The following is a 121896-nucleotide window of genomic DNA, read 5'->3' on the forward strand; positions in this document are numbered from 1 at the left end:
GAATGAGGACAGAAATATAGACATTGGAGGCCCAACTCACAAGCTTTCAGGGAGAATAAGGACGTTAGTGGGTTAAGAGCATGTATGTTAAATTCTGGGATAAATCTGTTGTATCAGATGTTAACACATCTGGCTGCATTCTACCCATGTCTCGAGAACCCGAGTGAAGCTACATTCAAAAGCAATATACTAAGTAACTCAGTGGAAGAAACTGTAAGCTACATTCAGACTGTGGCATAGTTAGCACTCACTGCTCTTACTCAGATTTATAATGAAACAGAGCAGAAAAGCATGAAAAAAAGGTACTGTGGCAAAGAAAACAGTTTGAGAGAGACAGAGACCAGTAGGAAGGCAGCAGCTGTAATGTTTAGAAAGCTCATCTCTGTTAGGGATGGTTCTTGTTCTCTGTTCTGGGCCAGTGAGCAAAGTCCTCTGAAGAAAAAGCCCTGCCCATGGAAGGCTCCTGCTTTTAACAAGGCAAGTTTGTTTGGAAGAAAAGAGCTTGAGATTGCTGCACCTGAAGTCAGGCCATACGTGCCGATGCTGCTGTATGAAGCTGTGAAGGTGAATCTAACTTTCAGTAAAGACTCCAAGATTTTGGATATGCCAGACAATGGGGCATTTACCAAGGACAGCTGAAGACTTAAAAGAGAACCAGATCAAGACAGAAGTTTATGTACGTTTCATGCAGCAGAGCTAGAGATTGGGGGTATCCAATACCTTCAGAGACCAGGTGATTCCATCGTGAGTCCTAGATGGCAGACGTGAATCTGTAGAATTTGGTGTGTGCCCTACTTGATTTTGGTCTTACCTTGGTTCAATATTGCCTTGCTATGCTTCCAATATTCCCTTTTGGAGTAAGAATGTTTATTCTTTGCCTTATACTTTGAAAGTATGTAACTTGCCTTTTGATTTTACAGGGGCTGACAGTTAAGAGATTGCCTGGAGAATCAGACATGGTGGCGTACTACCACATGGGGGATTAAGTTTCAACATACAAACTTGGAGAGCACACACGTTCAACTGTAGCAACAGCTTAGGAATATATTGTACATTTAGCACCTGGAATACATCTGGCAGCTGTTTAGTGTTATGATGTTTCCCTACCTTAAGCATCCCTCATCCTCGGCTCCATCTGGGAAATATAAGGAATCCCACGTGGTATTCTACAAAAGCTATGAGAGTGATTATGGTGCACACTCATGAACCTAGCGCTCGAGTGGTTAAGAAAGAAGGATTTTAAGTTTGAGCATAACCGGGGAGTATTAGTTTGGGTTCTCTACAGGAACACAACTGCTAGAACAAATATATAAGCATATATGCCCATATGTATATATATATATATAAACATATATGGGACTATATATATGTATTGGTGTGTGTGTATATATATATATGTATATATACACATATATGTGTATACATATATACATATATGTATATATACATATGTGTGTATACATATATACATATATGTGTATATCTATATATGTATACATACATATATACACACACACATGGGATTTACTAAAATGGTTCACAGGATGTGGTCCAGTCTGGATTCTCAGCCAGGCTTCAGTATACACTGGAATCTGGAAGAAGTAGGCTCCTATGCCAGTGAAGAGGGAGAGCAAGCAGACAGAGAGAGAAGCGTCCTTTTTCCATGCCTGTTACATGAACTGCCAGCAGGAGGTATGGCTCAGATTGAAGGTGCATCTTCCCTCAAAAGATCCATATTAAAAGTGGATCTTCCAGCCAGTCACAGTGGCACACACCTGTAATCCCAGCACTTGGGGGGACAGAGGCAGGCAGGTCTCTGTGAGTTCGAGGCCAGCCTGGTCTACACAGCAAGTCCAGGACAGTCAAGGCATGTGCATGGAGAACAAACAATAACAAAAAAGTGTGTTTTCCCATTTTTTCCCCATTTCAAAGGATTTAATTAAGAAAAAAAAATCCCTCACAGGTGTACCCAGTCACTATACTTGGGTTTTAGTTAATTCCAGATGTAGTCAGGTTGACAACCAAGAATAGCCATCACACTGAGCTACATAGGGAGCCGTGTCTCACAAAAAAAAAAGAATAACTAATCAGAAATATTCCAGGAGTCCAGAGGTCTAGGGCAGCCATCCCACCCCCATGATGTCACCGATGGCCATGATCCTTTCTGTCTAGTTTTCCAGCTCTGGATGGCTTCCAGCCTCCTGGCTTCAAAATCATTCCTTTGTAGAGCAGAAAGCAATAGCTTCCCAGACTTAGAGTTACGGGCTGCCGTTTGCTCCTCACTGAGCCAAGGAGCAATGCCAAGAGCAAGGGAGAGTAATTTTATATTGAGGCCACTACTACCCTAGACAGAACCTGGGTTCTGTTCACAAGCAAGGAGAGGAAAATTGTGCTGAATGAGAAACTGAGTCTGTCATCTGGGACTTGGAAGCTGTCAGCCGGAATGTAGCTCCAGGGTTCTGTTATGGAGAAATATTCCAAAAAGATTTTATTCATAAACGTTTTTATTGCTGAATTAGTTATAAGTAAAATCTTGAAAGCAACTTTAGATTCCAAAAATAGAGAAGGGAGCTTAATCAAGTTATAAGGCACATGGTACATTCATTCACTTCATGAAATATTATGCAACCATTAAAATTATTTTTAAGAAGGCAGGAAGTCAACATGGAAAAGTGATTATGCTCTTGTTGTAAGTGGAACAGCAGAATGTGTAGTTATTTCTGCTTATGAATAAACCACATGAACACTGCAAGTGCATAAAAAAAATACTGAAAGAAGCTAACAAAAATGTTAGCTCTGGGGTCTGGAGAGATGGGTCAGTGGGTGTGCTGTGTGAACATAGAGACCTGAGTTCAGATCCTCTGCACTTGTAAGAATTCAGGTTTGGCTGCATATGCCTGTAATCCCAGCAATGAAGGGGGGCGGAGACAGGGAATTGCTGGGGCTTGCTGGCCAGCTGTCCTAGAAGAAAGGCAGCAAGCTCCAGCTTCAGCGAGGGATCCTTTCTCTAGACCACAAGGCACAGACCAATTGAGCAGGACATCTGATACCCTCTACATAGGCACTCACACCCACCTCCATACAGAAACATACTCTCTCACATACATGCACACCCACACCCACACCCACAAACACACACACACACACTCACACACACTCAAACACACTCACACTGACACAAACACACATAGCTCTGAAGTGGAGTGGTGGGGTGTTAGTGAACAATCTTTTGTTTCGATTTTCTCTGAAATTCTCTTCCTATAGAAAAGCTATACATAAAAAAAAGTTAAATCATCATCACAGCCCCAGCAAAAAAATTAGAAGCAAACATTTGTCAGAGTCCTGAAGGAGTGATCACTTTCTCAGCTTTGAAGCCAAAGAGAACATTTTAGAAGAAAAGACATATACAGTTTGGATGAAACTAAATATAAACTCGCAGCCAGATGCAGTCCTTAACAGCTCTACTTTACTTAGCAACAGAAACTGTTTGAACAGCAGATAAACTCCTGGCAATGTCATATTGTAGCCCAGGGCCAGTTAGCAAGGGAAGAAAGAATTGGTGAGACTTTTGGGGAAGACAGCTTGGCTGTGACTATAATCCCAGGCTTGAGGCTGATATGGCCACCCTGGAGACGTAGGCTGAGCACAGACTGCAATGGAAGACAAAGCTGTGTTCATTGAGGTTTTTTGTTTGTTTGTTTGTTTGTTTTGTTTTGTTTTTTGTTTTGTTTTGTTTTGTTTCAGCAAGTCATTCTTGTAAGGTCCATCATGCGCTAAGAGGTACATGTGGCATTCGTGGAGTGCCTTAGGGATGGCTCGCTCTGGAGACAATGCTGGAAACGGAAATGTGTTTTGACAAAGTAATGAATGCTTAAGGCATGTGATCAAGAGCTGACTGAGGAAGCTGGTTGGTCACTGTGGTATAATCTCTGAACCAGCACTTGGACACTAAGGCAGGAGGGTCATGAATCTATCTGGACTACAGGGTAGTACTCAGTTAACCAAGCAGCCAGCCAGCAGTGCAAAAGCAAGGACTGAGAACTTCAACTCTGTCAAAATTTTACCTTGAGTTTATTATCAAATCTGTTTTCATGGTGTGAGGTGGGGACCTCCTTCTTTTATCCCATTATAAATCATCAGTTGTTCCGGCCCCATCCATTGGTCCATCCAGCCTTCATTTCCCATAAGGTGCTGGTCAGCTTGTCATACCTGAGGTCTACACAGTGTCTTACTGTGTCCCTCGGTATCTTTTCTGCTTCTTTGTGTTGCATGTCTACCCTTGATCATATACTGATTCACCTTCATCACCTGCTGGTGATCTCATATTCTTGACACCAGCCAGGGAACTTTACCCCATCATTGCTGCTTTCTCAGGGCGATCTTTACTGCATTGGGGAGTTAGTGCTGATGTTATAAGAAGCCATTGAATTCTTCCTAGAGATAAAAAAATAAAAGATCCAGGAGTTTGGTGGGGGTGGCACGGTTCCATCAATGTGGAAGGAGCTGCTGTCTGTGATCTGCTTCCTCTTGCGTATGGACATGCATTTGGCATGTGCTTGGTATTTCAAGTGCCTTTCGGTGTGCTCTCATTGCTCCGTGGTCAATCCTGAGCTCTTGGATTTACTCCACTTCCAAGCACCTTAACCTTGGTCATTGCTGTCAGTGGCTTCTTTCTATCCATCACTGGTGAATAGAGACAACTGGGGGCATTTGCACAGTCAGCCACATATTAGGTGACTTACACAATTGGCATTATTCTGTCATGCTTCTGGAGATCAGAAGTCCAAGGCTGAGCTACCTCTAAGGCTGGTTTCTGCATTGCAAGGGGCTGCCTCTTGCTGTGTCCTCCCATGGCCTTTCTGCTGTTGACTACATGGAAAGACACAGGGAGCCCTAGTGTCTTTCTTCTGCTTAAATGGCCTCCATGGTGATGGGGCAAGGCTCTGACTCTATAGCCTCATTTCACTGTCATAACCTCCTCCAAACTCTAGTTTTTGAACATTTGGAAGTTGGGAGCTCAGCATAAGAACTTGAAAAAAAGCACAATTTAATCCAAATATCAGGCTAAATCACCGAACCGCCTTGTGAATTCTAACAAAGAAGTCCACAACTCCTTTCTCTTTTCCGCATTCCAGAGATATCATAAATGCAGAATGCAGTGCCTGCCTTTCTCTCTTGCTTCCTAGCTTTCTACATTGATTAGGGCCTCCAGGCACATGGTAACTACAAGCCACAGTAGGAAGCACTCTCCCTGCCTCCTTTTCTCCCTCCCTCTATCCCTCCCTTTCCCCTCCATCCCTCTTCAATTATCTTCCCCTTGATACAGTACCTGTGATCTGTGATGATTCAAGATGAGCTGAGTGACAGAGAGTTGAGAGGAAGCACAAGCTGCTGTCTGATCATAGCAGCTTGACAAGAGGAACACCCGCCTGGAGGGATGCTGGCTCGCAGGCCACCTACCTAGAGGGATCCTGAATCACAAGTTGTCATGTGCCTGGAGGGATCCTGGCTCACAGACCATCTGATTGGGAGTACCCTAGGTCATGGGTAGTATACCTGAAGTGATCTTGAATCACTGTAATTATGCTTTGGGGCCATGATTAAGTGCCACAGGATGACTTGACTGAAAGCATGGCAACACTACAGCAGTGGGTCCGATACCCTTCACCACAGCTGCTGAAAACTGAGGGGAGTGGTGTAAGCCAAGTGTGGATTTGCTAGAGGAGAGGTTGTGGGGTAGCACATGACCAGGTGAGGTTCCATCACCTTCTTCAGGCCTGGCGACTCATCTCTGCAACACCAGCAATCGAGAGACTCAGGTGGCAGGACTGTGAGATAAAGGCCCACCAAGGCTACACAGCAAGTCAGAGGCCAACCTAAGCTGTAGGGTGAGATCGGAGCTACAGGAATGCAATTGAAAATGTATGGACCGTTTTCTTTCTAGAATTTTCTGTCTGATATTTTGGGCCACACCTGATATTTCAGGCAGCTGAAACTGGGCAAAGCAGAGTTGTCCTGAGGGTGAAGCAGGCTACTGCATTGAGATGGCATTGTGGTTTGTCTTCCATAAGATGCCAATAACATGAGTTCTCTCCTACATATTTTTATCCTTTGTATATGCTTCTCAATCCAAGCCACTAACATCTAAGACTTTGCATTGCAGTTCTTTTTTTTTTTTTTTTTTTCAATGCAGTTTATTCAGGAACATTGAACAATCCTCGGACCACGGGAAAGCCAGCCCACAGCTTAAATAGCCTCTGGGTAGCCAACCCAGGCGTGCCACGGGGGCAATGCAGATAGGTCCACATACATGGAAGCAAGCCAGATCCTCGGCCTTAGCCAAATGTGGAGTTGTTCCTGACAGAGAGCACTCACCATCGGGAAGGTGGAAGGTGGAAACCAGCTCCATCTTTAAGGCATAGCATTCTGCAGCTCTCTACAGTTCCCCCTTTTTGTTTTAGACGCATCAGGCAAGAGTAGAGGTCTGATCTCTGATATTAGAAATAAATTGGGACTTTGTACAGATGTTCATTTAGGTGTCATCCACCCAAAGAGCATCGGACCCGTCCGATACCTTTTTCTCAGAGGCGGGACCTGGGGCATCAACCCGCATGCAATCAGACATGCTCTTCTCTGGGTCCAAAGCGGCCCTATGGCAAATCGCTCAACCTGGCTGTCAATGAAAGTATGCTGGACTTTGTGTCACTAGCATACAACATGAGAATTTTTCCTGCGCTGCAAATCTGTCTAAACAACTGTCGAGCTATATTTTAGGTAATTGGACTGGAGAATTCGATACTACGATGGAGCAGCTGAGAGTGGCCATTGTCACAGTAAATTCTACCGGAGTGGACGCAGGACTAGCCACAGGATTATCAATATGGATTGCTGCAGCCATGAATCATCTGAAGGAATGGGCGGGCATGGGAGTGTTAGCAGGCCTTCTGGTGTTGGTCTCCTTGGTTTGCCTGTGGTATATATGCAAGATTAGAGTCTCACAACAGTGTGATGCAGCCATGATCATTCAGGCCTTTACAGCCATTGAAGCAAGACATTCTCCCCAAGCATGGTTGGATACCATAAAAAGCTAAAATGATACGCTCAGGATGCGAGGCTAAGCACTGCACTCAGGGTCAGCATTGCAGTTCTTAAGTGGTACTGAGCCATGATTTTCTTTGGTATTTCGATTTCACTTTGTGTTATTTTGGGTGCATGGGTGTCTTGTCTGCATTTATGCCTTTACACCACCTATGTGCTTGGTATCTGAGGAGGCCAAAATAGGGCATTGGATCCTCTGGACATGGAGTTACAGACAGTTGTGAGCTGCCATGGGGGTGCTGGGAATTGAACTTGGATCCCCTGTAAGAACAGCCAGTGCTCTTAACTGCTGAGCAATCTCACTAGGCCCGAGTTTCCAATATTTAATAGGTTAAAACAGTAGGCTTGTATTATCTCACAATTCCAGCATTTACCTTAGATAGAAGTCTTAGCCATTTGTGCAAAGTCCCAATTTATTTCTAATATCAGAGATCAGACCTCTACTCTTGCCTGATGCGTCTAAAACAAAAAGGGGGAACTGTAGAGAGCTGCGGAATGCTATGCCTTAAAGATGGAGCTGGTTTCCGCCTTCCACCTTCCCGATGGTGAGTGCTCTCTGTCACGAACAACTCCACATTTGGCTAAGGCCGAGGATCTGGCTTGCTTCCATGTATGTGGACCTATCTGCATTGCCCCCGTGGCACGCCTGGGTTGGCTACCCAGAGGCTATTTAAGCTGTGGGCTGGCTTTCCCGTGGTCCGAGGATTGTTCAATGTTCCTGAATAAACTGCATTGAAAAAAAAAAAAAAAAAAAAAGAAGTCTTAGCCATTTGTAAAAGTTAATTTGTGAGATGACATTTCACTCTTCCTGCTATATCCCACTTGTTAGAAGTGAGTCATTTAATCCAGTCTCCAGGCAAGGGTTTGCCCAGGGCATAAAGCCCAAAGGCTAGATAATGGGGGCAGGGGCAGGGCTGCATAAGTGAACACTATTAAATAAAGGGTCTCAGTGTAAAAAGCAGAACTAAGCAGAACTCATGAGCGCGTGTGCATGCATGTGAGGGTGTGTGTGTGTGTGTGTGTGTAAGGGGTTAAGGTCCATAGGGAACCAGATTTCATGGAAGCAGCAGAGACAATGACCCTGCTAAGTCAGGACAGGACAGGCCGCTGCCCTGGGCTTGAGAGCAGTGGGGAAACCTAGTTCTCAGGACTCTAGAAAGCTTGGGGTTCCCAGGCAGCATGGAGGGGAGAGGAGACCCCGTCTCTGAGGTTCTTTAGGGCCGGGAAGCACAGCCGATATGGCAGTTTGGGAGTGTCACAATGCCTCCATGTATGAAGAAGTCACTTTCCCCATGTTTCACACCTACACCTTATTCCGTGTTCTGTGTCTCAGGCTGTCCCAAGAGCGTGCCATGGAGAAGGGTCCCAGACCACAGACCTCCTTGGAAGTTCCTTCCATGGAAAGACAAAAGGGTCTCAGGTCTCAAGGGAGCCAAGTCCTCTCAGCCCCATGGCCCCATTCTGATACCATCTCCACTTTTTCTACAGCCCTTCCTCCAGGACAGAGGCAAGCTGTCTTGACAGCGAAACAGCAGGCACAGACACCCAAAGGTAGAGACCCCCAGCAAAGCACCAATTACCCCAGCTGCGCTCTGGGGAGCATTACCCCTCAGTAGGAAGCCCTGCCTGAGATTCGGAGAGGGCTGATGCAATCAAGGCGGTCGGTCTGATCTGTCTGGAACATTCTTGGATCATCTCTGCTCCATGAGTCCACAATTATAGCAGCCAGCTTGTCTGAAGCCATTCCAGGAGATGGCCCGCCTTGGAAATTGCACCATTTTTATCTCAAGATGCAGATCTGAGCTTGAGCTCCCAGCCTTATGAAGTTACAACCAACACGATGCTTTTTCCATTCGCCTAATATAAATCTGAAACATACACACTCATATAGTTTGCCTCCAGCTGGTGAGTGAGCATGTGTGTAACTCTGAGCATCTCCTGATGCACTGGCATCAACTCCCAGTTCTTCTACCCAGTTGTGCCCGTGCAGCAGTCGGGAGTGGAGGGGAGGCTGTTTCTTGGCACTTGTCATTTCCCGGGACGGTCTTTGAGTCGATGTTTGGCTCCCACATTCTGGAAACAGGTTGATGGTAAGCATCACTAAAGACAGTCACTTTACCATGCCATGCCAAAACTAGGAGGTCCTGGGACAGATCTGCAGTTGTCCCTCCTCCACCCCTGAATTGTGTGATTTTTTTCCCTTCCTGCTTTGAAACTCTGCAGGATCCATAGGTCTATGACTGTGGAGCCTCCATATGGAGACCTAGCACTGCCCTATCCAGCCCCCAAGGCTCGGACTCACAGGCTACTCACCGTGAGCTTCAAACCAAACCAAAAGAATAAAGTCATTTAACGTTCTGATCTTTTTTCCTGGGAAGCTTCCCAAACTCTTTCGTATGTTCAAGAGCCCTTTGAGTTTCTGGGACAGAGATCAAGTAATATCTTCCAAACTGAAGATTCTGAGGATTCCTTCTGTGGTGGGTACCTGCTGTCTTTTGCCTACCCAGCACACCTGCCCTCTGCTTCCACGGAAAGTGATGATCTACCCCTTTTCCCATCGCCTCCATCAAGAAATTGGTTGAGTTGCTTAATCCCTGCCCAGAAGAGTCCCCTTGGCAATCTTCTGCCTGCTCTATTTGTGAGAAAGTCCATTCCCTGCTGTAGTTCTCAAGTTGGCACAGGCATTGAACACAAGAGGGTCTGGGATCCAGCCATACCTAAAGCCATCTTTCCCCAAACTCAATATTTAGGTTTTAGTACTAGGAACAGAAAACACCCGGTCAAACACTAAAAAAAAAAAAAAAAAACAAAAAAACACAAAAACAATTCCTGGTGTCAGTGGTCCATGGAACTCATTTTAAGTAAGGTGTATGGTCTGTCAAGAAACCCCCATTCAAAACAGCCCCAAATGGCAGAGAGCATGGGTTTCCATCTGAACAGGAGCCCCTGCCAGAGCTCAGTGGAGCACGAAGGATCTGACTCCTGCTGGTTCCCACCTGGCGTGTCAGTAGGTTCCTGAATGTTCCCCTTGGCTGCCTCTGTCCCAGTCACCCATGAAAATATAGTAGCAGGAAAGCAGGGAATGGGAGGAAGGAAAGGAGAGGGAAGAAAAAGAAGAGAAGGAGGAGGGCAGGAAGAAGAAACAGCTAGTTTCTTCCATGTCTTGTTTCCTAGAGAGCCTTCTTAGGTTTCCACTGAGAGTCTATCCATACAGTGACAAGGAGGAAATCTGGGTTGCCATAATCTACATCTGTGGCTGAGATCCCTGCAGACTCCGAGCAGACCCCAGAACAGAGACACACTGAGGTCAGCTGCCAGGAGGGTCTGCTCTGACACTGAGTCCTCTCAGTTGGACAAGGGCACTGCCATTCATTCATGCACCTAGCAAGCAGGTTTGGGTGCCAAGCTCAGGCCCACATAAGATGCTACAGCCATGAGCAAGATATGGGTCTTCCCATCAAGAATGAGAGAGACAGATACCAATGCCTGGGTGAAAGTCTATGACTGAGAGGCTCCTGGCTTCCAGGAACCCACCTGGTCACCCAAGAACACAGGCAGAAGGCTTCCGAGAAAGTAAAGGAGGTTAAGCTCCCACTTGAGGTGATGAGGACTCCAGGGAGGAGACAAGGATATTTGCAGGCTATAGAAAAGACACATGGGGATCTGGCAGAGTCAGGGGGGCTCTCCAGGTAGGCATAGGTCTCAACCCAAGACCCTCAGAGGTGGAATATAGAATGCCTGGTTCTGTCTAGCCCAGGCAGATGGAGCCTTCTGGGCCTGGCAGGGATCTGCCTCAGGCCTGACAAAGTTAGCCCATTGCACAGAGCAGAAAACCGAGGCTCAAGAGGGGGACCTCTGAGGACACTTGAATTTTCCAGCCCTTAATCTGGAACTAGACTTGATTACCCTTTTTCCAGTCCTTCTTCATCCAACCCAAGAGCAAAGCCTGGAAGTTGTCTGTGTCCCCAACTTCTTCCTCCTGGACAACACTAAGGCAAGCCATCACTCTCCCACATGACACCATTTTCTTGTCCCCACTGTCCTGTCATTCGTCCACGATTCCTCTACTCTGAGTGTGCAGTTCCATGGTGTTCTGTATTTCCACCGCAGCTGTCACACTCCATCTCCTCTCCCCGACACCAGCCTCGGGCAGGCAGACACTCACATGTTTTCTGCCTATGCTAACTTGCCTGTCCTTGACATTTCTTGTGTGTGTGTGTGTGTGTACTACATGTATGCAGGTTCTGCAGGGAGGCCAGAAAAGGAAATGAGAGCTGGGTTACAGGAGGTTGTGACCAGATGACATGGGTGCTGGGATCTGAATTCAGGCCTTACGGTAGTTTGAATAAGGAATGTTACCCATAGCTGTGGGCATTTGAACATTTGGTCCCTAGTTCGTGTTGCTGCCGATGGGGGTGTTGGCAGCCTTGCTGGAGGAAGTACGTCACTGGGGGTGGACTTTAGGCTTATCTAGCCTTGCCTGCTTGCACTTTACCCTCTCTGCTTTTTGGGTGCAGTTGAAGATGTGAGCTCTTGGTTTCTTGCTCCTGTCGCTGCGCCTGTCTCTTGCTGCCATGCCTTCCCACCCTGATGGCCTCTCAGCCTTCTGGAACTATAAACTAAAATAAACCTTTCCTTCTGCAAGTTGCTTTTGGTCACAGTGTTTTGTTACAGCAGCAGAACAGTAACTAAGCCAGGCCCTCTGTTAGAGCAACAAGTGCTTTTAGCCATTGAGCCATATCTCTAGACCTTGGGCATTTCTTACAAATGAATCACACTCATGGTGCTAGCTCCATGGGGGAGCTAGCACCAGTCAGTCATCCCTTTTTATTGCCCGGTAATGTTTAACTACATAAACAATGTTTAATTAATTGGATTTTTCATCCAGTCATCAGCTCATCATCCTTGGATTGTGTCCACTTTTTGGCTACTGGGAATAATGCTGTTGACAATATTCACTTTCAGATTTTTGAGTGGCCATACATTTTTCTTCTCTTGGACATCTATGTAGGAGTGGGGTTGCCAGGGCACATGGTAATACAATGTTTAACCTCTTAGAGAGTTGTCACACTGTTTTCTAAGTGGTAGTCTCATCTGGAGATACAACAGGTGATGAGTGTTCTGTCTACTAGGTATGGTGGGGTTTTGATTTGCTTAGAGAATTAGTGTTGAATGCTCCCCTTGTTTTGTGTGTGTGTGTGTGTGTGTGTGTGTGTGTGTGCATGGAAACTGGAGGATAACCACCTCAGGCCCTGCCCCTGTGTTGAGGCAGCATCTCTCACTGGACAGGAACTCGGCCAAGCAAGCTAGACTGTCTAGTCAATGAGCCCCAGCGATCTGCCTGTCTTCCACTCCCTGGGGCTGGAGTTGCAAGCTCTGGCCTCCACTCCCTGCTTTTCTCTCTGACTTCTGGAAACCGTATTGAACTCATGTCTTTATGCTTGCAAGACAAACACTTTGCCAAGTGAGCTATTTTTCCAGACCAATGCCCTGTGCCCTGTCTTTTATTATTGAGTTTATTCAATACTTCAGACCACCTCTAGCTCGCTAATGATGTGCTGGGCATAGAGGTGCACACCTTTAATCTCCCTTTATCTCAGTATTACAGGAGGCAGAGGCAGAAGGATCTCTGTGAGTTTGAGGCCAGCCTGAACTACAAATGAATTACAAGACAGTATGGGTTACATAGTGAGATCCTGTTTCAAACAACAATGACAGCAAAAACTCTCCACTGAATGAACAGCCATTACACTGTATTCTCTAGGTTAATGACAAGGAACAAAGTCTGTCCATGTTCAATACAGACTTAAAATTCTGAATTCTTCTTGCCTGCAGATGATTTAGTCTGCTCAAAATAAGATTAAGAGTCAGCTTTTGGAAGGAGTTGGGGCTTCCTCTGAGGCAGGCACAGCCCTAAACTGCCCTGGCTTGCTTCACTGTGCCTCCCCCAATATCCCTTTGACACTGAGGAGACAGGATTTTCCCCGAGAGAGCCTTCAGCCGTAAGTCAGTGCGCATCTCTGGGTCTCCCAGAATTCTAGACACTTCCCCAAAGTGAACGGAACAAGCCACCTATCTGGGCTCCAGGCTTCCAATCTGTTTCCTTTAAAGCCAGCCACGTTTGCACTCTCTGGGAGCCTCTTAAAGACGGTGGGGTTTATCCCATTGAAATTGAGTCTGTAAATGCAAAACATTAAGAAAACACAACGAATCGGTATTTGATATTCCTATATTTCAATATTCCTTTGATATTCCAATATGAAATTTAAACTGCTGGGGTTTTATGCATTCTTTGTCTTTCCTTTGATTCAGCTCAACTCACTGCTTTGAGTAGGTCTGCTTTAATCACCCGACCATGTACGTGCATCTTGCTGGAGGAGGGGTTGGGTAGAGCCATATGGGCCCAGAAAAAGACTGCCTTCTGCATCTTTCTGCTGGTACCCGTCAGAGGCACCGGCAGGCTCTCAGGGAGGAGCAGACACCCCCCCTCCCCCCGGCTTGACTCCAAAGCAGCCACTTGAGCCTCTACCTTAAATTTAAAGATATAACAGAAGAAAGCGTGCAGGTGCCAGGGGATGGGAACAAGTTTCCAGGACATCTGATGAGCAGTTGATCTGGAATGCGTAATGTGCCAGCCGCCAGACTCAAAGCTGGACAGAAAGACACCTGAGGGGAACCTGTCACTAGCTAGGCCACCATAAAAATCCAATCTCCATGACCACGGTGACAATGATGTCACAAGTGTGACGATGACAGCTGCAAAGATCCACATTAATGAGCCACTTACTATATGTCTACGCTCTTTAGAGGGGCTGTCTTGTTTTACACTCACAACTGTCACTCTTGCAGTTCTCCAACGTAGGCTATTGAGCTTTGGACTTGGCACTTTCAGCTGGCCTGGCTCAAAAGGCAGAGAGGCAGAGAGGCACTGAGGAGAATCACAGGCAGAGCTGGAAGGGGATGCCAAGGGGCAGCTGGCATTTGCTGTTCTTGGGAAGGACTCTCAGGGATTTTGACTGAGAAGCATGCAGGCTCCTCCCAGGGCAGCTCACATCCAGCGTCTGAATAAGACAGAGGTGTCAAGGGACAGCCATCCTGACCCATGTGACATCTCTCAAAAACAAGACTAGCTCTAGAGTTCCCCAGGATGCCCGATGAGTGTGATGCCTGAGATTGCTGGTGCAGTTCTCGCTTTGCCAGAGGGCATTCCAGACACAAAGCTCTGTTTCAGTTCACAACAGCAGTAAGGAAAGGGGGAGGGGAGGGTGAAAGGGAGGGATGGAGAGACAGAGGGAAAGAGGGAAGGAGGAAAGGAAGGATCAGAGCAGCCTGTAAAGACTGCTACTCTGCTCGCTTCCACCGTCCCCACAGGCCCCAGCCACATGAGGAGAGGGGGCAGTACCTCCCCAGAAATCCCCATTACGGACAAATCCATGATGAGTGCAGGCAGAGCTGCCGTGACCCAGGGACATATTGCCGGGGTTGGACTCCATCCGCTACGACTGCAAGTGACCGTGACGTCGGTGGTAGACACCTATGTGTGCACATGCATGTCACTGTAAGCGCATGTGGAAACCAAAGGTTGGCATCAGATATCCTCCTCAGTCACTCCCCACCTCAATTTTCGAGGCAGAATCTGAGCTCACCGGGTTGGGCAGCTCACTGGTCAGCAAGCCTTGAGGAGCCTCTCAGCTCTACCTTTACAGAATTACAGGTGCTGCTGCCAATCCTGGCTTTTTGTGTGGGTGCTGGGGTCCCCACTCAGGTCTCCACCTGTGCACAGCAAGCGTCTTACTGTCTGAGCCACCTCCCAGGCCCAAGACGGACAAGTTTATAAGCACAAAGGAGCTTCATTGGCCTTCTAGTCCCAAGTTCTGCCAAGGGTCAGGAGAGTGGGGAGTTCAGACCCCAGATAGCAAAGGCACCAGGCTTGTCGCAGAAAAGCACCATGGCTGTCCAGAAGTCTCCTCTTAGACCAGTGGTGTCCAGCCTTCCTAATGCTGTGCCCCCAACCCCTTTCCTCATGTTGTGGTGATCTGAAGTATACACTTATTTTTGCTGCTATTTCATAACTGTAATTTTGCTAGTTGTGAATTGTAATGTAAGTATTTGTGGTTTCCAATAGTCTGGGCGACCCATGTGAAAGGGTCGTGACCCCCAGGTTCAGAACCACTGCCTTAAATCAATAGACAAGGCGGCTACTTGTCTTTACCCTTACCCAGCAAGCGCTTAACCATTGAACCACCTCCTTACCCCTCGTGTTGATGTTTTGGTTCTCTGTGACTCATACATGCTTCTGTCTTGACAGAAATGAGTTTGGAACCCAGGGCCTTGCACAGACGAGGCACACTCTCTGCCACTGACCTACACAACCACAGCTCACAAACCTTAATGGTCTCTGTCATGATAAATCCTTTCCAGAACACTTTTGGTTGACTTTAAGAAACAACTATGCACCTCAACGGTGCCCTTAGTAATTGTATTTCTTAAAGGCGTGAGTGTCAACATCACTCCTCAGTCTGAGCACTAGCATGGCAAGTGTGCCCTCAGATATGTAAGCACATCTTGCTTTTTCGCTGCCACATGGTGTCATCGCTCCCTCGGGTATCAGGTGTGTCACCAGCGATGCTCTGCAAGCCACGTTTCCTCTAAGGAATTGGTCTCAACAGCAAACTTAAAATATTTAGTAAGCCATGTTGTAAACAGATGTGCTGTTGTCTGGGCTTTGCTATTCTTAGCACAAGCAGAAGGTATTTCGTAGAATTCTTCAGTGGCCTGGGATTGGGGGCCTGGGATTTTAGAATGGCATATGAGCGTTTGGCTCCAACCGTGAGCATGTGAGAGGATTGCACGGCCAGGTGTGAGTGAGGCTAGTTACGCATCTGAGTGTGGAGAAGAAGGGTGCCTGCACTCACATCCACCGAGGAAGTCCTTCGCTTCGAGGTCAAGCACCCAACTGTGACTGTCCTAGCTGGCGCCTCCTTCCACTAGAAGCCTGTTTGATCTACAATGAAAATCCCACCGCTTGGCGAGCCACTTAGCACACCCTCTGGATACCTTCTGGGAAGCTTTCATAGCAGCATCCCTGAGTCAGCTGTGCTTGCATGTTCAGAGAAAGCATCTCTACACGACCCTCATGGACCAACCGCTATGGGTTTTTAACGTTCTTCTGGAGTTGCCTCCTCTGAGCCTTCAGAGAAGCGAAGGGAGTTGGACCTGGATCTGGCCTGGGTGTTGGCTAAGAAAATGCAGGTCACTGAAACACTATCTTCACAAACACCCAGAGTGCTTTGCTTTCCAACATGTGTGTGCTCACCTGAGTAGCCATCCTAACTCCAGAGAGAACTCTTCCTTTGCCCTCACAGTTTATCTGTTTGGAGCAAGAGGTTTAGGGTTTACAGACAAGGGAGGCAAGAAGCTTCCTCAATCTGGGGCTGCCACAAAACTCTCTGTGACAAGCCTAGTATCTTAAAGCCCGGCAAAGGGAGGCACGCTCCTAGGTAGATGTATGAGGGATTCTTTAGGAGCTTTGGCCATGGCACTGTGGAGACCAGGAACTCCCACTCTGTGAGGCCTGGGAACTGAGAAGAGCTATGATGCCATTAGGTCCCAGGCCAATGACCTGGGAGCTGGGGGCCAGGTAGGGAATGTGTGAAGGAGAAGACCTGAGAATCTGGGACTCCACTGCTTAGGGTCACAAGAAAGCAAAAACTCTCAACTCAAGGAATGAAAGGGGATAAAGGAAGGGGGAAAGACAGAGGGGAGAGCAGGAGAGGGGGAGAGAGCAGAAAAGATAGACTTTCTTTTCCCCTCAGCCTTCTGTCTGGTCCCTCGGAGGACTGTATGGCCCTTGCCCACACTGATGAGGGCAGATTGTCCTTATTCTACCAATCTACGTGACATGCTTCCAAAGACATCCTCCAAAAGGATGACTCACCCGAAAGAAACGTTGTGCCAGATACCTGGCTGGGTACCACTTAGCCCAGCCATGTGAATACGTGATGTTAGGTGCCCACACTCTTCTGAGTAAGGAGAAGAATGTGTTTGAGCATGATTGGAGGAGAGTGTGTGTGCGTGTTCTTGGGAGTGCAGATGAGAACACAGTAACACGTGGCAATGAATGTAGGCTTGGGTGCTTATCTGCTAGTGGGTGTGTGGCATGGTCAGGTGTGGGGCTAGTGTGTGCATATGGCATGTGGAGGACATGAAAGGAATCTGCGACTAAGCAGGACTGTGGGAACATGACTGTTACAGACTGGCCTCCAGCCAGCCTAAAAGCCTTCAAAAGTTTGCAGGCCCCATTGCCATGGAGAGACACCATGACCAAAGCAGCTCTTACTAAAAAATAAAAAAGCATCTAACTGGGGCCTTGTTTACAATTTTAGAGAGCTAGTCCATCCATGGTTGTCATGGCAGGAATCAGATGTAGTTCTGGAGCACTAGCTGAGAGTGTTACATCCTGATCTGAAGGCAGTTCATCCTGGGCCTGGCATGGGCTTTTGAAACCACAAAGGCCGTCCCCAGTAACATACCTCCTCCATCAAAGCCACACCTACTCCAACAAGGCCACACCTCCTAATGTTTCCTAAACAGTCCACCAACCAATGAAATATAGGAGCCTATGGGGGTCGCTCGCATTCAAACCATCACAGGGTAGGGGGCAGCCAAGCAGAGCCAGTGTGGGGACCAACATGCCATCCAGATTTCCCTTCATTAAATGGGCAAGACCGCTCATACTGTAGCCAGTGAGGATGTCCCCAAAGCCAAGGGCTCAAGGATGAAGCCGTGGCCTGTTCAGAGAAACACTTTCTCCCCCATGCCTGCCTCTCCAGAGACAGCAGCTCTGGAGGGAAAATGGATCATCTCTGTTCTGAAGGAGGAATCCTGGGAGCAGAGCCAGGCTTTTCGGGCTGCAGGCCGACAGCTTCCCCTCTCAACAGCCAATCCTGAGATGCATTAAGAAGCCAGCCTGGCTGAAACCAGCTCTGGTGCTGGAGGCTCATCCTTTACTTCTCTCTCGTCCGTGAGGACCTGTGTGTCCTCGGGCTTCTCAAATGTTTACAAGGCAGAGGAAAAAATAAATCAAACAAACCTTCCTGAAAGAGAATTTGGCTCAAGCGGTCCAGAGCCCTTGCCCACAGGGTGGTTTCAAAACAAAGAAAATGCACTGGTGGACATGTCTCATGGGAGGGCATGAGTAAGGACGATGGAAGAGACAGAACTGAGGGGCAGGAGATTCAGGGGGCAGTTGCATTCTATTTTTACTTTGACCTGCTTCCAATAGCCCTAGGCCCGCTCCTTCCATAGGACCGTGACACAGAGGAGGACTGTTAGTCAACTGTTAGAGCATCAGTTTACCCTGCCTGGCTCAAAATCAGAAAGGACTGTGGAGCATATAAAGACACCTATGGGTCTGGGGACATCATGCAGTTGGTAGGATGCCTGACTAGCACGCAGTAGCCTGGGTTTGCTCTCCAGCACCACATAATCTGGGTGTGATGATGCCCACATGTAATTCTGGCATGTGGGCCATGGGGGGCAAGATGACCCAGAGTTTAAGGTCAGGGATGGAGCAATGGCTCAGCGTTCAAACAGAGGACCCAAGTTTAGTCCTCCGTACTCACTCACATTGGGTAGCTTACAACTGCCTGTAACTCTAGATCCAAGGGGATCCAACTCTGGCCTCTGAAGCATCTACACCCACATGTACACACACACACACACACACACACACACACACACAATATGCATGATTGAAACCATAAAAACAAAATCCTGCTTTTTTAAATTCAAAGCCATCTTCAGCTACATAACAAGCCAGGATTACCTGAGACCCTGACTCAAAAAATGACAGAGTGCAATGGAAAGAGGTGTAAATGGGACAGGCTGGCAGGGCAGTGGCTATGATAAGCAGGACAACTCTGTTCTTGGGGACAAAAAGAGCAGGCCAGGATGACCTATTCCATTCCACCACGAGCCATACAATGGAAAACAGATGGAAATGGGCTGCTCTGGGTGGAGGAGGGGCCACCCAGGGGCGCCCTCTGACAGCCTGTGTTAGTTAGGGTTTCCATTGCTGTGATAAAACACCATTACCAAAAGCATCTTGGGGGAGAAAGGATTTGCTCTATCTCACAGAGTATGGCTCATTATTCAGGGAAGTCAAGACAGTAACTCAAGCAGGAACCCGAGGGCAGGAGCTGATGCAGACAAAAGCCATTAAATAACACTGCTTGTTCTCCGTGGCTTGATCAGCCTGCTTTCTTATAGTACCCAGGATTGCCAGCCCAGGAGTGGCACTATCCATGGTGAGCTGAGCCAGCCTACATCAATCATCAATTTTTAAAAAAAACGTCCCACGGGCTTACCCATAGGCCAGTCTGGTGGGGACTTTTCCTCAGTTTCCCCTTCCCAAATGACTCCAGCTTATGTTAGTTTGACAAAATACCAGCCAACACACCCCCACACCCTCTCAACACTCTTAACCTCTGCAGCTGCTTTGAGGTTCCATCTTCTGCATTCCAGAACCCTCTGAAACTCCCTCGAGGCCTCAAGGACTGTGGCCTAGAATCCTCCAGGCTGCGCAGTTCAGACTTCTGGAGGCCGGTAGCAAACACAGCCAGAACTGAAGGAGTCATAGGTGTGCTTGGATGGTGACAGGTGTTCTTGTAGGACACACTGCAATGCAACAGATGATGTCCCATGACATCCCTCTCCCATCTGCTTGAAGGGTTAGTTTCCTGACCTACAGAATCCCCGTTAACACAAGAGGCTCAGAACTGGCGCCATCTCATCTAATTTCCTCCACCTATAGCATGGACCCTGGGACTCACAGGTCATAGAGTACACAGAGTGACAGGTCCCACAAGACACTGCCACCTTACTACACAGCCTAGAAGGACTGTCCTTGGGAGAAGTGGGGACTTGCTCAGTGTGTCCCCAACCAGAGACCTGAGACTAGGAAGGACCCCCTGGAGAGCAGCTTGTCTATGCTTTAGAATGTCTGCAATGTGGTGAGGTCATGGTCACTTCAGATTTATAGCACAGTTGACTCAAGCAGCACTCAAACAAAAAGACCAGAGCAGGAGGCTCCATCCACCCAGAACCTCAGCTCTTAGGACCCCAAAGGCCTGCCTCTCTAGCAAGTCTCCCTCCTCTGCACTGTGTACCACCAGCCTGCCTCTAGACCACACACAGCCAGTACCACTCAGGGACACCCAGCAGTGTTGAGGGACAGAGTGGGAGGGAGTGGACTTCTATGTGCACGCAGAGTGACAATCAGGAAGCTTTTGTGTGTCAGGACGTTCTTCATCACAGTGTCCCAATCTAATGCACGGGGATGCCTCTGAGCTTAGTAACATCACTCCCAAGGCCTTGCTGAGGAAGTCATGTGCCAACAAATAATAAAAAGCCCCCAGCTCGTTCAGAGGCCTTGGGCAGCCAAAAGAGGCTGCAGGGGACCCAAAAATCTTCTGATGGGTTCTGCGTGGCTCCATCAGCCTCATACACCACAGCCAAGAGCTTTGCCTATAGAAAACCAGCAGAGTCAGATCAACACAAAATGGCATCTGACAGATTTAATGGCAGTTTCCAGAGCAGGGAGAGGGACAAGCCATGATGCCAAGTACACACAAATGGAGGTTTTGTCTTGACTTCTGTAGAAAAAGGTAAGAAGAAAGGAGGAAGAAATGGCTATCTGGAAGGAAGAAAGTATGAGGTCTCTGCCATGCAGGCCTGCAGAGCTGTTGGTTCTATGCCCCTTCCCTGGTGACATGCTTTTTAAAGCTGAAAAGATGGACATGTAGGATGACTGCAAGCTCTAAAGGTGAAGGTATGCACAGTCATGTCCACAGAAGCCTTCTCAGCACGAGCCACGCACCTCGCTGCTGTGTGCAGGCACTCACCCCCAGCACCACCTCCTATGCCCTTGCAGAGCATGCCCACAACCACCTGGCCCTCCCCACCTGCTCCTGGGGGAGGGGACTCCTAGGGAAGTTCAAAGAAAGGGAAGATATTAACACACCCACAAGAAGCACCTACCCCCATGATGAGAAAGCTCCACGAGACCCCGCCTCTTCCCTTGTTAGGAGAGAAGATGATTGAAAATGATTACAACACACTGCTGTCCCCATGCCAGCCTCTGTGACAGAGCTACTATGGGATGTCCTGCAGGTCCTTGCCAGAGTTATGCCAAACTGTGACCATAGCCAGGCCCATTCCGCTGACAAAGACAGCCACAAAGGCCAGGTGACCCTAAGTGTCAGAGACAGTCTGAATGAAGTCACTCTCCCCAACACCTGTTCCTGCTGTCTGTGCCAGCTATAACCCATCCTCCTAGAAACGGTCCAGCCTAGAAACAGCCTACACCCTCTGCTCATGTCTGCTCTACCTCCCAACTGTCCACTCTGCCCACATCACTTCATTTCTCCTGTAAAGATCTTAAACCAGACCATCATGGCCGTGGTCACAGGAGGTTACCGTGACTTCTAGACAGTTTGGTCATTGTAAAGCACAAACCAGAAAATGCCCTCCCCTGCTTAAAATTCTCCAATGGGTTTCCACTGACTTTAAAATAAAAATGTTCCCCCAGCACAGCCACAAATGACTGGGCCCTCAACGCCTACCCTGGCTGCTCTTACTTTAGATCATGATTCAAGAACTCAATGTTCCCGCCTTCTGTCCATCCCACAATCCTTTCCTTCTGTCCATCCCACACCTCATTCCAGCCACAGAACACTCACGACCATGTTTATGCTGCCTTTGTTTGGGTTTCTATTGCTGTGAAGAGACACCAACTGTGACCACAGTAACTCTTATAACGGAAAAGATTTGACTGGAGCTGGCGACAGTTCAGAGTTTTAGTCCATTATCATCATTGTGGGAAGCATGGCAAGATGGAGGCAGACATGGTGCTGAAGAAGTAGCACAGAGTTCTACATCCAGATCAGCAGACAACAAGAAAAGAGTGCCATAGTAGGCCTAGCTTGAGCATCTGAGACCTCAAAACCTGACCCCAGTGGCACACTTCCTCCAAAAAGGCCACACCTCCTAATACTGCCACTCCCTATGAGCCTACAGGGGCCATTTTCCACAACAGCTGGTCTTCTCTTCCACTAGACATCTCCCATCTTGTTCATTTCCCCGGCAAGATCGCCACATCCCTCCCACCCAATGGTACATCTGTTCCCAGAGCAACTCCAAATCTTCATTCTTTTTTTTTTCTGTGCTATTTCTTCTTTAAATTTTTATTAATTACACTTCATTCATTTTGCATCCCCCCATAAACCCCTCCCTCCTCCTCTCCCAATCACCACCTTCCCTTCCTCTTGTCCACGAGTGCCCCTCCCCAAATCAGCTGATAGGGGAGGTCTTCCTCTCCTTCCTTCTGATCCTAGTCTATCAGATCTCATCAGGAGTGGCTGCGTTGTCTTCTTCTGTGGCCTGGTAAGGCTTCTCCCCCCTCCTCAGGGGGAGGTGATCAAAGAGCAGGCTAATCAGTTCATGTCAGAGGCAGTCCCTCTTCCCATTACTATGGAACCCACTTGGACACTGAACTGCCATGGGCTACATCTGTGCAGGGGTTCTAGGTTATCTCCATGCATGCTACTTGGTTGGAGTATGAGTCTGTACACCTAAAGAAACTAATCAAGAGGGAGGGCACTGGCTAAAATGCTCAATCCCCATCTGGAAAGGCAAAGAGGATGGACATCAGAAGAAGATGAAAACAGGAAACAAGTTAGGAGCCTCCCACAGAGGGCCTCTGAAAGGCTCTGCCCTGCAGACTATCAAAGCAGATGCTGAGACTTATGGCCAACTGTTGGGCAGAGTACATGGAATCTTATGAAAGAAGTGGGAAATAGTAAGATCTGGAGAGGACCGGAGCCCCACAAGGAGAGCAACAGAACCGAAAAATCTGAGCACAAATCTTCATTCTTAAACCCTTCACCTGAAGTTAGAATTGTGTATTTTTCTCTGTTGAATATATGAATCCTCCCCTCAGCCATTAGCTCCCAGATGCTTGAAACTGGCTGGGGTCCTATTTTTTTCACTGTCAAGTTTTTGGGGCTGCCTAGGGTCTGTGTCGCACAATGTAAATGTGTGGGTTGATGAGTAAGAACATCCCCAAGTCTTCAGCCTGGGATTTCCCTTGCTAACAGGATGAGCCTGGATGTCCTTTCTTATCACTATTTCTTAGCTGCTCCCCATGGAACTGGGTGGGCCATTTTGATGAAAAATTTGCATCAAATAAGCTATTAAATCCATACCATGAACTAGCACTACTCATAAATAAAAAAGGAACCAACTGTTGATTCATGTAAAAGCTTAGATGATCACAGAGGAATTTTGCAAAGTGCAAAATGCCTGTGCCCAGGTCTAAACTTTTGAGTGAGTCCATTGATTTAACATTCTCAGACCAGTCAAATTACAGGGGATGGAGAAAAGACCAGCGGTTGCAGGGATTAGACATGGCGGGCGGGCGTGGCTGCGGAGAGGAAGCGCGAGGGAGCCCCTTCATCATGGCGGGAGGGTCTGCGTCCTGGCAGCGGTTATGGGAATCTATACATGGGATAAAATGTCACAGAAGTGTACACAAAGCTCCACCCAAAACGAAACCACATGGAGGCATGTGAGAACGTGTGAAATCCAAGACAGGATGCGCTCCGGTTAATTACGGAGTATTGTGACAGACAATGCCTTGGTTTGAGTGCTGCGCCACAGTCACAGGGAAGGCTGAGCAAAGGGTCCACCGCACCACTTTGTACTATCTTTGCAACTTCTTACGAGTCTATAATCATTTCAAAAGAAGAAGTGTGGGGAGGGGAGACAGAATTCACACAGGACCCAGGCTCAGCCTCTGTCCCTACCTCCTCAACCTTGGAGAACTAGATGACTTCTACCCCTCCATCTCTCACGTCACCTCGAGTCCCCGATTCTCATTCAGGACACCTTCAGGTGTCCCAGGACCATGGGCCGGTGTCACACACTTCCATAGGCAGAAGGGTCTGGTCACACAGCTACACCTCTCTGCACAGTTGGGACAGGCGTTAGGCACCACACACACACACACCCACTTCTTCGTTTTGCAGTGAATTTCAGTCGAGGATCTGGTCTGTTTCCAATGTAATCTGAGGGAAATTTTGAGAAAACCCCTCTGGCTGGTTATTATTTATAGCCAGTTCTGGAGCCCCAACTCTGGGTCTCAGAGTCAGTGGAGGAAAAGACCAGATGGAAGTCCTGCCTGACTATCGAGCCACCCCAACATCCAGGGTGGGGAGATGGCATTTAATTGAGCTGGCTTGTCCTCCGAGGCTGGGACATCCATCAGCCGCTATGCCCCTGATAGAAAAAGGCCCTGGTTTTAGTTATGGGCAGAAGCATTGCCAGCAATCACCGTCTTCCCAGCGGAGGATGGTGCTCAGGGAAGCCTGCTCGGCTTTGTGGCTCAGGGATGATAGCACGAGATGGCAAGTCTGGTTTGGGCTGGGTCCAGATTCTGATGGAGGAATCAAAAGAAGAAAATAACTACCAGCTTGCAGCCACGCAGCAGGCTGTGACTGTGTGTACACTCAAGCACAGCCATGTGGGCATACAAGTGTCTTAACCCTTAGTAGGACCCTAAGCCTCACTTCACTGTGCAAACAAACGCTGACATGGGCGACCTGGGTTGAGTTAGTAACCTTTGCATCATTGGGACTGAATATCTGGGATAAACAACTCAGGAGGGGAAGGATTGGTTTCAGCTCCCGGTTTTGGAGGCTTCCAAGCTTGCTTGGCACCCAGCACTTGGCTGGAACGTTACGGCTGGAGGAGCAGTGCAGAAGAGGGTCTCACCCCAAGGCGGGTAAGAAACAGAAAAGGGCAGGAGGTGATGCAGAAAATACACCCCCAAGGACCCACCCACAGCCACCTATCTGTTAAGCTAGGCCTCGTGTCCTAAATCTCCCATAAGTCTCAAAATAGCGCCACAAGCTGGGGACCGAGCTTTCAACACATGGGCCTTTTGAAGGAGACACTTCACAGCAAACTGATAGCAGTGATTCCAGTAGCTTGGTCTGAAAGAGAACACACACTGGATGAGTAGTCGGTGGGACCCTCCCTGCTCTGCCACGGCTCACTGCAAGCCCTGAGGCCTTTTCTTCCTTACCCCTCAGGCCTCAGATTCCTCAGCTTTGAGTGCCCTGATTTCTGAGGGCCTCAGCTGGCCTCAAGGTTTGCCTTCCCCAGGGTCTCTCAGCCACAGCGCTGCATGCTATACTCAAGGAATGCTCCGTCCTGAGGGGGCTGTCCTCTGCAACCCAGGACATCAAGCATCAGACATGGCTTTGTCATTATCAGATGCCTTGAGCGCTGTTCCTCTGGCCGTAGTATGCTAAGCAAAAATATCCCTAGACACGTTTTCCAGATCCAGGACTCAGCTGTACACTGACCAAGGAGAAACAAGAAGCTAGCCCCAGGCCTAAGGTAGGGGGCCCCCAAACATCCACCTTCAGGAAGCCTTTTGTGTAGGCACCCACAGTAGAGTCCTTCACCCAAGGGCAGCTGTCCATCCAGAGGACAGCCTGCTTCACCATTCAGAATGATCAGAGAGCCCCCTTCCCTTCTCCAATTGCACTGAGGATGGGAAGGCAGAAGGACGGCAACCCAGCTCCAAGAAGGCACAGCCTCCCACACCTGCCCAAAGGCCCAGCTTGACCATGGCCAAGAACAGAGTCCTGGAGGGAGAGATGAGGCTCTGCAGCCTCCCTACTGAGTGTGCCTGGCTCTGAGCTCAGTACCCTTGTGTTGTCTGAACCTTCCCTTGGTAAAGGGCCCCTGATGGCAGCTGAAATACTTTACATGTGGAGTTCATGATTCCACCAGAGCGCCTCTACCCTGAGTCCTAAAATCCCCTGACCTACCTGGGATGACAGCTTAGAACACCCCTATCCCCCAAATACTATGGAAAGGGCTTCCTCTGAGTTGAACACAGAGGCCCAGCCTCCCCCTTTCCATCATCCTCAGTGGTACCCATTGTCCCAGATGATGCCCCCAATTTACTTGTCTGTCTCCCTTAGTCTCCTGTGAAGGCTTTGCCCTGGTGAACCCACCGTTTTACCAGGATGCTCCCACCCAAGGGCAGAGTGCACGCTTGTGGAACGGATGCAGTCATGGCAGGAGGCCTCAATGTAGAAGTGGCTGAAGGGACACTGGAGTTACAAGAGTCACTTTCGAAGGCTTGAAGTTCCCTATGAGCTGGTGTCATGATGACTGGGGCAGAAGGCAACAGAGATTTCAGACCCTGGCACAGAGAACTTTGGTGAATGCTGGTTGGCAACAAACTTGGAGGTTTGTATCAGTGGCTCTCACTCAGGCCACAGTCTTCAACCTTCAGTATGCTTTCTGCCTTCATCCCTTCCTCCTCCCTCCTCTCTTTTATCCTCCTTTCTTTCATGGCTTTGAGAGAGAGAGATAGGAGTATATAAATATGTGTGAGTTCAAACACAGGGAGGTCAGAGGTCAGCCTCAACTGTGGGGCCTCACCTTTCCACCTTGTTTGAGGCAGGGTCTCTTCATTACTGTGTCAGCCAGGCTCGCTGGCCCTCATGCTCCTGTCTCCATCTCCCATTTCCCATGACACTGACATCACAGGCGAGCTACTGCATCTGAACTCAGATCACCAGCTTTAGGTGGCAAATGCTTTACTCACTGAGCCGTCTCCCCAGCCATGATCTTTTGTGTGTTTATCAATCTTATGGCGACGTGACTGAATATATTAACCAACGCACGATGTCTATTGAATATATTCCAACACATGTGTGTGTCATCAACTAGATGGTTTCATTAACAAGTTTTATCTCAGCAAACCCTCCTCAAAGTTGCGCAGTTGCTGGGAAATCCTCTGTCACAGTGGTTTCAAACTAAGTGAAACGCCTGTTTGGTCCACAGTGTGATATCAGGGTCTCCAGACTCTTCCGGCAGTATGTTCCTTGGAGTCATCAGGACCCTGGTACCTGGCCCTGGGCTGCATGAGCTTGTTCTGACCACATCATATCTCTGACCTCCTCCCATTGCTGCTCTCCACTCCTACCTCCAAGACCCCTGCCTGTACCTGCCTCCCGGCCTCTGCCTCTCCTATCCCCTGTGCCTAGAACCCCCTTTCCATGTTGACCTGACTGTTTGCCTAACTGCTTTAACTTTTCATTCAAATACTCACTTGTCCACTGAGCACTCTGTGGCCACCAAGACATTAATACCCATTCCTCTCCTCTAATTGCTGGTCCTTGGTAAGGCACTGAGTTAGTTATCCAGAAACAAAAGTCAAGAGGACCCTGAAGGGGCTCCCTAAAATGGCCTATGCTACCACAGGAGGGCTCAAACTATGTAGCCTGCCACAGGAAAATACAATACAAAGTTTAAATGGTGGGGAGGGGGGTGCCTCTCAGATATTTCTCAGAAGAGCCTGCTAGATGAGATTTCTTCCTCCATCATAGAAGATAAATCCAAGGTTTGGAAAGACCATATTTAAATCCCAAAGTGGTTTAGATGCACAATCAGGGTCAACACAGTTTGAGCATGAATCAGAGACCCAAACATTTGGGGCGTCGTGATGCTTCTCCTGAGCCCTCTCAGGAATCCCTGAAGACAGTGTGTTGGTGGAACTGGAAGAAGCTGGCAGCAGGGCCTGGCACTCGGGGGCTACAGGCAAGGGCTTCCCCTGCCAACAGAAGCTCAGGGCCCTGCCCTACCCCAGTTCCCAACCTTCCAAGCTGTCTGCTCCCATCAGGACAGGGCCTCTGACATACAAAACCCAGGCCCTGCCTAGGGCTGGTTTCAGGTTTCTCCAGCACAGTAAATCGGCGTGTTTTTATTTCTCCATCTGTAAACATCTCTCCATCTAATACGCTAACTGCTGTTCATACAGGGCTATAAAAACAGAGGTCAGAATACAATACGATTATAGTCTTACTTCAATACATCCAACCCGTAATAAAATAAAATCTTACAAACGATCCCGAGGACCCGTTTAAGGGTTCTTTAAGAATTAATGTCTGTCATATGTAAGGGTTCTATTTGGGCATAATATTTTCCACAGCTGTCAAGAGCTATTTAAAAGGCAATATCCTTCTGCTGGCACTCGAGTTAGACTCTGTTTATGCCGTGGGGAGGGTTGTTAATTCTGAGATGCCTGACTCAGAGGTGTTTGATTACAAAAGGCCACCACCAACCATGGTGACATATGACATGGCTGGTGTGAGGTTGGGAGCAGACCCCTGTGGTACATTGAGGTGTGCCTGCGGGGATCGAAATGGACACTGAGAGGGAGGTGTTCTGGTTCCTGAGCCTGCGGGGTGGTAGCGAGAAGAACTGTGGCCTCACATGAATGGGATATGACCCAGCCCATACATGGGGTGATGACTATGAGCATTCACTTTCCAACTGAAGGTCTGTTTCCTAATTAGGATGTATAGATGGGCATTATCGCATTCTCCCTGCTATTTATATTTTGAGGTCTTAACTCCCAAACTCTCATACTGCAATTGCACTTAAAGAGGTTGTCAAGGTAAAGTTATTAGGGTAGCCATAATACAATAAGATTGGTATCCTTTCCAAGAAGAGACTAGCGAGCCTGGAGGTACTCACCAATAATCCCAGAGCTGAGGAAACTGAGGAGAGAGGATCATGAGTTCAAGACTGAATAGTTAAGCCCTGCCTCAAAGACATAAATAAAAAGGAGGCTGGGGAGATGGTTCACTCAGTGAGATGCATGCTGCTTAAGCAGGAGGACTTGAGTTCAGATCCCCACCACCCACAAACAAAAGGTGAGCGTGGTGGGGGCATGCCTGTGATCCCAACACTAGGACTGCAAGACAGGCAGATTGATAGGGCTCTCTGGCCAGTTAGCCTAGCTCTAGATCCAATGACAGACCCTGTCTCAAAGATTAAGGTGGGGTACAATCCAGGAAGACACTCGGTGCTGACCTCCGGTACTCATACAATCATACAAACAGGTACATATACTGCACCACCAGCACCACACACATAAAAGCAAACAGGAGAGGAGCCTAGCGCGTGGAGGCGCAGGAGAAGACCACGTGACGACATAGCAAGAAGGTGGCCAATGAGAGAAGAAACTAATTAACCTTGATGATACCTTGATCCTGGATGGGCATGGCACGGCCTCTACAAGCCACTGGAGTGGAATACTACATACTCCAAAAGAAACCAGCCACCCTGCATCACCCTAGCTGGAGCTCACAGCCACCACAGAGAGCGGAAGACACCAGGCAGGGTCTCCTCTGGATTACTGTGAAGTGCAGGAACAGACAAAATCCCTGAGGTGAGAGAATGAAACAGTGGTTGCCCTTGAGTAGGATGGGGCTGGCAGGATATTGGCCAGGTCTCAACCCCAGCTGAACTGCCCAACCCTATACCATCCTCTTCTTATGCTGTCCATGCTCTCCTTGCGGTGTTGTCCCTATGACTCCTTTACCTACATCCTTCCCCTTCTGGGACCTGGTTAATGGCTGCCTTGTCTGTGAGATGCGCCTCTTCCAGGAAAGTATCTCTGTGCCATAGAAGAAGCCAGTCCTCCCCATCCTCACCCCACATCTGGGTTTTTTAGTCTCAGCACTGGTCACACTGGTAACCACAGGTCTGGGCCTGGGTCTATGAGGCATGTTCTCAGCCCTCTGTCATATGCCGGATGTCATGTTTCCTGTGTCTGGCACACCCTCTACTGTGCCCTTACGTGAACAAGAAAGAGAAGGTGTGGTCCTGGCTGGCATTTGTGCTCCCTCCCTGTTACTGCTCGAGGGATGACCTCACATACTCCATCCCAGTGGCTACTGGAGTATCCTCAGCATGTTGAGTATTTCCTCATGTAACTACCCCATGTCTGGAGCTGGGGAGCCCTCTACCTGGGAGGACCCGAGGACACATCTTCCTGCAAATAGATGTCTGGGCATCTCGGGGACTTGATGCTGACCAGGGCAGCCTCCCATGTGTCATTGCAGTGAGAGGGAGGGCAGATATCTGCAAATATATGCAGGGTTCCCAGGTGACCTGGATGAAGGGATCTACGCCACACAGCTAACCCCCCATTCTCCTCCAGTCCAGGCCAAACCCCCTTCTGCCTGCACACCTCCTCCTGCCCACCACCCTGCTTCTCGAATCTCACATAGGTAAGATGTGGCTGCATCCTGACAGGCCTTTCTAGTCACACAGTGGGGCCAAATGGCTGAGTCAGGAGCAAATCTACAGTTTCCCAAATCTTCCATCGTCACCAGTCTGTCTTTCTGTAAGGAGATGTATGGTGCCAGCTGCTGACCAACCAGAGCCTCCTCTTTCTTCCTAGCACCAATGCATCAGTATCACGAACCACCGTGAAAGAGACAACGCTGACACAGTCTGTTTATTTTATTGTGATTGTTTATTAAAACATTCACAAACGTCACAGGGCATGTCGCTTCCAGGGACAGCTGGTGAATGCTTACCTCTCTAGACACCCAGGTTACTACCTCCCAGATCAGAGTGTAGCATGTTTCCAGACCCCCTGGTGACAATCTGGGGGTCCCTGTTAAGAGAGTGGGGGCCTGGGAGAGTTAAACAGGAACCCATTTTGGCAAAAGTTAGAATTCCTACCCAGTCACTCTGGCCACCGGGTACACAATGCCTTAGAAGAGGTAGGTCCAGAGGGGACCAGGAGCAGGGACAGTCATGCAAGATAGACAAATGAGGCCCTGAGAGAGAAGAGGACATGGCAGAGATGGGCTTTCCTCTTCCTGAGAGGTACAGTGACTAGGCCTTGATGACCAGCAGTGGGAGGAACAGTAGGCTGATGTTGAGATCTTACACGGAGCATCCTGAGTGAGACAGAAGGAGAGAAGAGGGTGAGTTTGGGCATCCCCCGTTCAGAGCACCGAACACCTTCCTATCAGCATACAACACAACTGCCAAACCTGAGCAGGCTCCAGCTCCTAGGTAAACTCTAGCTGAGTAGGAGATGGTAGAGAAGCAAGCCTGGGCACCTGGCTGCCTGCCTGCCTTCCAGTCCTGCCAAGGATCCTGCAGGGATGGGCAGCTGGTCAAATGCATAGTCTCAGTGTGCAAGGCTGGGTGGGGTGCTACCCCATCCATGATTCATCTGAGAGAAGAGACGAGATCTTCTCCCAGCCCTAATTCAAAGACTCAACACCTCAGATAGCAACCTCAGTGATGGGGCTTACTTTCCATGCTCCACCCCAAACTATGTCTGGACACACATCTAAGGGACACTAGGTGTCAGTCCTTTCCCTGTCCGACTATTCCAGGGTTCTATGACTTGAGTACTTGGAAGCCTGAGATCTGCAAGGCCACCCTGCATCTGTGGAAATGAGCTGGAATCTCCAGGGACTGTGTCCAAGTGGCAGGCCCAGGCAGCAGCAGGGCATACGGAGCTGGACTGGCAAATCCCTGGGTGAGATTGTGAAATGAATGGATATAGCAGAGGTATGGAAGTGGATGGGAACACTCCTGAGGACGCCACATCAAAGGGACCTACAGTGAGTGGCTTCAAGCAGCAGAACTAGACTCTCAACACTGCAGCCCTAAAAATTCTAAAATCAAGATGTGCTCAGAAGCACACCAAGGGGCACTCATAGAACCCGCATTTGCCTCTTCTCGTTTTCAGTGACTCCACATAAACAGTGGAGTTTGTTGCCTAGTGTCAGGCTGAGCTCAAGCCTTGTTTCTGTGAGGGATGTGACCTTCTCCTCACTATGCTTTTTCAGGACACTGGCCACTGGGTTTAGTGGTCACCTTGACCCCATGTCCTCATCATAGCTTCGTTGTATCTACAATAGTAGAGTTTAAAAACAGATAAGTGCCCAGGGTTCAGATGCCAGGATCTCTTTTCAGGGTACACAGTCTAATTCAAGGATTGCCCAGTGGGGTCCTTAAGTCAGAACCCCATCCCTGGTATCCACACTCAGTATGTGTTCCTTCAGGGAAGAGGTCTGCCCTCCCTGTGGCCTCCCGAGAGCATCTCAAAGTGGTTCCCTGACTGTAAATCGTGGCCCGTTGGCTGTAAACTGTTTGTAAGGTCTTAACGAAACACAAGCAACCTTCTGAAGCTGACGAATCATCACTTACCAAGAAAACCCCACAGCCCCAGATCCAAAAGAAACAAACCAGCAGGCAGAGCCACCGAGCACAGCACAGCATAGCACAGAGGACACCCCCAAAAACAGCAGTGAGGGTCTGTGTGGTAACTACCTAGCCAAGACCATGTGACCCTGTCAGAACTGGACCTTGCCTTCAAGACCCAGTGAGGTGGTCCTCCTACCACAAGTGGGTGGCCTGGGGGCCTGTCAAGGGACCAAGTACTTCTAAAGGCCAGTGGAAAGGGAAAAACACAGTACACAGCTAAGACCCCCTCTTAGCAACCTTCACAAGAGACCACCTGGATTACAGCCACTCGGTGCTTTTCTAATAGTGTGCTTCTAGAAGTTTCTGCCAAAGGTGGTATAAACAATGGTTGAATCAGCTCATTTACCATGTAACCTGGGGTAAGTCCTTTATGTTCACTGTGTCTGTTTCTTCGATCGTACAGCAAGGTGTTACTGTGGTCCCTTCTTCTGCTAGCATCTAAAAGGATGTAAAGTCAGAGGGACACGGGGAAGACATCGAAATGGCCATTTGCCTGGTGGTCCAGGCCTCCTTGAGAGCTGGAACCCAGCCTGTACCCCTGGCTGTGAGGCCTCCAGGAGTCATTCAGCGTCTAAGCCCATCTGTAAACAGCAGCTACTGCAGGGGGATGAGAGGATCAGAGAAGGCCATGCATAACAAACCATCCACATGCCGCTGTTTCTATTGTTGTCATGGCTGTTTTTCCTGTTACTGCTGGCAGTAGACGGCTCTATCCTCCTTTAAATCTCCCAGGAGCAGACTCAGACCTCAGTGTGGGCAGGCAGGCTCTGAATTAGCAGCAGGGGTCTGCGGAGGTGAGACAGGGAGGCCCCCAGAGCCCCGGTCACAGTGCTTGCCACTGTAGAAAGAACACGCTTACTCCTGCCAGGACAGCCTGCAGCTACCACCACCCCTGAACAAGGGAGCTGAGCTATTGATGCCCTCCTAGAGGGTGGACTTCCCTGGCCCTCCTGGTCGGCACATAGGGAGCAGAGCTGTTGTCTGTAGCTGAACGAAGGCCGGGGGCATAAAACCACAACTGCGGCTGCTGAATCCTGACAGTTGACACAGTCAGAGTAAGGGGACCTCATGCAACATCAAAGGAATCTGTTGTGTTGTGCAGGCAATTCAACTGGCCTGCCCTGAGGGGCCTTTAGGGGCCTGACAATGTCAGTACCTGCATCCTATGACATCACGTGGGCTAAGTGCTTCAGATATAGCCAGTCTCCCACTCCCACCTTCTCTCTCTCTCTCTCTGCCCTCATGGCTCACTCAGGCTCTAACTCTCTACTGCTTCCCTTTCCCAGAATAAACTCTTTCATAAAAGATTGGTTGTATGCATGGCATCATTTTTAAATAAATACCGTCAGAGTCTGCTGTGTCAGGCTTATCTTTTCCACTAGTATAAATAGACATTTGGGGAGTGAGGATATGTGGTTAAAGTGCTTGCTGTGCAAGTCAAAGGACTGGAGTTCAGCCCTCTAGAACCCTTGTAAAGAGGCCACTGAGTTCATGTCAGAGGCAGTCCCTGTTCCCATTACTAGGGAACCCACTTGGAGACTGAGCTGCATGGGCTACATCTGTGCAGGGGTTCTAGATTATCTCTATGCATGGTCCTTGGTTGGAGTATCAGTTTCAGAAAAGACCCCTGGGCCCAGATATTTTGGTTCTGTTTCTCTCCTTGTGGCGTTCCTGTCCCCTCCAGCTCCTTCTATCTCCCCCTTCTTTCATAAGATTCCCTGCACTCTGCCCAAAGTTTGGCTCTGAGTCTCAGCATCTTCTTCAAGGGGCATGGAAGGAGATGAGGGAGGGAACTACAGCTGGGATACAAAGTGAATAAATTGTAAAAAATAAAAAAAAATTTAAAAGAAAGGAAGCATAAACGAAATATCACTTGGACCCTCTAAAGCACTGTCACTGTCATTGAAGCTTGTCTACCTACCCTTCTGCACCTGAGTCACTGCCTCTAAGTCACTGTCTTGCCAGTCTGTCTGAATTTGTCTAAATTCCCCTTAAGTGAGAGCCATCAGTACACAGCTTGGATCTCTGTAACATAGGCTTCATAGACGAGAAGTCACAGAACTTTCCAGAAGAAAAAGAGCAGTCGGCGAAGAGGGTTCCATAACTTGAGCGATGATGTGGGCAGGCACCTGGAGAGGCAAGGAGGGGATATGAGTACATGTAGTTCTTCAGGCGGGAAACAGGTTCCAGCAAGATTAACTGTGTGATAAAGAGTTTAACAAACAAACAAAAAAGAATAAGGTAGAAGAGTGACCAAGAAAGAGTCCTGACATCAGCTTCGGGCTGATGTGCATGTCCACCTCACATAGCCACTCGCTGCAAATATACGCACACACTCATACATGTACAGCATGTCCACATGCACACATACACACACACGCTCACACACGCACACGCACATACATACACACTCATGCACAAACATACTCACACATACATAACACACACACACACACACACACACACACACACACACCTGATGTTAGGATAAAGCAAGGAGGGTTGGGTACCTTTGGCAGCCTGTCTCAAGGTATGTCGCTAAGAAACTACACCATGAAACAGATCTAGTGCAATGGGGTTATCGAAGGAAGGAGGAGAGCAAATGGCTCTCTTGGAGTGGGGACGTGAGGAAGAAATAGAGGTGGACAGGAAGACAGAGAGAGGGATGGAGGAGAGAGGAGAAAGAGGAGAGAGAGCTCTGGGGTGGCCAGGGCCCTTTTATGTGCCACCCCTGCCTCACCTGTCATACCTGGTGGCCGCAGGTGATGACGGTCAAGCTGCTGCTAGATGCCTGAGGGCAGGCCGGTGGAAATGCCTGACCGCTAACACCTGAGATGGCTGGGACGCCACTTGTGAACATGGTACATGCTGCTCTATATGATCACCCATGCATTAGCCAATGCACTGTCGACATTGCATGGGTGGGGAAACTGAGGCCCAGTGCATTGTGTCACTCACTCTGGAAAATAAGGAGGTAACATACAGCGGATGGGGGAGCTGCCACGGCAAAGATCACAGAGCCCACCAAGAGTTTTGTTTGAGGAGACAGATGGGAGTATCAGAGGTATCCTGGGAGGGAGGGCGGGTGGCCAAGACCTGTGCGTTAGAGAAGCCATCGTGTTGGCCGTGTAGTGTAGGGGTCACAAAAGGCTAAAATGGAGCAGCAGAGTTGAGGTGCATCTCCTTCAGGTCCCCAGGGGTGAGGTGGTGGGCTGGGAGGAAGGCCAAGCCTCTAGTTCAGATGATGGAAGGATTGGCAAGAGCCTGGAGCTTCCTGAAGAGGGATAGGTAAGATGAGGGAATTAGCATATGGCTTTGAGGCCTCTGTCTGGGTACTTTTGAGGGATGTGGTGGCTTTTACAGTGCAGGGCTGTGAAGGTGACTAGTTTCCAAGGGTCCTCTAAGGGGGGATGCCTAAAGCTGGACAGCTTCACAGGTCTGGTCCTGAGAAGGCTTCCTCTGTCCTGGGAACTTGATGAGCTCTGCTCACTGAAGCATCAGTAATAGAGAGGACCACCTGGACAAGAAAAGGAACAGGGCAGAAAGAGTAGAACCAGGGCCAGGCAGGGAGGGAGCCAGTGTGGGAGATGGAGCTGTGGTCCCCAAGGCCAAGAGAGAACTCTCCAGAGGGGACAAGGGAGAGAGTGTAGAAGCCTTGTTCCCAGGACCTGACTCTCATTGGCTATTTTAATATCTTGTTTCTTAGGGGCTGGGGCAACGGCTCAGTCAGTAGAGCACTTGCCTCACGCACAGAAGGACCTGAGTGCAACCCCCAGATTGTGGATTAAAAGCCAGGAACAGGGGCTGGAGAGATGGCTCAGCAGTTAAGAGCACTGTCTGCTCTTCCAGAGATCCTGAGTTCAATTCCCAGCAACCACATGGTGCCTCAGAACCATCTATAACGTGATCCAATGCCCTCTTCTGGCATGCAGGTGTACATGTAGATAGAGCACTCGTATATTTTAAGTAACTAAAGAAATTAATAAATAAATAAATCTTTAAAAAAAAAAAAAAAAGAAGCTGGAAACAGTGGTGTGCATTTGTAATCCCAGAGGTATTGACTTGAGCAACAGAGACTCAAGTTGCTTATGAGTTCCTTGACCAGCCCATTTAACCTGCTTGCCAAAGTTCCAGGCCAAAGAGAGACCCTGCCTCAAACAAAAAGTAGAAGGCACATAAGAAGTGGCACTCAGGATTATCTTCTGACCTCCACAAGTATGAGCACACAGGTATACACACAAACATGAATGCATACAACACAAACACACACACACAGAGACACACACAGAAACACAAAGAGAGGCAGACACACAGAGAGAGTGTGTGTGTGTGTGAGAGAGAGAGAGAGAGAGAGAGAGTGCATTCTTGGTCACAGCCAAGTTGCATGTTGTTGGTGATTTGAAGTTTGCAGTTTTTCCATAAGGAGTAACCAGGAGATGTACACATAGATGAAGGGTGCTGGACCCCTAGTTTCTGAAGCTGTGGCAGCTGGGTAGATAACTGAATTCTTAGATACTGCTTGAGGCAAGGATGATAGCCATAATTTGAGTCCTTTCCTGGTTCCCCACAGCTCTGCCTGGCTCTGGAGGCCAAACAGGGTACTAATTGGTACCCTGGGGTTAAGCACTTTCCCAGAGCCCTGCTCTGCACCCCTCCCATGGCCTCTCACACCCCTAAACACCAGGCTAGCAGGTTGAGCCAAGAGCATATTTGTGCACAAAAAAACCTGATTGGTTTCTAACAAATCCTGCTTGGCCTCTTTTTAGCACCTACTCATCCCCAAGGGCTGGAAACCTGATACACAGTGATTAGCTCCAGACCCACTGGGGGGCAGGGTAGGGGCTCCGAGAGGGAATTCCTCCTGGGGGAAGGCCTGTAGATGTGATTAGCAGGTGAGGATTCAGGGGTCGGGAAGTCAGGTGCTGTCAGCGCTAGAAAGGTTGAGCTGGTGACCCACTTCCAGCAAGGAGATCAGGCAGGTCCACCAGCAGGAGGCAGGATGGGCCGGAGAGGCCTCTTGTGACTGGAAAAGCCCTTATCTCTCTATCTGTGTGTTCCTGCACAGTCATTTCCCTCATCTTCCCTGCATCTTTCTCATCCCATTTGGACTCTAGAAGAGGAAGGACATTTTACAGCCTTGTCTAATAAATTTTTTTTAAAAAAATGAAATTCAGCGACTAGGAAGGACCTTGTCTAAGAACACAGTGAGTCAGTACCACATTATCATCACCACAGTTTTCATCTCCAGACCGCCATTATCATTACCATCATCACCATCATCTTTACCACTACCACCAATCACTACTACTAATATAATCACCATCATCATCATCACCATTATACTTATGTTATTTTAATCACCATCACTACTACCTTCATTATCACCATTACTCCTACTGCCACCAAACGAACCACTATTACCATCATCACCACTACCATAAATGCTATCATAATCACTTCCTTTACCATCACCATCACATTATCATCTTTATCACTATCATCATATTCACCATCACCCCTATCAGTAGCACCATCACTATCACCACTATTGTCATCACTACCATCACCATCATCTTCATCATCATTATTATCATCATCACCAGTCACCATCATCTGTTTACTGCTATCCAACATTATTCCAAAAAAAGATTTAAACCGTTTCTGCCTCGGGCACCGCACCCCAGATATCAGTATCCAAGGATGGAGTATTCCTTCCTTGTCCTACTCTCCTCTGCCTGTCTCCCAGTCTCATGCTGCCTCTTTTTCCCTGCCCCCCTTCTCTCAGGCCCTTTACTCCTTACACATATACAAAGCTTTCCAACACCCCACCCCCCATGCCTACTTCTCATTTCTTGCAGAAAGCATGATTTCAATCAAAAGATCTTGATTTAGAAATTTCAAAACACGAAAGACAAGGGCAGGAGCTGCTTGTGTATGAAGTGACTGCAGGACAAGATGCTCTCCATCCGTCTCCGAGGCAGAGGACAGCCACTTTTCCTCCTGGCACCTTGGTCTTCTCAGTTGGAAACTCCCTTGGGGGGAGGGGAAGGAAAGGGGGAAGGGAGAAGGTGGATGAGAGGGAGGGGAAGACCCTCATGTCCTCATCAGGGAGGTCAGCCTGGCTCCTATGTGGGGGACGAAAGGGCCCAATATCCTCAGGAACAAACATACCACAGCGGCACTTATGCAAGCTTATGCCTTCCTTTTACCTAGAACCCTCCCCCCCCCACTGTGTACCCCCACCCCACCACACTGGCTGACCTTGTGCACCTGGACACTTGGAATTACAGGATCCAGTTTCAGGGATGGAGTCAGGAATAGACGGGGAAACTCCCTCTGTGTAAATCCTTGGGAGAAGTTTACAAGCCTGCCCCCCTCCTCTGCAAGTTTCCTCCCTGGGTAAAGAGGGGAGGGACAGAGATGACTTCAAGCCACCCAAGGGCCCCAGGGAGTCTAGTGTGAGTGTCTCAAGCCAAAGGCTAAATTATGCCGGGCAGAGCGAATCTGACAGCCTGGCCGGGCTGCCTTCCCCACAGCTGCCTAATGAGGCCCTCTGAGTGGCCAAGGTGATGATGACATCCAGGGGACCAATTTGGTCACTGAATGACTGACCCAGCCATTATGCCTCATGGAGCAATCATTTCCCAGCCTGCCTGGCGGCTCAGGGCAGCTTTGGGCTCACAGTTCCCCAGGGCAGGCCCTTTAGAAAGAATTCTCTAAAATAAAAGGAGGCACCCCACCTTGGGGCAGGGGCTGCGGGCCACGATGCACAGTTGTCTATAAGACAGGCAGTGTGGTGGTCTGTAACAGACCTGTTCCTTTCACATTTGCTGTGGAGAAGACCCTGGGCCAAGCTTACTACTGTGTCTCCAGCTCTGGCTGGGGTCACCTCTGTAGCGAGGAGTGTGAAGCTCAGAAGCGCTTCCAAAGTCACTTGTGACCTGAATGATCAAATTCATATGTGATCCCACAACCAGCCCGTTCATTTCCAAACACTCGTGTGCACTCTACCCCATGTCTTCCCCCCACTCCTCAGTTGCCACAGGGGTTAGAGCTCAAAGCCAGTGGGTGGAGACCAGCCCTGAGTCAGGAAGACAGGTAGAGGAAGAAGGGAGGTAAGGAGACAAGATGCAGCTCTGGACAGCCGTGACGGGCCAGCTGAGGTCCCGAGTGAGAAGCGGGCAGAGTAGGAGAGGAGATGGAGCCACAGAGGACAGAGCCAATGGTGCAAAAAACTCTGGCAGATACCCAGGCTAGGGATGGCTGAAAGTGGATGTGCTCCAGTTTTCGTCTGAAGGCGTCTGGCAACATGCAGAGCCAGCAAGTCAGGCTGACCAGACCACGAATTGTCCAGTGGATCCACCATTCCAAAGTGGCAAGCCTTGGCAGCATTCCTGGCCCTCCAGCTGGCATCAGTGCCCAGTAAACTTCCTGAGTCTGGGCTCCATGCAGGACAGCCTGCCCCGGCCACAGCCCAAGAGACTGCCTAGCCTCAAGGTCAACCTTCCCTTTAGAGTGACTCCAACTCTGCCTCTCTGCTTCCCCTTCTACCTTCTGTTAGAACCCATCACTTCCTTCCTCTCACTTCCTTTAAGAATTGTGGTGTCTTCCTAGAGGTGCAAACTGTGTTCCGGTTGGTTCTTGTGGACAGCTAAGTCCTTCTTTACCCCTTGGTGGCAGTGATGAGAGGGTAGGCTGCGGAATCAGACTGCCTGGAAGAAAACCAAAGAAAGGACACTTCCTGGAAGAGGTGACCGGACTGGGTCTTGAAGGGTGAATAGGAGTTTGTAAGAGGCAGGAGACGGGAAGGAAGAAATTAAGAAAGAGAAAGTGAAAAAGTTAGAGGCATGAAAGGATTCGTGAGTATGGGTAACGGTGAGAAGCAGTGAGGTAGATGTGGCGGCGGGGGGGAGGAAGCGAAGGTGACGGAGTTATGCACAGGGATTCCCCTGGTGCTAGGTGAAGGAGGAAGGAGGGTGCAGTTCCCCCATTGCTCTAACCAAGAGCAAACAGCAGGTTCCCAGTGGATGTCAGCAGCCCACAACCTGGAGGACGCCATGCTTTCAGCCTGCTTGGTCCTCCAAAAACAACAGCCTCGGCTAGAGTTCTCTAATAGAGCCTGGGAGGGAGGTGCTCCCTGGCTGGCCCAGCTCAGGCCTCTTCTGTCCCAGGGCTCAAGCATGCGGTCCTATCGGCCATCATCTTTTTCTCATTCATCCACTCACTGATCGTTATCCTCCAACCCTTCCAATGCTTCAGACAGGCCGTCCGTTTAATTTTGTAAAACCAAACAGCACGCCGGTTCTCTCAGGATGCACGGTGAGCGTGATACGGTCTGTGGAATGTTTCTCAGAGCAGTGAAAAATTTAATTTTTCCCCCCAGCATCAAGATGTGTCAAACATAATTTATGCCTGGACATAATTCATCCCCAAAGATAAATATTGAAACCCAAGAGAGGAGAGGCAGCTGCAGAATTTGCTAGGGCAAGGGGGCTGCAGAGCTGCTCTCTCTCCCATCCTGCCTCTGACAGGGTGAAAAGCAGAGAGGAAACCAAAATAGCTAGCCCTGGGTCTGGCCTCAGTCTCCTAAAAATACTGAGGGCTTTCCTTTCTCTTTCTGATCTTTCTTTCTTTCTTTCTTTCTTTCTTTCTTTCTTTCTTTCTTTCTTTCTTTCTTTCTTTCTTTCTTTCTTCTCCTCTCCCTTTCTTTTACAAGCCTCTTTTGAGTCTATCAGACTGTTGCTCTGTCTTGCATAAAATCTCTAGCAATAGAAGTCTTCAATTAAAGTCACCTGCTGGTCTTTGTCAGCTGAACTCGATGCTGTCAAATCACACAGAGTTCCTTAAGCCAATACAAGTCATTACAGAGGGAGTGAATAAGAGCCATGGCAGGCAGGAGCCCTCTGTGATCAATTGATATCTTCCTTTGCTTGGGAGGGGGTGGGGGTCTCAGAGTCCTGCTCCCCGCCGCCTCATCCCCTCCACAGGGGCCTGCACCCCTGGATCCAATTAGAACACAGCTCGGCGGGTCTGAGGGTGCGCTGAGAGGCCATCGGTAGGCGAGCCCATTAATAACTCGCCAGTGCCCTGCGTATTGTAATTGTCAGTCTGCAATTTACAGTAATCCTCCCATGCAAAAACCCAAGTCGCTGCAGCTGATTGGAAATTCATACGGCTGTTTGAAAGAGAAAAACACAAGCTGCGTGGGTTAAAAGGCCACAGCGCGCAAGTGTGTGCGTTGAGTGACAGACATTTTAGTACTAGCCTGGGACCATATTTTAAAAGGTCACTGAAAACTCTTGGCTTGGGCCCTCTGACAAACAATGAACGTCCTGGGTATTTATTTGCCATCTCTTTGTTTTTACAGCATGCAGAATAAATGAGTTAAATGACGTGGTGTGGGCCTGCATATTGTCATCACAGGTTACAAGTCATTATTAAACTCCGTCAAATCAAACCAAACCCGGTCAAGGCAATGAGACTAAGAGTTATTTGCATTCCTTCTGTCATAAAAAATCATATCCCCTTACTCAAGACTTTCAATTCGTTATTAAATGCAGCCACAAGAGTATTTCAGGTCTGGCAATATAAGCCCAGGGAAACCTTCTTGGTATAACTCAGTGTAACAGCTCAGACCCGATCCCACTAAAGAGTCCCAGTTGAGCGTATCTGGGCATTCAATCAAGACATACATATTACTTTTAAATAAGATTAGCCTCTATATTTTGCTGCTTAAGTTAAAACTTTTCATGTCTTTTTCTGCTTTTATATAAACTCCAGCATAATTCTGTTTTAGCAAAATACTTCAAACAAATTAAAAACCTCAAGTTGAATGTGTCCTTAACAAAAATGTTCTTAATGGCATTGCAACGTGTTTGCTGACGTTAAAAACACTTTCCCATAAGATGGATTTTTCTGCCTGCTCCCCCCCCCCCCGCCCACTTCCTTGCCTTTGTAATCCACAGCGGTACAGCGTCCTCCTTGGCTGCTGCAGCACAAGGTTTGACCAGCCACTTTCCACTCACCCACAGTATCCATTAAACAAGAAAGAAAGAAAGTCCTGTCTTGTTTGCCTGTGAGTGGGCAAACAGAAGGTAATCAACAGGGTATTTGGGAGAATATAAGGGGAGTAGATGGGGGGGCACTGAGCCCCACAAAGGGCACTAGTATGGTACATGTGTCTTGGTTCAGTTTCTGTTGATGGAATAAAATACCATGACAAATGCAACTTAGGGGAGAAAAGGTTTATTTGAGCTTACAGTTCCAGGCTGCTGTCCATCACTGAGGGTAACAGCAATAGGAACTTGCAGAAACCAGTCAACTGCATGTGTAGGCAAGAAGCAGAGAGCAATGAATTAATTAATGCATGCAGGCGGGCACTCAGCTGACTTTTTCCAGTCTTATCGGTCAGAAGTCCACACCTAGGGAATGGTGCCACCCAGAATGGGTGAGTCTTCCCATACTGGTTAATGTAATTAAGATAATCCCTCAAAAACATCCTCGGAAGTCTTTCTCCTGGGTGATCATAGATTGAGTCAAGTTGACACAACTAATTATCACAGATAGAGACCATGGGCTATCATGGCTTTTTGATCTTGGAAGAGTAAGGAATGTGAGAGCTATGTCCATTCCTAATCCAAACATGATAGTTATGGCTACTAGTAGGCATAAAGATCAGGAAAGACAACTTGCCCATAAGATGGATTTTTCTGCCGTCCCCCGCCCCCACCTTCCTTGCCTGAAAACTGAGCACTGGCCGTGGCACTAGGCAGGTTTACATTCACTGTGTTCAGTTTACCTTGAGGCAAAACAGGAAGGGGCCTTGGTGACAATTTTCACATTGCACTCTCTTATCCTGGTATCTCTTACCTGCCCAGGGTGCTTATTCTAACCCTAAGATTTTACTGGGGCTGGTGTTGACCCTCTTCTGAACAGTTAGCACCTAGGATCCCTTCGGAAGTGACGCTCACAGAGGTCAGCTTCACTCCACGGTGCAGCAGGCCAATGGCCAACCCTTACCTGGTACCCTGCCTGTGAGTGTGGGTGGGGCCCAGGATGTCGATGGCTGCCATGTTGCAGCAGGGCCTCTCTATGGCGAACATGAAAGGCTTGTGTCATCAGTAATGAGGGTTTCCCCTCGATGAACTGAGTTCATAGAGCTAGTTCTAGGTAGGCTGATGGAGCTGACCTTTTAGAAGCCAATGCAGACCTTCCTGAGAAGAGAGTCAGAGAGTTCTGGGGCAGTGTTTTTGTGGGCAGCCAGCAGCTGGGCACCTACCCCTACAGGATGATGAGAGCTGCCAGTAGCTGTGGGGCACCAACGAAGCCAGAGCCTGGGTGAGCCTTTCACTACAGGAGAAATTTGGCTACAGCTTTGGAGACTCTAGAAAGGCCCTACCTAGACTGTGCTAGGACTTCAGAACAGAGAGAATGTGAGCTAACATATGTGTATCCTAAGCCACTAAGCACAGGGTCCTGTTATGGACACATGTGGAGTAATGGACTCCCAGCTTCCTGACCAACAAGCACACTAAAGCAATTTCTCAGCCCCATGTATGGACCCCCTCCTCATATGGCAATCTAAACATCACATTGCTTTAAGGCTTCCTGTTCTTAAAGACATTTATATAAATAATCTACTTCTTGATTTGGCTGTCACTGTGTTCTCTAAAACAAATATCTTTTCCTTTTTAAAGGCTCCAAACAGGCAGCACGCCTGACATCAGTATAAAATTCTCTTGTTAAGCCCACAAAAATTAACACCTTATGAGAAAAGCTGTACCTTAAAAAAAAAAAAAAAAAAAAAAAAAAAACACCTGACCAAATATTTCATAAAAGCAACACAGCGAATTCCTAAGGTGGATTCTCTGGATTTACAACCATCAAACTATATTAAACTTAACAATATGAAGATTTATCCCCTATTAAGTAGAGTCTCGTTTTGGTAATAGCTCACATTTGGTCCCAGAGGGTCTCAAATGCCTATTGCCCTTCACCGGGTTCCCTGTCATAATTCATAGTGAGGTGTTCAAACCCCTCATTAGGAGGCCCTGCTGCTACATTGGGGTGTGACAAAGCTACCTGGGAAAGGGAATTGTGTGGACCAGCATACAGCATCTGGAAACACAAGACAGGAATGATACCTGCGCCATGGAGAAGACACAGAGCACCAAGGGGTAATCCTCACAGGCTCTGTCCCAGTTGGGTCTGTTTGAGCTCTGTTTCTAAACAGTCCCGTCCAGAGACTCAATATGAAGAACAGATTGAATTGAGACATCTGTGGGGACAGGACAGCAACTCACCTCCACTCAGGTCAGTATCTTCTCAGAGCTGCCCTCAGTCGGCTACACTGTGAGGTCCTCAGGGGAACGCCTCCTAAAGGCAGATGATGCTGAGGCTCCACAAGAGAGAAATACATAGAGATTTTCCTAAGAAAACACAGCTTTCTAGAAAGACAAGGCCATCTTCAGAACTGTGGGGATGTGCAACAGTCCACATAGAAATTGCAACGATGGGTTGAAATGAGGAAATTAACTTTGAAGATTTTTAGTGATCAAGGACCTTTAAATTATTCTTCAAAAATATTTAGGGTTGAGGGCTAGTGTTGCAACTCAGTGGCAGAGCCCTTGCCTAGCATACATAAGGCCCTAGATTTAACCCCCAATCCTGCATGGAAAAAAAAAAGTTAGGTTGTTATTCTATCAGAGCTGGCATCTTCAGCATGCACTCAGCCTTTCATCTGAAATCATCGTCTTTAATATCTGTTCTTTTTGCTATGATAAAATACTTTGAGAAAAGTAGCTCACAGGCAAAGGGTTCATTCTGCCTCACAGTCCAAGTGTAACAGTCCATCATGGCAGGGAGAGGCTTGAAGATGACAATAAGCATAGTCACAGTCGTTCACTGTGTCATTAACTACTGTGTGAAATCGCTGTGTGAAGAACTTATTTTTCTCAAAGGGTAGCATGCCTCACTTCTTGTGTAGTGGTTTGAATAGGAATGGCCCCTATAGGCTCAGGGATTAAGAAGTGTGGCCTTGCTGGAGTGGGTGTGGCCTTATTGGAGGAAGTGTGTCATTGGGGCTACATAGGCTTTGGGATTTCAAATGTTCAAGCCAGGCCCACTGTTTCTCTCTTTCTGCTGCTTTTGGATCCAGATGTAGAACTCTCAGCCTCTCTCTAGCACCATGTCTGCCTGCATGCTGCCATGCTTCCTGCCATGATGACAATAGACTAAACCTCTGAAACTGTAAGCCAAACCCAATTAAATGCCTTCCTTTATAAGAGTTGCTGTGGTCATGGAGCCTTTTCACATCATTAGAACACTGACTAACACACCTTGTGCCCTTTATGCTCTAGGTATTTCTGGTATTGTATCGTGGTCAGTCCTTATCAACTGTAAATGTGCCTACTGGACCAGCTCTACCAGACACACAGGAGACAGAACCCTCAGAGATCCAGGACTGACGAGGATCAGAGCATGGCTCCCCCAGGCATGACCTCTATGTTCCACACTGACTAGCCCTCCCTGGATCCCTAGAGGGTTAAAGTTAGGGTGTCCTAGGACATGTGTGGGCCTCAGATATTCTGGATACCCAGAGATTCTGGCTGACTGTTAGCGTAGCCTTTGTCAACAAGTGGTCCCAGTTCTGGAAAGTCTCCATCTTCTATTTATAACTGAGACCACTAACTGGCATTCTGGCTCATTGGAGAGACTGACTCAGCCCTTCATACCAGAATAGGTGAATATAATTTTAAAAACTAACCACCAAGGGCTGTGGAGAAGGCTGTCAGCAAAGTGCTGCCAGGCAACTTCAGGACCTGAGCTGAAGCCCCAAGCACCCATGCAAAAATGCTTACGATTCCAGTGCTGTGGAGGTGGAGGCAGGGTTTTGCCCACCAGACTACACACTTAGGAGATCAGACTGCACTAGTGTAGCCGGCAAGACTATACTACTTAGCCAGGCCTGTGAGAGACCTTATCTCATAGTGCCTGAAGAATGACTCCTAAGCCTTCCCTCTGGCCTCCACACACATGATCATGCACACAGAAGCACACTCCCACACAAATCCAACCACCAAGCAGAATCCAAACTGACCTTACAGCTCTCAAACAAAGCACAACAAAAACCAGGAAGACACTGGAACAACCAACAACAAAAACCAGAAAGTTCAAACTCTTTCCTGTGAAGCCAGTTGCCTCTACGGCTTGAGGCAGAACAGAAAGCTGAGAGCCCAGTCGCTTTGAAGCATGGAGTGCCAGGCCTGCTATCACCACAAACTGCGCAGAGCAGGCACGGGCTTGGAATGTACCCACATCACACACGCCCCCACAGGAACAGACCAGCAAAAGCGAGCATGAAGTTCGAAGCAGAGCCTGAGGGATGCAGTCTGCCTCAGCACTGCTCCACTCACCCAGGGCAGCCAGCTCCTGACAGCCCAGTAGCTGCTTCAGTACAGCTGAGGTCAACAGAAGCCTCTGTGCTTGTCTGCTGCCCAGACCCACTCCCCAAAGACTCCACAGCAACAGCACAACAGACCAGGTGCTGCTCCAGGGCAGGGTGGAGGCAGGAATGGGGACAACAGGAAAATGAGATGTGATTACCCATAAAACTGCCTTGTTCCCATATGGCCATATCTATTGATTTGGCTGGCAATAGCTTGTTTTTCCCATGGGATATAACTGCCTATGACCAGGTCAGGAGCATCATGTTACTGACTGCTGTGTCTCCAGAGCTTTGAAGAGGTGAACTGAGCTGCTTAGCAGCCAAAGAAGAGAAATATCAGCTACCAGACAAAGTATCCGTCTAGGTCCAAGCCATAAGAGGATCGAGAGTTTTGAGACAATTCTCCACCAGCTCAATTCTGTGTCTGGTGTCCAACCAGTCACAAGGCCCTACTCTTCCCCTAAGCCTGTGACACACTGATATTCAGAAGGGCCCAGTTCTCACTTCTCTTGGCAAAAATATTGTTAGAAAACAAAACGCTAGAAGTGGGGAATTGTCCTGCCCTTCTCTCCAATGGTTGTCCTGGTTCCCCTATGATGCATCTTCCCAGGAACCCTTCACGCAGAGGTAATGGAGACCATCTAGCAACCAGGATAGCACTGCATTTCAGCTGCACACAGCTCAAAGCCTGGACCATGGAGTGGATAGTATGTTCTCTGCACTCCAGAGGGCAGATAAATGATGAGACGGTGCTAGTGGGACATTGATGCTGGCCCAGTACAGCAGCCCTAGCTGACCCAGAGCTGCGGGTGTCTATGAAGCTGAGCTGGGATGTCTCAGTTACACCGGCAATACATAGACGGGGCTCCCAGAGCTGCGGGTGTCTATGAAGCTGAGCTGGGATGTCTCAGTTACACCGGCAATACATAGACGGGGCTCCTGAAGGCTGCAGAGTGGGACCTGATGGGAAGACACCATTCCTCATTCTGAGCTGGGTCAGGAGTAGTTCCTCCAAGGGAGACAACCTTCACGGGTTATGATTACATTCTTCTCTGTGACTATTCGGGGCCAATGTGTAGATGCAGGGAGACTGGTTTTTCTATGAGACCTTCTGCTTCATGATGACCTTCTGCATCATGATGGCTCACTGCATCAGAATTGGCCTTCTATTTCAATTCTGCAATCGCAGGGCAGCTAGACACTTTCTGGCGTGACAGTATCAGGCTGGGGTCCGAAACTCCTTCAGAGCTGTGGTTGCCTGGACATGTCCTGAAGATATTGCTCAGGATGTCATCAAGAGCACAACTGTGAAGGTGTCTGCTGTCAAAGCGATTCAGGACACGCAGCCCACTCTGAGACTCAGTGCACTCAGAAGTCCTGCAAAGAACACTAATTCATTTCACCCATGACTGCCCAAATGTCGTTAACATAGTGGCACATTTTAAATATGTTGCCATGTTGCATCTGTCCATATCTCTAGGATCCACTCATCTCCATTCCACGGGGCAGATATACTCAGTTGACCAAGGAGGATGTAGGCAAGCCAGTCTTCAGAACCCAGCCAGACAGGGCATGTCGAGTGTGGGCAGCTCACTGAAATGACTTTCTCAGAAATGCCAGAGAACATTTGGAGATGTGAATAGCCCCCACTTCACCAGCTAGTGATTTCCTAGCTAGATTCTGTTTGTGTGCCAAACACCACCACCCCACTTCTGTCAAGAGAACCTGAGTTACCCCGACCAGAATACGTGCAGTTCACACTCTAGGGCAAGAATAGCATCATGGGCCATGCCTACTTCTGCTATCAGGTGCACATGCACAGCTGTGTTAACATGCATGTAGCCTGCACTTCGCACCCGGAGCATATGTTGCTCACTCTCTAAGTGGAAAGAACCACTACCCCTCCCCTCCTCACTCCTCTCCCACCTGCCAACCAACCTGTGTCCATTCTGTGTGTGTTAGCTCTGTTAGAATCCTTGACAGAGTTACTTTGCTCAGTTTCAGGAAATTCAGTTGGACCCAGCCGACACTTACCTCAACCTCACTGCTTTATCAGCCCACAGTGTGTGTGCATACTGTACTAATAACCGGCATCTGAAAAGGGCTTAGGGACAAATCAAGCCTGGTGTCTCACAGGACCCCTTCTTTACCCTAAGTCCAGGGAAGCTAGCTGGCCACACAGTGCAGAAGCCAGGCCATCTGAATTAACCCAACCTGCTCACACCCCACTCTCCTGGAGCTGCTTTTCTCACAATTCTGGCAGGGGACACAGTGTAAATGTGGACTTTAGCACAGGCCTGACGCTTAGTTCTCTTCTACATCCTACTCATCACTGGCCCACGAGCCCTTGAGGCCAATGGAGGCTCCACCGCAGGACTGCTGGAAGCCTGAACAGCTCAGGGCCTTGCCCATGGATCAAATAGCAACCGTTACAGGGGCCCCTGCAGGCGAAGCAGCCGAGGGAAGCACATGCCAGTGAGGCAGAGGCTGCTCAGCTTTTCAGACTTGGCACCAGCTGTAGGCGTTGACTCTACCCCAAGAGGTAGGAGGAGGCCAGATGAACACATATGTGATTACTGGTTGAGTAGACTTTAGGAATTACAGGGAAACAAAAATAAGCAGGCAACCCTGGCAGAATATTCTCAAATCTGCTGGTTTTATTAAAAAGCAACGTGTGTGTCCTCAGAATGTTGCCATGTGAAAGAGGTAAAGACATGCTGATCTTAGCTGGTAAAATGTTTTAAGAAACCGGAAAAGAAAATACATTTTACCCACTTACCATCTCCTCACAGCCTGTGAGCCCTCTTCATGTTACTGACATTTGGAAATGTTAAAAGTTTAACATTTAACAACAATGCTGGAAATGTGTCCTAAGAATCTGGAAGTGAACATTCTGTCCACTTTGCTTCAAAATAACCTAATTCAATAAGGAACATCAGAAACACACAGACACTCCAGGAGTTGGAACACATCAAGCTGTACACTGGGACTTCAGCAAAGCACACACCACTCTTACACAGGCCTTAGAAAGACAACGGTTAGTGTGGCATTTCTTAGGAGAACATGAAGCAGAACTTAACGCAACTCATGAGCTTCTCTATGGAATGAAAACCCCTGAAGACCACTTCAGGCTACCACAGCTTAACTGTTTACACTGCATTAAATAAAAACATTAAAACGAAAAAGAAAAGATAAAAAGACACAAAGTGGACAGACCATAACTTTATTGGCTACAATTATTAAAAAGAAAAACAAAAACAAAAGAAAACAAAAAACCAACTAAAGGTAACTGTGATCCATAAGGTGCTGACTGCAGATCTGCAGTATGGTAGCTGTGTGCACGAACTATGTTTCTTTAAAAAGCTGCAGCATGTGATGGCCTTAATTTATTGTCAGTGGAACTATCAGTCTGACTGCGTTAGTCATTTCCCTTTATTTACAGAAGAAAAGGCAGACTTGTCCTTCCCATTTCCCTCTGCACCTTTGCTATGGAACCAGCAGCCCAGGCCAATCCTGGGGTCATCTATGAACATTTAAACTGTCTGAGGTTGTTCTCCAAAGAAAAACAGACAAGGAAAATAGTAACGATTAAAATAATATACACAAGTTAGTGTGAGGTGATCATTTTCCCTGCTAGTGGACAGCACACGGTCTCCACGCCAGACATACAACTTTTACAATCATTTTAACTGTTCTTGGTCTTAAACATACCTTTAAAATGTCTCATGTACAATATAAAATACAAAATTTATTGAGAAATAATTAAATTCCAGAAAAGTAGTCAGGAGGTGGGAAACTATAGGTTCTTGAATGTTGTAAAGTTAAGTGCAGAGGAGACACGCAAAACCTGAGTGGCGCTGCAGACACAACGTTGGCTAAGGAGAACGGAGGCTTAACTCGGGGTCTGAAATGAAGGAGCCAAGGCATCGGTTTGCTAGTACAAGTTTGTGTAGAAGGATCAGGTCAAGGATCAGGATCAGGTCAATCACCGAGCAAGGGACATTTTCAAACCAATGCACCCTAAGAGCAAACCGGGTGGGTTTTTGACTGTTCTCTGCACTCTGCAGCCACTGTCTGGAGGCTGCTGGTGAGTGACTACACAGGAACGGAACGGGAGTACCAAGCTGGCCTCAAGTCTGCTAACTAGACAGCGTGTCTACATCTTTCTGAGGGTGGGGTACTGCCAAGGAAACAAAAACATCAGTATTTGTAAGGATCTTTAAAACATCAGTATTTTAAGTATTTTTAAGGGGTGTTAGATAAGAGGTCATTCTAAATTTAATCATTTGACATAATATAAGTGGAAAAAAAAAGAAATGTAACCAAAACATTTTAAAAGCATAATTAAGTGTTCAGTCAACAAATTTCTGTCATGCTTTCACTTTACAGAGAGAAAAAATGCCACAGACAAAATAATATTTAAGTTGTGCAATTATAGGACATGCTGTAGGCACTACAGCATGCTCTCAAATCAGCAAGGTGCAAGCACATCTCCTCCCCTGGGTTAAGCAGGAGTCCCTGGAAGCCAGGAGGCGTGTGCTGGACACTGAGAGGACGCCCCAACACTGCAGTGCCTGACGAGCTCCCATGCAGCCCCAGACAGGCTTCCCCGTCTCGGGTGCTGGCCATCCTCTCTTCCTCCTGCTACACTGGCAGAGGAGGCACACAAAGTCATCAGTTAAGGGAACAGAGCAACTTTTCTCTGGAATGCAAAGCCTGGAGGAGGAAGTCCCCAACACAAAAGCATTCCTGACTAGCGCATCTGTCTAACTCATACATTTTTTCAACTTGGTCTCTGGGTAAATCGCAGAATGCTTTAAATTGTGAGTCAAATTAATTATCAGGTACTTTTTTATCCAACAAGAGAAAAGAAAAAGAAAACAGTCCAAGTTTACTGTTGATAAAATATTGAGTAATGGCAGAAAATTTGAACCCTGAGAATGGATGATCTAATCATTTCCAACTCCGAACTTTTTAATATTAACAAAAAAATACTCTCCTTATGGTTACAAAATATATTGAGGCATTTTTCTCCCACCAGGAACCAAACTGTGAAACAATCTGATTTCGGTGCTAGGATGCGCGAGCATCCCAGGACGTAAGTGCAGTCACAATGCAGAGAATCAGGTAGTTTATAAGTTACCAAGGGACTGTGATAGGACAACAAACTCCACCTCCCCAAATCCCACTCTACCTTACTGTCTGACTGTACAAGTTACAGCTACAACATTCAAAAGATCACCTGGTTTGAACTTGCCATGTCTTGCATTAAGGTTTGTGTGTACAAAGGGGAATGGGGTGTTTTAAATCAAACAGACAACTACAATCTCAAACTAGAATTAAATATTTAAAATGAATCACCCAAATTAATTTCACAAAAAAAAAATCACTTAATAATTTAGATCCCAACTTAAGTTTAAAATGAGTGCCAACAAATAATCCTGGGGAAGTTCATATCCCCTTTGCTTGGGGTTCCTTAGAGAGCAGGGCTGACAGCTTCTGTGTATTCACACATACGGGCGTCTCCTGCATGTGGATGGTGCACAGTGAGACCAATGGTGATTTACACCTAAGTGCAGCATTACACAAAGCATCAGCCTCAGAAGGATGTGTGGGAAGGAGGAGCCACCCTGGCTCAGCTTGCTGAAAGTTCAAGCATAACAGGGCAAATTGCAGCAAACCTCTACTGTATGTCGGTGGGAGGGCATGACCAACCCATATAGCATTTTTAAAATGTAAATTAAGAGGTATTATAGTCACAGTGCAAAAAATTAAAAACTTCAAGCATGATACATAAACATAGCACCAACTGGGAAAATGCAGGCAAAGGGAGGGAAACCGAGGTGTGTGAGTGAAGAGTGCCTATGAGTCTAACAAGAACCTGCAGCAAATGCCTGAACAGCTCTAGTTTCATTTATTCTGAGATGGAACTAGTGACCTAGTTTATCTAAATTATTGACTTCCACCCAGCTGTGTCAGTACCAGCAGACTCCGCCCCAATGCTGACGTCATGGTACTGACAGCACAGCTTTGGTGCTCTGGCAACTGGGGACACGGACAGGAGCAGGAAAAGGCGCCCTCTCCACTGCCGCAGATGAGCCTCAGCTCCAGCACAAACCTGTAGCATCTCTAGGTGTACTGCATCGCAGTGGCATTTTGTTAGAACAGCCGGCTGGGCAAGCATTTCTACCACCAGGCCCACCTGGCAGGAAGTTCTGAGGAAAATTGGGCATCTAGCCATATAGTCTATCTATTAATGATGCTTTAAAAATCTACACTACTCACTCTGGCTTTTAGACTGTCTTCACTACAGGTGTGACAGAAGTCCTGGCTGCAATCGTTCCGTTACAAATGCCCTAGTGAGCTGTCACCCCATCTCATCCAATGCATAAGATAAAGGGAAGGTGAAATAATCTGTTCCCAAAAGACCAGAAAGAAAATTATCAAGTCTATTTTTAAGGCAAGAACCCTCTATGCAGCACTATGAGGCATCAAAAAACCTGGCCGTGACTCAACAGCCAACACTGACTCAAAATCTGTCCCTTGCGACAAAGCGCAACAGTGAGTGCCCTGCCCCTGTCCCCCCAAGCAGTGGTGCTTGTGTCAGACTTCATTCTGTCGGGCTTGACAGCTGCTGCAGAACAGGCGCTGGTGTGGAGGATGCGAGCTCAGAACTTTACCAGCTCTGGGGGCTGTCAGAGGGTTATGCTCCATGGCCTCTGAACACCAAGCAAAGTCCACAAATTAAGCACGAAAACCAAACCAAAGCAACAACAACAACAACAAAAACCTGTCAAAATGATTTCAAAAACTTGCTAAATGCTGGCATTAAAGCACTCTTGTGGTTTAAACAAAGCAGAAGTGAGGAAAGAAGACAAGATTGTGTTTGCGCAAAAAACTAAAACTACAATTAGTTCCAAAAAGTTTATACACATATTAAATGTTTTATTCTGTTATCTATCTCATTATCAAACTTTAAATTCTGCCTTCAATTTTTCTGCTCCGTCAATGTGAGTCATCCCTTGCGGCGTGTTCCTGTGGTTCGGGCCCACTGCCTTGCCGCCCGAGCGTCTGGAAGCTTCAGCTGTTAGGAACCTGAGGCTGGTTGGCTTTGAGGCTGCGCAGCGCCCTTCTTGCTGCAGCCGACTTTGCAATCCTGTAGCTCCGGCCGACACCTTTAAATTTCCCCTTTCCCACCACTTCCACGGTGACTCTCACCTTCCCATCGTAAGTTCTCTCCGCTGGGCTGCAAAAACCCAGACAGTTTAAATTAGAAGTTAGAGGCATTTGTTATTACTGTCAGTCAGCACCATTGGCCCTCTCAGGCTGAGTCCCTCCTACGAGCTGACCCTGCACTAGGCTTTATACACACTGTCAACACAGGCAGCTCTTTCCTCTTTCATTCAGTGTCACTTTATAAAAACAGAAAAGAATGGTCAATCAGACGAAAAATGGAAACTGGGTCACGGCATGTCCGTGCAGACGCTCTCAGAGTCAGTGGTTATGGTTTCCTGAGAACTCATTTGCAGTTACATTAGTTTTCCATATACATTCCCTGCTTACCTAAACTTGGCGGTTTCTGGTTCCATCTCGAGCAATTCTCTCACTGGAGAACGGGGCACATTTGCAGAAAACTTTTCTATAATTAAAATGAAAGAGTATATAATGTGACTAAAGACCCCAGAAGCATTTTAAATACTGTTCTCACATACACCAAGAAGAAAAGCCAGCACTGTACCTATTAGCGGCCGCATCATTGGATAGTACACCTGCCAGACCACCTCTAGAGACATGCCACTGTCCATATAAATGGCACCAGCGAGAGACTCAAAAATGTCGCCCATGGCCTTGGGGACTTCGATATCCTCTTCTTTCTCCTCATCTTCCTCGGATCTCCTAAGCTATTGAAGAGAAGTGACTCGTCAGAAAAAAGGGCACTTTCAAAGGCTATCCACAGACTAGCTTCTCTTAGCTGTCTTTTATTATTCAACAAGAGTAATCAATACCCATGGCACGCCTGCCTCATGGCAGTGGGTATTCCAAAGCCCCCTTAGCAAAACCAAAAAGTTACAAGTAACCGATGCCCAGCAAAGGGAAAAAGTACTTGTAAGTTAGAACAGAACTTAGTGTAACAGCATAGAATTAGAAGTGAAATGTTGTCAAAGCCACCTGTAACCAAATAACCACCTTTCTTGGAACAGGCTTCCTCAGCACTAAGCACGAGCTGCAGTGTGAGGATGAGGCTAGAGACTGGTGCTTTTGGGGCAGAGAAATCCTTTCTGAAGCCCTTTCCCTCCACGCTCCCTGTCACTGAAACATGAACATATACTTAGGATGATACTCGGCTCCATGGAATAGAACCAGAATTTTTCAATGCAACAATCCTATCCCTGGCAATAACTCACTACCTGCATATACAAGCCTATGTATCACACTCACTCAGTGAATGTCCTTTAACTATCCCTTTAGAAGGATCATTTAAAGAAACGAGCCATCTCAAGACGAGTGTGTGACAAGCCATAATGCCAGCTGGTACTCAGAGCTGCACAGCACAGTGAGTGAAAAAGCAGACAGTGTGCAGACCTCCAGCCTCTTTATATGCATTAAGTCTGGATACATTAGCAACAGTAAACCCCCAAATGCTAACACTGGCTACGTGAGGACCACATGACTTGACAACTTCAATTTTCTTTTTTTGTTTACTTGTATTTTCAACAACAGCAAAGCACAAACTATTGTGGAAGAGAACAAAGGAAAAGAGAATATTTTAGTTTATACATAAATTATTAAATATATGCAAATGCTGACTTCTATCAGATGCTCATTACTTATATCCCATGGCTCTGGGATATAAATAAAATTTTAAACCTGGCAGGTTAATGCTCTCTTTTTACAGCTATGGAAGCTGAGGCCCAGAAAGACAAACTTCCTTAAGAAAAATAGCTCAGTGGGGTGTGGTAGCACACCCCTATAATCCCAGCACTCTGGGAAGCAGAGGCAGGCATATCTCTGTGTGTTCCAGGCCAGCCTGGCTACACAGAGAGACCCTGTCCCAGAAAGAGAAAGAGAAAGAGAGAAAAAAAAAATGCAGTTAGAAAAACCTGTTGATACAAAACAAAGGGCAGTAAAAGAATGAAGAGAAACTGGCAGAGCTAATAAGTTTCACTGGCATCAAAGGAGAACTTTAAATTTAGTAAACTCCTCAAACTTACAGCTTAAATATTTATAAAGAATGAAACTAGGAATGGGTCCCTTGTTATTTCCATGCTGGCTGAGCTCTGGCTATGAGTGCTAACAAAGGCAGATTTTTGGGAGCATAAGCCCTAGCTTCTGCCCGAGACTCAATATTCCTATAGAAAGACCCAAAGTATTCTCTAACGGTTTGAAGCAATTGCAGAAGAGATGGCAAAAATTAAAAAAAAGAACAGTGAGCTAAGAATAAATGCCTCTGAGTACCATCCCTTCCTACAGAGCACTGCAGCATGCACACATTGGGCCAAGCAGCACCAACAGCAGCAGATGCTTCCCAGCACCCACAGCTTACAAACTTCCATGTGTTTTCCAGTAAGAGCTCCCACTTCAAACAATACAAGTATATACTTGGGAGGCTTACCTGAGATGCTACCAAACATTTCTGACCCACTTAGAAAACATAAGAGGATCATCCTGTAATGTAGAGAGATGAAGGCCACTTTGGGACAAGGGAGGGGGTGCACTTCTACAACTTTCTATGCCTGCTGTAGGAGCCTCACTGAAGTAACTGAAAAACCAGGCTCCTTGCCTGAATGACTACTTGGTCCACAGAGTGGGCAGCCAAGTCTCAAAGGCCTACCTGAGTGAGGCAAGCCATTCTCAGTTCTGCTTAGACATCAGGCAGCATGTGGGCACCCTGGCCCTGGCCTGAACGATCCCTCTGGACAGCCAGGAGTCAGGGCTCAAACTGCCCAAATTCGCAGTTGGCTGCTTCCCTCAGCACCAAGTCCATAGTTTAATCAGCACTAACCTCAGAGTCCATCCCTTGCATCTCATTCTTCTCGAGCTGAAACTGCACAAAGTCATCAATAACATGGAAGAGCTCAGGAGAGACAGCTTTAAAGTACTTGTGGTAGTCATACTTCACAGCCAATGATGCAAAGATGGTGTTGTTGACCAGGGCAGAGCGCAGGTCAGTCAGGACTCCTGGGGAATGCTGCCGCGGGTCTTCATAAAGGTGCTTGGTTATGAGGTAGTCCAAAATCGCATCTCCCAGGAATTCTAAGCGCTGGTAACAATCTGTGCAGAGATCCAAAGTGCAACGGTGAGCCTGCCTGAACATATGTACTTCTGCACACTGTCTGTGTGGGGGCTGACGGAAAAGTTGCAGTCCCAGTTTCCTTTTGAGACTTCTACTGAGAAACATTTTCATTTACATTCCTCAATGAAATTATTGGACATACACTCACTAATACACCTGGAAGGTTTAACAGCAATTGAAAGCATGTTTCTTAAACATAAATTGAGTCATATAATCTTCTAGTGTCCAAATAATATGCTTGTTTTGGAGGGGGGAAAAAGCCACTTTCCCGATGCAATCCAAGTCAAAGCACCCCTTTCCTTGGACACTATACTAGTCAGGCACGCACTGGGCATCACTCCTGAGTCTTTAGCACATGCTGGTATCTCAGTAAAGCCACAAACTGGCACACATCCCTTCCATACAGTGCTGTCAAGGCAGTGAGTCACCCACTCTCTGCTATGATAGCATAATTCCTTAATGCTTCTGGGTTATATGTTACATGGGATAACATCACGGAAAACATGGCACTTCAACTCAAACTAGACACACTGAACCTTACACAAAACAAGGGACGGAGAAAGAGTTGAGTGCTAGGGTACAAAAAGGGTTGCTTGTCAGAATGAAAAAAGCCACCAATGCTGACCAACACCTTGATTTCCTCAGAGCCATCAACAGAGTCCACTGAGCCAAGAAAATTGAGGCTGGAGCAGAAGTGACCTATTCTACAGAGTATGCAGAGGGTGAAGAGGCAAGAAGACACAAGCTAGGCTGGAATCTAGGTTTCCAGCAATGTAAGGAACCACACCTCTTCCTCTCTACAAAGAAAATCAGGCTTTAGTTTGGACCATCACTTTCAGGGATTATATTTTGTAAACAGCCTTAACCTACAGGGCTTTTACTGTCCAAACTCTACACTTTTTATTTTGCTTTGCTATGCTTGATTTTCTTAAGCAGAAAGCAAAATGTCAGCTTTATCTGGGCTCATAAGCTGAAGTTAACTGGTTCTGGAGACTTACTCTCTTAGGTATCAGGAGACTATTACATCAAGCAGGAGAAAAACACTGCACAACGGGAAGTTAACGAGCCCTTCCCGTAGAATGATTCTGTTTAATCTTCTCATCTTGAGATTTAAAGAGACACGAAGAAAGGTGCCTTTTTGTCTAGGAGCAACAAAAGGATGTGGAAATACATCCCAAATTTATGAGTAAATCATGAAGCTAAAGAAATGGATGAGCCTAAGAAAGGTATTTAGGTAGGTTAAGATGAGAAACAGCAAAACCCCCAACCTTCAGTTTCTAAGCATGCATCACGTGAAATGCCATGTATGAGAGGATATAGCAGCCACACTCCAACTGTCATGATCACCAAACATTCTTCCTCCCCAGCAGACGGGGAATAGAAGAGTTCCTCCCCAGCCACACATACTGAGTGCTAAGACTCCATGCACAGATCTTATTTGTACAAGGCTAGAACAATGCACTAGACATGAAGTCTCCTCCTGGGGGACAGGAGTGTGGCCCAAGGGCTCCTTACCGGTGATCGTGTTGTAGTGGTAAGAGGCATGTGTAAAAGCCTGCAGAAGGTAAGCCTTATTCTTGAAACTGTAGTTGATTTTCTTCTCGAAATTTTCAAACCCAGATATCAGGTGGTTCAGGGTTTTCTCTGCATCTGGATGGTCAAACATACACCGTGGCGGGATCTTCAAGGAGCCGTACTCCAAGTCTTTCCCCGCAGAGGAGCGCGGGCCAGCTGCAGCAGTGGCACAGCTCTCTGAAAGGCTCTTTTGTTGGCTGCTTAAGTTCTCCTGAGCAGGGTACAGGGCCTTTTCCCGGCTGGTCCTTTTGATGACTGGGAGCACCTTCAGCCCCAGCGAACAGAGGAAAAGCTGAGCAGCCCTCTCACCGCAGCTGGTTAAATAGCAGCCCAGCAGGGCCTCCACACAATCTGCAATGCTTTTGTCAGCAATGCACTGCTCCGTGTGCAAGTCGTAAGAAATGGACTGCTTGCCTGTGTCAACGCCACAGTTTTCTTCTGATGGATTCCAGAAACCTACCACAAAGTCATCCTCTTCAACGGCTTTGCTAGGATCCAGATAGCACATGGCATCCCAAGAGCTGTAGTCAAAATCCTCAAGGTCTGAGGAAAACGGCATGCTGCCTAAGGAGGACTTTTTGGGCATTTTCCATTCATATGCAGAATCAGAAGTTGAAAAAGGAGAAAGAGAGATTTTCCTCACAAAGGCTCCTGACCCCATTAGCATGCTGTCTATAAACTGGATGTGCTCCTGGTCGTACTCCAGGAAGTCATCTTCATAGTCAGCCTCCTCCTTGGGAGTCCTCCACGTCAGCTCCTCCTCCTCCTCACAATCCTCACCCAGTTTGCCATTAGCTAGCAAGCAGTCTTTTGTCTGAAACGGGGACGGGGAAGGAGGAGAGATAGAGCTGTTTTTAAAAGGGTTTGAAACTCAATAAAAGCAAGGGTTATGGATAATTTCAAATGACAACCACAAATACTGAAAGGCAACTTTTAAAAATCATGGCCATTTGTTTTCAATTAACATAAAATAAGTTATTTAATCATATAAACAAAGTCAAACCTTCTCTTTGAATGTTCATTTTCTCAGTTATAAAATGACCTTTATCCAGTATAAATCTGTAAGTGAAGAATTCTGAACACGGATAAAGTTAAAATTGATGTCCACCATGCAAAACAACCGAGAAGCCTAATTCTGCAAGGACAGAAGAGACCTCTTGTGCCAATCAGAGGCCTTCCACTTAGCTAACAGTTTGAAACCAACTGATTTTCAAACCAACAAAATGAAATTCCAGATATAGAAAGAGCATTATCTTTTCAATTAAGAGCATGATATAAAAACAGCCAAAATTATTTCTAAAAACCTTTACCATTAAAAACTACAGGAGGGTTTTATAACACTTTCTCTCTCTACTTCCACTTCATCAAAAAAAATTTGCCACAAAGTAAAACTAAACTACTTTGCTTAAAAAAATAACTGTAATCACTGAGAGAGGGTATGAATTTGGGAAATTATTCTTTCGCCCTCTATTCTGAGCTGTGGTACTCAGTCCAACAGATCATAGCAGACTGACAAAATAGAAGAAAATTCAGGCTAACACGGAACATAACAATCCCATTTCTGTCAAAAATCTTTTCTAATTCCAATTTCTTTGGCAAAAGCTAGTTTGTGAATGACAACCTTAATAATAGACTGTGATTTGGCAGTGGCGTAATCTTTCTGTGATGCTAAGAAGATGCCTAATCTTTGCTATGCCATTAGCACAAATTCACACCTGCACAGCTACTACCACTTTAAAACATAGGCCAGTAAGCTTCAACTTTGGTTAGAAAAACTTTCCAGAGTATTCTGACAAAACAGCTTCAAACTATTCCCGAGTGATTTTTAAAATAGCCATACATTTCATTTTAAACCAGATTCAAAAGAGATAGAAACTCTGCATTTGCCTGAAAAAATAATAGTGAATCTAGCTATGTAATAGCATGGAATCTACTAAAAGATACACCAAAAACCCCTTTGAAAAATAAAAACACCAAACTATCAACAGGGATGGCTTAGAGATTAAAAATACTGGCTGTTCTTGCCAGACAACCTGGATTCTGTTCCCAGCAGCAACCTGGTAGTTTATAAGCATTTGTAACAGCAGTTGCAGGTAGCCCAACACCCTCTTCTGGCCTCCGCAGGTACCAGCATCTTCAAGATTGTACATGTAAGCAAAACACTAAACAAGGCAAATCTTAGGAAACTATATCTTGTCAAAATCTTTCTACTTTTCCAAGATAACATGAGAGGCTTTGACTACTGTCTGTTTCTATTTGTTTGTTTGAGACAAAATCTTACTGTGCAGGCTTGGGTGGCCTGGAACCCACTGTGTAAATGAAGCTAACCTCAACTTAGATCTACCTGCCTCTCCCAGGTAAGGGGAACAAAAACATGCATCACCAAACCAGCTATTATTTGGGTCTTAAGACAAAATGGGCCAAATTTAAATTATCCAGCCCAAGCTTTTAAATTGCATAAATCTTTGTATTTCTGTAACATGGCTGCCTTCCAGTGATCCTGGGCTGACTTTTTGTACCCCTGGCACCATGTACACTCTTCATCTTCACAAGGAGGGGCTATACTTCAAAAATGCTCTCCAAAGCTCAAGAAGCATTTGAAGAGTACGCATGCATCTCTTGGCAGTATAATCTACCTGAGCTGCCCTTACTCTCTCTTCCAGGAGGCATTCAGAGATGGAGGTGAGTCTCAGGGGCAGAAGGAACTGGAAGGGCACAAGCCAAAACCATTCTGTGACCCTCCCAGTAAGTGATTAAAGTAAAGCATCAGATGAAGGCCTGAGCAATATCTTAGTGCATTCTAGGAAAGGAAGTGTTGAGTCAGCAGAGAAGGACAGGAAACAGAAGTCCACATTGTAACATGTAACTCAGGAAAGCCCCACCTGTCACTGCTACCTAAAGGATCAAATACACAGACAGGCCTGCTGAGCTGTTTTCACAGAAGTAAAGTACTTTTTTTAAAGTTCAAATCTACATACTTTTCTACTAAGGTGTGTGTATGTGTGTGTACAGTCTAAATAACATGTCATCCTCAGACCTAATGTGCATTAAAATCCTCTTAATGCTTTTCCAGCTCAGCTGCACTTCTGTGGTGAGTCAGCTCCTACTTGAGTTACAAATACACTCAGCAAACAGGCGTCAGAGCAGACTCACAGACCATGCCACCTGAAGATGCTTAGGACTTATTGGGGCAAAAACATCAGAAACAAAGCATGAAGAAGATGCTATTTAGAAACCTGTAAAAGAAATGGTGTTATCGTTATCAGCATGAAGTAAAAATGAAGCAACACAAGTCCATTTATCATCAATGCAAAATAAATCTGGCAAGTAGAGTTCTGAACACATGGCACTGTCAAAGTACAAGACAGCTCTCTCCCAGTCACAAGCACAGGGCACACAGGCCTCCAGCTGCCCCCTGGTGGCTTTGAGACAAGACAAAGAAAGCTGCAGCTACTAAAGAGATGAGTCTTAACTCAATGGCAAGGCTTAATTGTTTTACACTACACTGCAAACTTCCCATATGGCAATCTGTTGTCCAGTTGGCAAGGGGAAAATTCCAAGCTAGCCCTGCACTGCACAGCTAGTTTGCGGTGAGCTGAATTCTTCTAGACACAGCCTGGAGGTCACAGGTCACTGAAAAGTCACTTCAACAAATGGGTAAGGAGACAATGTAACACGAGAATAAAGGAATCCCGGGGGGGGGGGGGTCTGATTTTATTTTTAAGTGGAAACATAACAAAATTGTATGCCTCTGGAATAGGGAGGTAACAGAAATTACAGTCCATCAAAACCGACACTATTTCTAAAGTCATAGATAGCCCACTGACACACCAAGTATCTACTATATGGTAAACGCACAGCAGAAAGAAAACAACGAAAACAAAACTCCTCAGTTCAACAGAAACAAAAATGCTTCATGCTGAGCGCTTACCATTTCATCCTTTTCCCATTTTTCGGCGTTACTTTTGTCTTGGTTTACCACATAACCGGGAGGAAGCCAATTCACAGGAGGATCAAATATCGACACTACCATGCGGCTGGGCAGCCCCTTCTTCTTGCCAAGGCGATACAGGTTACAGTTGCTGACCTTCGGCAGAAAAGAGTCACAAACAGTTACACATGACCACAAATGGTCATGGATGAAAAACACAGCACACCAATACATTTTATGCCAATGTTTTTGTATTGCACAAATGTTCACCAATTATAAGGACTACACAGTTATAACAACAAGTCTAAACTTCCAAGTACTGGATATCCATCACAGTCGTCAAATAAATATTTAACACAAAATGAAGTCTACAAAAACCAATGTATACAAATTCTTTTCATTATGAATGAGTCAAAGAAAGAGTTCAATTTCAAAATTTTAAAGCACAGACTGATGATATGAAAGGCAAGGTGACAAGTAAAACTGGGAGCAGAAGATGTCAAGACGCTGGAACTCAAGATGTCATGATGTTCTTAATGAGTAATACTATAAGGTAAGAACTGTCACTGTACAAAATAATTTTGTTATCTCTGGAATCTAAGCACTAATATGACTCCAATCCTAACATTCTCAAATACTGTTCTTTTGTTGTGGGTAGCATTCAAGGCACTGGCGTAAGAGATGCTAAAGAACATTTGCTGTACAGTACATCACTGGTGCAGCTTTATTTTATATCTTTTATATCTTTCTTCTAGCCCATTTACTTTTCCTAATGGCTCTCCCACCTCCCTAACTTACGTAAAACATGAATGTTTGACTAGTTTTCACTTGCAGACTACGGTCTAGCACCAATCTCATTTTCAGTTTCTAAAACCTTACTGGAATACTTCAGGAGCTCTTTCCATGTAACTTAAGTACTACTTAGCCAGCATCTGGTTCCCATGATGAGCACTGACTAGGCAGTCTAGAGAAAGCACGCAAAGCAACAGAAATGCAGTCCTTGCAATGTGTACAGACTGGCAGACAGTTCTGCTTGGAACCATCATGTGCCATGGAGCCAATGAACATAAATGCTGGCTTCCTTTCCCATGCTACCCAAGAGGAAGAAGGCAATAAGGACCCACAGGAGGAAAACATTCCAAGTGAAGAGAAATGCTCAGTGGAATGGAAAAGATACAACTAAGGACTTGGTGTGAGGCAAACTCAAGACAGAGAGAACCAGCAGGTGGCAATGAAGAAGACTGCAGGGAGGGATAGCTTGAGCAAAGAGAGTGAGCTATGCAGTGAGCACAAAGCTTGTGTTAAGAGTGGCAAGCAGAGCCTGGTACGGGTCTGCCTGCAAGAGCACGCTAAACATACCTTGACACCAGGAAGAGGAAACAATAATTTTTTTTTCTGCAGGAAATCAAGTCAAAAGACTCTGAACAGATGAATAGACGAAGTTTTGAAATATAGTAGTACCCTTCTTACTTAATAGGGTCTGGTATTCTGGCTTTAAACGCCTTCACTGACTGTGATCTTCCTGTAAGTAGCCCTGAGAGCTTCCTTGATATCTTCCTCACAACACCTGTCACTGCCCACTACTGACAAGCTGGCACAGTTGTCAGGGCATCCATCACACTGGTGGCCTAAGCACACTGGGAAGGCAGCCAGCAGGTGTGTGGCCTCTAGTCTCAGACACACTCTCCTAAATATCTAGGACTAGTGAATGACCTGACACAAGCTAATCCCACTGTCTGGCATCAGTTTCTTCATCTGCAACAAGGTGGCACATCTAACTACAAGAAGGCTGCAGAGAAGAGCAAGTGCCATTCATAACATGTTCACAAGTCTGGTGTTCAGAAGCAAGCTGATAGGACTGTGGCAGGCGAGAGGCTCTTAGTCACACTGTCTGCTTGATTCCAGCTCTGCCATCTACTGCAATGTGTTATCAGTTAAGTTAACCTCTCCTGTCTCACTGTCTTTGCCTATCAAATGGGGATATAAAAACATGCACCTCTCTAGGTTGTAAGAAAAGTTAAATTAGCTCATGTATTTCTCTCTATACCTCTACATATACATCCTCTTAAAGGGGCTAGAGTACAGTCTAGTAGAATAAGCAGTTTGCTGAAGAAAAATGATTGTTTCTTCTGAAATTACCACTTACCTCAGTCCTTTCCTTTTAGCCATTTTTGTTCTGTTTTTGGCTTGACTGAGCTCTTCAGCCTACACTGTATCCAGTGCCACACTAGTCTCTTTAATGAGTGCTTTAGTAACAGTAACATCCCCTTGATCAAACTTCCTCTCAGGTAAATCTACAGCATGCACACCAAACACAACCTCCTCCTCCTCTGCCAAATTCTCTGCATGCAGTTAGGCCTCCTCTCTTCCATCCTCCCTCAGCTAGTTTCTCAGTCCCCACTGTCACTGCCTTTCTCTACTGACTGCTACCACTCTCTGCAGAGCATTAGCTTCAGTTTGCACTATAAGGTTTCCCCATGAATACCTTCTCTGAAACACAAGTGACAGTCCATCCTTCTCAGTGTTAGGTCATTGGCAGTTTTGCAAATATCAGGGTTCTGCTTTGTATTTTATGACCATTTAAATATTTTACCTTAATTACTGTTCTTCTACACTAAGCTTGTGAACTTGAACTAAGGTTGGAAACCGATATCAATGGGTAAAGGTTTGCTCTGCAAGCATGAACACCTGAGTTTGGATCCCTGGCACCAAAATAAAAGCCAGGGGGAGAGGTACTATCTATAATCCCAATGCTGGTGGAGGCAACCACACAAGACAGGCAGGACCCCAGGGGCCTGCTGACTAGTCTAGCTGTATCAGTGAACTCCAAGCTCTGAGAGAGGCCCTACCTCAAAAAGTAAGGCGGAAACTGATAGACACCTCAAATATACCTTGCACACTTGTACACATATGCACACACATAATTACACACATATGCTATGTAGGAAAATAAAAACGTACTTTTCCACAGGACTGTGGAACAAACTGCTCAGAACTATGGTAGCAACCCTGTCTACACTGGGTGAAGTCTGAAGCTCACCCCTGGCCTGGCTCCCTGAAATACGGAAGGAGTGCAACTCTTGGGACCATACCGTACTCACATGCACACAGCTGTCTACAGCACTCTCCTCACCAAAAGCTGAACACCCGAGGCTGAAGCACAAGCCCCTGAGCAGTAAATTTCCACCCCATCAGGGTCTAAGAGTTCCACACATTTGCACAAAGAGGTTTCTTTAAACTGAATTTCTATTAACAGAGAATGTCAACACCACAGCCTGGCTGTACCATTAGTATACTTAGGTCAGCTACTGGGCAACGCCCCCATGGGCTTAGCTGGCTGACCTAATGAGTCAGAATGAGTAGCAGCTGCACTGACTCATGGAGAAATCTCCATAAGTAACCTGTCCCACTATCAGGCACACTGAAGAAGCAACAACTCAGAATAAGAATTGTGCCTTACCTTTTTGCTTCTCATATATGAAAGGCGGCCCTCATGAGCATCAGGGTAAGTGCAAAACAGGTATGTGGTGATAGCATGCTTTAAAAAGGAGTCTCCAAGCATCTCAAGCCGCTCCAGGTTAAACCCATCACTAGCATTGGACAGTGTCAAAGCCTGAAGAATCAGTCCAGGATTGGGGCCAAGAGTCCTTGAGGAGTACCCAACAGAAGGGCTCTGCTCAGAATCCATCCTGTCCTTGGGTGCTTTAACAGCATTTATCATGGCAGGCATCATGGACACCGCGGGGCTTCCATCTGAGGTAGATGTGTTAACGTTTCCATCAAGGTATTTATTACTCAGTAGAGTACATTCATTGCTGGGCTTGGGCTGGTTCTCATAATTGTATAAATTCTGAATGGGATATGAGGTAGTTGGTTGTACAGGTATTTCCTGCTTGAAGTAATTCAGCTGATTTCCTTGGCAAAAGTCTCTGTTAACTAAATCATAACTGCCATTGGCAAGATTTTTATTGTAAGAAAGACCATTAATTGCTGTAAGATCCGTTGAAACTTCAATTTGGAGCTTCCCAGGTGACTCGGCAGGTAACCTTTTGCAGTTCACAGACATTTGGTCATGGTTTTCTAAGGAGGTTCTAGTAGCACCTTGATGTGCAGCATTTTCAGGGACTACAATTGTGCTGTGCTTACAGTAATTATCATTTTCAGCCAACGAGGAGTTACAAGTTGAGATGAAAGATTTGCTATCAATAGATTTTTTCCACCCGAAGTCTAAATTAGGGTATCTGCAAAGACATTTTTATAGCTTTCTATCATTCCTCCAAAGGGTAAGCTAAGAACAGCAGCACTGTGAGTTAAAAATAAACAAAGAACGCAACTCTAAAAAATCCTAAGAAGAAAAACACATTTCCAAGCTTAAATGAACATGGCGAGGACATGCCTGGGACTCTGCACATAACTCAGCTTACTGCTTTACCTCTGCTTATGCACCCAAAGCAGAACTGACTGAGAGGATCCAAGATGGAGGCTGCTGCTAGAGCTGGAATCACTGACTTAGTGGCTCACCACAAGCTTTCTGCTTAACTAAGTGAATAGCTTCAAGTAACTTACAAAGTCTTACAAAGTGTCAACTTCTGCTCTTGGAAATGTGGTCAATACATCTTACCTCAGGATGGGTCACAGAATCTGTAGTTTAAACTGGTGTTCCACACTGTATCAAGTACTCAACTATTAAAACTGATTAGTATTCACATTATTATGTTACAGTTCTTTCAATCCCTAGAAACCATCTATATAACCCAAATTAATTTGAGTGACTAAGTCAAAAATTTCATTGGTATACAGAACTTGACTAACATGAAAAAAATGATAAAGAATAAGCAGAGCTGCTGTTTACTAACATGTAATTCGTTTTTGAGACAGATGCTTAAACTGTTTTCACCCTCATTTCAGCATCACCACTCAAGAAGAAATTATTCTGTCTCAGGAGCTTGTCTCTCTAACTTGAAAAGAACAAAGGGCTCAGTGTCCCAGTCTGCCACTCAAGGAACAAGCAGCAGTTTCTTTTCAAGTGTTAAATGTCCACATCTTCTTTTTCATCTCTTAGAAACTGTAAGAAAAATACAATTTTAACTTAATTCCATTTTGTAACAAATTAAATTTCTGGCCAGCAACACAGGCATACCTAAAATCCGCAGGAAGTGATCTGACTCCCACACCAGCATCGCTGGCCGTCTGAGCTCTTAGTTCCTCTGCAGTCAGAAGGCAGTGAAGGCGATAAAGGATGCTGGGGAGACAAACTGCTTTTCTCCACAGTGATGCTGGGATTGGATGTATAGCACAGAGTTCCGGAACCAGTATCTTTGAGTAAGAAAAAAACAAGCTGATAAATATAAAGCATATACAAATAATTAAAAAACAAACAAACAAACAAAAAAAACCGCAACTGTACTATGGGGTAATAATAAAAAAAAAAAAATCACAAATGCTAGTAATATCTAACTTTTGAAAATAATCCTTATGCCTAAACAGGATTTATGAGGGTGACTCCATAATGAATCAATGAAACAAGGGTAACAGCAAAACTCAATTTTTACCAATAAGGATGTTCAAAATAGTTTTAATACTCATGGTGACCACCCAGAAATTCACAAGTCATTGCTATCTTGATAATATGTTATTGAGTGCTCAAGAAAAAAAAAATTGTGTCATGTTTGAGCAGGTTATATTTATGTACATACATCTATGTATATAGCAACAATTAATAAAAAAGGAGGGACATGAATTTGAAAGAGGGAATTGCCCTGGCAGGTAGGCCTTGCCAGCACACAGAGGAAAAGGATCCAGGCAGTCCTGATGGGACCTGATAGGCCAGGGTCAGACAGTAGGGAAGGAGGACTTCCTCAGTGGACTAGGGGAGAAGGATAGGGGAGGAGAGAGAGGGAGGATGGAACCGGGAGCAGATGAGGGAGGGGACTATGACTGGGATACAAAGTGAATAAACAGTAAGTAAATAAGTAAATAAATAATAATACTAAAAGAGAGAAAAGAGGGGTACATGGGAATGCTTAGAGAAAGGAGAGAGGAGAATGATCTAATTACACTATAACCTCCAAAGATAAAAGAACCAATTTAAAAAATATTAGGTCATGCTAGTAACAACTCATTACCTGTTTGTTCTGCAGACTTTCCCATTTGGCTTTCCTCTTTTCAGCACTGCTCAAAGGAAGTGCTTTCCCCTTCTGATTCAAATGCCGAGGTGTCAAAAGGTTAAGTCTACAAAAATTTCAGAACAATTTTACCAAATAAGCAAATGAAAGTCCACCCTCACAGTGGCTGGAATTCCAACTTTGGTATGCCTACAAATTGCCTAAGGAGCTCATTCAGCACAGTCTTCTACAACCCAGGCAAGTCTTTGTGCAAAGGGTCTCTTGATCTCAGAGTACATGAGTGGGGAGAGGCACGGCCACCCTTCAGCACACGTGGCCCTGACCCCTAGAAAGCAAGCCTCCTGTGCAACCGAGGGCCACCTCTGCAGCTCTTACCTGGAAGAGGTGTGGTCAACATCCAGCAGCGGCTGGTTGAGATTGGTCAGGTCAAGGTTATACTTTGTTTTATAATATTCTGCAAAGGTTTCATACTCAGGGGAAGGAAATTTACTGAGTGGGGTAAGATCAGTGTACACATCAGCTACATAAAATCGATGAGGCTGATCAAAATTGCGGTATCTGAAAATAAAGAAAATTAATCAAGTTGCCTTTCGTGTAAATCAACTGTCTTCAAAATACAATTGTTTTAACATGGAAAAACAGTTCATTAAGAATTCAAAGAGTTAAATGTAGATGACATTAATAAAAATTTAAATTCCAAAAATATATTTCAAGAGTTTGACAATAAAAACTATACTTCAATCAAATAAAAACAGGCTCTCTATTTTCCCCTCTTGTTCTTCTTCTAAATGTCTTTCCTTTGACAGTATGAAAAGCTAAATGGTTCCTTCAAGTATGTTTCATCAATACAATCAAAATAGAAAACTTAACATCCAACATAGAGTAAATTCTTTGCAAACGAGTACTGTTAAATACAAGGTACCCATACATAAGATGTATTATGTTACTACTTATGCTAGTGATAGTCTAGAGAAATCTTTAAGATGGGACTTTCAGGTTGGAGAGTTAAAAAGTGAAGGCAAAGGGCATGAATATGCATGAATATAAACCAAAGTCAATTAATCAGCATTCTAATTCTCTGTAAAGTATTCTGACTAATATATTGCCTTATGGCTCCATTCCCTAACTTTCTGCTAAGTGGTGCTCTTCCCATCCTCAACAGGCTTAGTGACAATAATTCTCTTGGAAGCTTAAGGCACAAACACTGTTCTCATGAAATTCTCAAGTAAGATTTTGGAGTTAAAAAAAATAAAGACTTTTCTAAAAGGCTATCAATATTATTTGCATAAGAAATAATACTTTTCACAAAGTAAATCCTTTTACCTGCAATGTTCTGTTTTTAATGACATGAACTGGAAAGATGCCTTTATCTTAGCTAGCTCTCCATGCTGGTGTGATTACCTATACCCACAACTGTATGAATAAGCACACCTTTGAAAGCAGTTACTACTGCTATTTTGTTTCCCATTGAAACACCTACCTTGGAATGATAACTGCATCTTGGTAATCTTCTAATTTAAAAACAAACGGTGTTTCTTTTGAGTACTTAGTGCTGGGAATGCCTATACGAGCTTCAGACTTCTCAATATCCTCCATGAATTTAAAGTCAATGTCCAAAGTGCTGGAGTCATTAACTTAATTAAGGAAGAAAAAGATTCTTTAGCATGTTAAGCCCAACACAGGTAAGAGTCCTACTTATGGTATACTAACTATTTAAGGTACACTAGCTCTCCAAGTAAAGAGTATTCACAGGATTCACCAGCTACAGCAAACAAACACTGAAAAGCAGGCTCCTTCTTACCAACATTAAGAGGTAGAACACAGTATGCTGACTCAGCGCCGGTAGGTTTAAACTCTAGGGCAGGCTTTTCAAGCCGAAGAATATGTGAGAATATATACTGGTGGAGTCTTGTAATCAGCTCAAGCATTTGTTGAGACAATGTGAAACCAGACTTCTTCAGCTCAATGGATATGGTGACCTCTCCAGAGCGTGTATACACAGGAAAGTGAGGAATCTTAGCCAAAAAAGAACAAAGCACCTTCAGTCAACAGGTATTGTATTGCATTAGTTTACTCAATCTCTAGGTCCCAAGTGGTGCTTTTAACAGATATGGTGAAGGGTTTACCTGAGGTATGGGTTTGGCTGTCAGGATCCCAAAGCATCGTGTGGTGTCCTCAGGGGGGTAGAGCTTCCGCCTCCTGAAGTTGAGCTCATCGGGGAGGGGAGTAGTTAAGACCATTCCTATCACATACAGGTAACAGGGCTGATCAGGTCTGGGGTAACTCTCCCTCAAGCACTCTGGAATCTAGAGTTGGAAAGAAGATTTAAGCATCAGGCTCAAGTACAAATAGCCTTTGTTCTAGACACTGACAAGAAAAGGTATTTCTCCCTGTAAAAGAAAGCAGCAGCAGCAGCAGCTCAACAGGCCCGGTGGGAAGGCTTCTGGGAAGTTAGCTCTGCTCTGGGCTCCGCACGGGCCTAAGTTTGCCTCTGCTGCAACGCACTATTCACTACAGCTCCACGGAGTATCCAGTGTGTAAAATGGTCTTTTTAATCTATCTCTTTTGACTGAAAAACATTTTTATACACGGGTTTTCAAACTTTTACTCACCACAGAGTATCAGAAAGTAAAAGTAGACCAGCTTTTAATACTGTGTATAACCCCATCACTCAAGATACGCTATGTGGGGGGCTGGAGAGATGACCCAGAGGTTAAAAGCACTAGTTGTACTTCCAAAGATCCTGAGTTCGACTCCCAGCAACCACATGGTGGCTCATAATCATCTATATTGAGATCTGGTACCCTCTTCTGGCATGTAGGCAGTACACTGTATAAATAATAAATAAATAAAATACTAAAAAAAGATATGCTATGTGATTTCTAAAACAATTTTATTAAAAACAAAACTACCTTTTTCACTGTATAAGTCACACTGTCTCAGAACTAGGGAGGAAAATTTATCTTTTCAGCACAAACAGAATCACATAACATAGACTGAGTTGAAGTATATGTGTAAAATAGAGAGGAAGGGAGAGGAAGGGATGGAAAGAAAAGGAACCTATTTTCACTTCAGTTACTATAATCTTTCACAAATCGGTGTTATTGCCTTTATTTATTTGACAGAGAGAGAGATAGAGACAGAGAATGTGTATGTGTGTGACGGCACATGTGCAATACATGCTTGTGGCAATCAAAGAATAACCTGTCAGAGCCAGCACTCTGGCTCTAGTATAATTTTACAGCTCTCATGAGCTGTAAATGACATTGCCTCAGATTTTCTGAGCTTTCAGTTTTAACAGACTCGTGGATAGGGTCCTACAACTCTGAGATTCACTGGCACACAGCACTGGTAGTTGTTATACCTCTGGCTAAGAGGCAGTTCTGATTACAGAGGAGGCAAAACCGGTTGCTCAAGTAGGCAACAAGGCAGACCATGTGTCTCAGGAGACATCACCAATGGCATTTACCAACAACAAAAGTGAGTATGAGGGAGGAAAAACTTTACACAAAAATGGGTAACATTGAGGATTAGAAAAAAAGTATGATTTTTAAAACTTGAAAAATGTTTAGCTGGGGCACTTAAAGTAAAAAAACTGCAAAAACAAAATAAGAACCATGTATTTAGGTGAAGATGAAACACAAGGAAAGTTTGCTTTTCTTTGGAACCTTTAAAAATATTAGTATTTTAAAAGATCAACATTCTGTCAAGCATGAGATGCTGGAGCATCAGCAGTGTGGCAGGCGCTGCTCTGAAGGGACCTCTGTGTACTCCCCGCACAGCCTCCTCCACCTTCAGATGCACCTGCTCACCTCACCATGTGAGTCACCGCTCTAAACAGTAAGGACCAATTAGCTAGAATCAAACCACTAAAATAAGCAAGTTTGTCTTTTCAAATGAAGTGAGCGAGTAGAATTTGATAGCTGCCTTGGAGTCCTTTGGAAAGGCATGACAAAACCAACAATAAACCCCAGAAACACTGAAGGTCAAATAAAAAGGGAACGCTGGAGATACTGTGAATCAGAGGAACAAACTAAGACCTACAGTTGGGCCATGTTACAGGGATCAGGGAAAACATATCTGAGCAAATGAATTTAGGCCTTGGGGTAGCAAGAAATAAAATCAGAAAGGCTGATTTTCATTCAATTCTAACACTAACTGCTTTGGGGTAGCACTGCCTTCGCTTTGTGGATCCTGGTCTTCCTGGGACGCTGGTCTCCTCTTCATCATGTAAGTCAAGCTCTTCTTCATATTTAACAGTCTCTTTCCCAACGGGCATCAAATGTTCATCCAGTTCACCTAAGACATTTAAAAGAGCTTACATCATCAAACTAAATTTTGCCTAATGAGTAAGTAATCTAAGATAGTACTATACTGAGGAACCAAGCGAAAGAGTGACAGCAATTAAAGCCCCTTTGCCTTCAAAACATAAAAGAGGAGGCTCAGCAGCTAAGAGCTCTGACTACTCTTAGAGAGGACCTGGGTTCATTTCTCACCACCCACATGATGACTCATATCCATATGTAATTATAGTTCCAGGGGATCTGATGCCTTCATCTGTTCTCCAGATACCAGGTACACACATGGTGCAAAGACACAAATGCAGGCAAAACATGCATGTACATAAAATAAATAAATCTTAGAAACAATATAAAAGTAATAGCAGGTAAAACTTTAGAGGATCTATCTTCACATTCGTATGTTTAGCCTGAGCAAGCCTGCAAATTCTAAGACCCCAAAAGTAAGATAGCAACATGCCATCCTTAAACATCCCTTTTAAACACAAGCCTTTTCTATTTTAAAGGATTATTTTCTTCACTCTCAGTCTAACCTGAGAGTCTAACACATTAACTACACATGTAGCAGGCTCAGACTCCAATAGTTAGAGCATTCTTATGTATTTAGAAAAAAATCAATAACAGAAGCATAAAAGCGGCAGTTTTTACAGTGAAGCTGTAAAAGTCAAGAGGTCTGAGTTACAGAAAATGCATATTAAACCCACCGAGGAATAGCAAAAGCAGAAGTCTATGCTTTGACAAGCTCCAAAAACCTGCAGAAGTCTCTGTGTGCTTCTGCTGTACAATTTTGTCACTTTTTGGACTCCCATACATTTTTCCAAACATGTTTACCTACCAATTTTGTGCAGTTTTTCACAGCAAATGAGAGCTACCACTCTTTCAGCCAATCGTACACAGCCCATTGGTGGACCCTGAAAAGAACAACAGAACATTTTCTAGCTTCAGCTTCCCAAACCACCACCAACAGTCCTGGAACCACTGATGCCCTACTTGCCAGAACCAAGTACTTTAGTTTGAAAATAACACGTTTTCAAAACTTCTAGCTGTTTGTTGTTGTTGTTGCTTTTGTTTTGTTTTCCAAATTTTGGTGGTGCTGGGATGAAATCTAGGGTCTTACACATACGACGCAAGGGCTCTACCACCAAGCTATGAGAAATACCCATCTTTTAAACCATGTCCAGTCAAAAATGAATTTATAACTAAGATGTTACAATTTCAAGTAAATGTTCATTTTCATAAAATTTTAAAGTATTCTTTTCATTAGTCGACAGATACGCAACAAAAAGATAAAGACATTAGAACCTAGCTATGGTGTCTATAATATAGAACAGCCTTTCTGAGGATTTGAAGTTCCTCATTTTGGAACAACTGCAAATTGGAACCAAATTGGAACAACTGTATTGGAACCAAGGAAACAGTATTAGTTACAAAACGCAGATTTCAGCCAGAGCAGCTGAACTACATTTAATGAATTCTGTGTCACTGCATGCAAAGCCACAGCTGATTTCTCAAAACAAAAAAAACAAAAACAAAAATTAATAAGAGCCTGAAAGGAACTTCCAGAGGTCATCTGGCAAGTTCCAAGAGTTTGTAGGGGATAGTCTGTAAAAAACCTGAGCGTAGAGCTGACTGTGTCACTTACAAATGATTTTTCAAAGTATAGACTTTTAAAACAAATTTTTAACTTGGATGTCTTAGAGAAGCTGGACAAGCCCTAGTGGCATACATACTTCAACCCAAGTCAGGTCTTTGTCTTAACTTACAACAATGGAGGCTCGAAGAGGTGAGTTAATCGGAAGATAAAGAGTTGAATAAAATGTACCATCAGGCAATTCTCGGGTTCTACATTTGGGAGCTAGATGCGTAAACGGATCACTTGGTAATCGAGCACAGTATCTGTGAAGAAAAGAATTCTGAAGCTGAATCTACAAATGAGAAACTGACAGAAAACTGTCTCACAAGTCAAAAGTCTCCTGTTGGGCTGCCATTCGCACACGGAATGTTCTTTGTTGCTCTTGACCTTGAATAAGACAGAACTGGGCACTAAAAATGGATGTGTGTAACTAGGAAACGACATTGTTTAATATTATTTCAGTTAAAACCGAAGCTTGCATTGAAAAGGCCAGCCTGCGCCTGGTGCTGTGTGCGACCCTGCACAGCAGAGAGTAGTGCACAACGGGAGTGCATACTAGTGCTAGTTCCCTCGCCATCTTGTACTTGTCAACAGGCACAGCAGGTATGAGAAAGCATCAGGACAGCCTAGGGTTGAACCAAGAAGGTATCAGAACCAGAAGCTCCATGAGTGGTAGCACAAAATGGTGGCAGAGCAGGAAGCAGGCCCAGAGAAAGCTGGTCCAAGGAAAAGGGCTTTGGGAGGGTCAGCACACTCGCAGGGGAAGACCTGGGTAGCTAGGGTGTTCTAAAGACAAGAGAGGCCAGCTGACAGGCAGGCTGAGCACATACATCACACCTGAGGACAGTGGATCAGACTTCTCACCACAGGAAGAGGGAAGTGCAAGGAAAAAAGGAAATCTAGAACGACCCTGAGCCACAGTGAAAATGGGGGCAGTAGAAGCAAGGGATGAGACAGCAATGCAGATGCGAATGTGCGCACATGACATACAGAAGTAAGTAGAGGCCTGGCTCTGCCTACAAAGAGGCCTGGCAGCAGACGGCCCAGTGCCTGCTGAGGGTATAGCTCATTCCCACAAGTCCATTTCGTAACACTATCATCATTCACTCTCCACTAACAGAAAATAGGATCCCACAGAAAACAGACACAATTAAAACAGGCAAAGAACATATTTCACTTTAAATTTTTGTATTGTGTGGTGCTGAATTTTCCATTAGCAATTAAGTGTAATTATTATGAATTAATTTGGACTTCACCATAATATATTTTTTTCCTGAGTTGTTAACATTGCTAAGAACTTAGAAAAACAGTTACAGGCCAAGTTTATATATCAAGATAAATCTCATTTAAGGGTAAAACAAAGGAGCAAATGTAAGATTTTATTTACTTTTTTACTTGAAAACTATTTTAGACTTTAAAATGCTATCAGAGTAAGAGAAAATTCTCATCCATCCTTCACCTAGACAAACCATTCAAGTTTCACAAAAATAGTCTTTGGAGTCAAAGCAATGTTTTCTAGGACCAGAGGTCACACCAGGCTGTCACATTTTCCTATCTTTGATCTTTCCTTGATCTCTGTGACCTTGTTTTGCAACTCTTGAAAACTATGGGCCTATCCTTTGGAGCCTGCCTGTCAACTTGACTTTCCTTGAGATTCTTCTCATGATTAAACCCAGCTTCTACATTTTTCGCTAACATATTCTGAAGTGATACTGTGTTCAAGTCTCACTGTGGTTATTGTACCTTTACTCTTGGGGGCAGCACTTGGCACTGGGTGCAGCCCAGTGTGCTATTGTAGAGCTGCCATTTATTCACCGTGGAGATAGACAGCAACCTGACAAGTGATATATACCTGTTGATGTGTCCAATGGCAGTGTTGATCGTGACTCGTGGACCCCCATCATCAGGCCTCAGTACATATGGCGGGAAAACATCGTCATCATCTACAACAGCATCAATGTCAGCCTCAGCACCATCCACTGATTTTGAACACTTGTTTCTTAAGATCTGAACATTCACAAACAGGATGTAGGGTGAGAACAAGGATCTTCTTTGCCACACGCTAGCTTTCTGTCTTTTTATCTGCAGAGAAAACTCTCTACCCAGGCTTGATCGCACATGCCTATAACCCCAGCACTCAGGAGACTGAAGCATAATGACCAGCTGGAAATCCTGTCTCAAGATAAATTCTTTTGATGTATGTTGTGTGATACAAACATCTCTCTATACTTCAAAGCTCTTCACAGAATCCTCCCAGCTCCAACTATATGGAAACACACTGAACAAGAATTTTCTGACACTGTGTATGCACACACAAAGGACACTATTGGTCTCTTGATAGTAAACTACTGTCTCATCACTCTCTTGACACAACCCAAACTAATCACTGGCCACTATGCTGTCCACATTTACAATGTCCTTCCTCAGATACCCTTCTCAAATGACCTACCAGACCATTCCACTTTCATTCTACTATATAAAATACTGACAGTTCTCTGTGCCTATTCCCAACTTCCTTGTAAGTATGCACTGTTGGCACCACATTCTGAGATCAAATTTCTCTCCTTTCCATGCACACAGAAAGGAAGATGTGTTAACTTTCTGACTGTACCTTTTCTATTGCTTTGTACGTCTTGAGGTCTTCTTCAAAGCTCTTTATCTTGTCTGTATCTGCTAACATTACATAATTAGAGATTGGTGCTCGTGCTCGCCCTTTAGACTGAACATATGATCGATACTCCGTTGGCAAATCAAAACGAACCACCAAATTGCACTTGGGAATATCCACGCCCTCTTCTACAACACTTGTTGCAATGAGCAGGTTGGTCTCATGTGCTCGAAATTTCCTAAGTACCTGAAAAAATTTCACCAAGAAAAGCAATTCTAAGAAAATTCCCAAAGGACACATTAGAAAATCATTAACAATGGTCATTTCTAACATATTCCCTAGGCACACTACATCTCTAGACCAACCTAGGGAAGATAACAGTGTAACAGAACAGTCACATGCCCATAGGCCTTGGATTTAACAACAGGAGTTTTCACTGAATGCCTTCAGACTAGCTTCTCTTCACTAACCAGTCGCAAACATGTTCAGCCAGGCAAGTGAGGCAGTGAACCTCTCCTGGAGACCTGTTGTTACTCTGGCCTGCCACAGTAGCACCCACTGTCAATGAGACTGTGTTGTGCAAGCACCTGTGCCTGGAAGCCAAAGCTCCTTCACTGAGCCCTCCAATGCATTTGGAATGAGCAAAGCTTTGCTTATTTTCTAGCACCCGAGAAACTTTCAATTTAAAGAAAACAGAGTTGATTAAAATAAAGGACAAGTGTTTGCATATAATATTTAAAGTCACATTACCACTGTGATGGTTAATCTCAGTTGGTCAACTGATGAGATTTAGGTCAGGTTAGCTGGAGACAAACCCTGGGACCTATTTGCAAAAATGTTTCTAGAGAAGTTTAAGTGAGGTGGGAAGAGTGACCTTAAATGCAGGCAGCACCATTCCATGTGTTAAGAGTCCAGGTCTCAACAAAAAGAAGACAGCAAGCTAAGCCTGACTTCAAGATGCAACATGGCCAGCTGCCTCCTACTCCTACCATCATACCCTCCCACTACCCTAGAGTGTATTCTCAAATCATGAAGCAAAAGAAGCTTCCTTCCTTAAGTTGCTTGGGGTGGGGGTGGGGGTGGGTTGTCAGTTACAAGAAAAGCAACACAACTAAGTTAAACAGCACATGCTGTTCTTCAGACAGAGACATTAGACTGGCTCTTGGACTTCCTAGACCTGAAATCTTCTCAAATGCTTGTCTGTAACAGAAATTATTCTGCTAATTTTAAGTTAAGTAGCAAGCAAACAAAAGAATCCTGTTTGCCAGCCAGAACACTTAGATTTTATTATCTTTATAATGCAGCTTCCTATATAAGATCTTTAAAACCATGAACAATTTTAAGCTACATTTACAAAGTATAGTGGAGATCTCACAAAGGCAGGCCTTTAAAAGCATAAAAGGCATCCTGAGAAGATGCCAGCTTGTTGCTCTGCAGGCCTGTGGTGGCTACAGTAGTTAAGGTCTCCAGGCTTTATTCTCCTGAAGTGTAGATATCTGATAGTTAATTCCATAAAGAAAATGAACTATTTAATGGCAATTAAGACAAATTAGTTCACCAGAAGCAACTCTAATTCTGACTGTATCCACACCCTTATTCACTTCATGAGACTAGCAAGTATCTTTGTAAACAAGCAATATCTCATATTATTAAAAAGAAAGGAGGAAGGGATAAAATGAAGTTAATCGCTGGGGATCAATGAAGAGTCTTTACGACCAAGGTTTCTCAGTGTATATGGTAAAACCCACTGCTGTCACTGTTACCTCCTCTTGCTTTCTGAACTCTGCTTCCATCTGTTTGCTTCGAGGCTGGTTCTTTCCAATGCCATGTCCAGTTATAAAGTTGCTGCTGATGTAAGCCAGCTCTGGATCTTGTTTGCCAGCTTCCTTTATCAATCTAAGAATGTAAGACACATGAGGAGTTAAACACTTCCAAGGAAAACATATTTTAACTTTTGGAGGCTTTTAAATTTTTCACTGTGTGTGTGTGTGTGTGTGTGTGTGTGTCTGTCTGTACACACGTGCATGATCCCACATGATACCTGCCTGTTTCTCTGTGTACCATATGTGTATAGTGCCCAGAGGCCAGAAGAGGGCATTAGAACTCCTAGAAGTGGAGTAACAGACTATTGTTAGCCACCTAATATAGGAAATCAGATGCTGTTCCTCTGGGAAAGCAGTACATTCAACCTCTGAGCCATCTTTCCAGACTCTTAAAATCTAGTCTACAGTCTCCTTTAAGATAGGAATATATGTCCAGAGTTCATACTTGTTCTTGTTTTACTTGGGCCAACATTCCCAACAAACAGTTGCTCTTGTTTCACTTCTGTTGCTGTTATAAAATACTCTAACCAAAAGCAGTGTTGGGGAGAAATGGGTCTACTTCAGCTCACAATTCCAGGTCACAGTCCATCACTGACAGAAGCTGAGGCAAGTACTCACTGGAGGCAGGAACTGATGGTAGTCCAGCCTCTATTCCACACAGCATTACCTCTGACCACGGAACTTATTTCACAAACAAAGGAGTGCAGCAGGAGCCACAGAGGATGATGGCTCCTCGTGCTTACAATCTGGCTTACACTCAGCTGCCTTTCTTAGCCCAGTTCTACCTCCCTAGGGAGGGTACTGTCCATGGTATATTGGGCCTTCCCACATCATCTGACAACCAAGACAATCCCTCCCATCCCCCAGGCCAGACCAATGTGATGGGCAATTCCTCAATTGAGGGTTTCCTCTTAGGTGACACTAGGCTGTGCCAAGTTGACAGTGAAAGCTGAACCAGGGTGAGTCTTGGTAATTTCTTCCTACCAATCTTCAAGAAAACCTAGTGCCACCTTTACCACACAAATCTGTGGTCTGAGTGCTTGCTGTGATAAATACTAGGCTGGCTTACACTGACAAGTGAAAGGGTCACACTACTTTCAACTTTGAATTCTGTGATGATGACTTAACAGAATGGCGTCCGGAAATGAGATCAAGCTAGTCAGAGAATCATCGCCGTACTTGTAAAGATGACAGACAGCTCGACACACCTCTGGTATGTGTGTCTGGGTCCAACAGCTGCCACACACAAGCCTCTCCTTTTTGGAGGTACTCCCACAGCAGGGAGTGCGGGGTCTAAGCACGCACACTCCTCCACAGGTGTGGCAGGGGCCTACCACTGTTCATCTTAACCTTGATCACTAGAAGCAGAGTTCTTGGGAAAGAAAGGCCTGTCATCTTGAGTCGAACCTCTTTTGGCCCCTGGGTTATGAATTACAGAGTTGATCCTGCAGAGCCCTGGGCTTTCCCACAGCAATGCTGAAGACTTCCCACTGCACCTTCATGAAAGAGCCCCAAGTTATGGCCCCTTTCCCACCTGCTCCTTGGCATTAACCTATAGTGCCAGAAACCCAAAGGGGCCTTTGACTAAAACATGGAAAAGAGCTACAGGCCGGATCGCGTTACACAGAACGAAGGTTAACAGTCAGTGCTGCCATTACAGCTATTTGGAAATACCCACATTCAAAGACTCAGCACAGGATAAATGGTTCCACACCTGACCTAAGTGACTCCACATGGTTCCTCTGAAATCATACTACATAGTATAAATTCCTAATGGAAAATTGCATTTTTTAAGTAAAACCATTCTTTTTTAATATATACATGAAACAGGCTAATATCAAAGGCCTGGCAACACTGGTCATGTAGAGTATCTTGTGCCCCCAGAACCTTTCCTAGCCAGGCTATGCAGAGTTCGCTCTAGGGTTTAATGACTTTAAACGTTTAGAATCAGAAGCTTCCTGATCTCCTGTTCCAAGGTCTGCTTCATTATTGTGATGAATACATGATGTCCGAGACAAAGAACAGAATCACATGAAAACAAACAGCATGCCCCAAAGCCCCAAATCTGAAATAAATTACCTAGAAATAAAATGTACTGTTAGCTTTAGTTTACATAATCGACTTGAATGTAATGGGAGGTTTTAAAATTTACTTCAAGTTACTACTAATTAAGAATATACTTTGCCCAAATTATCAAGCTGACAGGCTTCAATTAGCTGAGATGGAAACACTAACAGGAATTTATTTCTCCTTAATGATGCTGCCATCAAATTACAGAGCTGAAGAGACAACTTGTAAGCAATGTTTTGCATGCGTGCTGCTAATATTAAGCAGAAAATTAGTCCCCTACTAGACAAATGTACAGAATGTCTAACCACACCCACCACCTAAGCCATGGGCACCAAGGAAAATAAAAGAAGTGTCCACTGTCCTCAGGAAGTTGACAAATGATTAAAGATCTCTTGGCACAATGGAAGAGGTGAGAAGGCCTTGTTCCTTCCTGTGGACACTGAAAGGGAGTTGACAGCTATGTGCTGAGATCCACTGTTCTCCCTGGATCCACACCATGAGAGTGAAGACCTGGGTCTTTAAAAAACCTTCCCAACTCCTCAATGACCTACATTTTTGTAAAATTCCATTAAAAAAAAGAAAAAAATAAAAGGCCATGCGTGGAGAAGGGGGAGGGAGGGTGGAACTAAGAGGGGAGGAAGAAAGGGGCCACCAGGGGATACAAAGTGAATAAAGTGTAATTAATAAATATTAAAATAAAAAATGGAAAAAAGGGAAAATTTTTTTCCCTTTTGATAAAATATCAAAAAAAGGCAAACTACTACAAAAATGAAATTTAAAGAGCAATAAAATTCAACTGTATTATATTCAAGAAGCATAAAATTCTTTTCAAGTTATTTCTCAGAGTGTCCATATATGTACTTTCAACCTTTCTATGCAACTCAGGGCACAGGGAAGACATACGGTGCCTTCCAGGTAGACTGGAATGGTAGGTGTGAGCAAACAGAGAAGGGGTATAGAACGAGGTCACTAAAACTGCTTTATGACCACACACACTGTATAATATGGACGCAACAGAATGAACATGTTCACACACAAACATCTGGAATGTCTACCATGTAAGGCTAACACCTTCCTCCTCATGTCCCTTAATCCTTATGCTATCTGTCAATGTAAGCAAACAAAACATAACTCTTCTGTGACTCTGCCCACCCCCTGATGGTTAAAGGACAGTACACTGCGAAAAAGATATTTCTGTGTCCACTGACATGTACTAACAGTAAGAGTGCGGAGAGGTGTTATTAGTTATTTTATAGCTGCAGATGAGTAGGCTTTAAAATTGGATACATTTACAAAATATGTGCCTATAAAATGGGTATAAAAAGGATAGAGGTCCTTTGCAAAAATGGCTAATTATGGCTATGGCAATAGAAAATACAAGAGCCTTCTAATTATATATATAAAAAACAATATACTAAAAGTAATCTGCAAACCCCTTTTAACTGAGAGCAGTGATGAAGTGTCTGTTAACCAAGTAAGCAGCACTCAAAACACAAAGGAATGCTGTATAAAAGGAGCAAACAAGCTACCACAAACAGCTCCTAATGGCCCAGATTACAACTGGGCAACTGAATATACAACATACTACTGGGCTATAATCCAAAGTTTAGACATGAGTCCATTGATAAATACAATGTCCAATAAATACAAACAGAAAGGGAAGCAAACAGGATAAAAGAGCCAAGGACAATTCCAAACAAAGGCATATGCACACTGCCTCCCCAAGAACTAGTAGCGGTTAATCATTCCCTCCTTCTGCAGACAGTCTAGATGTGGAAATTTGCTTCCAAAGCAAAAATTAAGAAAGGCGAAACACTTCACAGTAGGGAAGGCTGTCAGACACTAAGAGAAAGCTGAACATCATCAATGATGGTTTTATTATACCAGCCCCGAATATGATGTGACCAGAAAGCAGTGCCATCTCTATAGTATTCTACAAAACCCTATCCTTAGCTTAACCGTGAGAACACCATCACCAGCCCAAATGGAGAGGCATGACTGATATTCCTGAGCCTCAAGATCATCAGAAACAAGGAAAGACCAGAGGAGTTTGAGGAGACAACAATAATGTTCTATGATCCCTGGGATGGAAATGAGGAGAGGGAAGCTGAGGTGGTGACACCCACCTGTAATCTACAAGTTTAGAGGAAGAGTCAAGGTCATCTTCAGCAACACAATGATTCTGAGACCAACCCGGACTAAGTGAGATTCTGACCCCCCAAAACAAAACAAAAGGAAGAATAGGGCAAAGCATGTAACCCTAGCAAATGGCTAAAACAGAGAGGCACAAGTGTGAGGCTAGCCTTGACTACATCTCAAAGCAAAAGCAACTAAGAGAACAGGAGTGGAAAAATGGCAAAACTGAGACAAAGCCAGGAGTACAGTGCCTTCACGAACTGTTGGTTCCCTGGTTGCGACACAGGCCTTAATCAGGGGAAACTGGCAAGAGAATGAAGGACTCTACTTATCCAACTGCTCTGTAAATCTAAAATTAGTTCACAAAAAAAAAGTATTAGGGAGAGAAAAGTTTGAGATACAGGATGCAAGCTCAGGTCTGTCCAGTGACTGTACCATACAATCCTAGTAAGCCAGAGTGAGAACACTGCACTTAGCACCTAGGCACCGCTAGGAACACTGCTTTGCGGGGGACACAGGAGAAAAACTACAAATGTGAGAATGAGCTGTGCCTGCTAGCACACCTAGCAACAGCGTGACTGGCTGGTCAGGAGTTGGAGAGCCGCCTGTGTGGTAAGAGCCTCTATTCCATCATCGAGGAGGCTTTTCTTATTAGAACAATGGGAGAAAAGGCTCCAGATTGTACCAAGTTTCAAGTTTTTCTAAGCTTATTTAAAAGCTTATTAGAACAAAACTTCTACTGCACATTTAATTAGATGCCTTCAAGTCAACCCTTAGACTGTTCTTCATTCATCCTAGAACACTAACTCCAACCACATTTTATGAAAGCTGATCACAATTAATCTGATCCTTAAGTCAACAGGAGTGATTTTAAATAACCTTGCTAATGATTCTGCAATGGAGACTGACAGGCGTCTGCATAAAACACATGCAGACACAGTGTGAGCACTTTAACGGGGAGACAGAAAACTATTCTCTCCAAGCCATGGCGCACAGGCAGGCGACCATCGAGGCACTGAACTGTGCCAGTGTTCAACTTTTTTGATCCCTAAAATGTCTTTTCCCAAATCTAAAAAATAGCACCCCCATCTTACCCGACCCTCCCCAGCCACATGCATCCTGGTCCCCTGGGCTGTTTCCTGCTGCGAGCACCAGGTTCTGCTGCTCAGGGACCTCCAGGAGTGTTATGATGGTAGAGAGAAATGGGAGCCAGGAGCTAGGGTATTAGGATTCTAGAACTGTCTCTGCCACTGACTAGCAGTTGAACTTGGAGCAAATCACTTTTCCTCCTGCGGCATTTTTTATAGAACTAAGTGGTTGGATTAGATGATCAGTGAGGTCCTTTCCAACCTTAACTTCCCGTTTAAATATAATTCAGTACCTCAAGTTATTTCACTCCATATCCATCAGGAGGCCCAGGCTCAATGACCAGCAAAATCACCAGACTGAAAACTGCCAGATGACTGCTCTCCAGTTCAATTTCCTGTTGCTCAAAAAAATTTAAAACTCCTAAACATTCAAGAAGTAGTTAAAAAAAAAAAAAAAAAAAAGCCCCAATTACCTCAGGAAACAAAGCTTAATTTCTCCTCAGAGATGACTACTTTCAGAAAAGGCTCTCAGGGATCGAACTTTGGCCAATTAATGGATCTCCCAGAAAAGTACAGCGTTAAGTACAAAAAAATATGGACCCTCTTTAGGAAGAAAATGATAAAACATCTACCAAACAAACAAACAAACAAACAAAAAAACCAAACAAAGACAAAACCACTATACATTAAATAACCACCTGTCACAGTTAAAGCACAGCCCTATGTCCAGGTCTATATCAGGAAAACAAGCATTTATGAAAAGAATATAAACAGGGAATAACCATTATCTTTGCTAATATCCTCAGATATTAATAAAATTTAACTTTGTAACACTCTCTTCCAACTTAGAACGTTTTAATATGCAGTCTACAAAGGAACCTAATCTGGGAATCCACCTCTACATGCACGAACCCTCCCACCCCCGTTCGGCACAGAAGTCAACACAGAATGTGGCACAGCCTTTTTCCCAGCATGCAATCAGTTCTGTAGCAGCAAGCCTGCTGTGCTGCTGTCCTACAACTTAACTTGATTCTGGCACCGTCAACTTGGGGATATGATCAGATCCCAAAGCCTGTGGGGTTGACTCCAAACAAAAGCTCCTAGTTTTCAGATGCCAGTCACAGGCTCCAAGTAGGGTTCTCTTCAAAGCAGCCAAAGGGCCCAGAACACTGTTTCCTGGTTTATTATACACATTAATATAAAAGATACAGATGAATGGATGCTCAAGGCAAGACATGTGAGAAGTGGCACATGACTTCCACCCTTCCTAGGTCCACACCATCCAGGCAGCTTCAGAGATCCAGAAGCTCTCTCCCCTTATCTTCTGGGTTTTATGAAAATGTTCTTCTATAGTATGACTGGTTAGAACCAGTAGCCACTGGTCATCAGTGGGTTCAGACCCTTCTTCCCTCCCCAAACATTGGGGAAGGGCTACTGATCTTTCCAGACCAACCCACATTTGGAAGCCAACCAATTCTTTAGCGTATGACAATTATCATTTTGAAGGTTCTAAGGACTTTAGGACCCGTATGCCCAAAAACCAGAACAACATTTCAGAGTATCACATTTAAGGAGAACTTTTTAATACCTAAAAAAAAAAATCAACCTCAGTACTCAGATAAAATGTATCCTAGGAGCATGTGAAGAAACAGCTGTGGAAAGTGCTCAATACGAGCCTAAAAATCAGTTACAGCCGACTGACACCTGAACCGAATCCAGCAACTGCAAACAGAACAAGGAATACTTTAACTCAATTTTTCTTGTATGTCTCTACTTTGGATTAATTAGAATGGATTAGCTTCAGTTATCTGAGACGGAAAAACCTCAGTTGTGTCAAAATTAGCCTTTACAGAAAATGACTATAGGCATCCTTTCTGTTAACTCAGGACAACATGAACACTGGATGAGACCTTATAAAAGACAGAAACAGACCGTATGTGGCTCTTCAAGCCCTCCCAGCACTGCTTCCCCACACAAAACCCTGCTTTGTTCTGCAAGGAACAGACACTGACCCAGACAGTTACCTGTTTAGGACAACTGCTGTGTATCTTCTTTCCACAAAAATAATCCCACATAAAATATTGGTAAATGGAGAAGGAAAATTTGTCTCTGGCTTTTCTTTTTCTTCAATTTCTTCATCATCATCATCATCCTCAGAATCACTCCAGGACACATAATTATCCTGATTCCTATTATTGTACCACTCAACACTTTCAAACTGCTGTCGCTCATAGGGCTTGTACTTGCGCAGGATTTCAAGCAGTTTCATCACTTTAGGAGTTACATACTTCAGGTCAAGTGAGGCAGGGGAGAAGTGCTCTTCACATAGCGCGTGGACTTTCCTTAGCAAAGTGTCTGTAAACAATAAGAATTTCCTGTGCAGCTCTTCTTGCTCATGCTTGATGTACTTTTGAAGTTCTCTTACCATCATCCCAGCCACTTTATCCGCACACCAAGGTCCCAGAACAACCAACACTGAACGACAGTCTGAAAGTATCTACAAGGAAAATGAAGCCAAAGCTGAATCATCATGCCGTACTTTCAGACACCTGAACTGGGGTTCCAGTGGTCCTAAAGTGTTCCTTCAAAACAGTTTACCCCAAAAGGAACACAGAGGTTAATTCCCTAATTTTAGAGGGACAGCTGAATGGTCTTCCCAACCTCTTTCACAGATCTATGCCTAGAACCATGTCCTTTTCTCCTAGCAAAAACAATAGCGCTAAAATAAACAACTGTATGAGATTTTTTTAAAAACTGAACTTTAGATGCAGAGTTTGTCAGCACTTACATCTGGTCTCTGTACCATAAACACTATAAAGAGCTAGGGTGTGCAGCAGCTCAGGACAGGTAGTTGTAGGAACAATTTTGATTTCTTTAAAAACATATTAATATTAAATTATGTTTTCATTTTGATCCCAGTTTCTATGACTGTGTGATATTGGGAATTCTGGGAACTTTTCAGAGGGTATATAAATGCTAGGGCCCCAGAGGCGGGGTCTGTGGTTGTTGGCTGCAGTTTGTTGGTAGTCACGGTCAAAGGAGAAACAAGAAGGAAAGAAATTAGATTTAAGAATCTCTCTCCCTCCCATATGTTTTTCTAATCTAATGAGTATTAAAATGAAATGCTAGGAAGTATGGCTGAATTCTGGCCAGGCCAGCACCAGTACTTCCCTCTACAAAAGCTGGACACACACTAGTACACCACTGTGCACTATCCCCCTCTGGCTTCACTGTCATGAAAAACACTCAGTTCAGCCAGGCTTGGTGGTATACACCTGTGATCCCAGCACTCAGGGAAATAGAGGCAGGCAGATCTTTGTGAGTTCAATGTCAGCCTGGTCTACAAAACAAGTCCAGGACAACCTGGAATACACAAAAGAAAGCCTGCCTTGAAAAAAACAAAACAAACAAAAAAGAAAGCACTCAGTAAAATCCAGAATCTTATCTGAAACCTGTCCAGAGAAGCCCAACTTAGACCTTTAGCTGAGTTGAATAAAATGCACAGCCAGGCTCTATTGGGCAATTACCAGTTTTATATGCAGCAAAGACATTGGGTTGAAAATGGAATTAGCAAGATTCAGAAGGTTAAAAAAACCCAAGCAAGGACAGGTGTGGTGGCACACCTTTAATCTCCAGCACTCAGGAGACAGAGGCAGGTGGATCTCTCTGAGTTCGAGACCAGCCTAGTCTACATAGTGAGTTCAGAACAACCAGAAATACATAGCGAGACTCTGTTTCAAGAAACAAAACAACAACCTGGGCATTGCTGTTTAAAAATAAATAAATGACCACCAGAGAAATCCTGGGCCACGTTTAAGAATGGACTGATATTAAAATGGCCACAAAGTCCTAGAGAGGTTACTGGCTGTCAAGTATCTTGCCATTAGGATCACCAGAGTGGCTTGTCAAACTCAAGTCAGTTCATAGGACCCCTTCCTGAGATCTGACTCAGCTTCTAACAAGCTGAGGTGGCAGAGTGCTCTGGCTGTTGCTCCACGTGTGGGACCACCTTAAGATCATTGTCCTAGAGGTGCTATTCCTGTTACAAACACCAGGAAACAGTGGAGAAGTCACACCAAAAGTCCCAGCAGCAACTAACTCATCTAACCAAAAGCAAAAGCAAAAAAAAAAAAAAGTCAAACAAAGAAAAAAACAAATTGGACTCACTTCTTAAATACGCATGACCTGAACCCTCAGTCCCACTGGAAAGGCTGTAACATACAAATACAAGTGTCTGTCACACAAAGCCAACCTTGACTCTAATGTGATCACATGTTTAATGTAAAATGTCCACAGAACTAGCAAAATAAGGCTTTAAACCAAAATGTGTGGCAAATAGCCTCACTGAGATAAGCCTCCCTCATTCCAAAGCTCACAGTAGAAGGAAACACTGAATTACTTACAGACTCTGCACATACTTACTTGTTTGGAAATCAAAGTAGAATCTCTTTCTTTTGAATGTATAGACACATTACAGTCATTGATAAAATGAAGTGCTTCTTCTAACTCCATCAGCAATCTTTCATAAAGCCCACTTCTGTCAGTAAATGGTCCGCAATCTACCACAATCTCACATGGCTGAGAAGTATATCTTTAAAATCAGAAACAAGTTGTCAGTATCATTTGTGAAAATGCATTACTGTTTTTTTGTTTAAACAAGTAAAAGAGGACACCAAAATACTCCAAAATGTTAGCAGTGTGGTAGAATTTTAGGTATTTAATTATTACTTTTTCATATTTCTGAATTTCCCTGCAGAAAACAAACAATCTCTTTTGTCTTCAATAATCTATTTTTATTTTATGTGCCCTAGTGTTTTGCCTGTATGTATGTCTGTGTGAGGCTGTTGGATTCCCTGGAACTGGAGTTAAAACAGTCATGAGTTGCCATAAGGGTGCTGGGAGTCGAACCCAGATGCTCTGGAAAAGCAGACAGCGCTCTTAACTACAAAGCCATCTCCAGACCCTCTTTTTTGTTTCTTAAATAAATAGTATATTATTTACAAGAGTTTTCTTAAAGGAAAAAAAAAAAAAAAGAAAAGAGAAGAATGCATGTTGGAGGTTTACTACATCTCCAGTATGCTGGGAACTCTACTCCAATTTAACCTAGACACAGGAAGGACTGTAAAAGAAGTGTCACCGATATTAAAAACAGTACCATCCACCTTCCTTTGAAGGCTCTTCCAGCTACAGTCCTTTGCCTTCCCCAAATGCCCTCTGCTTCATCTTTTAGAAATTCAACACAATATTGATTCATCTGCCTTCTCTATCTAGTTTGAGTTCTACTCAAACAACAAGGCAGACTCACAGCATGCCTTCCCAGTGGCACCTGGCATTTCTGAGCTAGTTGCAAGCAATCAATGCATAAGGCTAAGGTTCAAAGAACTTGTTGAACAACTTTCCCTGGAGTCCCAGAATTGGTTTTGTTTTGTTAGGTTCACTGCTATCTTTTGTCCATTAAGGCAGAATGGAGAACAACAACAAAAAAAAAAGTTCAAAATACTCATTAATTTTTCGGAAATAACAATTGATCAGTAGAAGTCATAGGGGAATGTTTTTGCACTAAATGTACAGCCTAACATGTTATCTGAATTTTTTTTATTTTTAGTTATTTTTAATTATGTATAGATGTGTGTGTAGATGACCAAGGCTGTGGCCTGACATGGGTACTGGGAACCCAACTTAGGTCCTCTGGAAGAGCAGCAAGTACTCTTAACTGAGGATCCATCTCTCCAGCCTCCATGTGAAATCTTTTAACATCCGCAAATCAAGTTTTAAAGTTTTTTATTTATTGTTGTGGTGTCTGTATGAGAGGGCAGGAATGTGTGTACCAGTGTACGAGTAGGAGGGCAACGCTGTGAAGTGAATTCCCGCCTTCCACCCTTATGCGGATGAAGAGATAATGCATGTTACCCATCCTGAAGGAGGGACGCAGCTTAAAAGCAATGGATTCCCTATATTTAACTCAGGTCAGGCTTTATCTGCTGAGCTGCGTCGTTAACCCTGCCAACCATTAATCTATTTTTTGTAAGATACACTGCCCACTTTCATTCATTTCTGATGTCATTCCTTGGGTCCACTGTGCCTTCCACAAATCATGACACCAGAACAGTACACAATACCCTAAAAGCATATTAATGATTTTAGAAATACAATAAAGACATTTAATATATAGTTTCATTTTTCTTAACCCGAAAGTCTTACATTTCTTTTCTTTGTTGTGAAATAAAATACCCTCCTAGGGGAAATGGGTTCAGCTGAGCTCACAGTTCAAAGAACATCCATCATGGTTGGGATCCCAGTCAAGGCAGCGGGGCTTAAAGCAGTTCCGTACTTTACCACAGCAACACGAAAAGAAACGAGGACAACAAATCGGAATGTACACACTCTTAGAGATGTCTAGAGAACTAGGGAACACTTAAGCTAAAAGATTACTCAGTGCTATTACTTGAAAGTTCTAAGATGTTCTACTTCTCCCCAAAGCCTCCCTTAATACAAGCCAAGCAAATAAACTCAATCCAGAAAAATGGGATGTGGTATGACTTTAAAAGCGTGTGTGTGTGTGTGTGTGTGTGTGTGTGTGTGTGTGTGTGTGTGTACAGACACCACAGCTGTGTTGGCCAAGGGATGTAAGGAACAGCCTCTCCCAAAGTTTGGAAAATTCACCAGTGAGGATGTTAAACTCTGCTGATGTGAACTGAATGTCACATTTACTTAAAAACACTTCCATACTAACCCTGATCACTCCCACTCCCACGAACTCATTTCCCTACTAATTTATAACAGGCTTCTAACTGAGTTTCTTTGCTGCTGTTGTTATAAAACACCCTGACAAAAGTATCGTAAGTGGATAGGGTTATTCCAGCCCACGTTTTAAGGATACTGTACAGAATGGCATGAAAGCAGGAACTTTAAGCAACTGTTCACAAAACATCCGCAGACCAGGAACAGAGAGCAATGGATGCCTGTTTTCAGCTAGTTTTTCCCTCTTTATTCAGTCTAGAACTCCAAACCTAGGGAATGATGCCACCAGCTTTTAGGCTAGGTCTTTCCAACTTAATTAACTCAATTAAGAAAATCTCCCAGAGGCTTGTCTCCCCAGGTAATTCTAGATTCTGCCAAAATGGCAATTTATACTAATCACCACAGCTCCTTTCTATAAAGGTAAACATATCAGTCAGGTTGTGTGCATGTGTCTGTTTCCATGTCAACTAAATTACAGAAGCTCAAAAACGTTAAGTCCTCATCAAACAAGATGACCTACAAATCACAAACAGCATTTTTCTCAGAAACCTGCAACCAGTTTTAAAAACAATAGGTTGTTCTCAAATATTTAAAATATATTGCTGAATTCTCTAAGGCTCCTTCAATGTGCCCTGAGAGATGTCTAAGTCAGAATAACAAAGCACACAATAACGGTATGTCCTTTACACTTAAGGTAAATGTCCTGATAAAGTCCCCAGTCTAGCAACCAAGGAAAAGGAAGGGCTCAGTGTCTTAGGGTGACTACTGCTATGAGCAAGAGCAACTTGGGAGAAAGGGTTTATTTTGCTTACAGTTCCGTGTTACAGGTCATCATTGAAGGAAGTCAGTCAGAACCTGGACACAGGAACTGATATAGAAGCCATGGCTAACTGGCTTGCTCCTCATGGCTTGCTCAGAGAGCTTTCTTTTAGAACCTAGGACCAGCAACCTAGGGATGGCTCCACCCACAATGGGTTGGGCCCTCCCCCACTGATCACTAACTCTCTACAGGAGTTTATAGTTCAATCCTCTCTACAGGAGGCATTTTCTCAATTGAGCTTTCCCTCCCTCAGATGACTACAGCTTATATCAGGTTGACATAAAACTAGCAGCACTCTGACCCCATGCAACACCATCACTGAAAAGGCAGCATCCCATCTGAGACTTTCTGCACAAACAAGGGTAAATGCTCCTGCTTGTAGGTAATTGCACTGAAGAAAAAAAAAAAAAAAAAAAGACTTCCAGTCTTGCTTAGTCCCCTCAGCAGTGAAACAGGTACCAAATGTAAGATTCAAAGATCCCCACTGGTCATAAGCGGTCTTCTTCAAGCCAAGTCACTCACTCAGAAACGTGTACCTGTCTAAGACCACCAGGTCAGTCGCCGTCTCAGCATTGCTCTTAAGAATCTTCTCCAGTTTCTGAATCTTTTCTTCCAATTCTTCTGGATCACATTTCCCATTTAAAATGGAAGCGGTTAGTCCCAAAATTCGAGGGCATGATGGACAACTTTCACAGAGCTAATGTAATAAAAAATACAAGCAGTAAGGATTTTGTCATGCAGCACCACAGCGAGGGGCACCACCACATCCAAACACAGGGAAACCACTGACAAATACTAAACCCATTTCTGTGGAAACAGTAGCATAGTACTATAAATTACTGTATTTTTGCTTAAAGATCTATTTCTCAGAAGGGCATATTTGGATACTCTTAAAAATATATCAATTGATATTATGATGTTAGAAAAATAAATTATAGATTATACAAATTAATTTATGGATTTAAATGAATTAATTTTAAGAATCATTCACTCATATTACTGGAACCAAATTCCCAATAATGGTAACTAACACCACTGCTTTTTGAATCTTTTTCTTTTTAATTAAATTTTGTTTTGTTTTTGTTTTAAATACTGCATTTAAGAGCTGGCCCAGCAATTAAAAGCACTGGTTACTCTTCTAGAGAACCCAGGTACGATTCTTAGAACTCATACACTGGCGCATGAGCATCTGTAATTCCAGTCCCAGAAGGACCGAGCAACCTCTTGCGGCCTCTGAGGGTATCTGGTATGAAGACATACATGCAGGCAAACTCCTATTGGTATAAAAATTTTAACTGTATATACTCAATAACCTAATAATTTGACCATGAATTATTAAAGTTGATAAAGTCTAAAGACCTACCTTCATAATTTCACGATAAGGATGGTCTAGAATTGCAAGATGACACTCATCAAACACCAAAAGGTTAATGTCTGACAGTGATAAGTAACCATTTTTCAAAACATTCAAGGCGACATAGCAAGTCATAATGAGAACCTAAAATAAAACTGACATCAGTACACAAATGCCATTAACCTGCCTGGCTTATACCTCTACCAGCGACCACAGAGTCAGTGTATGGAAGTGAGGATTATGAAATTCAAGGGTCAAAATTAAAGCAATGTGGAACATACAAACATTAGAACCAAGATGTAAGTGATGAAAGTATGGGGAGAGACTATGAGAAAATGTCCTTAGAAAGAAAGACCGTGTCCTTTAGTAACATGAAAAGTTACTAAGTCAACTTCAGGTTTCCCCAGCCATGCCCTGGCAGATGAGACCTGTCAACCTAGTCAAATCACAAAAGAATTTAATGTTTTTAACTCCCCCCGCTCCGCACTAAGCTGACAGGGTTTTCTGAAAGAATAATGCTTTTTGTATAGCTTGTTTTTCTGTGGACAAGTTCTATTTATGTGGACTCATTCCAGTATGTGTGAAACACTAGCAGATTAGTAGGCTGTTGAAGGTTAGTGACAAAGCAGCCCTCAATTGCTGTGTACCCCCTAACAGCACATACAAGAAGCCCTTTAGCACATGCTTGCTACATGGAAACATGAAGGCAGGGGAGTCTCCTTCAAAAATCAGAGGCTTCAACCAAGAAACTTTTGTAGTTTCAACATTTCTTCAAGTTCAAAATAAGTCACAGGTATTTGTGTTTTTCAAGCAAGTAAATAACGGCAGCTGTTGCTTTTCTAACCCCTGAACAGCACACATTTGTAATCCACCTGGTTTGAGATGAACCTTACAGGAACAGAGAATGGAAAGGACTGGAAAAGTAAGAGTCTTCAAAGCAAAGGCTGAGGGTTTACAGTGAATCAAGGACTTGAAGTGTGGGTAAGGGACACATCTCTGCAGGTCTCACCTGGTGCTTAGTAAACTCTTGGCTCCATCTCTCTTTTGTCCAAGATGCATTTACTTCTAGATTTGAGTACTCCCCAACTTTGAGATCTGAGTGAGTTCTGACAGCTGACACTTGCTGAGCAACCTGGTTTGCTGATCAAAGACAATATGCAAATATGAACAATATGCCAAATTGGCTTTCTGAATAGTTTAAAAAAATATCAGCTGTTGTTATACCTAACCACTCTTCTTTAAATAGCTAATTTAAAAATCAGAGCTTCAAGATCACTCCTCCAAAGTCACTGATGAGCCCTGTCCCGTCCTCTTCCATCATTTACTCTGAACAACTTCATACCCCCTTAACAGCTGACTTTCAACCCAAGACCTAAGTCCTTTTAAGGCTGGAAGAGCACCAACTCTACACCAATTCATCCTGCTCTCCTCAATGAAACCAGGTCAATCCACCAAGAAGTACTGTTCAAATCACACAACACGCTGTGACTGTCTAAAGAAACAAAAGGAGACATCAACTTGAGCTCACAGGTTGTGTTTTCATTTGGCGATCCCAGATAAGCAGACATCAGTACACTAAGTTTACTCAACACCTTTAAAGAAGAATGGAACTTTCTAAAACTGCTACACAAAAATCACAGACCAAGTAGTTAGGTTCCCATCTCTAGCCAGCTTTCAGCCTGTTTTACAGAGCTTAAAACATCAAGAACTAAAGTAATTTAACAACTCAGCCATCTCCCCAGAGAAACCCCCATCTAAGAGAAATGCAGAGTTTGAACAACTGAGAGGAATTCTATAGAGAAATAAAATGGTATTTTGGCTAGCAGAGCTTGAGTAAGCAAGTTATTTGTCAAACTCTCTTTACTTTCAATAATTTAATATCCACAGAGATAATCGGTTTAAATATGTAGTCTCATCCAATTTTCTCCTCACATTTGGGAAATGATGTTTGATTACCAGAGTTGACGAGGAACACGGTCCTTTTTGCATGTGGGTTGAGGTCGCCCCTGATCTGATGGGCCAGCTCTTTGGTGAGCAGGACCGCGATGAACGTCTTCCCTGAGCCGGTGTTCAAGCAGACAATGGTGTTATGGTCCAGAGCTGCTTCCAGCAGCTCAACCTGAAACATGGGAAACAATCACACTTTTTAACCATGCACCACACTTAAGAATCGGCTTCTTTGAAATAGAGAAATTTCCCCATTTTCTAAAATCTTCTTCAGACAACTTTGCAAAAAGAAAATCACCAATTTCACTTACTCAAGAGTTAACAGGGGAGTAAAATGGCTGCCACACACAGCTGTGCTGTGGTAAACAGACATTAAAATGGCACCAGTAATTTAATTTAAAAATTATTTCTGAGCCAGGGACAGTGGTACAAGCCTGTAATCCCAGCACTCAGGGAGGCAGAGGCAGGTGGATGGTTGAGTTCAAAGCCAACCTGGTCTACAAAGCATCTCCAGACAGCCAAGGCTACACAGAGAAACCGTGTCTCAAAAAACAAACAAACAAACAAACAAAAAAAAAACAAAAAACAAAACCAAAAAAACAAAAAAATATTTCTGCAAATTGCTATTTCTCTAGAACAACACATATGACTGAACCTATACTAGGCACATTTCTACCAGCTCAGGACTAAACATTTTCAAACCAATCTCCATTCCTACCCAGCTCATGAGGATTGGTACACCTAAATGGACATAAAGGAACAGCATGGACCTCAAAGAGGGCAATGGAGGGAAATAAGGAACTAAGAAACAGAAACAACACAACAAATCAATTACCCAGGAGATGTTAGACAAGAAAAGAACAATTAAACAAAAATGTTTTGAACAAGAAAATTAATCAGAAGAGGGAGGCTTGAAAGGGTAAATGAGTTTTATAAGTTATGTCAACACTATACTAATTTATTTCATTTTAGTGAAAAATGCTCCAGTATTAGTGGTTTCATTAGTACCTGGTATTTTCTTGGCGTATAAATGTTATCATGAATTGCTTCTTGTTGCCATGGCAGTCCAAAGAAAGGACCCATTGGTGAGGAAGCAGGGGTCATGAGCTGCAGGCCTGCCATGCTGAGGGGCTGCAAAGCAGGGCTTTTCATTCATCCAGTGTTTCTTTCATTGCATTTTGTTCTAGCACAGCTTACTACAAAAGGGAAAAAGAATACCATTACACAACCATGCAGGGTTAAAACAAAAGAAAGCATAGGAACAAGAGAGACATCAGAACACTACTCCCCCAAGCCTTTTCAAATTCTTCCCATGGTTGGTTTGGTCTCTCTTGAGATCTAAGAGGATAGTTTTAAAAGTCAAGCAGTCTATACTCAACCTGGCAGTCCTATACCTAGAAGCTTGTTTAAAGAATGAACCAGACAACTGCACAAATATATAAACACATTAATTGTATTTTTATATTACTAGAAAATAAGAAGTAGCTTTAAAATCTACTAGTAGAAAACCATAGTAACTATAACTATCTAAAGGTATAGTTAAAGAATGTAAATAAAGGAACACCTTAAATCTATTCAGATCCTCATGTGTCTAAATTTACTGGCAAAGTACAAGGTCCAGAACAAACTCTTAATTTATGAAAACACCTGAACTGGTTGCATCAGTTTATTTAAAGGCTGAGAACAGGGATGTTTTGCTTAACTGACAGTCTACAACTATACAGCTAAAACTATCCGAAGACATGTATATTTAAAGTTATGCCTACCCTATAAACTAAATGCATGACATTCCTTAAGTGGAAAACCTTCCATGTTATCTACCATTCTCATATGCTCTCCCAGGAGTAGATTTCACCATGTAAGCTGACAAAATAAAAACTGATCTTTTAAAACCTTTGTGTGCATGTATGTGCACGCCAGTGTGTACAAGCGCAGCAGGCAGGGTCAACACTGGATGTCATCCTCCAGCTCATTCATTTTTTGAGACAGGAACTCGCACTGAAACTGGAACTCACTGTCAGCTACACTGGTAGTGTGGAGCACTGTCCTCTGAGCATTAACAGCCATTCTCACCAGAGCAGCTGTGACTTACAAGACACTCAAGGCAAATCTTGCTGAGTGCTGACCTTTCCTCAGAGAAGGAAGGGGTAAGGAGGATCAGTGGATACTCACCTGGCATTCTAGCTGCTCCTCCTACACCTCCTGCCATCTGTATGGAATCCTGCTCTAATTACACATGGCATCATGGCCTCAGGAGGTCTAGAATGGAAGATTAACAGAGCAGTGGCCTCCATCTACACAGCTATAGGAAGCTGCCATCCATGCAGGAGTGGGAATTTTCAGTGGAATGGTAATTTTCAGTGGTCTGTCTGCTTTGCGGTTACTCCTGTAAGTGACCCCTCACTGATGGTCTGTAAGTGAGCCAAATAAACTCACTGGTTTCCCCTGAGTTGGACTTTGGTGGCATTGTATTTTGGTTTGTCTTCGGAGCACTGGAATGAAGGGACAGAGATCTCAAAACATCTGGCATAGTCTGCAGGATCCCAATAACTGGCTATCCACCAATACCTCAGGATCATCTCTACCTGCAACCACCACATACACACAACCCATCCTACCCCCAGGGTTCAGATTACAGATAATCACCACAGTGCCTGGCTTTTACATGTGTGCTTGGGATCAAAATGTCAGGTCCTCATGCTCCCACTGCAAGCACTATACCCACTGGGCTATCCACCCCCAGCCCAGTCTTTCTCAAAGTCTCAACCAAATCAGAAGGCTCAGATGTCAAGACTCAGTGTGGAAACCTATCACTAGCACCCTTCAACGAGCAGAATTTGCCAATCCTGCACTTGTAATCTTCACCCCTACGCTGCTTTGTGGTATTCACTGCTATTTCTCAAGAATTCAGCTCTAGTGCTTCCTGGAAATCAAACATTCTACTTCCCAGTCTCTTTCATACTGAGGTACAACACTGCACTCTTGTTTCAGAAATCAAGATGACATACTTCAGCTCCGTACCCCTTGCATGCCTCCTTCCTTTGAAAAGGGCACTACAAATAATTATAAAGGCTCAGTCCACGGCTCATTCAAGGTACTGGTGTAAGGAACCAGTACAGGCACTGAGGACCTCAGCAACACAGCTTGTCCACACAGCAATAAACATTATCCTCACTACTCTTTTCAAAGCAAGGAGGCCTGCAAGGAATACAGAGCACTTTTGGAGAATCTAGCAAATCATCACTCCTTCTTCTTCTCCTCCTCCTCCTACTACTGGATCAAGGAAACCATATCCCTCATGGTTTCAACTCACTTTCTATTGAACCAAAGTCTAAAAGTCACTCCCTTTACCCAACACCTGACACCCTCAGTTCCAAATTCCACAGCACACAGGACTCAAGCATCTCACACAGAAGTGTCAAGTTCACCTAGCTTCTAAAGATTAAGAGGCCACCTTGAAGGTCCACCAACTACAGCAGCACTTTCCTGCGCTTCCTGGCTTGCTGCCACTCATGTGATGCCTACTTCACAACCACAGATGCACTGTCTAGGAATCCCTGCCCTAGCCCCTCACTCTTCACACAGCACACACGCTGATCTAGACTCATCAGGGCATCATGGTGGAAGGTTTCAACAAAACTAAATCCTGGGGAGTGAGAATCTAAGAGGAAGGAGAAAAGACATGGTAACAGCCAAGTCTTCTATTTCCAAACACTATGCACACAAGCCCAGTAGCTCCCTCCTGTCTATATACCTCCCCATTTCTTTTCTTCTCAAATGGACAACATAGTAAATCTAGAAAAATTATCTACAAAGGAAATTAAGTATGCTCCAAGTTTTAAAACAGAAGGAAACTATTCTTCAAAATTCAGTGCCATAAAACACAAAAGAAACTATGAAAATGTGTTACAACAAAGAAGACTGTAGGAGGCATGACAACAAAACATAATAATTAATCTCAGAATGGATCTCAGACTGACTTCCACCCCCCCCCCACAATGAGACTGGCTATACTAAAGGAGTGTGATGTAACACACACACATACAATTGACTGACTGTTACAGTTCAGCTGATCTGTATATCCACTGGTACAGAGCTCCTATGTTCTAGCGTGGTGAAAAACATTAACAAGCCACACTTAGCAGACTCAACTATATAACATATACAGTATTATCAACTGTAGCTCACTGGCTATTAGATCTCTAGAACTTACTCCCCATAACTCAAATGCCATACCTGTCAATCTAAATTTCCTCACTTCTCCTATCCTCTTACCCTTGTCATCTATGCTCTTACTTTATCAGAAGAATTCTATTTACTAAATTCCACATATAAAAGAAACTGCAGTATTTGTCTTTCAAGGCCTGGCTTGTTACACTCAGCATGATGTATTATACATATTATCTATGTATCATCATAACTGTCACCATCTCCTTCTTTATCACGGTCAAACATTCCTCTGTGTGTGTGTGTGTGTGTGTCTGCCCACTATTTTGCCGATAGGCACTTAGGTTGCTTCCGTATTTTGGCACCTGTGAATATGCTACAATAAACACACAGATATAGATGTCTGCTTTATGAATAAACCTTAATGATGGTCACATTAATAAAGGCATTATGAAAAATTAATGAAAAGGGTTTACACTGCAGAGAACAACAGTGCTAAAAATCCCTTGATGGTGGCACCTCACTATATGTATGTGAGAGGATAGCCATATTCTGAGAAACTCGCTGAAGCACTTATGGACAAAGGGTCATTAATGTCTAGAAATCAAACAGTTCCTAAGCAGAAGCTACACAGATTCAAACAAACTAATAATACAAGTGAGGCTAACTGGTAAAACATGCATTTGTTGCCCTATTCTAATTCTTGCAACATCAGTCCTTTATTTTCTGAATACTATTCCCAGTGTCTCTGTGTGTGAGTGTGATGGTGGGTATGTGTACTCCCATCTGCTGACAGATGCAGGTAAAGCTGTAGTATTGTGATTAGTGTGAATAATAATGCACCAAACATCCAAGTAAAGCTAAAGTTACTATCATTCAGAGATCTGATTTCATTCATAAAAGATAGTACTAGATCCTTTTTAAAAAATTTACATTGTAATATAATACAAATAAATACTTTGTTTCTTTTGTGGACAACAGGCAACTCTGTAACTATCACTCAGTCTCCACTTTGCACTCTTTCCCAAATAAGAGCACTGCCTAATCCTGTGTATGCTAAAACAGCTGCTTGCTGAAACTACCAAGGCTGTTTCTGACTTTCTCCTATCTGGCAGTCACCTAGCCCTCAACACATGCCACATGACTCTCTTTGGGGTAGGACCCGATTCATGCTAATCCAATGACAAAAGGTTTGGGCCTTTCAGTCAGTGGTTAAAAAGCAACTCTTCTCCTGTGAACATGGTTCAAGGAATGCCAATCCTGTCTGCTGCTGAGATCCTCTGTCAGCCGTGAAAGAGATGCACTTCCAACAGCAACATCAGTGAGCAGCTAAATCAATCAACCTCAAAGCCCAGCCTAACAATGTCCTTGTCAAAGGCATGAGCCAACAAATTCCCTTACCATCCAAGTCACCGTTGGTTGAATTGTATGCAACTCTAAACAAATGACACTGTAAATCACCATTACTGCTTCTATAAAAGATCTAGATAGAAAAGAATAGAAATAAAAGGAGGGATGAAAGAAAGAAAAAGGAAAGTCAGGAAGAGAACAAAAAGGAAGCCATCAAACTAGAAACCTGAGGGTCCCGGGGAGGCCCTGCAGCCAGATCACAAGCAAAGAGCACTGTTTCCAGCACAGCATTCAGGGGTCCAGCACGGCTCATGCAAGAAACCAGAATGACCTCCATCTAGAAGCTTCTGTGATTTGTGAAGTTTAGACATTCTCTCCTTATTTATCCTTATAAGTACTTTTAAACTTTCTGCAGTCAGCAAATCTTTTTGAAACCACTAATATTCATAAACTAAAGTATTTTTCTAACTCTAAAAATACTTAGCTTTAAAATATCTACTATTGCTTTAAAATGATCAATTAGACTGTGTGATCTTAACTGCAGGAGCTTTATGTTTTGATTTTTTCATCCTGTCACCCACGGTCCTAAACCATAGTTGGGACACAATGAACAGACTATGCAAGTTTACAGAAGCCAGGTGAGCTAAGGGGCACAAGAGCTTCCTTCTGGCTTCTACAACATAACCACTTTACATATATGCAGTCACAGACTCTCCCCCACCCCTCTCCCTCTGTTCTCCCTGGAACACAGGCTCCCTCAGAACACAATATGGGCTCCATTTTTCTATACATATTAAATCTGCTGTTCTCATGTTTCATGTGTGGGTAAAACTGAGTCAGAGATTCATGAATGGCCAAACAATAATGTTCAGAGCACAATCAGTGTAAAAAAGTCAATGTACTTTTATTTGGTTTGGAAATGAACTGTTACCTGTCTGTGATGGTAGAGGATAGCATTATACGAGGTAGAAGACAACAATTGAACCCATCCAATTATATTTTCCATAGGCCATAATATTTAAAGTAATTTTTATTCATTTTATATATAATGGCTGGCCCCAGTAAAACACTTTCCATTTAAGGAAAACAAGCCCAAGATTAAAACATCAATAGGCAACCTAATCATGTAATAACAGAAAAACCTACAATTTTGCCAAATTTTACTTTCTTTGGCATGTTTCAGTAGACTTCCTTTTAAAGATAGTCGTAAGAGAAAGGCCCAGAATCCCTGATGATATAAAAGAGTCTGAGTCTCATGGATGAACCACCATTAACTTCTTTGGCCGAGTAAAAGGATTAACCTCAAGTGACTATTTTCAATTTTGGGCTTTAAATTTTTTTTTTTTTTTTTTTGTCAAATAATCTATGCTCATAAAATTGGCAAAGCTCCTGTGGTTACTCACTTAGCAATGTTTAGTGAGACCGGGGTATAGTGTAAGGGCAGAGCACTTACCTACTACAAAGCGAGACCTTGATTCAATACCCAATACCACAAAAACAAAAAGAACAATGGAATAAAACACAAAAATAAGCCCTCATCCTCTCCACAAACAACAACCCAGATTTACCGTTTTAATGTCTGCGAGCTCTGTGTTGCTGCTGTCTGAACTGCATTCTGACATTGTGATAGCTTATTGGAAAATCACAGCATGCCCAAGCTTCTGCTCTAAAATAAATGCAAAAAGTCAAGAATAAGACTCCTGTAAAGGGAATGCACACACCAGAGTCCTACTCAGATGAGGAGCTGAATAGCAGGCCATTATTTCATATCAACTTTTAAACAAAAGACATTTGGGACATTTTAGGATGCCAAGTGTTCTTCTAAAACAAAGAACAGAGAGTGAGTGACAACAGCAAGCCTGATCTACAGAAAGAGAAAGCTACAGCCAAGCTCAAGGAAAGACTTCTAAAGGAATATATGTGACTGAAACATGAATCAGGCTTTACAGATCACAGAGAAACAAAAAAGTAATGATGCATTACTTCCTAGATTCACACTTACAAAAAAAAAACAAATAAAGATCACCAGAAAGGTACTTGGCCAAGAAATCCAGATAGCCTATAATTAAGTCTTCAGTGTGTGTGCATGAAACACAACAGTAATTCCAATTTAACAAATAAAATTAAATACAAGTTCTAAGAACTGTTAAACTTGTTCTATCCACTCTTTCATCAAACTGGTTCATAAGACAGTTCAAGACTAGACTTAACAATTGGGAAGAAATTTAAATATGTGATGACTTTCTTAAATGATGATCATTATGATTTAAAAAAAAAAACCCACATAGTACAGGGAATTGACATGAAAAGCTTAATGTGATCAACAAACATTGATCTTAACAGCTATGACACTGGGCTTGGGCTCCTGAGTGTACACCACCTACACTGCCATCACACAATAAGGACAGGCCAATAGGCAGCTGGCTCTTGTCATTCATCTACTTCCAAGCCTTTTAAACACTCATGGGCAAATAATACTCTCATTTTGTACACTTTCTTTTTTTCCATTTTTGCTACCTAGTTGTTAATAAATCAGACTGGGATGACCTTAACACTACTTTAATAGGCACATATTTACCTCGAAATGCTGACTCTAAAGTTCTTTCAGTGTTTCCAAGTCTGTTTTTATTCATAACCTAGGTAACCTAAAAGCAATCAGAGAAAGTATTTTAGAAGAGATAACTCATTTTTAAAAAAGCAAACAATGTTAAGAAATTGACTACTTAACAAATTAGCTACTTGATAGTTTTTTATATTTAATATCAGAATAAAAGTCTTCATAAAATTACCTACCGAAAGACAAGAAAATGGAACATGACTGAAAGAACTACCTGTTACAATTAGTATTTACCTCTAATACAACTGGAAAAAAAAAAAAAAAAAAAAGCAAGGTTATATGATCCAGTTAGACACAGTGAGAACTCGGCAGAGCATGGCACACTTCCCTGGTAAAATCTGCCTGTAAGCCTACTTAATGAACACATGACAGGTCTATAGCACCACATGTCTTCCTACTTCCCAGTATGTCCATCAGTGTGTCTCATGTCTGTACCTCTGTACCCTCCCTTCCCCCTCCCCCACAGGCTTTGTCTGTGTAGCCTTGGCTGTCCTGGACTTGATTTGTAGACCAGGCTGGCCTCACAGCAATCGGCCTGCCTCTGCCTCCCCCAATGCTGGGATTAAGGGTGTGTGCCACCACACCCAGCTGTCTGTCTTCTAAGGTTATCTCATCCTTCACTGTTTGTTTGTTTGGTGAATTTTTTTATTTGTTTGTTTTTTTCTTGAGACAGGGTTTCTTTGTGTATCCTTGGCTGTCCTGGAACTCACTGTGTAAACAGTGAGGCTGGCCTTGAAATCAGAGATCTGCTGGCCTCTGCCTCCCAAGTGTTGGTAATAAAAGGAGTGCTTTTCACTGGATTTTTAGTCACATTTTGTATGCCACCCAGTAAGATGCAAAGACTATGTACACCAGCATGGGTTGTCAGAACATGGATCATGAACCAAGCTGTGTGAGAACATTTCTGAGAAATGTTCTGAGAAACATTTGTGAGAAAACTCCATGTAAACAAGACAAGAGTCTTGTAATCTCTGTTCCTCCACCACATGTCCCTCCCTCTCAGGTGTAGGGAACAGGAGTCAGCTCACTTTAAATTACTCATTACAAACAGCTACTGTTATTTGTTCACATGCCTCTATGGAAAATACATGCCTTTGCCACATGTGTCCTGTTCTTGTGAGTGAATGCCTTACTCAAGTGACTCTTCTTAACCCTCAGAGAATAACCTGATGCTCTGAATAAAGGTGGTTATTGCATTAGACTTAGTCTACCTCATTTATCAGCTCCATTCTTCCAGGTCCTACCCCCTCTAGAGCAGTAAACAATGGATGATGATGGCTCAGGCTCTAGTGTGTTTCATACAGGCCTGTTTCTAGTAATGCGCTAACCAAAGTCAGGTCAACCAATATAGGATTATCTAGTTATTTAGTTGCACCACTAGACAATCTGTATACACATAGAAAGCCCATCTGGCAAGTACTGGATAGTAACTTATTTTGGTAATAAAAAAATAAGTCATTGTCTAATTTTAACTAATAAGACATTACAAATCTGCAAAATCCTGTTTCATAGATCCCTTTACAATAAGCTTCAAACTATATTAGGCTTTAATACAAACAAGAAACTCCCATCAACACACAACTACAAGAGACAGGCAACCCTTTCAGTCCAAAGCTTGCAACAACTACAACTTTCTGGTATGAATTTTCAAAGCAAGTTAGCAGAATCTCAGAGATTCTGCCACTACCAACTTTACAGATTTACTTCACACTCATGCTATTCTTGAGCTAAGGTACAACTTCCACAAAGCCCCTGATAAGCAAGAGGGAAAACTCAGCATGGACATTACAGTATTAACATGCAAACCTGTTAGCACTGAAAAGTTCCTAAGGTTCTATGGAGGATCCAAATACCTGCAGCAAGCAAGCCTAAGATGACCTAGCACCAGCCAGGGAGCCCAAGGGAGCTTAAGGTGAAAAGAATTACAGTTTTCATAAACTGGCCTGTTGAAATCAGAAGAAACCCCTTTTCTTTGTTTTTCAGAACTCCCTCCTCTCGCTCCTTCAGTGCATGGAAACTCAAGCCTCTAGTGCCCTAAGTACAGAAAGCTTCCTCCAGAGCCCAAGCAATATCCTAGCACTCTGGAAACAGAGGCAGGCAGGTAGCTGTGAGTTTCAGGCCAGCCTGGTCTTCAAAGGGAGTCCAGGACAGCCAAGGCTACAAAGAGAATCCCCGTCTCATTAAAAAAAAACTGACCTGTCATCATCAAGCCAGGAGAACACTAGAAAGCTTACCTCGAAAACACAGATGGAATGGAATATAAGCCACTATGAAAATTAAAGCAAAATAATAATGAAAGAGCTTTCAACATAAAGTCAACAACTGCCCAGAAAAGTCTTACTCCTGTGTCCAGCCATATGAACTTGGGTTCCCTGTTGACGGCAGGACCTAGAATAAATAGCTACAGTGTTAGCTACAGTGTGCCAGACATTAAGACGTACAGAAAGAGGCCAGAGCCTTGTTTTTGGTAATATGGCTCAGTATATGTATATATATATATTTTTTTTTCTTTTCTTCCTTTCTACTAATCACATAGGTCCTGTTACATAGCACCTGTTCTCAGCTTCAACATAAGTTTCCACACAAAAGAATTTGTAGTTTCCCTACTGCCTTGTAATAAACCAAATTTGCTCCATACATGTGGCACTGCCCTGCCTTGCTTATAGACTTAGAGCTATCTCAACATCAATTCTTAGGACCTTCTTTGTTCCAGTTTCTGGGTTTGGATTTATAGACACCATTTAAGTATGTAAAGATTATATTTCTTCCTGTCTTGAGAGCTGTCCTTGACGCACATCAGCCTAGTTTAATGCTCAGTAATTAAACTGTTTCTTCTACCTCCGTGTAAAGAATTTCTGTGTTGGAAGACTTCTTAAATTCTGTTTCTCCAACATGCCTTAAAATGTTTTAAACATAGCCCAATTCTCAAACAGTATTCATGCCAAAAAGCAAATTCCATTTCTTGGAACTTAAGTAGATGAGAAACCCTAAAACATGTTCCCCAACAGCACAGAGGGAGGAAGTTTAAAAATAAAGATGGAGCAAAGTAGGCCAATACTTGCTATATTAAAAAGGACCCAGGCATCCAATGGTTGGTATTGGTTAAAACACCTCCCAAATTCCTTCTTCCTCTAAGTATGTCAGAACAATGTCTCAGCTGTCCTTCACAACGCCAAGTCAAGCTGAGGTTCTGGCCCCTTCACAGTAGTCAGCCTGTCTTCATAGCAGGCACCATGAACATGAGTGATACAGAAAGCAGTCTTTCTTGTCTTTTTGGTATCTTTATCCAGCAAGGAAGACATCAGATAGGTCAAGGTGTATGTGAATCAACTCTAACACTGTTTCCTGGCCCAAAAAAGCAGGGACATGTATTAGGATGAAATGAGATCTTAAGCTTGGTAAAACAAACATGGAAACTACTTCTTAATCTAAATGTTAAACAATTCTTAAAGAAAAATCTAAAATACAATTAAGTTCAACACAGAAAATACAACTTTGTTCGTAACATAAAGCACACAAGATTTTATATAGTATTTTCAGCCATATTACCCTCAAGAAAACACAAATTCGTAAAGGAGATCAAAACATACTACCTTTAAACATGCCACTGTGGCCCAGTGATTATTTTGAGTTCAAGGCATTAACAATCAATAATTCAGAGAAAGTTCTCTGCCTTCCTCGCTTTTTTTTTTTTTCTTTCTTTGGTCAGTTGGTTTTTCGAGACAGGGTTTCTCTGTGTAGCCTTGGCTCTTATAGACTTGCTTTGTGGACCAGACTGGCCTCTAAACTCACAGAGATCCTCCTACCTCTGCCTCCCTGAGTACTGGGGTTACAGGTGTGTGCCAATGCGGTGGCTCGACTTCTTTCTTCTGCCAAAAGCTAAGGTATAAATCCCTCCAGCCTACTCCAGAGGGAAGAGATCAAGCCTTATACGACCAGACAGAGATGGTCACATGATTAGTCTGGTTGAACAAACTTTACTAAGCAACACTTAGCTTCTAGTTCCTTCTACATACTTCGAGCTACCTCTTCCAATTTCCCAGCCCTGTGACTAAATAAACACCTATAAACATGAAATGAAAATAAAAGAGAAAAAAAATTTAAGTAATAAATAAAAACCCCAATAGGGTTAGGGAGATGCTCCTGGGTAAGAACACTTGCTGAGCCTGCATGTAACCTCCAGAGGCAAATCTCACTAGAGCTCACTGGTCAGCCAGCTTGTCAAGAAAAGATGTGCTCCTGAGCTCCTGGTTCACTGAGACACCCTGTCTCAAAGAGAGTGACAAGACAGACACCGAGCAGGAGACTGGATATCCTCTTTTGGCTTCTGCACCTGCACACCCATGCCCACACTCATACACACACACATTCACACACACAATCATGGTAATCGAACGGTTACGTTTTGAAAATTTAAAATAAAAAAAATATTTTAAAAAATTATTTAAATTTTATTTAAAAAAATAAAAGTAGGGCATATCCAAAATAACCACAGTATATAAGATAATTACATAAAGAACTTATCAACTATTTTTAGTGCATATATTATAGTAATACTAACCTCAGACTAAAAACTGAAAGAGGAAAGAGGAAAGAAATAGAGTACCGGAATTTAACCACTCTCTTTAGATTGCTGAAAAGAGCCCAAGAGATGTTGACATTTCTACTTCTTTCTACTTGTCATAGCTGTCATTTTTAAACACCCTCGAGCTTTATCTAGCCTATAGCATTACCATAAAAACGCAGAGCAGCTGTTACACCATTGCTATCCCTAACAGCCTACCCCACAGCTACATGTTTAAGAACAAGAGCAAATGAGAGAATATTTTATCAAACTAGGGTTTGGTTTCAAGAGGCAACTCAGGACAGCCATTGAGAAGGATAGCAGATTATAACAAACAAAAATGTGTACATGGTGATGTCAAATAAAAAAGCAACTGTTATTTGCAGATTAGTATTATTATTAAGATCGCCCTAGGTGTTAGTTAAAACCTAGAGAAAAGAAAGGGATGGAGGGGGGAGACTTTGCCCAACACTGAACACACATTACTGCAACAGGTGACTGCCTTTCCTTTTACATTTGTCTACATTTTAAATTCTCCTTCAATTTGACCGTGTATTACTCCAGAAATGGAGAATAAACTTTCAAACCAGGGGTAATCTGTAGCAATACAATAAAGTCTACAGGAATAGAATAATAGATAATTAATAGTAATAATAATAATAATAATAATAATAATAATAATAATGCAACTTGTCAAACCATTGAGTGTGGTAAAATTTATCCCACAATTTGTCATTCACAATCTCATTTCATGCATGTCTCTACAAGCCCAAGAAAGTTCTAGAATTTTCTATATAAATGATCTTTGTTGTTATCATTGTAGTGGTGCTGGTTTTGTTTGGCTTTATTTGATATATGGTTTTATGTAGACCAGGCTGGCCTCGAATTCCCTATGTTACCAAGATGACCCTGAACTGATCCTCTGGCATCCACTTCCCAAAAGGTGTGGACCACTAGGCCTGGCTTTATGCATCACAATTTTATTAAGCTTAGATTAACATTATCTTGTCCAAAATTAAGTATAACATGTCATTTTAAACAAGTTATACCCAGCAAAACTGTCCATATGAAAATATCCCTAGGCTGTCAGCCAACTGCCTGCTTCCCTGGAGCCCTTCTCAGAAAAATGACACTGAGGCCCCAGAAGAGCACAGACACTTTTCCAATTACCCTTATTCACAGCTACTCTGCAGGCTTGTGTTGGAGGTAAATATTTAACACACACACACACACACACACACACACACACACAGAAAACACTTGAGAGGGGCTCATCCTGCAGAGCAAACCTACATGACTATCATATGTAGAGGATGTGTAATAAATACGGAAGGAACAACAAAGCTCCAGGCAAGAGTAAAGTTGTGTAGCACCGGCCATCTGCCCTCCTCACAACACAGTGCTCACCACTCCACCACTCCCTATGACCTACCATCCACACAGGTCATGCCAGCTTCCTCTAAAAGCCTGTCACCAAACCCACACATGGGCTATCTAACCATCCAAGTCAGGGTCTGTTCTTGCCATGCCTCCCCAAAGCTTAAGATCTCTGAAAAGAAAGAGCCTCATCCTCACTTACATTCCTATTAGCTACCACTGTCCATGACTTAACCTGCTCATCTATTACCCTACTGTAAATCCCAAACTATGCCTGGAATGCAGAAGAGCAATATTCATAATTCACTGCCACTTACTGATTCTAACTTAAGAATAAACTATGGCTCTAGCATTCCCTGCATTCTGTTGCCAAGCACTCAGCAAGCAGCACTGGAAAGGTAAGGCAGGAAGACCCCAAGTTCAAGGCCAACCTGAGGAAACACACACAGACATACAAACCCTAACTTTCTTGTTCTAACCTTAAATTTGAATATATTCAGCTAAAGCAGCCTTTTGTAGTTAAAATACAAAACTCAGTTTTGATAACTTCTATTTCCACAAGACTTTAACCTGAATTATTTAAGCAGATTACTATTTCCATCCTTGACACTCTAAGACCGAAAGAATAGCTAGGATGAAATCATCAAAGATACAGAGGCATCAATCTGTACAGCAATTAATGGGGCATCATCCAACTATAATAATCATTCTAGTCTGTCTAGTCTGGTAACTGCCAACCACTCAAAATTCTCTTCTACATTAATAAAAGGTGATCTGGGTCTATCCTTGAAGACAGTGGAACACTGACATCATGTATCTCATAAAGCTTTCCTGCCCTAAGTACAAGGCCTGAACCCAGCCATCAGGAAACAAAACTAAATGATATTCATTTCACAAAACAAGGGTTAGCATCAGAAAAAAGCTGAAAACCTTCAAGATTAACAGGAGGGAAAAACAGGACAACTAAGTGAAATTCTGAAATGAATTTACATAATACCTTATTTCTCTAGTGAAATAAGTGGTATTTTAAAAGAAATGATTAGCACAAGCTAAATAAACTTATATCTTAGAAACCACATACCCTAATCTGAATTCTTGATGTGATACAGACAATGCAGGTAAGCATCTTATGGAGGCATAAGTGGTTCCAAGGCTACCACATGTAACTATGTAAGTGTATACATTCCTCTCTATAATTTATATTTTCTTTATACATTTATAATACATTCTACAAAAAAAAAGTATGTCTACCATATATCAGTTGAAACTTCTTACGTACAACCCAAAGAAACCAGCTTAGCAAAGTTCTCAGGCACCCAGCTGAAAAAGAAGCTGGAAGCTGAAGTCTACCTTAATTAAAAAATTACCCTGATGATCCAAAGTGTTGGAAGCCCCAGCCTGCTCCGCAAGGCATACACTCTTTAGGTTTTATTCTACTACTACTGGTTCCTATCACTGTATCACCATAAGTTTGTCTTATCCTTAAAATTCTCACAATTATAATTAGTCTAACAAGTACACATAAAGATTTAGAATTTGTGACTTTTAGTCCCCTTTTAATATTTAGTTATACAGTATGCACTTCCTGAAGAAACAGCATGGTGGCATAAGCATGTGTAATGAAGTATAAGCATGACCCTGGACAGGCTTCATGCTGTTTGCTACACTCTAGTGTAGCAAAGCTGGGAGTCTGTCAGATTCTCAGTCAGCAACACCAAGCTGCACTAGAGGAGACACAAGACTGCCTGGCTCTAAGATACTACCACCCCACCCAAGGCCTTCTCTAGTGTTCAAGCCTTACTCCCAAGGCTTTCATCCTGCATATTCTGCCCAGATGGTGTCAGCTCTATAATATCCATATTTTCAGTCACCATTTATAAGTTTGGCAAAGGCAATCTATCCAGATCTTATTTTTAGTGTACTGCCTCAATCCGAAATGGAGAAGTTGTAAATTATGGGTGTTTAAGAGATTATTGACTGTAAGGTTGTTACTTGGTCACCATACTTACAGGGAAAACACATACATCCACACAAAGCACAGTACTCCAGGCCGAGTTGCCTTTCTCACAAACCAAGTTCGTCAGAAGTAAAGCCAACTGACTATAACACTGAGCTTTAGTGTTCTGAAGCAGAACTCTCTGTGCAACCGCAGGTTGGCTTTGACTCATGATCCTCCTGCCTCTCAGAATTTCAGGTGTGTGCTGCTGTCATCTCAGCTTGACCAAAGAGTTTTAAATCTTGCCTTAGTTTCCACTGTTAGTTAAGTTTCAAACATATCTGTGCTGAGACTATTTAGAATACTGTCCCTGTTAGTAGCCTCATTACTTGTTTATGAGTAGCCACAGCCTAACTCGAGTGTCTATGAATGGGTGGACTTTCCTGTATCTCTTATTATTTTACATAAAATTATGGGCAAAGATGCTTATTTGTGGGGGATGAGTCATATTTTCTATCAAAGTGTCAAAGCCAAAAAAACAACTGGTCTACAATCAGATCAAACAATACATAGATAGGCTTATGACAGCTTGAAGCACAACCTCAGGGTAGCACACTTACTCATGCATCACAGATAAATAAGGGTATTTGGGGCAAGCTGGAGATATTTAAGACACTCTACTAACCAGAGATACAGTTAGAGATCCAACTAACCAGTGTGGATGAGCCTCGAAGAAAACTGTCAATGTGGCAAGGCCTTATTACCTATACAACTCATTGAACATGGAAAAGTCAAGCAGATGCCTACAGAGAGTTTTCACCCCTATGTGTTAGGTCTTTGGTACAGGAAGGTCCTCTGCATGCTACCAAAGGAGAAATGTGAACACAAACTCAGCTACAAACCCTCTGATATACAATGGTGTACTGTCTGCAAAATATGCTAGTACAATAGTGGCACAAAGCTTACGGTCATAACTAACAAATATCTAATTTGGTCTACTCCACAAGATGGAACCCATACCCAACACTGCTTGGGTGACCAAGAACCTGGGACTAGATAGCCGAGGGACCAAATACTAAAACCACTACTGTTCTACTAAAGAATGTATTAAAACATACTAAAGAATGTATCAACAGATGACCCTTAATAACATCCTGCTATCAGACATCATCAGAAAAGCTTCCTTCTGAAGCAGATGGAAACAAATAAAGACGCATGGCCAGACGATACGCAAAGAGAGAAATCTTGGAATACTCAGCCCTAAATAGGATGTCCTGATCAAATCCCTTCCCTCAGGACTCAGGGAAACTTTCTGAAGAGAAAGCAGAAATAGTGTAAGAGGCAGAGGGGACGAAGGACACCAAGGAAGCAAGGTCCTCTAAATCAAAAGGATCAATGCACATATAAACTCATAGACCCGTGTGTTTGAATGCTTGGCCATAGAAAGTGGCACTATTGGGAGGTGTGGCCTTGTTGGAGTAGCTAGAGCCTTGTTGGAGAAAGTGTGTCACTGTGGGGATGAGCTCTGAGTGTTCAAGCTACGCCCAGTGTGACACACAGTCTTCTGCTGCTTGTGGATCAAGATGTAGAACTCTCAGCTCCTCCAGCACCATGTCTGCCTACATGCTGCCATGCTTCTCACCATGATGACAATGGGCTAAATCTCTGAAACTATAAGCTAGCTCTAACTAAACACTTTCCTTTAAAAGAGTTGCCATGGTCAGTGTCTCTGCACAGCAATGAAACACTAATATGATATGCTAGTTTTTGTTTTATCTTATTATATATTATCTGTGAGAAACCTGTTTGTTGGGGGCTGGAAAGATGGCTCAGAGGTTAAGAACACTTGCTGTTCTTCCAAAGGTTCTGAGTTCAATTCCCAGCAACCACATGGTGGCTCATAACCATCTATAGTAAGATCTGGTATGCAGGCAGAATGTTGTATAAATAATAAAAAAAAGAAAAGAAAGAAACCTGTTTGTTTTCTAATGAGAGACAGAAAGGGAGTGAATGTGGATGGGAGTGGGGGTGGGGAAGAACTGGGAGGGGTAAAGGGAGGGGAAACTATAATCAGATTATATTATGTGAAACCAAAAAAGAAAATTTATTTTCAGTAAAAGGGAAAAATATGAAAAAAAAAAAACCTATAAATCACTTCTGTCATTCCCTTTCTTCCCTCCAATCCTTCCCATGTCCCCTACTCCCTCTCAAATTTATGGCTTCTTTTTTCTCGAAATATTATTATTGTTATAATGTTGTTACTTGTTTATGCACATAAACATATGAATTCCAAAAAAAAAAAAAAAAGAAAACTCATCTATAAAAATGCTGTGCACAATCCCTCTTTTTTGGAACATCTTCCATTATAACACTGAATTTGTATTTCACATGGAACGTCATTACATAATTTAGTCACATGAAGAACATAACAAAATATTCTCTAAAGTGCGTATCTGAAGAAAAAAAGAGTACCATCTAAATTTTATCTGAAATAAGAAATAAGCCAGAACCAGGCAGGCATCGAACTGTTTTCCTCACAATTTCAAGAGGCCAAAAGCTTATGGAGGAAGATGCAGAGATCCAGAGGCTGCCAGCTGCCCAGTGTGTTTCACTGATGAGCTAGAAGAGCAGGTGTTAAACCCTGGTTCTCCAACACTGGACATTAGCTCCTAAACACTCCTAAACTGTTATAAATAAGTAATAGTTGAGTTTTAAATGGATGAAGCATACCTGATCACTAAGACGCCACAGGTGAGTGAAGGCTGTGCAGTAAGATGTGAGAAAGAACGTAGGTCACAGGCTCATCCACGTTTGCTTTACCCTCTCTCAGCCTTGCTGTTCCCAAGCAGAGGACAGAAATTCTGACTTCAAAATATTCCAAATGTTAGATACATCTACTGCCTTCCTTTTTCCTTCAAATGGTTAATGATTAGCTAGAAATGGTATGTGTACACCTTTAATCCCAGCACTTAAAAGTCAAGTTCAAGGATTTCTGCAAGTTCAAGGCCAGCCTGGCCTATAACCTCGGGGTTATGTGGTGAGACCCTATGTCAAAATAAACGAATGACCAATAAATAATTAAGAATTTAGTTATTAAGCAAATAACTTCTATCATCTCAAAGGTCAGTTTTCAGCCATGCCTCATATATACCAGGCAAGTGCTCTTGCTTCAAGCCAAAGATCACATTTTTAGACTAGCATTCTGCTCTCATTATTTGAAGTGAGCATATTTTTTTAAAATCTGAACTGATTGTCTTGTTTTAACTCCCAAGAGAATTCTTGCAAATGTGTTGCTAGAATCTTTATCACATACAGTGATCTGCACTTAAAAAAATAAGTCAGGACTTATTTTTTCAACAATGAAAATGTCTCCATAAAACTCCAGATCCTGACAGCAACTTTCCTCCATGATTCTAAACACTCCTCCCAGCCTGCAATGCTTCTGTAACAGTCATGCATAGCTCACAAACAGAGAATCCAAAGGCATTATCAGAGGAGTCTTTTTTCAAAAGCCTTAAGATACCAGCAGTATTCCCCACAATACTTCAAAAGGTTTTATAAACTAACTTGCTTACTCAGCAAAACCAAGTACCCCTTTACCTAACTGCAGTGACAATGTATGCAGTGCTTAAGCCTTGTGATTCTATAAACCCGAGCAGAGCTAAGAATGCCTCATGTGGCTTCTGTCTCAGAAACCAAGACTCAGCAAGTAGTCCGAAGCTCCCCTCCCTAAAAGCTGTGTGGCATCCTCGGTGTCCTGCCACCTTAGTCACTGACTGGTAGCATATAACTGATTATCACATGGAGAGTACCAACAATTAACCGGCCATTTTAGAGAAATGGGAAGGCCACTGTGCACCTGCAATTCAAAGTCTCTCACATAGCCCAAATTTCCCATTTCTCTAACTACACCTCAAACACACACTTTTTCTGTGTTCTTTTATTTATCAGTTTGACACTACCATACCAGCGGTCCTACTTTTTCACCCAACATACACACTCCTGAAGGCCAGCAAGAACACCACTGTTTGCAAAGTCCTGCCTGCCTCTACTGTCAGAAAAATTGCATTCCTCAATCAACTAGCATCTGCCATAGGCCAAAGCAAAGGCTGAACACTACAAAAGACACTTCAACTCCCGTGGAGATGGCATTATCAGAAGCACACATGCCAATGCTTTCTGACTGCCTCACACTTTTGACTGGGTTTCTTCATAAAGGAATGGGAGAAATGCCTCCATACATGAACAAACATTTTGTGAAAGAATCCAAACAACTAACCCCTGTTCATAAAAGAGAAAAATCTCCTTACTAGCTGGTACACTTCCTTCATTAATCAATGGCAACTACAATTAGCCCTAGTTCCTCTTTCACTTTAGTAAATTAAAACGAAATAAAAAAGTGAAAGCACCTTAGTTACTTGTAAGCTGTGAATTATTCTTGCTTAAAGCTCTTCACCTAATTCTCCCATCCATAAGCTACTCTACACCTGCACTACCCTTTTCATGGTCCTCTAAAACACCTTTTTTTTTTTTTTTTTTGAGACAGGGTTTCTCTGTGTAGCCTTGGCTGTCCTGGACTCCCTTTGTAGACCAGACTGGCCAGCACACAGAGATCTGTTTGCTTCTGCCTCCCAAGTGCTCAAATTAAAGTGTGCATCACCACGCCCGGCTCACCTTTTTATTATTATAAGAACATCCTACATCTTTTCTAAAAGAACAGTTCTTTTAGAACATAATTATTATACAAATTGACATCTATGAATAGATTTTTGTGTTTTTTTTTGTTGTTGTTTGTTTGTTTTGTGACAGGGTTTTTCTCTGTAGCCTTTGCTGTCCTAGACTTGCTTTGTAGACCAGGCTGGCCTTAAACTCACAATGATCCACCTGCCTCTGCCTTCCCCAAATGTTGGGATTACACATGTGCACCACTGTGCCAGCTGAATAGATTTTTTTTTTAACTACAGTTTCTTTAATAGAAATGTTGGTAAACATCAAAGAATGAGGAAATAAGGGCTAAAAGATCCAAGCAGCACAGATTAAAAAGGTAGACTACTACCGAAATAATGTTGCCTACAAAGAGTACAAGCCTACTTTGACGATATTGCAAAGAAACCTGTAAATAAAAGCCAGTACAACACACACACACACACACACACACACACACACACACACACACTCCTATTGCCCTTCAGGATGAATTAAACTCTTGAATGCTGAAAAGCAAAGCCTAAAGTAAACAAAATAATCAGCTGGCTTCAACTTTCTATTTGCACAAGGTACACAGAAACCTTAGCAGCCCCTTCCTCTGGCTCCAACAGGACATAACAGCCTGCTGATCCTCTGAACAAATTCAGTGATAAAAATCTCTGTTTGCATACTGTGATAAGAACCAACCCTCTAAAAAGCAGCAACTCCTGGGCCTGGAGAAGATTCTAGTCTTTTATTGACACAGAGGAACTACTTATAGGAAATTACCAATCTGGAAGAAGCCTGAGCCTAGTGTTTTGATGATCAACAAGTAATCTGACCAGTTTGAGGTATATGCCCAAAAGGGATGGCAGTGGGGGCCTCAAACAGTCCCATGCATATCTATGTTCACAGTAGTAACTACTCTTCAGTCAAAAGATGGAAGCCATCCATAGACATCTGGATAAGCAGAACAGGGCTTACAGAGGTGCTCCTCCACCATCAATGGCCCTAGGAATCTACTTCTAAGTTGAAAATACAGAAATGGGGAAAGTGTATACTTGGCATATCAAACTTTCTGGCTGAACAACAAAACACAATATAAGGAATCATTGGTCACTCCTCATGACCACATGACCAACTCAGACAGGAAATAGAATCAAAAACTCAAAATCAAAAAAACAGTGTCTACTATAATTGTACTTTTTCACACATTGTAAATGGAAAAAATGTCAAGTCAAACCATTCAGCCTTTCATAGTGAGGGGATTGATAAATGTATGACAGGAAGCCCACAGCACTGCACTAGGTGTTAATACACCAGCACCAAGGGACAAATATTAAATGACTACACCTACACGAGGTTCCTAGCAGGCCAAATCCAAAGAGAAAGAAAAGAGAAAATGGCGGGTGCCTAGAAGAGCAGAATGTGGGTGTTTAGGTGGTGAGAGTGTTCCAGTGAGGGAAGAAGGTAGGAGATGGACAGTGGAAACTGTGAAACATTGAATGCGACTGCACTTACACTTCATGGCTAACGCTGCAATCCTGGGTACTCTGTCACATTTTAAAACAACTGGAAACACTTAGATAAGCAGAGGTCACCTAAAAATCTCAGTTGGACTGAGCTTCACTCACTCCACCTGTATTAACTGAGGCTATATCACACTTTGTTCAGGCTGCCCAAGATGCACGTGGACTGCACACTTTCAGGAGCAGTCATGCAGGGATTCTGAAACCAAATCATGATTCAGTCAAGGATCAGGTAGATTCGCAATTCGAAGCAACCATCACCAAGTCTCACTTCCCTCATGTATAAAATCAGAAAGGACGCAACTGCACAAACTGAGAATGTCTGAAAAGAACATTGATGAGATTTACCAAATGCCCTCCTTACCTGCCACAGAAAAGCATGCGTAGGCTGCAGAGAGGGAATGCTTAACGAGCATGTACACCCACCTTCTCAAATGACATCACCATCTCACACCATCAGACAGCACCAAAGAATAAGAGGTGGCAATGCTGTAAGACAATGCTCTAAAGGCTATCCTCCCTAGAAAGCAGAGCTACACCTAAACACTTCCCATTCCATATTATCACAAAATCACTATCCTGTCAGCACCAAGAGTCAGGCCTGATGGTGCATGCCTGTGATGCCAGTGCTCCAGAGGCTGAGGCACAAGCATCTTGAGGTCAAAGAAGACAGAAATAAGCTACAGCAAAACATTTTCTAAAACCAAAACAAGAAAGCTCAACGACAGGTGACACTACGCTACCCAGAAATGCTGCCATGCAGTACTCAGCACAGGACATAAAGACAAACATCACTAAAGTAGCTGCAAGGTCTTTCATCACCCAATTAAGGCCAAACCAGTCCTCTTTTGGAGCCACAAGCAAATTCACAAACTTAGGTTACTATGCTGATCATGCAAGGCAACCCTGGGTGCCTACAGTTCTATAAAATACACTCCATTCAGGAGCATGTGAACTGCTTATATTACACAATGCATGCACCACAGGTAGTCTGAAAGACAATTGGTGAAATAGATCGTTCTAGAACTCAGTTTCCAAAGATATCAAAACTACTGTTTGCTACAAGCCTCTCACCCAGAATTCACCTTTTAGTAAATTTTTGGGCCCTTGGTTACAACGGAGATTTTACTTAAAAAATTCAATGTTTATACCAATGAATTTTTAACTTAGTGGAAGTATTTTACAGCACGTTTAAAAACATTTCCCAAGTTGCTCAACTCTTAACTTGTGCCCTTTTTTACTGACGGATAGTGCAGCTCCTCAGAAAACTGACAATCAGATCTGCAAAGATTCAGAAACTCAGGCTGAAGTATGCATACTCCCAAGGAATTCCCTCTCAACAGACGAAGTTTTCAACTCTTGATCATAATACCTGGGACAGCATATGTCGGTAACTTAACCCTTTAGCACAACTCTACTCACAAAAGCAAGGACTACAGATCAACGACTCCCCAATCACCCCTTTAGGCAAATCTTCAGGACACTGGTGCTGTCCTGCAGGCAAAGTCACAAGGGCAGCTCAGCTCTGCTAGGCAACCCACATCAATCTGATGTGCTAACTTAAAATACACACCGCTCTGGCCTAAGGAAAGTCCCTTAAGGAAAGGTTCCTTCGCGGGGTCCAGGCACAGCGATCTGAGAGGGGAGGGGCAAAGAAAGATGGCCTCGGCCACCCACCCCCTGGGGCCAGCCCTGGTCACCTGCCAATAAACACACAACAGTCCTTCCCAGGGCTCCAGCCAGCACTTCGCCGAGGCCTTGTCCCCCTCCTGATCCTGAGAGTCGTCCAGGGGGTCCCGCGCCATTCGGCAGGCCCGGGTTGCGCCCAGGAAGCCGGCCCGCGTGGGCACCTCCAGTCTTTGCGCAGGCTTCGAACGCGGAACAGGACCTGTCAAAGCCCGCTCCTCTCAAGGCGGGGGCGCCAGGAGGACACGGATCCTGGTCCCCGGCTGCCCGAGGCTCGCGTGAACCGTCACCCGCCCGGGGTCGGCGTCGCGGCCTGCTCCCGGCTCCCGCGCGGGCCTCACGCAAGAGGCGGACCCCGCACTGCCGTCCCCCCGGGCCCGGACACAAAGCGGCCCAGCGGGAGCCCTCCTCACCTGCAGCACTGGGCGCCGCGGGCCTTCCACAACCATCGGACCCCGCTCCGGCGCGCGCGTCACAGCCCAGGCCTCCCGGTGCCGCCCGGCGCCGCCGCCGCCGCCGCCATTTCCTGCCGCTCGCCGTCGCCTCGTTCCCGCTGTCAGGTTACTCCATTCACCTGGGCCCGGAGCCGCCCGCGCCGCACAGCGCCGCGCCCCGACCCCTCCCGCCCGCGCCTGCGGAGACTGCGCAGCGCCCTGCCCGCCCGCAGCCCGCGCTCGGCCCGCGGCGACGGCGCACAGTGGCTTGGAGAATCCCACCGGCGTCGCGCCGCCGCTCCGCGCCCCCTCGCTCGCTCGCCCCGCGGCGCATGAAAGCCGTCCCGTGATTGGACAGAACGCGGAGGTGAAAGGTTAATCCCGGCCCCCCAGCCACTCAGGAGCTGGGAGACAGCGGAGTCGGGCCGGGGAGGCGTCTGCGGCCCAAGGCGAAGACGGAGCTGGTTAACGCAGTCCGCCAGCCGGCGGGAGTACTAGTGTACGCGCCACCCGGTCCGTCCCCGTGGTCTGGCATAGCCTCCGGGCTCTGGGGACTCTCCTCCTTGATGACGGCACTCTCACGGACCCATCGCCTCCTTCCGCAAGCCCCTCTGCACCGCCCTTTGAGTCCTCAGAACTGTGGCCAGCCCTCGAGGCCAACTTGGACAACCAGAAAACGCCCTCCCTGGGCAGACTTGGTTGTATAGGACTGAGCTCCCCGCCGCGCCTTCTTGCTGAGTTCAAAGGAGTAAAGAGGCCGACTTTAAGAAAACCTCCCCCACCTCCCTGTAGGCATCTCTTCGAAAAGAACCCCCACCCTCCCCCACAGACAGCTGTACTCCGGGTGAGGGATAGATGGTCACAGCCCCAGGCTTCTCTCTGTCCCTGGAAGCACTTAGTGGAAGCTCTCCATCTGCACAGTATTCAACAGGGTGACCACCAGTCCCGCGTGGTGGTTGTTACCTCTCCGAATTGAGGTAGAGGTATGATTTGCTAATCTTTAAACGCATAGGTTGACGTGTTTATTAGAACAAATGCTAGTGTCGTTTTATTTATTATTTACTTATTTGTCATTATTATTTTGGAACCTGGTCTCACTATGTAGACCAGGCTGGCCTCGAACTCAGAGATCCGACTGCCTCTGCCTCTCGGTTGTTGGGTTTAAAGGTGTGTGCCACCACACCTTTGTATGTTCGTTTATTTGTGTGTCTGTGAGTATCTGTGAGACGCATGGCTTGGGGCTAGGATCCTCATGATTTCACAGCTTGAGGCTCCTCCAAGCCCTCTGTTTAGTTCTCTAAGGCAATGGTTCTCAACCTTCCTAGTGTTGCAACCCACACAGTTCATGTTGTGACCCCCAACCATAAAATTATTACCATTACTACTTCATAACTAATTTTGCAACTGCTATGAATTTAATATCTGTGTTTTGGTGGTCCTAGGCGAGCCCTGCAAATAGTGTTTTGACTACCGAGGGGTCGTGACCCACACGTTGAGAACTACTACTCTAATGTGTGCCAGAAGCTTCATTGACTAGCAGTGAATTTAAAGCTTACAGATCTGTGCACTTTGCAAGCTTCGCATTTTAAAGAGAAAGGAACTGAAGTAGCCTGAAAATAACTGCAGCTAGGGTGTGACCATTAGAGATTTGAATCTTATGCTGTCTTCTGAGCTGGTGTGCTCTTTCAATCGTGCGCGCAATTTTCGGTCATGTGCTGGGCGTGGTGGTGCATGCGTGTAATCCCAGCACTCTGGGAGGCAGAGGCAGTCAGTTTGCTATGAGTTTGAGGCCAGCCTGGTCTACAAAGCGAGTCCAATACAGCCAAGTCTACACAGGGAAACCCTGTCTTGAAAAAATAAAATTTTTTTGGTCGTGTATTTATCATGAGTTGGCTTGACCTTTAACCTGAAGGTGGATAAATCAGGAAATAAAATGCTTCTGGCTGACCACACTTAAAAAGTGATGTTTCTTAATATATTAAAGCACAGTGGACAATAGATCTCCCAGTGAAGATATAAAGGGATTTTGAAAGTGGTCCTTCTGTGCTGGATTCGGCAGCACATACACAAAAATTAATACAGAGAAGATTAACATGGCCCCTGTGCAAGGATGACAGGCAAATTTGTGAAGCACTCCATATTTAAAAAAGAAAGAAAGTGGTCCTTTATAAACAATGAAATCTCATACTAGAGGTGCACTTGAGCCGGGTTGCAGTGGTGCTCGCCTGTGACCCGAGCACTCTGGGAGGCAGAGGCAGGTGGATCAACTGTGAATTTGAGGCCAGCCTGGTCTACAGAGTGAGTCCAGGAAAGCCAAGGCTACACAGAGAAACCCTTTTATTCTCCTGTTTCAGTTGTTATCTCAGAGGCTTACTGACTCCTTCTGCTAACCTAGG

At 44.3% G+C, this 121896-nt stretch overlaps 1 protein-coding gene and 1 non-coding gene across 5 annotated transcripts; one reads left to right on the forward strand and one right to left on the reverse strand.

Moving 5' to 3' along the window:
* Nucleotides 1-49918: 49918 nt before the first annotated feature.
* On the reverse strand, nucleotides 49919-119615 carry Dicer1 (dicer 1, ribonuclease III). 4 transcript variants are annotated; one of them, XM_021647013.2, is made up of 30 exons: nucleotides 119480-119615; nucleotides 103250-103316; nucleotides 102240-102337; nucleotides 97327-97413; nucleotides 96163-96350; nucleotides 95164-95326; nucleotides 94217-94347; nucleotides 93217-93351; nucleotides 92390-92550; nucleotides 88715-88883; nucleotides 86317-86789; nucleotides 78939-79071; nucleotides 77179-77421; nucleotides 76420-76574; nucleotides 74698-74830; nucleotides 73770-73845; nucleotides 72796-72935; nucleotides 70763-70942; nucleotides 70438-70651; nucleotides 70117-70270; nucleotides 69012-69194; nucleotides 68637-68742; nucleotides 67652-67827; nucleotides 65972-66752; nucleotides 62512-62667; nucleotides 58521-59394; nucleotides 56715-56983; nucleotides 54450-54612; nucleotides 54275-54350; nucleotides 49919-53957 (listed from the first exon to the last, which is right to left on the reverse strand). In XM_021647013.2, the coding sequence occupies exons 5-30, from the start codon at nucleotides 96304-96306 to the stop codon at nucleotides 53792-53794; spliced, it is 5754 nt and encodes a 1917-aa protein (XP_021502688.1). In that variant the 5' UTR covers nucleotides 96307-96350; nucleotides 97327-97413; nucleotides 102240-102337; nucleotides 103250-103316; nucleotides 119480-119615; the 3' UTR covers nucleotides 49919-53791. The 4 variants fall into 4 exon arrangements, with proteins under 4 accessions (XP_021502688.1, XP_021502689.1, XP_021502690.1 ...); XM_021647014.2 differs by lacking the exon at nucleotides 97327-97413; XM_021647015.2 differs by lacking the exons at nucleotides 97327-97413; nucleotides 102240-102337; nucleotides 103250-103316 and having other exon boundaries at nucleotides 119480-119606.
* Nucleotides 119616-121543: 1928 nt separating this feature from the next.
* LOC132655492 (U6 spliceosomal RNA) lies at nucleotides 121544-121645 on the forward strand. The gene has a single exon (XR_009593300.1). It is a non-coding gene; the product is annotated as a U6 spliceosomal RNA (small nuclear RNA).
* The last annotated feature ends 251 nt before the right edge of the window (nucleotides 121646-121896 follow it).

The sequence above is a fragment of the Meriones unguiculatus genome, chromosome 7 (genome assembly GCF_030254825.1).
Source record: "Meriones unguiculatus strain TT.TT164.6M chromosome 7, Bangor_MerUng_6.1, whole genome shotgun sequence".
Taxonomy (NCBI): Eukaryota; Metazoa; Chordata; class Mammalia; order Rodentia; family Muridae; genus Meriones; species Meriones unguiculatus.

Bases quoted from the DNA above. Each gene is read 5' to 3' on its own strand.
- Dicer1 (XM_021647014.2), bottom strand. From the start codon at position 96,306: ATGAAAAGCCCTGCTTTGCAGCCCCTCAGCATGGCAGGCCTGCAGCTC. The intron at 92,551-93,216 runs GTAGGTCTTTAG...TTATTACATTAG, and splicing joins CTTATCGTGAAATTATGAAG to CTCTGTGAAAGTTGTCCATC. The intron at 74,831-76,419 runs GTATATATCACT...TTTTCTTCACAG, and splicing joins GCCATTGGACACATCAACAG to ATACTGTGCTCGATTACCAA.